The 121896-nt window shown below is 34.7% G+C and overlaps 4 protein-coding genes and 2 pseudogenes across 5 annotated transcripts; 4 read left to right on the top strand and 2 right to left on the bottom strand.

Annotated features, from left to right (window-relative positions):
• Window positions 1–14636: 14636 nt before the first annotated feature.
• LOC113042894 (mitochondrial glutamate carrier 1-like) lies at window positions 14637–37200 on the bottom strand. Its single transcript, XM_026201898.1, has 11 exons — window positions 36828–37200; window positions 25868–25997; window positions 25649–25774; window positions 25497–25552; window positions 25321–25411; window positions 24309–24366; window positions 21829–21889; window positions 20264–20402; window positions 20018–20172; window positions 18745–18820; window positions 14637–18640 (listed from the first exon to the last, which is right to left on the bottom strand). Exons 2-11 carry the CDS (start codon window positions 25885–25887, stop codon window positions 18487–18489), a joined length of 936 nt encoding a protein of 311 aa, XP_026057683.1. The 5' UTR covers window positions 25888–25997; window positions 36828–37200; the 3' UTR covers window positions 14637–18486.
• Window positions 37201–37870: 670 nt separating this feature from the next.
• On the bottom strand, window positions 37871–51220 carry LOC113042791 (p53-induced death domain-containing protein 1-like; annotated as a pseudogene).
• Window positions 51221–54096: 2876 nt separating this feature from the next.
• Window positions 54097–62495, top strand: LOC113042895 (patatin-like phospholipase domain-containing protein 2). The gene is made up of 9 exons (XM_026201900.1): window positions 54097–54405; window positions 55569–55801; window positions 56031–56096; window positions 58040–58252; window positions 58329–58389; window positions 59474–59641; window positions 59719–59851; window positions 59976–60098; window positions 60972–62495. The coding sequence occupies exons 1-9, from the start codon at window positions 54219–54221 to the stop codon at window positions 61270–61272; spliced, it is 1485 nt and encodes a 494-aa protein (XP_026057685.1). The 5' UTR covers window positions 54097–54218; the 3' UTR covers window positions 61273–62495.
• Window positions 62496–63895: 1400 nt separating this feature from the next.
• Window positions 63896–87970, top strand: LOC113042896 (protein phosphatase 1 regulatory subunit 12A-like). 2 transcript variants are annotated; one of them, XM_026201901.1, is made up of 24 exons: window positions 63896–64232; window positions 74470–74600; window positions 74807–74925; window positions 76244–76400; window positions 76710–76854; window positions 77241–77315; window positions 78365–78447; window positions 78568–78761; window positions 78841–78944; window positions 80068–80265; window positions 80954–81066; window positions 81160–81345; window positions 81423–81518; window positions 82419–82509; window positions 82919–83038; window positions 83479–83572; window positions 83675–83745; window positions 83830–83886; window positions 84034–84056; window positions 84141–84204; window positions 84294–84398; window positions 85331–85381; window positions 85472–85522; window positions 87122–87970. In XM_026201901.1, exons 1-24 carry the CDS (start codon window positions 63957–63959, stop codon window positions 87206–87208), a joined length of 2691 nt encoding a protein of 896 aa, XP_026057686.1. In that variant the 5' UTR covers window positions 63896–63956; the 3' UTR covers window positions 87209–87970. The 2 variants fall into 2 exon arrangements, with proteins under 2 accessions (XP_026057686.1, XP_026057687.1); XM_026201902.1 differs by having other exon boundaries at window positions 80978–81066.
• Window positions 87971–90809: 2839 nt separating this feature from the next.
• On the top strand, window positions 90810–101695 carry LOC113042897 (protein-glucosylgalactosylhydroxylysine glucosidase-like; annotated as a pseudogene).
• Window positions 101696–102131: 436 nt separating this feature from the next.
• On the top strand, window positions 102132–117993 carry LOC113042898 (deformed epidermal autoregulatory factor 1 homolog). Its single transcript, XM_026201903.1, has 13 exons — window positions 102132–102645; window positions 103503–103600; window positions 104777–104906; window positions 104975–105112; window positions 106222–106361; window positions 106510–106587; window positions 108561–108602; window positions 108681–108804; window positions 109972–110088; window positions 113967–114205; window positions 115281–115346; window positions 116627–116716; window positions 116793–117993. The coding sequence occupies exons 1-13, from the start codon at window positions 102462–102464 to the stop codon at window positions 116895–116897; spliced, it is 1551 nt and encodes a 516-aa protein (XP_026057688.1). The 5' UTR covers window positions 102132–102461; the 3' UTR covers window positions 116898–117993.
• The last annotated feature ends 3903 nt before the right edge of the window (window positions 117994–121896 follow it).

The raw sequence follows: 121896 nt of genomic DNA on the forward strand, positions 1-121896 counted from the left end.
CGTAAATGTAGAAGTAGCTTTTAAAATGATATCTCTGACCGACACAACTGACCTTTTCTCAAAGACCCACCCCCCTTTCATTAGTGTTGCACATCATATTCTCACGCAATCAAATTTAGCATATTTTGTGGCTCTTTAATGTGTCATGACAGATTGCTGTAGCGCCTCAGTTCAAGCCGCACATCTTTTCATCAGATCACATCATCTTTTCATATTTACTATTTAAAGCAGGAAATAAACATGAATAAACATCAGAAGTTATCCTGTTTCTAACACGGAAAAACTTCAATACACACATTTTTCGATTTCAAGTCCACCGACGCGTTAATCTACTCTTCTGTCTGGTTTGTTTATTAGACAAAAATGTCAGATTTGGCATTATGATTGGTCAGATCGCCTGTCAATCAATTACAGTGTTTGTACATTCTATTCTGTGTTTGACACAGACAAACATAAAATAACCCAAGATAAAATGCCATGTATCCATTCGTAAAATATGTTAACCATAAATAAAGTCTAAGTAAACATGATTGGTAGACAGTCCACTTTTGTATTCATAGCACTAACACATAAAATTTAAACATGCCATTTGTTTGGGTGTGAGAAAATCATTGATTGGTCAGAGATATGTACAGTATATCCTATTTGGTATACACTATACTCTATGACATTCTGTAGTATAAATGGTAAAAGTAATGTTTGTGTAACATTTCCGTCAACTGAAGGTGTCCAATTTGAACATTTCTAGAATATGGCAGAGTATTTTAAGTAGTTTGTAAGTAAACAACATTGCGAATGCAGCCAAAATCTTTTTATCTTTCACAAAAGATTAAGCAAGTTATGCTTTTAGTCAGAAGTGAAGTTATTCGCAACCAAACAAATGACGTCTAGCTTTCATGTTGTTGTAGACTTAAATTTAGCTTGGCAAGTGCTGCTTTTAGACCCTATCTAGACAGCATTTGTGGTTATATTGATTACCACAGAAAATATTTTCAACTTGCTCTTCAGTTTAAAAAACAAGTCATGGTTACAGTAAGCCTTGAAATTGAAGTACACAGAACCAAGCACTTTGAGAGTCTAACATGAAGTTCATATTTTTGTTAGAAGCATTTAAAAGTGCATAAATATAAGTATTTCATTGTCTATATGATCCTTTTATCAGTTGAATTGCTGTTCTAGGCAGATTAATGTTTGGTAACGTAATTCCTATGAGTGCAATTTGCTTTTGGTAAACTTTTATTACGGTATCATAAGAAAATTACTGGGGTTTAAAGCATCATGATGTGGATTGTAATACATTTTGAATATGACTGAGACAAGATTAGTATATTATTCTCCCATTTCATTCTCATGTTAACATGTATAATACATGTTTGTTTCCATTGTTTAAGTGCTTTCTGTAAATATGAAACCAAACTAAAGAACGATTACCAATTATATTCAGAGGTAAGCAAGCAACTGCAAATGCTGTTGGCGGAGATGTAAGGTGGAGGTAGATGCAACAATGTTTTTCTGCAGAGTTATACCTCTCCTTCTCCTCCTTTTGCTCGCTCTCTTTTCTGTTTCTTGCTAATCACTTTGATGACTCTTACATCGTAATCCAGATCGCAGCAAATTTACATTAATGGCCACTAGTGCCATTGATTTGTGAAACAATAAATATTGCCTCAGAAGATACATTTTCACACAGTCGCCATGAAAAATATTTGTCATTGTGCACTGGGGCGTTCGGGCTACTGTTTTGATTTAGTCCAACCCCAGGGTCGAAATTAGCATTAATCAATGAGACAGATGGACTTTTAATCGCTCATCAGACTTCCGGATCAGATAGCAATGCTTTCCGGCATTTTAAAGGGGCCAAATTATGAACAATTACTCCATTAAACCTGCACTTAAACTTCTCTGTTTAAAAACTTAAAGACTCCGTGTCCTTCAATGAACCAACTGTGATGGCGAATCTTGAAAAGAATAGAAAAAGTAAAACCTGGGACTCTGAAATATAAAATACTAAATCGTAAGGTCACAGGCTTCTCTCCGTTCATGATGATAATTGAATTTCACTGTTGAAGAATGCACCGTAAGAAGCATGAAAATGAACCACGGGGCCTTCACACTTCATTCAAGGTCACGTCCACACTCCCATTTGCCAATAAAATCAATCGCGTGACCAGCCCGAGACAGAGAACGCAACAGATTATTTCTGAAGAATTGTGAGTGAGCGATCGCATTTAACTTTGATACATGCCAACATATTCATTAACTGACAATTTTGGCATCCAATATTCATTATGATGTAGAGGCTCAAACTCACAATCAATTTCCTGTTTCTCATAAGAGCAGGGTAAGATCCAACGGAGCTTAAAATCAATGCTCTTCCCTCTTACTTATCCTCTGTATAATAGCTCGATACTGGTTTCCAATTACTCTCCCTTGTTGTCCGAGCTCAGGTACTGTGAGTAATATTTTAAAGAAATGACGGGTCACAGGAGCGACTCTCCAAGGGTTCAGCGGCCATCTTCGACCAGGCTTTTAGAAACTCTTGAAGCTGGAAGAAATACATCTAAGGGGGAACAATGGCTCTGTAACTCTTTGGATGGTGTTGAGAGCTAATTATCACTATCTAGAGGTGTTTCGATCGCAAATGACTCTGTGTTTTTGAACAAATCTTTAAAGTGAACAAATCATCTTCTTTTGTAGAGTGTGTGACCACCATGGTGACCTAATCCTGCCTTCAAAAACTGATTGTAACACAAGCAAAAAGCTTTATACTGCAGAATGAGCACAGATTGCATTGGCTGGACCTACTAAACAAACGCACTCCTTGACTTGACTTGAAAGCAAAATGTATATAGTAGTTTTTTTCATGGACTTTGGAGCCCACTAAAGTTAAGGAGAAATCGCGGTCATAAATATATTACTAGCCCAGTTTACATGGAGCATTGTATTCTAATTACAACCAACTTAAAGCTTTTAATCTAAATGAAAATGCTCCACATAAACACCTCCATCTGAATAAAAATACTCAAACTGATTGAAATATCAGTTGGATTGAAAGGGGTGGAATAAACCTTTTCATGAACTGATCAAACGAAAAATTTCACCATGTAAACGAGCTGATCCGATAACTTCTGATTGTACGCCCATCAGTGCAACGTGTGATGGAGACAAGTGTATTCATTAGTATTTTTTTTTTCATATAACATAATTGAACAACTGGGTGGTTCTGGTCTTCCCAGCAGGGACGTTCTTAGGGGACGTTCACATGTGGTACCTAAAAACACGTGGAAAACGCTAGGCATGCCACTTTCTCCTCCTTTCCAAAACGCTCTGTCGTTGCTAAGAAACCATGTCCTGTGCTCTCCATGACGACATGGAAGTTTCAGCAAAAGATAAATGGATTTCCAGCACTGAAAAACCACTTGCAGCAGCTCTACTGCAAAATTTATACTAAATGTATTTATCCCTGTACAGTTAAGATCAGCTGTTCCTCTATTTTGGCTGAACTTTCGATGTTGTTACAGAAAGGATGATTGGTTGGTTCTTGTCACATGACCAGTGATGCATTTCCAGACGTGCCTGGGAAAGAACGGGCTCGTCGCGACACTATTTGCTGTGCATCTACATTTAAAATAACGAACTTGAGCGTGCAAAAGACGCAATATGTGAATGGCCCCTAATCCTGCAGGCAAGCAATGTGCACATCTCAAACTATTATTCAGATTGAAAGAGTCAGCACATGTAAACACCAGATCGGTTAAGATCACATCCCATGTATAACAGTCAACCAGAATCCGTCAATTGGAAAGACCTCAGTTAGAATGGTAAAATGGAGGTACTGTCCGAGTTACAATGGACAGCTGTACACAACCATTTGTTGCAGCCCGTAAAACAGTCCACCCTTCTTGTGGGATTTCATACCCAAACATACATACTCCCAAATCAGACGTTTGGGTTGGAACGTGAGAAAGACACAGAAGCCATTCACCTTATAAAAGTCATTCAAGACTTACATTGCAAGAAACAATAAACTGCAAAAGTTGTGTTATATTATACTGTCGTAGATATTTCACCAATATCAGATCTTTTTTTGGGGGGGGGGGGTTCTCCTTTTTTTTTTTATGTCTATTCCATGACATTTAGTGGCTCAGATGATTGGCTCCAAAAATGTGTGCTCATAAAGCAAAGACAGCAGCATTCAGGTCAATCTGACATTGAATTGAATGGGAATGCAAACTCAGTGATGCAACCTACTGAACAAATCTAAACAACCAAATCCAAAAGGCTCAGACTAAAAGTCACTAGGATGAATCAAAATACCCAATCCTAATACAAAGGAGCAAATGCACAATCAAAATGGGCTTCAGAGTCATTCAACAAAGATTCACAATCATTGATCTTGGTTATAGATCTATGGTATGTAGTACCGAAATACACTTAAAATCTGTATTGCTGCAATTTAATTAGAAAATCCTCTTGGTTTGACACTGCAGTCACTCAAGATGTAAATACAGAACAGTCTATGGAGGCACAGGAAATTTGTCTCTTTTTATTTCTTTCTCTGTTTGTCTGTGTCTCTCCATCTCGCTCTCTCTTTCAGATCAACAGGATTGCATGAATAATACATGCACTGTCAATCATTTCGGCACATTATACCCCTCCTGTCCTCTTCTGTGCCTCGGTGACACATCCATATTTACACACATACAGTTTTTTTTTCACCGTTTGGTCCATTCCCTCACTTATCATCTGCAATCTGTCCACTTCTTCACTTAATACAATCACACACACAAACCTATCTAGCATGAGGGCCAGATCTGGACTTGATAAATGAGAACCAGCTCTTGTATTTAGTCCCCCAATCTTTAATATGTAGTCCATTCTAGTGAGTAACTCCATCTATCAATGACATAAATCAAAAACACAGAGAGAGAGAGAGAGAGAGAGAGAGAGAGAGAGAGATGCAATAATCAGTAATGGACCTCAAGCGTCACCATTTCTTAAACCATATTGATAAAGCCCTGTGGATGTATTCAGAAACAATGGCACTTCATATAAGAGGTTTGCTTGATTTGAGGCTCATCCTAAAGTCACACTTGTCTGTATTTAATAAAAACGAGTAATTAAAGGAAGAGTAAGAAGCATGAAAGTTAAATATGTCTCATAGAAACAGTAGGAGAGGGGGTGAGGCTCCAGATTGTGTTTAACATCTCTACAGTCGGTTCGTGATTCGGTATTCGTTCCTCAAAACAAGTCATCTCATTAAAGGTTTTGGCGTTTTTAATCGAACACAATTAGTGGGTAACAACCCTACAGTTGTGATCGCTCATGTGATACCATTTGCAAAAGCATATCTTTATCATTTAACTAAGTAGTTAAAGACATAGAAACGAGACTGTAATAATAAAACACAATATGAAACAAAAGCTCAACCACACGCTTCCAGCGTCATAGAAGCGCGGGAAAAAATTTAAGTAGAAGGCTACACATCATCTGCCTACCTTATCAATTAACTCCATCAGTCAGACCCGATCAGTTAAACCATCAGCATACACATTCCCTCAACATGTACAGGCTTTCGATTACCTAACTAAAGTTAAATCCCGACTGAGTGAAAGCACCTGCTGAATGACCTTGTATTGGCCTAGTGGTTGTTCGTTTGTGAAAGAATCAAATGAATCTTTTAAGTGAACGAATCGTTATTATAGTTCAGTTCGATGCTGTGGATCTTCGTTTGGAAGGGCGTGACTTAGCACGAGCCAATAGCATCCATGCACATTCTCTAATGGCGAATTTCATTGGTTGAGCTTGCTGACGGAATACGCCCCCTTCACTAAACAAGTCACTTGAACAAGATTCGATCAATGGGCTACATTTAAGTTGTAAAGTTGACGTATTGAAGCAAATAAAGGAATTAAGCATTAACAAATACTTATGATGCTTATCACTGTTTATTGAGTTTATAGACTACATTTAAAGGCAAGCAAATTTAATAAAACACAACAATGCTTGCCTCGATATAAGCTACTCTCTAGAGTGAATGACTCAATGACTCGTTTGCTCTTAACACACAAAAGATTCAGTTGTCGCCACCTGCGAGCATAGAAGGATGAATAAGCGAATCGTTAATAGATTCAAAAGAATCGCTGAATTCCATAGTCATGGAATGTTCATAAATTGTCTGAATGACATCTCATATGTAAACACACTGAATGACATTGAACAAAATAAACAAATTGAGTATTTTAAAATTCCTTGTGATGCTTAAACTCTGTTAATTGAGAAGATTTGCAGACAAAATCTTCACGGGACTTTTTCTTTCGACTAGTCACCATCGTGTTGAAAAGGTCACCGAATAAATCAGCAGACAAATCTTTAATATGTTCAAAAGATTCGAATCGCTGAGTCAAAGTCCCAGCCACTAGTGAGGTTAACCTTTTCGGGATGTGAAAAAAAGCACACCTACTGATTACTGAACCTACTCATGGAAATTGTCCATAAATTGACTAAATGATGTCTTGATTAGTAAATAGGCTAATGCCTTAATTAGAATGACACAACAGTTATTATGATAACATGGAACATTTCCTTGCGTGACTCCTGTTTCATGTACTGAAATGTACATCCACATTATGTTGATTCGTGTTTGCGAGCTGAGTGGGGGAAATCTGAATAAACATCTTGCTTTTTTAAAACCTGATCCAATTTCTGTGTCAGGTTTGTCCTGTGTCTCATATTAGCCTGATGTTTGAGGGCTTATCCGTAACCACCTTTCATTTCCAAACCCACACAGTTGCATTCACGCCACGGTTATTATCTCCTCACGGCCATTACCGCATATCAAACCCCGTCTTTCGCTCTCAGGCTCTCGGTAGCAGCAGGTGTTGCAGGCGCAGCCCAAACGCGCCTCCACTCTTAATTCCAGTCACCTCCGTTCCGGAGCCCCGAAGCAGATTCATTAACCGTGGGAGGGACACCGGGGGAAATTGTAGTGGGCACCCTGTGAATGCACGGGGAATCACGCTTCGGAAACACGTGGGTGAGCTGACACAAATAACAGCCCACCGAACCCCAGCGAAACGCCCACGGAATCATCATAAAGATTCACCACAACGCCACGGTTCGCGTGTAATGGTGCGGATAGCACCGAGGCACCGTCGAGCCCGCTTCGAGATGCTTGACCTTGTGTTTTAGTCGCTTGTCCTTCCTCGCGTCTCCTCGCGTGAAGCTCCATCAAGGACGAAGCGCACAACAAGTAGCGCCTTCCATAAGAACGCATTCGCGTACCATTACGCAACGTCAGACCTTCACGGGACCTCCAATCAAAGTTATTTATCAAACCCAGCATGCCACAGTAATCGCTGTCAATGCAACGCAATGTCAACGCGTGACAATATCAAACAGTGATTAGTGCGCGCTTGTCTTTGTTTGCGCGCGTGCGGACAATGATGTAAAACAAGGAGGCAAAAGAAGTGATGCCCCCTCGACAGGTGCGATCGTGCCACCCCCAAACTCCATTGTGCATCCCCACCTGTGCAACCCAGAGCCAGAGGCATCCGTCCAAGGTGAAGAGAAGATACTCCTGTAAGTTTAATGGCAAGAGAAATAAAATCACTCACCTTTGCTGTACTCCTCCTCCCTGTTCAGATACATGGCTGCAGATTGATGATGGACTCCTGCCTGGATGGTGTGACGTGATTTAAGTGCTTACTGTTACTCCACCGAGGGAAACTCTTGCGGCTCCGTGAGTGTTTATTGTGTCGTTGCTCGGCGGAGAGTCCTCCCAGAATTACGCGCAGGTTGTCTGCACACATCTACCCTCTCTCTCTCCCTCGCTCTCTCTCTCTCTCTCGTTCCTCACACACACATTTACTCACGGTGACGTGCTTTGAGACATTGCCCCACGGGTGGGGTGGGGTGGAGGATGCTCCGGAGCTGTTATTGGGTCTATATGCATACACATATATAAAATTTTTTTTCTTCCTGTGGGAATAAAGCGTGCAGGTTTATGCAGGGTTTGAACACGTCTTTGCCAGCATGCTTTGACATCTATTCCTTATAACCAACTATAATCTGCATTTTTCTGTCACTATACTTCGCTGTTCCGAGTTGTAAGTGAAACGAGGAATAATAAGAGTACGTTTTAATTCAGTGTTAGCCTACTTGTTGTTGCTTTGTAATAGTTGGTGAAACTCGCTAGAAATTTCTCAGTGAAAATAGTTGCAACACAAATTGAGCTGATTTGCACAGGTAAAATAGACCCTCGCACATTCAAGTCACAAACGGCTCTTTATGCCAAAAATAAAGCTACCTGTTCATTAGACTAGACTCAGATTATTACCTGTAACATTTTAAGATGCTATAGCACTTAAAAAGTAGCAATTTTTACAAGTTAAAAACGCTATTAAGCTAACTTATAACTAGTGAGGATATCGTAGTTTCTAATAATAGGCTAGTGAGGCTGAATTAGTAGCAATTTATATTTTTATGTGAATTACTTGCATTTAAAAGTAAATTATTCTACGTGTAATAAAAGACTGGTTAATTGAATGTCAAGTCCGTGAATGGGTTTGTGTCTTGCGCTTGCGTGTTTGGAAAAACGCGTAATGCAACCTTGTTTCTATCCTTTGAGTGTTGAACATGCAGCTGGTGCCATCAGTGAAACACTAACTGAAGCTCTGCTTTATTAACCCGTTGTTGCATAACATCCAATTTGTGCATCCAGATGAGGCTCCGCAGGTCGGTCTCCATCCCGATGGAGAAGAGTCCGTGTGTTCCCGAAGGCTTCTTCCACCTTGAACGCCTATCACCCGGTTTGCACGCACAGGCCTCGACGGACCCGTGAAGATAAACCGAGAGATAGAAGAAAGACTGTGTATCAGCCCTGTGCGTTCACTCATTGCGCACGCCACTCACGCCTCTCAGACAGCAGAGGAGTTGCGTGTTGAAGTGGCGACTTCTAGCGGTTAGATTGTGCCATTACAAGCAGATCTCGTCTACAGTTAAAGACACGTGACCCTGGAGCACAAAAGCAGTCATAAGCAGCACGAGTGTATTTGTAACAAAAGCCAACAATAGATCAAACTATCGAGTTCTCTTTTATGCCTGATGCTGACAACTTACAAAAAGCAGCATAAATGCAGTCCATATGATATATAAAATAAAACCGTAATATTGTAAAATAGTTACAATTGAAAAACTATTTTTTTCTATTTGAAAATAGTCATAATGTAATTTATTTATGTGATTTTCAACATAAATACTCCAGTCTTTAGTGTCACATGATCCTTCAGAAATCATTCTGATGTGCTGATGTGCTCCTCAATAAACCTTTATTAATATTATCAATGTAAAAAAAAAAAAAAGCTGATTAATATTTTTTGTGGAAACCATAGAAGCATGTTTAAATTTTTTTTTTTTTTTTTGATATAATAATAAATATCTTCACTGACACTTTTGTTCAATTTAATGTGGAAAAAAAAAAAAAAAAAATATATATATATATATATATATATATATATATATATATATATATATATACAATTATAAATAGAATATTAAAATTAAAATTTATTGTATAAATAATGAAAATGTTAGATATAAATGACATATTATGCAACATACATTTACGTTTTTTTATTTTTTATTATTGAACACATTGCACATTGTATATCCCTTACTTAAACGTTTACTAGAGCTTTCAAATAATTTCTGCTGTAAATTTCATCTTATCACACTCACTGTCATCACATACTGTTTGGGAATTTACTTTAATAAGTAATGCATTACAATATTGCATTACTCTATAAAAAAATTAACTGTGTTACTTAGTTCATTTCAATGCGATACAATGCATTGTTACTTTTGCGTTACTTTTTGTCATCCGGGCTGATCTTGCTTATTTATTATTTATAACAAAAAAATGTAAAAGTGTTATTTTTTGCAAATCTAAAGGCCCTTTCTCTACAAAAAACTTTTCAGGATCAGAAAGCTCTCGAATTTCGTCAAAAATATCTTAAATTGTGTTCTGAAGATAAACAAAGGTCTTACAGGTTTGGAATGACATGACCGTGAGTAATTCATGACACAATTTTCATTTTTGGGTGAACTGTCCCTTGAAAGCTGACAGTAAATGAACGGAACTCTGATATTTTCTCGTAAATGCTTTTCTTTACTAGTTACTTGGAAAGAAAGTCATCTGATCACATGACTGATGATTACTTGTATTGCTCAACTGTCAGTTTTGTAAATGTCAATACTGCCACATCTACACGAGCATGTCATCTTAAATGTGTGAAAGCGGTTTTGTTTGGCTCACGTGTGACCCACGAGCTTTGATTAGGAAACATTAAACACAAATCTGATTTATTTAACTGCACGGGCCGAGGAATAAATCCAGCACAGATAATGATGCTCTTATATAACCTTTACGGTCGTCTGTTATGTCTTTAATAAGCTGCCGTAAGGATGACTTGATGCTCGATGAAGTGTGTCCGGGTGGCACGTGCTGCTCTTACGGCGACCTTGTCATCCGATCTTGCTGAAAAACTCTTGCTTCTTATTCTTATTATAAAAACCAAAGTGATTTTTAAAAGTCCAAGTGCTGTTTTGGTAGTTTGTTTGTTCAATTTAGCAGTATGCCACTTGCTCGCCAGTGGATACTCTGCAGTGAATGGGTGCCGTCAGAATGAGAGTCCAAACAGCTGTTAAAAACATCACAATAATCCACACCAGTCCATCAGTTAACATCTTGAGAAGCAAAAAAGCTGCATGTTTGTACATCATTAAAGAGTTTTAACTTTAAACCTTTGCTTCCAGTGGGTCTTATATCTATAATAGTGCCTTTTAAACTAAAAACAGCTCTACAAAAAATAGTAATTCATTAGACATTCAGTCAAAGATTCATTAAAGAACCAGCTCTTTTTCACCTTTTTCGAAGAACCTTCTTTCGTCACAAAGAGCTTTTTGTAAAACAGAAACAGTTCTTCAGAAGTTAAAGGTTCTTTATGGAACCATTCAGACAAAAAAGGTTCTTCTATGACATCGTGAAGCACCTTTATTTTAAAGAGTGTTTGTTGGTGGTTTTCAATATGAGAGGACAAAAAGAAGATGGATTTATTATAGATTATGGACTCATCTTTTGACCAGAAGTGACAGTTTGTAGTTAAAATGCCTTCATGATTTATTAGTTTCTGACAAACAGAGCTTTTCTCTCCAGAAGAATGTGAACTGGAGATGTGTGGATTACTGTGATGTTTTTATCAGACTCTCATTCTGACGGCACCCATTCACATCCATTGGTGAGCAAGTGATGTACTGCTACATTTCACCAAACCTGATGAAGAAACAAACTCATCCTAATCTTGGATTGCCCTGAGGGTAAGGACACATTTGTACAAAGTTAAATTTTAGTTTGAACTGTTCCTTTGATGTTGTTTTTAAATTAGCATTTTGTAAACTTGAGGTCGTTCGACCGAAACATTACTAACACATTTAAATCCAATGTATATTCATAATATGAAATCGCCATCTTCTAGCAATCTTGTGTGCTGATCCAAAAAGAAAGGACATGCTAAACCTCATCCCGCTGATTACCCATAATTCATTCTGCTCATCTCAAGTCAGCATTTACATGAAGTCAATTAAAAATGTAACATGTTCAAGTCAGAATCAGCAGTATATGAAGATTAATGGTTTATTGCACACACTGACGGAGGAGTGTGTGTTGTGATATTTGAGTTGAGTTTATTTTGCATAACCTTATTGAATAAATCCCATGTATGTGATTCTTCTCTAAAGTTTTGGGAGTCTCTTTACTCCTTATCACATTGTTCACCAAAGAACAATCATGCATTACCCCTAAGAAATAAAGTATAGCCTCCATATTTAATAAATTGTTAGTAAGGGTCCAAAAAAATGAAAATGTGTGTGTGTGTGTTCAGTCAGTACAGATGCATCTGCTTTCTCTCTCTCTTTCTCTCTCCTCCTCTATAAATATCCCTGTCTTCTCCTCTCTGAAAACCTGATTCCCATTGATTTAGTGGCCTATATACACATTACCAGCCTCTCTCTCTCTCTCTCTCTTCCTCATCCCCCATTCACTTCAATGGTCTTCCTTCTTTCCATCTCTTATCCTCTTCATCCTTCACTTATGCTAACTGCTCTCTCTCCCTCTGTGTGTTTGAGCGGGAGACGGACTAATAATAGATCAGGATAGATGCTCGGAGAATATACGGTTAATATAAGCTCAGTCTCTCATCTTGACGTTTAAAGGAATATTAAAATTATAATGAAAACCGTATGGGCTACCTGCCTTCATGTCATTCGAGACCTGCTGTCACATTATCATGAAACTTTTAGCTTTTCACACTTAAAAAAACTGCACACGAGTGTGGTAGCCCTGTGTAATATTATTATTTCATACAATTGCAAATAGCAGCTAACTCGATACACGTGATGTGTTACTGCTAGGCATCTATTTGTGCAGATTAGATGGAAAATGTGTGCCATTTTATTGTCTGAGTCACTTATCAAAATTTGTCAAATAAATATAAAAAATGACTAAATTTGTTGCTAGGTGTTTTTGGAAGAAAAAGTTGCTAAAATTAACAACAAAATTGCAAAGATGGCAACACCGAGGAGAATTATTTATATTAGCACAGCAGCGACACCCAGCGACCGCACAGAGTACTGCAGACTAAAACAGTTTCGAGCTTTTAAAGACACTAAAACTAAAAAATGTCGACTGAAACAAACTTTTAACAGACATAAATATTTCATATTTACATTTTTACTCCTTTATGGTGAAATTAATTATGTTTATGGAGTACTGACATGACTGAAATGTCTCGTAAATGGATACACATTTATCAAGTTTATTTCTTGAAGCATAAAACGTTTTACATCGATGCAGCATTTGTATGCCTATCACTTCAAATAGACTAAGATCATATTGGTAAGACAGCCATTAGTCATTAAATTGCACAGTTATATTAACTTTTTAGCTTTTATACCTCTATAAAAATGATTGCATCGTTCAGACAGAACCATTACAGACACAAGGTACCTTTATGAACAAATTCATTTTATTGAACAACAATCTGTGACAAGGAATTCAACATGATCAGCGTGTCTTCAGTTTCTGCACCAACAATTAAAACAAATGTCATCTTTCAGTCTCACACATCATGTGGCTGTTTGTATATCACACACACACACACACACACACACATACTGACATGTCTTCCAGAAGGGCCTCACTGTGCATTTTGTGTGTTTGTGTCTGTAGGTAAAGTGCGTTACTGCACCGTTCCTCTCGGAGGAGGAACCACACGGAGAACACGGGTGAGACTCATCAAAAATGTCAAGAAAGAACATGTTTCGGACAGATTTCATTCCCCAGAAAAATACATTAATAATATTAATTAATACATCTAATTTGTAGGTACATTATTGTTATTATTGTATATTATTTTCATGATAATAAAGAAAAAAAATACATGTAAAAAAAAAATAACTTTCATGAAAATAATGCAAAAATTATTAAATGTTCCTAAAAAGTAAAACTAATTTGTGTGTGTGTGTGTGTGTGTGTGTGTATATATATATATATATATATATATATATATATATATATATATATATATATATATATATATATATATATATATATATATATATATACATAGATATACACACACACACACAAATATTTGTTGGTTATTTTAACATTTTTTAACATTACTTTAATGACAATATTAAATTTAATTTAATACAATATATACTGTATTGTATAATATATACTCTATTACAATAAATTTCATTAAAATAATGTTACAAAGCAACAAACATTAATTCTTCCATAAATGCTAAAAATAATTTTGCTTATTTCAGGGATGTTGTTTTTTTTCCTTAAAACATTTGCATTATTTTCATGACAAGAAAAAAACTGTTTTACAGTAACTCTCATGAAAATAGTGTTAAAAAGAAACACATATTAAAGGTTCCATAAAATGTAAAATAAAAACAAACTTATTTTAGGTTATTTTTGAAATTTTACATGACAATGAAGCAAAAAAATGAACGTCATGAAAATAATACAAAATGAAAAAATAGCAAAGTTCCTAAAATTGGTTTAATTTTATATATACTGCATATATGTATATACTGTATATACACTACTTTATATACACTGTATATACTATATATATATATATATATATATATATATATATATATATATATATATATATATATATATATATATATATATATATATAAACATTACATTTTAAGGGGTGAAATTATATAACCATGACATATTTTCATGAGGCTCAGCCATAATAATTTCTTAATTATTGCATAAATATGTGCTGGTCCTTCTATATATTTATATATAGAGAGAGGGAAATCACAAATATCTAACATCTAATTTACTATTAAATAAGACTGAATACTATCAAATAACATTGATTATAGGAGTCAAAGATACATCCTCTAGTTTGCCGATATGCTGCTTGTTATATGTGTAGTCTAGTATCTTGACTCCTGTATGACATCAGAGGGGCATGAGAGTATTACACTTGTGCCGGATCTGTTTTTGTGCTTGGATTGTAAAATCATCAAAGCTATTTCTGGTGTTTTTTGCCACCTGCTGTCTAATTCCTTCAAGAACAGCGAAAGGAAGAAGAGGGAAAGAGTGAAACACACACTTTAGTGTTGCATAAACCACAGAGAAGAGACGCACAGCCCTCTCATTTACACCTGTGTGCACTATTGACCCCTCACACACACACACACACACACACACACAATACACCAACGTTCACAAACACAACGAGTTCACAGCTGAAAAAACACCGAGCGAATCAGAGGCACGATTCAAACAAATACAGTTTAGAAACCAAAAACAATCTGAATAAGACTAAATCATCACACAACAGCAGAAAATATTGAAAGAAATCACAGATCTTTAGGAATGTTTAGGAAAAAATGTAATCAAAAACACGCTGGCAAAACAAATACAAGGCAAAACAAGGTCATTAAGGTCAGGCTTGAGACATACTTCCATTTGAATCCATTTGCATTCATTTATGTGAGGTAACCGAAGGGTTATGAAGTCTGACCTATGACCTTAAAACAATAAATAAGAGCATCTGAATAGTTTCTGAATAAGCTCATCGTCACGAGACTAGAGATGTTTACTTGTTAGACAGCACCATAAACCCTCTGAACCTCTGGATAATGATTATTTATCAGAAGTGTCATATTCATTAGTGACATTTTACAGTCTACTGCTGTTTAAAAGATTGGGGTCGGTGAGATTTTTGTAATATTCTTTGAATATAGGCTCTTGTGCATTGTCTTCAGAGTCACATGATCCTTCAGAAATCATTTTAAATTGCAGATTTACGGCTCAAGAAACATTTCTTTAATTTATCAATGTTGGAAACTGTTTTGCTGCTTAATATTTTTGTAGAAACTGATACCTGTTTTTCAGGAGTCTTTGATTCAGGATTCTTTGATTCATGATTCTTTGATTCGGAATTCTTTGATTTTTTGATTCAAGATTCTTTGAAAATTCTAAAGAACACTACCGGTATTTATTTGAAATAAAGTTATTGTCAATGTTTATAACAGTTGTGCTGCTTAATATTTTTGGAAAATCCGAGATAGATTTTTTTCAATATTCTTTGATTGGGTATTCTTTTTTGATTCAAGATTCACTGAAAGATCAAAAGAACAGTAATTATTTGAAATAATTTTCTTGCACCATTACGACATTATTATCAATATTTATAACAGTTGTGCTGCTTAATATTTTTGTGAAATCCATGTTAGATTTTTTTCATCGAGATTCTTTGATTCAAAATTATTTGAAAGTAACAAAAAAAAGTGCATTTATTTAATATTCTGATTGTTTTTTTTTTACATTATTATAAAGTTGATGACATTTGTGGTGTTTAATATTTTCGTGAAATAAATTTTTTTTTCAAGATTGTTTATTTCAGTCTTCTTTGATTCAGGAATCTTTGATTCAAAATTATTTCTTATTAATTTTTCTTTTTTTTGCAACATTATAACATTATTATCAATGTTGCTAATAGATAATTACTTAATTTGGGGGTGAGATACATGCTAGATGAACTGAATGCATCCTTGCTGAATAAAAGTATTAAAGAAATCTCCGTGACCCCAGTCTTTTGAACACTAGTGTATATTCAGATATTAACCAGACCAGTTTAGCAAACCAGTGTACTACAGCATGAACTGGGAAAGGAGTCAGAGGTATTTGGTCAGGAATCGTTTGGCGGTATGAAACAGGCTTTATACGCTCTTCATTGCACACATAGTCATTGTCTATCTGAGGGCCCTCAATAGGCTGCACATCGAGATTTGTGAGTAAACGAGAACAGAAAGCGTTAGGGTTTGTTCGGTTCCTTTGGTAGTGCACACTAGCCTGAACAACAAGCTCACGATCCCAACACTGATACATCACAGGTCCGGCTCAAACAGCGTAAACATAAAGAGAAGGACCGGGGAGGTGTGCAAATGAGCCATCGCATACAAAACCAAAAGCACATCATCTGCATATGTACAGTCCACAGTAATCAACAATCAGACATAGAAATATATAGCCAGATATACTAGAAGTGTGTTTACATCATCAGGATTATCAATAAATATGACTTCCATCCAAAGTCTGTGCTTTTCGGCTTCTCGGAAAACCTGGAATGAATAATAAAATCTCCCATGATGCACTGCAGGGTGACGGTTCATCGTGGGAAAACAACCAATGCACATTAATATTCATGATTTGCGAGGTTACAATCGATATGCACATATTACTTTGGCGTTTTTCTATCGATTTTAGTATATTAGTAATCTCGACCGACAGATATGAACCTGGAAACTGCATTTGGAAAATGTTCATAATAATATTGTAGTGAATTTGTTTGTAGCGGGAAATCTGTAAATGGACACAATATCAAACGCATTCTTTTTCTCATGAATATTAATTAGGTCACATGATGCTCGCCCAGACCCAATTGATTTGAGTTTGTGCGCAAGCAATCGAGAACCAGTGGTATTTTAGTCTTATTTATATACTAATTGTTTTTATTGATATTTTGAATTAGTTTTAACTTTTATAAAATTAATTTTCATTTTATTTTAAAGTTAGTTCATATATATATTTTGTTGTTTGCTTTTTTTTAATATATATTATACGAAAAAGCTTACATTAATTATTTTTATTCCGTTTAGTACTTGAACCTATTTTAATTTAGTGCCAAAAGCAACATTTCTTGTTTTCATTTTATTTAAAGTATATAATTTTAGAGTTTCTATTCATATTTTGAATAAACTTTTGTTTATATATATATTTTTTTTTTTTTATTAATTCCACTAATTCCAAACATGTCTCATTTTCATTTAGTAAAAGTTTTCCGTTTTCTATTATTTCAGCTTCACTTTATAACAATATGTTTTATAATAGTTGTAATTAATAACAACGCTGGTAAGAACTGCTTGTATTTTCAGCATGACTGCACACTTTGTATGATGTGTCCCGTCCTAACTGAAGAAAAACAACTTGCCATCCCCAAAATGTATTAAACTTCAAACCATCTACAATCGTGTTTTAATGAGGTTTAAGACCATATCTAATGCTAATGCTAAGTAGTGAAACAGCAGCAATTGGAGTCGAATCGGCCAAAAAGAAAAATCATTTGCATTAATTTTCTTTGTCCTGTGGCCATGGAAAATGAATCTCATAATCTATAATGATTATCTCCTAAAGTCTGGGAACTTTCCAGAAGTTTTAATGGCCTGGTTGGAGGCATTTACATTTTGATTCAGTCAATTTGAGAGATGCTTTCAAGTCTAATATTCACAGATATGTCTCTCTCAGCTTTTCTGAGAAATTAAATTGAATTAACCTCCAGAGGCGTCTTGTCATTTTGAAACACACGCCGAATAAAGCCTTGATAGGGCACAGAGATATGCTTCTCTCAGCTCACACTTTTCCTCAAGGTCATTCAGATTTGGTCGTCAGAAAGACGGAAGCAGCTAATATAAAGGTCAAACTAATCAACATGACATGTCCTCTTGTTCCAGAAAGAGCTTCATGTTTGTTTGATATTTCAGTACATAATTAACAAGAGCTCTACCATTCAAAGTGTTGATTTTACGCTTTAAATATCAGTGATCGGACGATGGCTCAACGATTAAACGCTCGTAAAAGAACACGATTTAGTCTCGGCGTGAGACAAAAAACTAAAAAACAGGCAGCTTGGCAAACATAATCTCACGTTACGCTCATTACTAAAAGCACCACATTCAGATCAAAACACACGGCGCTTTGAACAAAAACGGCACAACAACAAACGATTAAAATCAGTCAGACTGGCCCCACGTTACGCTTTGATCTTTCGGGATAATGTGCGGGGGCGGGGAACCGACTGGTGCAATGCATGATGGGATGGGTGGCTAGTTGTTTCGTTTGGGCAGGTAGCTCAAGATGAGTTCGCCCACGCCGAGGAAGTAAACCACCTGAGCGATGCCGAAGAGCGGCGCGATGACGAGAGCTCGACAGTACGCCCCCTTCAGGAAAGCGGCGGGACCTTCGTTGCGAAGAATCTTCCTGTGATCAGATGGAAAATGGAAATGTAGACGTTTAGTAGCCAAATCAATGGTATGAGTTAAATAAGGTTTATTAGCCTCAGTGGCTAATAAACAGCGGATCACCTGATGCAGTCGGTCACCCCGCTGTAAGTGTCCTCTTGACTCCCTCGTGTCAGCGACTGTAGCCTGGTCTTTATCACTGAAACACACACACACACACGCGTGGTTCAACGGTCAGCTATGAAACCTCTCAGATGTTGCTTTTTGCATTGCACAAGAGTTTTTGCTCACTGCTTCACTGCATACTGCCTACTTAGCATCCGACAGATGAAACGTGAAACAAGTGAGACTCGACAGGCAATGCATTTTTTGAACAAAGTTTGCATTGTGTAACACATGTACGTACAACATTTAATATTCAATTTAGAAAAAAATAATCAATGTTTCATACATTTAAAAAAAAAATCATATTTAGTATTTTAAAAATATAAATAATATATACCGAATTGTTTTATATTTAGTTATAAATAAAACAAACACTGAAGAATGATCGTTTTTAATATACAATCATAAAAAGGACAATACTAATCTTAATAAATATTATTCAGCATTTAAAAAAAAGTAAAAAAAAAGAGAAAGAGAGAGAGAAAATGTAATATTCAGCATTTTTAAAACCATTCAAGAAAAACATTGAAAACTCTTTAATATTCAATAATAAAAATTTACAAATCTAATAAACAAAATATTCAATATTTAATACATAGTATTTTTTAAAGACAAAAGCAATATAAAACACATGCAATATTTAATATTCAGTATTTTAAAAAACTTAAAATAAATATGCAATAATTCATATTTATTATTTTGAATTTTAAAAAAAAAAATCAATATTTAATATTAAACAATTCAAAAATAGAAAAGAATAATAATAATATATAATATTTAGTAATAAAAATATACAAAACAAATATAAAACGTTCAATATTTAAAATTTGGTATTTTTATAATGAAAACAAATCTATACATTATTGAATACAATGAATGCATAATATTTAGTGTTAAAAAAAACATAAAAAGTATTCAATACTTGATCAGTTTTTTTTTTTATTAAATTTTTTTTTTGAAAATGTTTAATTAGATTATATTTACATTCATTATTACTTTAATTAGATTAGAACTATTTTTATTCACATTTTTAGGATTGACTAAAAATGTGTTTGTCATTTCTCTTGGCCCAGCTCAGTTACTGAGCTCAAGGCAAAAATATGCCAAAAATAATTTGGGGTACAGCATCTGCATGACTCAGAAGTATTGAAATGCTTCATTCGTAGGTGGCTCATAGGTTTTGGAACAGAGCATCAGAAAAGCAGCAATGGTTTATGATTAAGACGCTCACCATCTACAGGGTTGACGGCGACGGCCGCTGTGCTGCCCGCAATGCAGCCCGATAAGAAGGAGACGTAGAAGGGAGCGGGACCCTCGACTCCTCTCTTCCCCAGATCATTCAGATTAGCAAACAGAGGGAAGTAAATGATAGAAAACGGGACATCCCTGAAGGGAGGGAAACACAGAGCGGATATAGTCTGAGAGTCTGTGATCTGACGACTGATGTTGTGATATGTTTGTATGTTTGTTCCCCAACCTGAGCAGCGTGGCTCCCAGGCCCTTGTAAAGACCAGCGATGCCCTTTTCCTTCAGTAACTGTCTGGTGAGTTGCATAGCTGTTTGGGACTTCACCTCCACGGGGGTCACAGCCTGAGGCATGAGCTTCCTCTGGGCCGCTGCGCGCACACACACACACACACACACACACACACACACACACACACACACACACACACACATTACAGTATCCTGCTTAAATGTTATCAAGGAATTTCATATTCATTGTCATTCTACAATCTGATGAGGTGTGCTAGTGTAACCCAGTCTTTTAACCCTCCTCCTAGCTCAGTTAGGCAAACATAAACCAGACTTTTGTTTTATAAAACCCTAAAGTTATAGAAGTTAAAAATGTGATATGAGCCTAATGGAAAATACTTGAGTAGTGTATACTGTAGCAGATTTTAACTTGTGAAAAAAGCTCTGGTAGTTACCAAAAAGTTTAAATGTTCCTTATGTAGAATTACAATGTTGTAAAGATTTTTGTATTTCAATTTTTTTGCTTGTACTTTATTCAGTACAACTAACAATAACTTATTATTCAGTATACAAATAACTGAAATAACTGATTCAATATTTTAAATAAGAGTACATTTTATATTTTTAAATAAAATCTTATATATAAATATATATATATATATAAGAATCAGAACTGCTGAAAATGACCTTAAATATTCAGTATTAAAAAATAAAAAATGTAATAAAAAATTCTATATTCAACATCCAGTATGTAAAAATAGGGGGACATTTTTTTTTTGTCATATTTTACAAAATATATATGAATATATGAATAAATGAATAAATAAATGAATAGTCAGTATTTTAAAAAAAAACAGAACTATATATAAAATATGCAATATTTAATGTTTAAAAAATGCATGAAGAACTTTTTTTATTACACATATATAATAAACAATATTACGTTTTCTTTAAAATAATATTTAATACTGCTTACTATGACTTAATATTCAGTACTTTAAAAATTAAAAATAATATTGAAAAATATTCAGTATTTAAAAAAATATATGTATTTTAAAGAAAAATCATATTTTTTAAAACTTTATATAATATCAATACATTGTATAAATAATATCTAGCTGTACTGAATAACATGAAGTGAAGTGAAGTGACATGTGGTCAAGTATGGTGACTCATACTTGGTATTTGTTCTCTGCATTTAACCCATCCAAATGCGCACACGCACACACACACACACACACACACACACACACACCCAAAGCACTGGGCAGCCATCTCACCTCGGTCGTGGTATTGAGGGTGGAAGTGAGCGCTGGTTATTCACTCACTTCACTGAAACTATCACTAACATATGCATTCACTAAAGTATTAATTAAGCAGAACACAAATAAATAGCCAATGTTCTGCCCAATGTGTAAAAATGTCAAAATGATGTCAAATCTGACACTAATGTCCAAAAATGTGACCACAAGGTGGCAGTGCTTCGTCTCTCTTCTCTGTCCTATGTATTGATTTCTCACTTCACCTCCCTTCACTCCTTCCTCTTTTTTAGGTCTAAATTCTTACCAATTCTTCCGGCATCTTGCAGCTGAATCTTCAGCATCTCCATTGGTGTTGTAATGATGACCTGCAACATAACACAATCGAGGTTAGAGGAAACCTCAGAACCAATGAAAGCAAGAACAAGCGCATTTAAAGGGCCACACACATATTTAAATCGAACACGAGGAGAAAGAAGTCACAGTTTGACACCTAAAGCTGATTTCAAATGCTTAAACTTGTATTAAATTCAATATTTTTGTAATTCTACACTGATGTTAACGCCTCTTCTTTATCTTGCCATAAACAAGCCTATTGAAGCCTCGTATGAAAGCCTGCAGTTTTATGCTATTACTATCTCAAAAAGGAACAACCACATACAAAAACATATAATTAGCATATCCTCCTACACGCTAAGGTTCAAACATATATCTGCAAGCCTTTTTACTGCAATAATGTGGAAGATTATAAGATGAACAGTGGTTCATATTTTTGTAAATTTAGATTAGGATAAACATGAAGGAACATCAGCAGCACAAGCGAGACGGGGAACGTGTTTATGTGCACTAGCACCGCTGTCACTGGAGACCCAATTACACGTTTAATCAAATCTGAAGGGGTTTGTGGGTGGACAGGAAGTCCTTGGCACTGGCTGATGGGATTACTGGAGTGATATCGCTGGTTGGAAACATCATGTCAATCTTCATCCAGAGACTGCAGTAATCCCATCATTTAATCCCACATGCTGGAAAGCTGTTTATTGAGAGGAAGCTGATCACCTCTTGAGGAGTCACATGACTGGATCACTTCGATGCGTATAAGTCAATTAGTTAAGGCAGTCAAGAAAGCTGTCAATAGTGAAACGCAACACATGTAGTTGGTGTGCTCTTCCAACCACTTTATTTTCTCAGTCTGTCTGAAATAAAATGGTTTTATTTATAAATATCATGTGCTATTAATTTTATGATCAATAATTAATATATATCTACACAACTTCTGCGTGCTACACAATGTTTCCTCAATTAAATGTTAAAATATTTTGGAAGTTAAAATATAATCTGCGGTCACTGCGTTTTAATCGTTGATTAGCTATCGTTTATGATTTAAGTTTTTAATTTTACATATAGTGTATTGTATTATTTGTGTACTGATTTAAGTTTTAATTTTACATATTGTGTATTGTATTATTTGTGTACTTTTCATCTTATTTATCTTTTATACAAATATTTTTATACAAGTCATCTAGAGACGTCAGGTGACACTTTATTTTTCTAGTGCACTCAACACTATCCAGCCTGTGTTATATAAGTAAGAATAAGTTAGAAAATGCTGGATTACATCAGAGTATGTTCAGCTGCTGAACTGAATACCTCTCAAATAGACAACAGAGTATTTAAGGATGCAGAACGGTGTGTCCCAAGGACTGGTGTTCCTCAAGGAACAGTTGTAGCTCCGCTTTTATTTACCTTTTATACTTCAGATTTCCAGTATAACTCCAAAAACTGTCATCTCCAGAAATGTTCTGAGGACTCAGCAATTGTTGGCTGCATAAAGGATCTTGATGAGAGTGAATATAGGGAGCTTTTAAAGAGTTTTGTGGACTGGTGTGAAAGAAATTGTTGAAATTGAGTGGTTTGTTTCTGTAGCTCTGTGTAGTTTCGGCACCAACAACTAATTTCATTTTTTAATATTACTTTTTAATGTATGTGTATTGAAATAAAGCTCATGTATAAATATATAAGATGACAATTATCAAACAATTTTTTTTGCTTTGGCAATTACCTGGAATATGTTTAAAATGAAGTACTAAAATTACGAAAACTCAAATAATATAAATGAACGCTAAATATAAATATATAAATAAAACTAATAACGACAAGAGCACATAACAAGATTAAATTAAATTAAATATAATTAAAATGAAATATAGAGATATAAAAAAGAAAAGCTTATTCAAAATATGAATAAATAAAACCACTTCAACAAGCATGTACATTTTTATGCACATTTTAGACATTTTATTCATATCTTTGGCTTTTCATCTACCATTTTTTAATGCAACATCCCAAAATATCCTTGCAAATATGTGAATGGAAACCCGTCTCACTGATTTGAGGAACCTGTGGCGTTTCTGCAGATGCTTTCAGTATAAAAGTGGTACTTCAGTCTCACATTGTGGAAAAATACACACATTAAGGAACCGAACGTCATGAAAAGCAACGAGCTGGTTGTGAATGAGCAGCTGCTTCAGGTGACGTGCTCAACAAAGGCTGTTAGAGGGAGATGAGCTGACGCGTGTCTGATGGGAATGTGTAATGGGAGCGTGATTGTACCCTTAATGCATCTGTGTTTTGTCTGGTAGTCCATTACAAACACAATGATCTGACTGCTGCTGAATCGTCTGTGTGCAGACTTGAAGAAAATAATAGTGGAACATCTATTAACAGAGGCTTATTAATGTTTGTGTGTGTGTGTGTGAGTGTGTGTGTGTGTGTGTGTGTGTGTACCTGACATGTTCCCGCCCCGCAGCCGGCCAGCATCTCTCGCAGTAGAGTGAGTTTCTGCCTGAGGGAACAAGAGATGAAGCCGCTCTCATTATCAGCACACACACACCGAGGGTCGTTAATAATTCACACTCTGACTCGCCGGTCAATAATTCACCGGTGCCGTTTTCGGTCTCCATGGAGATGCCGCCGAGCAAGGCATTGTGGGTATATTCTGTGTGCTTCCACACTTATTTAATATTAATGCGGGTCAGACGTAATACTGTGTGCTGAATTGATTGAGATGTTTGATAGTGTCGGTATGTCAGTACTGTGGCTGTATCAGATGGAAATACGTTGGTGTTTTGATGTGTACCCTGGCATTGGTGAAATACCACATTGATACCATAGAGAAGAGAAAAATAGTGAGCTGTGTTTATGTATGTAAAAAAATTATATATATATATATATATATATATATATATATATATATATATATATATATATATATATATATATATATATATACTAATCAATATAATTATAAACTATAATATAAAGTACTACAAAATTAACTTATAACAAAATATATTTCAATTTATTAATGTTCATTTTTATTTGAAATATATACATAAAAACATATAAAAAATATAATATTTTTTTATTATATATATTTTTTTTACATACATAAACAGCTCACTATTTTTCTCTTCTCTATAATTTTTTTCTTATATATTATTATCTTATATACTATTATATACAGTATATATACAGTATATATATATATATATATATATATATATATATATATATATATATATATATATATATATATATATATAAATGTAAATACTAGATGAAAACCTTAAAATTAAAAATGTTTGTTGACATGTTAAAGGCTGGGAATGAACCCAAGCAGTGTGTCATGTGTTTTGTGTGTGTGAATGGGCACAGTCAGCTCAAAGAGCTAGTCATCATGTTTATATTGATATGTGCGTTTACTGTGTGTGTGTGTGTGTGTGTGTTTATGTCTCACCCGTCCTTAGAGAGGTGAAATCTGAAGAAATCATTTGCCGCCAGCTTGATGGCTTTTTCAGGAGTGACGAGAGTCAGGTTCACCGCCGCACCTGAGAGAGAGAGAGACAAACACACAATCTCAATGCCATCATTCCCAAACGAGCTCTCTGTTGACAGCTGAACACATGAACGTACCTCTGTACATGCCGAAGTATCCTTCTGAGCGGATGGTCTTAATAAGGCAGTCTGACCTGCAGAGCACAGGACGTGTACACATCAAGCACAAGTCAATCTAATCAACTGAATCACTCTTCTATATGATTCGATGCGTCTGTTTGAACGCTCACATGCTGGTATAGAGGCGAGATCCATTCTGCTGGTTCTGAAGGCGGGTTTTGGCCAGATCGATGGGAAACACGCAGGTAACGCCGATCAGTCCTGCCACACCGCCGTTTATTAGCTTGGCAGGCAAACTGGAGCGAAGCATGAGAGGAGACGGCACATTAGTTGAAGTATCATTGGGTTTTAGGTCAAAAGAATAGTGATTCTTGACGTTTCAGACTCACCTGATCTGTTTGTCAGCCATTTATCTGGCTCCCTGAACTTCTTCAGTGTTTAAGGCGTCAAGAGTGCACGTCTTTGCAGAGTGTTTTTGTATTTGGGATTTCTGTCGATTCACCGTCCCCTGGCAGATCTCTGAAAGACACACACACACACACACACACACACACACACACACACACACACACAGAGATATGAGTGTGTTTCTGATACAGGTGTGTTTGACTCCAGATATTCGCTCTTTTCTTTCTTTCCCCATCTGTTCCTCTCACCTCATCTCTCTCTCTATGTATTATTCTTATCACATTTTACCGGTTTCACAGGAACTTTAAAATATTTCATCCACTGGGAATTAACGTCATTTTTGTCATTTTAGAGAAACTTAGAAGAATTAAGAAGACAAACGTGTATTTTTTAAGCTCATACTGTCCACAATGAGACCAGAAAAAATTAATTAAGAGAGAAAATAGAGTCAGTTTTGTTTTTATGTTGACTATTATACAATAATGAAAAAATTAACAATCTAAACACTGAAATAAATATAATAATTATTATTGTTATTAATATAATTCTTACAAAATATGAATTATTGAGGTAAATTAAAATAAATATTATAATATAAATAGTATAATAATATATAATATTAATTTGAATACATATAAATATTAGATGAAAAACAAAAAAATTGGAAACAAAAATTACAAATGCTTTAACAGCTTACTTACCAATGTAATACTAACAATAATAATAATAATGAATACTAATAATAGGAATTAATAATATTAATATAAATACCAGATGAATAATACCAGATGAATTAAGAAAAAAAATTAGAAAGCTTTGAAAATTACAACTATCTCAAATAAAAAATCTATTACAGAAAATAAAGCCTAGCATTTAAATGAAAACTGAAAATATAAAAATAAAATATTCAAAATAATATTATAAATATATTGACTCAAAATATGCTAACATTATTAAAACCCCCATGGCTCTGACATAGTATACTTTTTAAACAAAAAAGGTATTTTTGATCTCTATATTAAGTGTTAATGCATAATTATTATAATTAATAATATCAATTAAACAACTTCAAAGAGACCACTTAAGACTTGGTTGCTTCTATTGTCCTCATTTGTAAGTCGATTTGAAAGTGTCTGCTAAATGAATAAATGTAATAATATAAAACATAAATATTGTATTACATGAGAAACCCTAAAATAACAATTACAAATGCTTTGACAGCTTACAGAGATAAGTGTAAGTTATATATAGAGAATGATATGCAAATGTACATTAAAGTGATCAATAATGGCATTGTGTACTGTATATTTTGTTGAAACTGGACCTGATGGAAACCACTTTTAAAATCTCTTCCGTGGCTGTTCTTCACTTTCAGTTATAATCAAACTATTGCGGTCACCGAAAGGTTGTTTAAATGTTAGAGGAGAAACATGTGGAAAATAATGTGTTTTAAAACTGCATAAACATTGCATTACACCAAATACACACAATAATGTTAAAAAATAAACATAAACACATAAATGTTCTTTTTTTTGACCCTTTAAACGTATAACCAACCCAAAGCAGTCCTCCATGTTCACAGCTGAGAGTTTGATGGTCATGAAATCTTCATGGAGCTGTTTGTGTGTGTGTGTGTGTGTGTGTGTTTCTGCTAATCATATGTGGAATTTGAGCGACCTGAAGAAGTCAGTCTTTCTCCCTCGTTCCTCCCCTCCATTCAGCCAATCAGCACGTCTCTCTCCCTCTGGCCCCTCCCTCTCTTCCTCCTGCTCTCCACTGACGCGTTTCCTGATTTCTGCTGACTGGACTGGACACTTCTACCTTCAATTCTGCATTTTCACTGTCTGGTTTCCTCTTTTTCTTCACACTCGTGAAGCCTCGTGATAGCCTATAGCTTATAAGATCAGAAATAACCAACACAAGGCAGTCTGGAGCAGCCCGAGACCTTTTGTTTTTCCCTCCTAATCTCAGCATCTTTCTCTTTATTTGGTGAGAATATCAGGTCTGTTTTGACTGGCACAGTGTTCCTACTGTCAGTGAACGGCACTATAACACTGATATGTAACTAGTAAGGTCAAGCAACAATAATAAAAGAAGAAATCTTACAAAAACGTTTCTTTTGGATTGGACAAAAACCCACTTCTGCAGAGATCTCCTGCTTCTCAGATGTTTCACCTGAGAAGAAGAGCCCATAATCTCACACGTGTCTCCTGTAGAGTTTCGGAAGAGATCCCAGTGTCTCGAATTGTGCTCACATTTGCCAAAGTCTCAATCAAAAGTCAAAGATCTCAATATTAACTCAGACAAGTAAAACTACAACTGAAGCTAAAACTGAAAAAAAAATCATTAAATTTGAAATTTGAATATAAGATTTAAAAAAAACTTTTACAAAATGTGGCAACTGACTGAAATAAGTATGAGGTGAATAAGCTAGAAATAATAAAAACCTAATAAAAATGTAAATTACTAAATTACTAAAACTTAAGCTAAGATTAAAAATTAAGCTAATTCAATAAATTAAATATACTATAATACTATAACTGAAAAAAATAAAAATAATAATAAACTATTTTTTTTAAGAAACTTTAAAATGTTAAGCTTTAAAGATGTAAAATGTTGCCTTAGGAAACTACTGAAATAAAGACATTTAAGCTTAAGTATCAAAATTACTAACTAAAAATAATAATCTGGAATGAAATAAACTTAAATAATAAATAATAAAAATCAACTAATGAAATTAAAAAGTATGCAACAAAATGACTAAAATGTAAGTGAAAATTGAAATGAAAATGTATTTTAGGGGCTCATTCAAAATACTAATAAATAATAAAATACTATCTTTAAAAGTTAGTAACTGAAATGAAATACAATATAAATATTAAACTTTATAGATTTAAAATATTGACTTGACAACTAACTGAAATATGTTTAAGCTGAAGTACTAAAATTACTCAAACTAAAAATAATAACTTAAAGCTAAACAAAACATGACAAAATAAATGTAAATATAAAAAACCTTCAAAATATGAATTAATGCTATATTAGTTTTAGCTTTGTGCCTGTCATCGACTGTCATTAATGTTTTAAGACAACATGAGAAACATCTGAGAGAAAAAAATAATAATTCAAGTACAGTCTCCCGAGCAAAGAAAGAGCAAAATCTGAGCGATGACAGTTTCAGTTTCAGTCCAGAGAGGAACAGAGCGCAGAATGATGTTTTTGTGTCAGCAGTGGTTTGGTCTTGTGACAAACGAACAAGACTGAGGTGTGAAGACCGATGCCTGACTCTCTTAAATAAGAATAAACAGCAGAACTGACCAAAACTGACCAAGCAAACAACAGTTATCATACTGTAAGAACAACTTTCACACTTTAAAGACGTCTAATGCACTGGAGGATGAGCGTGTCAATGAGCACCCAGCATGCTCCAGAAAATAAGCATGTTCAAGCACTCTGACCCCTTTAAACCCCAGAGATCATCTGAGAGAACAGCATGATATCAGCTATATCCACAACAACTCCAGCCTCCCAATGCCTCTCTGATCTTCAGCAGTATCACAACACAAGGAAGATAGTTTCCAGGAAAACAGACTGAAAATGGCTTTGAAAACTTGTGTGAATGAGAGCTAGAGATTTGATATCAGGCCTGTGGTGGGTGTGTGTGTGTGTGTGTGTTATTCACTGTGACAAATGAACGTACAGCGCTAATATGTTCATACACACGCCTGTCAATAGTAGACATGCATCACTTATTTTGTATTACATATGCAACTGTTCAAAGGTTTTTTAAGATATTAATACTTTTATTCAGTTAGAATGCATTACATTGATCAAAAGTGACAGTAAAAACAGAGATTACAAGAGATTTCTATTTCAAATAATTTATTTTGAAGCTTCTAAAACTCAAAGGATCTAGAAATAAATTCAGAAAAATATTAAGCCGAACATCTGTTTTCAACTTTAAGAAGAATAAGAAATGCTTCTTGAGCACCAGATCAGAATATCAGAATGATTTCTGAATGTTTTATAATTGAAAGAAAACAGAAATTAAAATAAAATATGATTGAGATACAAATGTTAAATAAAAAAAAACTGAACTGACTGGTGTAAATAAGCACAGAACTAAGATTACTGGAATAAAATGAAATAGAAATAATACAAAATAATAAAATGCTAAATACAAAATTACTGAAACTTAAGATAAAATTACAATAAAAATAGGAAACAGTTGAAAATAAAAGCTAATTCAATATATTAATAAGTAATATAACATAATAATTGAATTGAGGCTGAAATAAAATAAAATATAAATATCAAATAAAGAAAAACTTTAGAAAATGTGAAATGTTACAACTAATTGAAACAAACAATAAGCGTAAGTACTAAAAAGAACAGAACTAAAAATAGCAATAAAACAATAAAATGACAAAAGCATGTGACAAAATTACTAAACTTAAGGTAAAATTTAAATTAAATCTGAAAATATAAAAATGAATGCTCATCCAAAATCTTAATAAATATTATGTTATTGTAAATATTTTCATCACAGGAATAAATAACATTTTTTAAGTTATTTTACAGTTATTTTAAATTGTAATAATATTTCACTGTTTTAAAGGTGCAGTGCATAATATTTACGAAGATCTGTTGATAAAAATGCAAAATAATATATATAACTATGTTTACATAATGAGCCGTTATGTTTTTATTAACTTAGAGTGAGACATTTATATCTACATACACCGCGGGTCCCTTTACAGTGGAAGTTGCCACCATGTTTCTACAGTAGCCCTTAAAGGACAAACAGAGAGTGTTTCATGACTATGTTGTTCTTGCGAATAAAACACTGACACAATGATGAACAAGTAACAATAACATTTACAATAACATATCGATTTATTGAATAATTAAATAAATATAATTCATTGATTGACCTTTGTAAATAAACCTCATTGCTGTTATCTCCGCTGTCTCAGATTATGACATTTTATGGGCCACCGTAGCTTCCCTAAAGGGAGGGGAACCTTGGTTGCAATTCACAACCTCACCGCTAGATGCTGCTAAAATTTACACACTGCACCTTTAACTGTATTTTTGATCAAATAAATGCAGCCTTGGTGAGAAGAAGAGACTTCTTTAAAGGGGTGGTTGATTGCAATTTCACTTTCTTAACGTTAGTTAGTGTGTAATGTTGCTGTTTGAGCATAAACAATATCTGCAAAGTTGCAGCACTGAAAGTTCAAAGCAGACGGAGATGCGGTCTTTTAAAACTCTGGCAGTTTAATGCCTACAATACCATCTCGTAGAGACTACAGTGAGTTACTTCCGGGGTTCATGACATCACAAACCCAGATAAACCCCGCCCCTGGGAGCATGCGTCAAGGGGGCGGGGCCATGTTGCTCTGCTTTAGAGAACAGGAAGAGAAAACTGGAGGTTCATGTAAAATCTATTCATATATGAATCACGATTCTTTCTTCTAATGGATTCACAAGTTTCAAAATCAATATTCTAAAGCAGTGGTTCTTCATACTGCGCATGTTCTACATCTCTCTCTCTTTCTCATTCAGATCACCAGATCAGCTCCAAAAATGAACTGTTCCAATTACAGACTTATTTTCACATAGCTTTGAGAAGCATTAAACATGGACGTGCATGCAGTTGCCGTACTGTATTAAAGCTTTAATCAGGATAAAACCATATATTAAAAGCTAACAGAAGCAGTCTGTTGTGTCTGCATGTCTGCATTCATCTCTTTTCACTTAATTCTGGAGTAATCTGGAAATCAAAGTCGCGTAAAGAACAATATTCAATAGGCTAAGGAAAAATGTCAGGAATTCTGAAAGAGTGGGGCTCAAAAAAGGAAAAACTTCAAATACAAACAACAGAAAAAAAAAACATGATCCCCAGCTATCAGGTCATTTTAATAAAGCTGATGATTGGGCGGAAGTTGTTGGAACAGCAAGTGAACCAGGCACATGAAGCAGATAAAAACTGTCATCGTCCACAAAGATTTTAAGTTAGTTTGATTATTTACTGAATTTATATGGTTTTTGTGTTTGAACAAACTATATTCATTTAAGGGCTGGGAAACAACCCAGTAGAAATACATCAATATGTTTAGATGTGCACTAGCAGTTTAGCCAATCACAACACACTGAGCCAGCTGACCAATCTGAGCCCAGCACGTATTTCTGAGGGAGGGCATCAGAAAAGCAGGAAATGATCAGCATGTTTATGGAAGATGTTAAAGTGTTTTTTAAAACGAAGCATTAACACATGTTAGACTGCCCCCTAAATACAATCAAACAAAACACTCCCAACACCAAAAAATCCCCAAAAAACTAAACTAAACCACGGTATTGCCATAGGACCGTGTCATTTCCTGTAAGTGAAAACACAAACACAGAGGTCAACTATAAAATACACGCAACGTATTGCGTTTCTGCCTAATAGAGAGATGCAGAGAATCAATGAGGATGCATGAGTGTAAAGAGAGAGAGAGTAATGAGAGACAGCTGGGTGGGAGGAGAGAGAAGACGGAGGGAGGGAGGGGAAGATAGAGGAGGAGGAGGAGGAGAGGAAAGAAGGTGAAGCCGACCTGAGATCACAAGCAGCTGCTGAAGCCAAGAACTTCACAATCAGTCTTTCTGGACACGCCACTGCTTCTCTCTGGAAAACCTGCTGGAAAAGGTTTCTACTCCCACATTTATAATCATCAGCTGCTCTGCCAATAAAGCTGGTAGATCATCTCGGTTAAGATGGTTAGAGCTCGCAGAGCAACAACTATCAGCCTAAAATGGATAGTCAGCCCTCATGTCGTCAATAGGAGTTTAGAAGAACATTTCTTGTCCGTAGAATTAAAATGACACTGATTTATAATATCAAGCTCCAAACAAATTGAAAAAGTACACACACACACACACAAAAACATTATTTGATTTTTAAAATATATACACTACTGTTCAAACGTTTCATGTTGGTCAGGTTTTTAAAAGAAGTAGCCTGCTATTTGATAAAAATAAAACAGTAATAATGTGAAATATTATTACACTTTTACATACATTTTCAGCATCATTTCTCCAGTCTTCAGTGTCATGATTCTTCAGAAATCTAGCTAATATACTGAAACATTTCTTGTTGCTGTTGAGTTGTACAGACTAATATTTCTGTGGAAATGATGATACATGACCAGCATAATGCATCCTTGCTGGATAATAATGAATTATTGGGGGAGTCGTGGCCTAACCCTAGGGTTGTGGGTTTGAGTCTCGGGCCGGTAATACCACTACTGAGGTGCCCTTGAGCAAGGCACTGAACCCCCAACTGCTCCCCGGGTGCCACAGTATAAATGGCTGCCCACTGCTCCGGGTGTGTGCTCACAGTGTGTGTGTTATCACTGCTCTGTGTGTGCACTTTGGATGGGTTAAATGCAGAGCACAAATCATTCACCATACTTGGCTGAATGTCACGTCACTTTCACTTTCCTTTAAGCTGCAGTTGAAATCTCTGTGCAGCTTTGACCAGACCGCACCGGTCGCTCATCTGACTCTGATAAAAGATGTTGCTCTCCACATCTGTACGGTCCTCTCCTCTCTGCCTCTGGCCTGTTGTCATGCTTTCAGTCTGACCTCAGCAGGTTTACATTGTGCTTCAAATCCAGAATAATCCAGCTGTGCTTCCTGATTATAATCTGACAAACATACACTGTGTTTAGATGCTACTGAGAGAACAAACAAACACAGACGAATAAATATCAGCATCCCAGTGAGTAAATATTACAGTGATACTGAGATGCAGGGAGCGGACAAATATCAAAGACTATAGTCAGTTATTAGAGGGGTTTTCATTTCTAGTTTTTAATGGTTGGCTTAAGCTGATTTGTGAATCCTCTGGCTTTCAGAAGTTACATTGTTTAGAACTAAAACTATATTGTTTTACAATATTAATATTATTTGGGATATTACCGTTAATTATGTTGTTAACCGTTTTGTTGATCCGGTTTGTTTAAATCACTCTAATATGCATATTCTGCTGCTGAAAAAGTATTTCATTTTATTTATCAATGTTGAAAACAGTTGTGCTGTTTCATAATTATGTGGAAATCATAAATTATTTTATGTGTATTATATATATTTTATTCCATGTATGGTTTCTGCAAAGACAACAAACTGATGAATCAAAAGATCAGTTAATTTAGTCAAGTCTATAGAATTGAACAGTCGAAATTAATTAATTAATTCACTAAAATGCATCAGTTTCATAAGGGAATTTTTTTTAATACATTTATATATATACATTGATTATTGTTTTATTATATTGTGTTTTTCTATTTATTATTACTATATGTACAAAATAAATTCTAATAATAAATATAATAAAATATTTACATATATTTAATATATATATATATATATATATATATATATATATATATATATATATATATTTTATACGTTTATTTTATTATTTTTTATTAAATTTTAGTAAATGTACAAAATAAAATATAATAATAAATATAGTAAAATATATATATATATATATATATATATATATATATATATATATATATATATATACACATATACATACATACATATATATAAATATCATTACATAAAGAGTGCAAAATTATCTAATTATTATATAAATCAGACACGGTGTGTATACGTACATAATTTCTTTGATAATTTAACAAAAGATAAAACAAATTTTATTCAATTTATATTATTTCTTATTTGATAATACAATATATTTATAATTTATACAGTTATGAAAAATGTATATAATTATGAAAAAATATATATATGTTTATTTAAACATAATAATATATATATTTTTTTTATGTTAGTTTTTTTTTTTTTTTATCAAGAACTAAATTTTAAACAGCAGAGAGAGGGAGAGCTAGCTGAGCGTCTAGTAGACTTCAGTCTCAGAGTTTGAGCAGTGAATCAATGTTTGCAGAAATGAGCTGACAGTGATGAGTGACTGACTCTAGAGCAAAGACAGATTTACTGAGTGTGTGGGGCAATACGATGAGAGAGATGAGTATCAGCCCCTCAGAGCAAGAGAACTCGCTGTCTGCTGGTTAACTGGTTAGCTGATGTACAGTACTCTCACCAGTGTGTGTGTGTGTGTGTGTGTGCGCGCACTGTTTCACTCTCTTTCTCTCACGGTGCTCACCACTAAGCCAGTAACAGTTTAAGAAGGGGGGGTGTGAACACAGTTTAGTATTTAAATTGAATTAGGAACAATAGAAATGAGACAATAATTCAATTATTTTAAAATGTATTCCATGTTCTGAGTGAGATGCATGTGAGAATATTCATTCGGCTCTGACTGAAGAACACCTTACAAGAATCTGTTATCTGTAAGGTGTTCTGCCCTTCTTAACTATTATCTTCCACCTTTGCCCCGTCAGCAGATGTTTAACTTATACTAAAGTTCACCTGAGACCAGATTGTGTTTCAAAGACACACATTGTAAATCTGAAGATTAGTCCATATGAAACAAAGCCGATATCTCAAAGATTTCAAGCCAGATGGAGCAACTAAGAAAGGACGTACCATGGTATTACCGTGTTTTTTAATAAACATGGTTCAGTGGCACTACCATAGCATTATTTGAAACACAATATAAATCCAGTGGTGAATTATTATTGTAATAATCCAATACCATGCATCGTATTACATGCATGGTACTCCAGAGTAAAGAACACAATAATATCAGCATAAAAAACCATGGTATAAAATAATGTTAATACTATGGTACAATAATGCTAATACATCATGTTAGGCTACTGTAGGTCATATATGTGACCCTGGAGCTAAAAACCAGCAGCACGGTATATTTGTAGCAATAAAACAACAATATGGGTCAAAATTATAGATTTTTCTTTTATGCCAAAAATAATTAGGATCTTAAATAAAGATCATGTTCCTTGAAGATATTTTGTAAATTTCCTATTGTAAATATATCTAAACTTAATTTTTAAGACTTAATTTGGACAATTTTTATGGCGATTTTTACAATACTGTAACTGTACAATGATTTATTTATTTTATTTTTTTGCAACCTCAGATTCCAGATTTTCAAATAGTTGCATCTCAGCCAAATATTGACCAATTCCAACAAACACACCTCAATTGAAAACTGATCTATTCAGCTTTCAGATGATGCATAAATCTCAGTTTCAGAGAATGAATGATGACTATTTTTGTGGTCCAGGGATACATTATGGCATTCATATCGTCTTTCAGTGTCCAAAATACCACGATTCTGAGTGTAGAACATTTCTGTAAAGGCCGTTTGCTTTTAGTCCAAGGACGAAATTACATAATCACCGGAAAATAAAAGCCAAAATCTACAGAAGAACGACGAAATATTTGCAGTAGATCTGAACGAGGTCGCTGATAGTGATGACATAATTCTGCTGCAGAGAATCCGGTTTAAATCCACGAGAGACTCGAGTCTGATGATCCTCCGCGGATCCGTGCACACATAGCGCCGTCTTTAACGCCTCTGCGGCTGGATTCCACCGGTTAATAACCCCGACTAACGAAAACCGAGCGCGCGCACCGCTGTGTGATGAAGAACAGATGTTCGCGCGCGGAACGCGGCCGTTGGAATGAGCGAAGCAGTCAAAGAAACGCTTCTCGTATTAATCCTCCCGTCACCGTATGCCGGTTTGATCTGTCCCGTAGCATTTTCAACGCCTTTTTTTGCGTCACGCGGCGATGTTTGCCACATAACGGGAAAACGCTCCGCCGCATCACTTTATGAACCGCTGTGCCGTTATCTCCGTTTCTTTTGCTGACATCATAAAGCGGTGGTCGATCAAATCACAAGTAACATAATTCTATTTCAGGTTCCTTATACAAAACGAATATGGATATTAATATGATACAATCGTTTGTCAAAGAAATAAACGTTACATTACATACCGCTGTTTTGTCCCGTTATTCCGGATTATTATGGCTTCATGTGACGTTCCTCCTCCGGTGACAGTGTGACAATAGTTAAAGCTGCCGGTGTTACTTGCGGTTCGTGTGTTTGGAGGAAAAGGAGGGCGTAAAAGCACGACACGAAGGGAGGAGGAGAGGACGGGAGGCAGTGAGTGTTTGGGTCGACGCCTGCTGGCGCGTGACGGTAACTGCGTCCTCAGGTTTCCTTTCTGAGGTAAAAAAAATAAATAGATAAAAAATACGTGCTTACGTCATCGGCGTGACGCAACGGTGACCTTGATCTAAACACACGGAAGGATACTACACCAAAAAGGGATGATGTCCTTTGGATTTAGGAAAACACCACACTTATTGTTTTTGGGGTATATATATATAAAAAAAAAAAAAAAAAAAAAAAAGCGGAGAATGACTATCACTGATTTAATAATTTAATCATGTCGTTTGGATTTTTTTTCCAGAACATGTCCTGGTCATATTGCAATACTCATTTAGATTGAGATTTTGCATAAAGAAAATATTAATCCTATTTTTTATTTGGGGGGGGGGGGGGGGATATGCTTAGTCCTCTTTGCATTAATTTTCATGATAAATAAGCATTTGTTACCACCAAATTCTCATTTACATATAACAGTATTCTCATAACCACAAAAATGTATAAAGATAAAATACATTTACACACTTCCCATGATTTATTATTTTAATATTTTATCACATTTTAATATTTTAATGTGAACTGATTTTATTTTTATTACTAAAATTTCACAACATGTACAATAGGGTGGTATTTGCCTTTAATTTATAATTTTAGTGAAAAAGTGAAAAAGTACTGTTGTTTTATAAACCCAACATAATAATTTCATATATATTTTTACATGTAATAATTAAATATATGTGTACATGTACCTATATTTTTCCTATAATTATATATATATATATATATATATATATATATATATATATATATATATATATATATATATATATATATATATATATATATAATTATAAGAAATTAATAGGTAAATATACACAGACACAGGCTTTAAAAAAAACTGATGGAACATCTGGGAGCGTTTCAGTAATAAGAAAGGAGGAATAATATCAATCCCAAATCCCAAAATAGCTTCAGTTTCTTTATTCAAAATGTATAACTATTTATTGAATATAAGTTAATGTTAAATTAATCATATTTTTTAGTTGATTTTAGGGTGAAATATGACCTTTATTTAGAGGCTGCGTGGGATTCACCCACATACATAAAAAATATTTTTGATTGTTTCTTGGTTAAAACACTAAGAACAAGTAACAAGTACGGATGGCTCATGTGCAGCATTGTGTCTCACTACAAATAAATCACATCTGCTGGACGATGTGAGCTGGAGAGGCACAGGAGAGAGAGACAAACATCTAATGAAGACATCATTCAGACAGACTGAATCTGCTCTGAGACCCAGAGACTGTACTGTCTGTGTGTGTGTGTGTGTGTGTGTGTGTGTGTGTGTCACTGTTGGTCTGCAGTGCTGCTGGTGGGAGTTTATATGTCACAATGTGAGTGTGTGTCAGCTGGACTGAGGGTCTGCAGAGCTGGCTGCTGTCTCTAGTCCCACTCTCTTTAATGATTCTTCATACTTCCTCTTCCCCAGATTCACAATGTCCTCTACTTCCTCCGCCAAATCCCGCCTACCACTGTCCACCAGTGCTTTCATCAGCCGCTGCACCACCCCAGGCCCCGCCCCCTGCTGCCCTCTCACCCAATGAAAGAGCATCGCCAACACCTGGGCCCCAAAGTCCCTGAGAAAACACACACAAGAAGATTTCATTTTTATTACTTTAACTATTACTGCTACTATTACTGTTACTAAAACGATCTGATCTGTCTGAATTTTTTCAAGTAAAGTATAAGGAGACAAAATGAACAAAATTAAATATACTGTAAAATTAAAGCTAATATGATTATGATATTATCAATAATGATTATATAACAAAAGTAATGAATAAATAATAGAAAATTATGATAATTTATATATTTATTTACAATAAACAATTAAATATATGAAATGTTGCAATAAATAAATAAAACTAAAATTTAACACGAATCTAAATAACAAATCTTTTGCATTGAGTTCTTAACACCTTTAATTCCTAAATTATAGACTTCATTGACATAATCAAAAAAAAAAAAACTGCATCAAGGTCATTATCATTAAAAACAAAAAAAAAAAATTATTTTTGTTACTTAAAATAAAAAAAAAGTATAACAGAAATGAAATAAAGTATTAGAAAATCTTATTTTATTTCAGATGGTTTCTCTTTTTAGTGTTTCAAGAAAACATTTCTCAATTTGATGTATTAAAATAACTAAAACTAAGATAAAAATACTATAAATTATATATTTAAAAAATAATTAACAACAAAAAACACGCAACACAATTATTAAAACTTAACTAAAATAAAAAAGAAAATGGAAAATATAACAAATCAAAAAATATGAATTAAAAGTAATACTAAAAAAATACTAAAATAACAAACACACAAAATAATATAGATGTTAAAATTTCATACACACACATTATTATTATTATCATTATTAGCGTCAGCTAATAAATGTAAATGTAATGTAAATGTTTTAATATTATTACTTTTATTCCCATTAAAAAAATAATGGGAGTATTGAAAGAGAATCTTCTGGCAGTATAAGAGTAATGAGAATTAGGAGATAACAGTTTCTTGCATATAAAAAAAAAAAACTAAGTTAATAAAGCGTGTAAATAAAAGGAATAGGAATTAAAGTATTCATTTATAATGAAAACTGACAGAAAATATGGCATTAAATATGCCTTGAAATGAAAAACAAGAAGAAATGTCATGACATACACCTTGAAATAAATGCATTTTGTGCCTTATTTTGTGACTGGCATTGCTTTGTATTTTTAATTAACGATTGCTTTTTTGCTTATTGATCTATAATAATATATGTCATTTAACTTGAATTGAGAGACATTAAAGACAAAAAGATGAACAGACTACAGAACAGACTGAGCGTGCATGCATGAGTGTGAGTGTGTACCGTCTCCTGCAGAGTCCCAGATGGCTGAACCATCAACACAAAACACTCACATTCCCCTCATAAAACCACTGCTGCCTTCATTCCTTTCACACTGCCTCTCTCTCTCTCATCATGAGTGATTTTTCACTAGCGCAAACACATCTGTGATGGAAAAACTGGAATTAAGATATCAAAAACTCATGAATATTAATGAGGCTTGATTCTAAATCCAGGAATGTCCAGTCACAGCATCTAATTAATATTCAAATATTACAAGCTGCAATAAATGTGAACAACAACCTATTTTGGTAGTACATTTTGTCTAACCTCTTATTACTGAAATGATTGCATCACTGAATGCCACAGAAATTGTTAAGGGGATCTGGAGATCACATGCAAGCTGTAAACCTGGAGTCAATCAGTCCTGTAACAAAGAGTGAAGGTTTGGTCCTGAATAGCAGGGCCCTCTGCTGGCTCTGATCTGATGCCCACCTGTGTTGGTTGCGGATGCGTTCCAGCTGGTTGTAGCTGATGCCCAGGTTGATGCCGATGTTCTGCCACTCTTGATTGATGCGTAAGCAGATGGACAGCAGGTTAGTCTGTGTCAGGTAACCGCTCTCCGGGTCGCCCAGGTTCAGCTCGCCAGAGATGCTCCCATCACAGTCTGCATTCTGTGTGTGTGCGCATGACAACACAATACTCATTCATCTGTCAGAGGCTACATTATAGACCGAAATATGTGATACAAACATGACATTTTTGTTTAAGAGCAATGTTCGGAACACTAGTGGGATACACAGGCAGCATCCTAACCTAAAAGGAAACCTACTGTAATAAGTGTTTGATTTTAAACATTAGTTAATAGTCACTTACAGCTTCTCGAGGTTGATTCTAATACATTAGCAGGCTGCAAATAAGCATTTCATTTGTGCATTTTAACTGGAACCATTTTCTTTAATTGCATGCAGTGCTTAAAGGAACACTCCACTATTTTTGAAAATAGGCTAACTTTACAACTCCCCTAGAGGTAAACAGTTGAGTTTTACTGTTTTTGAATCCATTCAGCAGATCTCCGGGTCTGACGGTAGCGCTTTTAGCTTAGCTTAGCATAGATCATTGAATCTGATTAGATCGTTAGCATCTTCCTCAAAAAGGACCAAAGAGTTTCTATATTTCTCCTATTTAAAACTTGACTCTCCTGTAGTTACATCAAGTACTAAAACCGACGGAAAACGAAAAGTTGCGATTTTCTATTTTCAGGTGATGCGTTATGTGTTTATTATGCCCTAATGAGAGTGTAGTTCCTAGTTACATCAGTCTAGAATATCCTAACTTTTAATTTTCTGTCAGTCATAGTACACGATTTAACTACAGAAGAGTCAAGTTTTAAATAGGAGAAATATAGAAACTCTTTAGTCATTTTTGAGCGAGATGCTAACGGTCTAATCAGATTCAATGATCTACAGTATGCTAAGCTAAGCTAAAAGCGCTACCATCAGACCCGGAGATCGGCTGAATGGATTCAAAAACAGTAAAACTCAACTGTTTAACTCTAGTGGAGTTGTAAAGTTAGTCTATTTTCTAAAATAGTGGAGTGTTCCTTTCATAATGTATATTTAAGTACATAACAATACAAATATACTTTCTTATGCTTATACAATAATTCAAAATATACACTTATATTATAATAATATAATATGAATTATACTCTTATGTATAAAAATTTAATGTAATAATATAATATAAAAAGTGAACGTTGTTTATGTTCAGCATGCCCACGCTGTCTACTGAACAAAAACAATGCTGATTACGTTCTGGGGTACTCTCCAGTAACTCAGGGAGAAGAATTGCTGAATATATTATGTTATTATTGCACACTTATTTTCTTTGCACACAAAAAGTGACTGTTGAGTTGACAAAATGGACTAGTCACATGGACTATTTTACCGATTTCTTTGCTGTCTATGGAGGGTCAGAAAGCTCTCAGGTTTCATAAAAAATATCTTCATTTGTGTTCTGAAGATGAACAAAGGTCTTACAGGAGAGATATCTTATAAAACACAATATAGCATTGTGTGCTTTGGGACAGAGTCTTGATCTTGTAGTCTGAATAATATTTTTTCTTAAATATTTATCAATTTTACTGGTAGTCCACTGTATGAAGAATTTTTAGGTATAATATGTCACATTTCACTGTATAGTGCTTTCAAAATTAGCGCTTCATTAATTTGAAGAAAATAAAATTAACAGCAATATATTTTAAAACTTGAATATTAATGTAGGTGGGATTAATCACAATGTGTGATTGATTAGTGATTTTTTTTTATTGATTGACAGCATTAATACATGACAGACTGTATGGGTTCACTTTATGTGTTTATAGACGCTCACCATGAGAAGTTTGTGATGGAGAAAATTTTCTTTTCTTTACTCGTCACCTCCTCTGGAAGATCACTGGGCACTTCACCGCGTTAAAATGACACCTAGACGGACACGCATCTTATTCCATTACTTTTGACTTGAAATACTGGGCTAATCCAACAACTATGACCCCTGAACGACCCCAAGTCCTGTCTCACCTGCCCTCTCACTGTGCCCTGCTGTGGGTGGGTCGGGCACACGTGCACCTCTTTAATGTTCTTCAGATGAGAGTAAAAGGTGAATGAGAGTCTGCCATCTTTACAGTCCGGACGGTCTGAGGAAACACATTCCAATTACAATCCGCTAAATAAACTTGAGCTATTATTGTGATTTCATTATCTTTGATAGTATGCTGTAGTGTTTTCTGTTTGTGTGTGTGTCCACCTGCATTGATGTCAATGCCTCTCTCAAAACCGGCAAAAAACTGCTCTCCCTCCAGCAGGACGCACAACTCCGACGGCTGAGGCCCTTCATACTGCTCCGACAGAGACAGCAACCTGCTTTCAGCCTAAAGAGAGACAAGAACCATGACTAATGAAGGTAACGCATGTCATTTTAAAGAAAAATAAAGTATCCTACTTCAATGTACATAGTCTTTAACTATGAACAAGTTAATAGGTTGACTTCCTGTAAGTTTAACCCTTTAAAACCGCATGTATCATATTTGATTCACGAGTTTCTAAGACATATATTGAATCAGTGAGAGCAATACTTTCTTTGAAAACCTGTTGTATCTATTTTGATACGTGTATTCTGCCATCTGGAATTTCACTGTACTGCAGGCAGTAGAGGGGTGATTTTTTAGCTTTTCAAAATGGCGTCTGCGATTGGATCAAGCCAGACGCTTTCGGCAGGAAAATAAAGGCTAATTTCAAGTTGTTAAGGTAAAAAATTATATTGGATTGCGCCTGATATAATTAATTTAACACTTTCTGAATTGAAATAATGCATAATTACTTAATAATTTAATCATTAAATTACAAGTAAATCGTGTTGGAAATTGTGTATCAAATTTGATACTGCAGGTATTAATGGTGCTTTATGTCTAAACAGTAATGTCAAATTGTAGCAATGTTATATACTTTATGACTACCACAATGCAAACACACACAATACTTGGATGATTCAATTAATGGCAATTAATGACTGAAATGTCATATTAAAATATATATTGTGTTAAAAATGCACATATTAAATTTGAAACTGCAGGTATAAGGTTCTTTATCCCTGAATAGTCGTGTCACTTTTTTTTTTTTTAATGTAATCTACAATATGCCTACCACAATGTCATCTTACAATACATTTAGGTTATTTTTACAGTAACAATTCCTCTAAAATTATAATCAATATGCTGGAATCATCAATTTTTTATGTGTATTTTTAGATGTCAAAAAGATTAGAGGAAGAAAAGAGAAAAAAAAAGCATCTTCAAAATGTAATCGACATAATAATGGATGGCAATTCAAGTGACCTAGAGCAGTTAGAGGAAGAGGAGGAGGAGGAGGAGGATGATGAGGAATGGATTCCTCAGGCCATGCATGATAATGGAAGTTCAGACACCAGTGATGAAGAAGATTATCAAGTCGAAAGTGTAGTCCAGAGCAGCATAGAAGTTGAGATCCCAACAACTGTCAAAAAGCAGTCGGTGAAGGATAATGCAAAAAATTAAGAATACAGATGGAGATAAAAACAATTTCAACCTCCATCTGTCGATTTCATTGCATCTGATGAGGAAGGGACAGAAGACAGGTGTAACTGGACTCCATACATGTATTTCAAACAGTTTGTCACTGATGAAATGCTACAGGAAACGGCAGAACAAACAAATATGTACAGCATACAAAAAGAGGGTAAGTCAGTAAACACAACTGCCAAAGAGATAGAGAAAGTTGCAAGCATTGCACCAACAATCACTTCTCACATGTGTACTGTAAGAAGTGTAAGGTGCATCTTTGCCTGAACAAAGACAGAAACTGCTTTCGTGACTACCACAAAGTGAAATAAAAGGACTGGAAAAAAGATCTATGTAAAAAAAAGAGAGAAAAACTGCCTAAAATGTTCTATGTTTTCAAACTGTTAAAGGCATAATAGATTTTTTGTATCTAAAATCTGAACTGTTGTAAGCAAAACGTTCCCTTAAAGCCTGATGTATCAAATGTGATACAAAAAATATATCATAAACAAAATGAATTGGCAAATTTTTTTTTTATTATTTTGATTAAAGGCTCAATAAACATCTAATTTCCAAAAATATATAATTTTCTGCCATTTTTTTAATGTGTCAGGCTTTACAGGGTTAAATTAGTCATGGGCAACGATTAATCGCGATTAATCGCATCCAAAATAAAAGTTTTTGTGTACATAACATATATATATATATATGTGTGTGTGTGTGTGTGTGTACTCTATATATTTATTATGCATATATAAAGACACAAACACAGAGTATATATTTAGAAACTAGTACATGTAATTACATGTAATTTATATTAAATATACATTAATTTAATATATAAACAATATATTTTTCTTAAATGTATACATGCATGTGTGCATATTTATAAATGCATAATAAATATACGCAGTATACACACAGATATTAAGTACACAAAAAAGTTTATTTTGGATGCGATTAATCGCGATTAATCATCGCCCAGCACTAGTTTAAACCCCTTGTAAGCACAGAGACTCAAGGCTGAACTCTTTTGACTTAGTATGCCTCCCCCAGAGCACCTTAAATTCAAGATAGCATGAAAGCCCTCAAATGAGCTCATACTCTCACCCTGTCCGATGGCAGGCACTGCAGCAGAACTTGCTCTGGGTCGTTTTTTCTCTGTAGTGCCAGAAATCGAACCCGGAACTGTTTCAAGCGGTGATACATTTTCCTGACGACCCCGCAAACACACCTGTGTACCACAACCAGTACCTGAACACACACACACACAGACACATATACAGTCAGACGAAAATTTATTCAGACATCTTCAACATTTCTCACATTAACAGTATATTCGCTATAGCTTGGAAAATGGTAATAAAATATGACAAAAATTCAGCGTTAACAAATTCATCTTGATAAAATCATCCTTCTCTTAGACTGTCACACAAATGAATTAGGTTGAATATCTGTCAGCTGTAAAATTTAAATGCACAATTAGATAATACCAATTTAGGTCAACCACTTACCAAGCGATGCTTCATTTTGTTCAGACTGTGGTGTAAAAAGTTTGCATTACCAATTGAAGAAAAAACACTTAAGCAGAACATGGTCAGGTCAAAGTGTCTGAATAATATTTTTTCTTAAATATTTATCAATTTTACTGGTAGTCCACTGTATGAAGAATTTTTAGGTATAATATGTCACATTTCACTGTATAGTGCTTTCAAAATTAGCGCTTCATTAATTTGAAGAAAATAAAATTAACAGCAATATATTTTAAAACTTGAATATTAATGTAGGTGGGATTAATCACAATGTGTGACTGATTAGTGATTTTTTTTTATTGATTGACAGCATTAATACATGACAGACTGTATGGGTTCACTTTATGTGTTTATAGACGCTCACCATGAGAAGTTTGTGATGGAGAAAAGGACGTAGATCTGCGTGACCTGAAGCGACACCTGAGCGGTGATGTCAGTCCAGGTGTGGGCCGTGGGGTCACCGTGCATTAGGTGCAAACGGGACATGTCCACCATGTGTCCTAAACACACACACATACACACACAAAGCTAAAACATGCATCTGCAATACACACTGTTTTGTTTGTTACATTACACAGTTACACACAATTTGACTCCTCCCAAAACGTTAAAATAATAAACATGACTAGCTGATGAGATTCTGAGTTGCTTTCCAGTGCTGATCTCTCTCCAGTTGATCTTTAAATTAGCTGATGATGAATAAAATGCAGTGCATATCTATTGCTTTTATCAATAAAATGTAATCCTAAATTTGCATATAGCGGGGGAATTGTACATTCGATTTCTATCTGTTTTGCAGAGACACATTTATGTGGCCAAGAGTAAATAAAACTATTTGAACAAATCAGATATATATCCGATCAGCGAAAATGCATGACCAGATGTAATCAGGCTCTTAGACAATAAATTATGACAAACAATATAACATCTAACAATTATATAACAATATAACAACTGTATTTTTAAAATTGGACACCTTTCGTTAAATTAAGCATATGATGTAGTAATTTTAAATTGCTACATTACATAATTTAAACACATAATTTAAAATAGTTTCACACACTTTTTCTTTTATATTTATTTTTTAAAAATGGCAGTAAAAGTATATACTGTGCAATATGCAGTACACTAATATTTTGGCTAAATAAACACTAAAGATAAAGAGCAGTATAAAAGTATAACTTTGCCGTGTACAATTAAAATGATTACAATTATGATCAAATATTCATTTTTATAATTAGAGTCAAACATAATAATAATAATAATAATTACTTAAATGTTATGATTATTATTCAGTTTGACTGGGTTTTTAAAATCCTAGTGCGAATATAATGTGAACTGAAACACTATTATGATTAAAAAGAGTTTTTTTTTTTTTTTCTGTTTACTTTGACTTCATGTGACCATGAATTAACATCAGAAAACATGCAAATGTGCTGTTAAAATATAAAAGATTAACTTAAAATCTAGGGGTAGTTTAAACAACAAATTTACATCTAAGGAGTTTAACTAATAAAAAAGTTCAACATCTGAAAATAAACTTTTTTTTTAAATGCTAAAACAACAGTGTTGAAGATGGAGACATCATTGTACACATTCCTCATTTGTTTTGAACAGCATTAATGTCTGTGAACTTAAATCTCTCAGGCATGAACGAGACTCTAATAAGCTTACGATCTGCTCGGTTTAACAATTAAACCGTTTCCTGGAAAGAAGTGAAGTGTGAATGTGATGCAATACCAGTCACTCCAGGTGGAAGAGGAATCTGCACTCTGATTGGCTGAAGGAAGTGCATGCTGGGAGTTTGAGAGATTAATTTCAAGATCACAGTGAGATCAATCTAGATTAAAAAAATTAATCTATGCCCACCTCTAATATTATATATATATATATATATATATATATATATATATATATATATATATATATATATAGGTGTGTAACTGTACACATATTCGTACCGAAAAGTGCAATCATCCATTATTCTTTACAACTAGTTTTAACGCAAAACAAACATAAATTAACAAATCATGCCTCACATAATTACTCAATCAGTGTTTTAATCATGGAAAGACGTCATTAAAAAAGCTTGATAAACAAAAATGATAACCCTCTCAAATGTGGCTCCGTGTGGGCGGAGCTCCAGCTGTCGACTCAACAGGATGTCATGCTCATCTAGCCACACCCACTTCCGGTCTGGTCTCCTCTCCGCCCACTGGAGATGTGTTACTGCATTTACGCATCTCCGTGGAAACAAGAGCTCCGCCCCTCCAGGACGGAACACGTGACAGCCAGCAGGTGACACTTGAAAACTGATGGACAGAGGAGAGTTTGGAACTAGCATTATAGAATGTTTACTTCATACTGTTTTTAATTTTTTACCCTAACACTGCATTCTATTTTTTTTTTTTTAAGATTTCATCATTCAAAAATGATAATGGCTTCCAGAAAAAATATGAAGCATATGTTTCTTGAGCAGCAAAACAGCATATTAAAATGATTTCTGAAGATCATGTGACACTGAAGACTGGAGTAATGATGCTGAAAATACTGCTTAGCATCACAGAAATAAATTACATTTTACAATATCCTACAATAGAAAACAGTTATTTTAAATTGTAACTATATTAAATAAACGCAGCCTTGGTGACCATAATACCAAAGTCTTTTAAAATCATTAAAACCGCCCCATACTTCTGAATGATAAACAAAGGTAAGCTCAGTTCACCTGTGTTGATGAAATCAGAGGTGCAGCTCTGGGATCCCAGATTCTTCCAGAACTTTAAAACACAAATAATGTCAATGGGATCAAACAGGCTTAGTTTGTACAGGTTTCATCATACACCAATGCAAAAAAATACCATCCAGAATACATTATATTATAAAAACATAATACTCATATGCTTGTCTGTCTAGGCCGTCATAATAGTCATATGCTTGATAAAGGTCATATTTGTTTGATAAACATTTCATGATAATAATGTAACATAAGCTGGACTAAAGCAGCATCAGTGAGAGCTGACAGTGACCACGGTGATCCGTGGGGGTGTTAGCGGTCGACCCAGCGGGTTGTTCCTCAAGTCCAGTTTGTCGAGCAGCGGGAGGGAGCGCAAACATTCAGGAACACTCCTCAGATCATTACTCTGGAGTACTAGCTTCCTCAGAGAGCGGAGAGACCCTGAGAGAGAGAACGAGCCATCAGACATGTCACAAATACCAGGTTTGAAATCTGAAATCTCATTTAGAAAAAGCAGTTGGCATAGCATAAAACCATTTCTGACACAAAGATAGCATCATGCACGGCTGCACGATTATGCCAATAATCATAATTGTCAATTTTTCCTTTGAAATTGTAATTAATTACGATTATTAAAATTTACATTGAATGATGTTTATTCTATTGTTTTTTTATGCAACTGCATGCTTTAGTTTATATGAACATAAACGGGCTGAAAGAGATAACATGTAGAAAGAAAAAAATATATCTTGTGTGTGTGTGTGTGTGTTCCTCACCCAGAGTCTCCGGCAGCGCTCTGAGCCTGTTATTGGACAGCTCTAGTTTCTGTAAGTCCTGAAGTTGGCCGAGTTCATCTGGAAGTCTCTCCAGCTGGTTGAAGGACACGTCCAGCTCCTCCAGCCTGCAGAGGAGGCCCACACCCCGGGGCAGATCCACCAGCCTGTTCCCCAGCAGACTCACGCGCCGCAGGGACACCAGCGCTCCCAGACCCTCCGGCAGACCCCTCAGCCGATTATGACACAGCAGCAGCTCAGAGAGATGAAAGAGAGACAGGAGACAAGGAGGAAGAGAGGAGAGACGGTTGAAGGAGAGATCAAGGTGAACGAGGAGAGAGAGTGAAGAGACAGAGTCAGGAAGAGAGGAGAGCAGCCCCGGGAGAGGCTCACCCTGAGGGTCATGGAAACGGTGTCCTTGAGACAGAAACAAACGTGTGAAAAAGGTTAGACAGACTAATATTATTATTCTGAATCATTAGTTAGTGTGTGTTTGTGTACCTCTGATAGTCAGAGAGCGCAGTTGTGTGAGTCGGGGCAGCACACTCAGTGCTCTCTCTAGCGCCCCCTCGTCCTCTGATCCCAGTCTGAGGTACTGCAGGCCTCTCATCCGCTCATGAGCACACTCCCAGAACACAGGGAGAACCTCTCCTCCAGAACCAGACGCTGCTCTGCCAGCACACCATCCAGCCCCAGAGAAGGAGGAAGAGGAGGAGAGAGACAGGCCAGAGAGGAGGAAGAGGACGACCAGACGGACGGAGCCCAGGTGTCTGTGTGGTCAGAGGAAAGAGAAAGTCCAAACGGTGGACTTTCCTCCAACTGTGAGCTCCCAACGAAACCTGGTAAAACCAGACCCACGTCCGCCCCCATCATCGCTCCTCTTTCAGCTGAAAAACCACCAATACGTCCTCCTTATTCTCTTTCTTTATCAGACGTGGCCAGCCACACTTTCTCCCCTGCCTGTTTATCCTCCTCTCTCTCCATCTATTCCGGTTTTTCTTTTTCTTTTCAGCTCCTCCTACAAACAACATATAGTGAGGAAATTGAAGGAGAGATGAATCTGGCACCTCCGTCTTCATCTTTCCAGCACCGCAGTGGGGTCACATCTCTAGGCTGGGCGGCCATGCTCAGACAAGCCCATCCACCGGAGAGACAAAACATCTTTTAGAGAAAAAGAAAGTGTTAATTGGAAAAGCTCACAATCAGTAAAAGCGTACCAATGAACTTCACAGTCAGCAAAATTGAAGATCAGCAATTGAGCATCACCACTACTGAAAAATAATAAAAAAAATATGTTTTGTCAATGCATAATTACCTTTTTAAAAATCTATTCATATTAAACACAATTATATATATATATATATATATATATATATATATATATATATATATATATATACATACATAATATTGCATATATATTTTCAGTGTATACATACATAAATATGTAAATTAAATATATCTAAATAGCAGTAATATATTCTAGATACTATATATATATATATATATATATATACACATATACATACATACATGTATATATATATATACATACATACATGTATGTATATATATATATATATATATATATATATATATATATATATATATATATATATATATAAGTATCTTATATATATTACTGCAATATTACTGCCTTTACTCATTTTTTTTTTTTTGTAAAATTTTAATTTGACTAGTGGTGGGTACAATAACAGCTTATTGTGTTTAGTAACAATAGCTGCATTATCTGCGCTGTTTAGAGGTAAATAGTTCCCATGGTAAATCACTGTAAAGACACCATACATTCATTTCACTGTGGGCTAAAAACCACATCACAGCTGCATTCAAGTGTGTAACAACGATTACAGACTTCACTCAACCTTTATACAGAATAATAAATGATGTATCATGTTAACAAGTACCAAACTAACTGAATGATCACTTAATTCGGAGATAAACACTCACAATGCGGAGTTTGGGCGCGTTATTCTTGTTGGACGTAACGTAACGTTAGTCTGTAACGCTTAAGACAATATCCGGTCTCGCGCATTCTATAACTCTATCATTTACAGAAGCAAAGTGTTATGTTTATCTGATGCGTTTACATGTGTAAAATATAATAAGTTGACTTCCTTGTTTCACACACATGTTTCGTGTTGACACTCACCGCGGAACTTTGAACACAAGGCAAGATTTCTTAAAGATACAGTGACAGCAAAAAAAAAAAGTAACATGATTGTTAATGTAGCAGCCTATGTGATATGATATGATATGATAAATAATTATCTAATCGGTTATTATCTCTATCTAATGTCACTTATCTTATCTATTAGTCTGGTAGTGTATGAGAGAATCAAATGAAGCGTAATTTGATGAGTTTCTTCCTCTGCTGTTATTGTGTTTATGCATGTCTCAACATGTTCTGCTCCACCACCTGCTGATTGCTGAAGTTTGGGATTGGTTTATCCCACTAGGAATAAGGGGAAAATCCAGGATAAATGTCCTTCTCATGAGGAGAAGGACAAAAGCGAGGGATGAGATATACATCTAAACATTTGAAGAATTTTATTTTGAAAATTATGAACTGGGTGTGGCCTGACTGAAGATTTAAGATTTTTTTTTATTATCATTAAAAGGACTTGGTGAAAAAGAGGTGAAAGGCAGGTATAAAATTAGTTCTTAAATTATTTATACTTTAAAAAATCTGTGTTATGCTACTGTAAATCATATGCCAGATTGGTCTTCAAAACAAATGCCCACCAAATGACCTCTCAAAAGTATCCAGGAAAATGTTTTCCTCAAGATTCTGTTTAGGGCTGCCCAAATGTGGGTTAAAGGATATGCTTTATGTTTCACAACATAGTTTTTTAGGAACAGAATAGTCCATTCACTGAGATCTAAAAATATAATATCCACAGCAACAAACCCAAGACTACACATCTCCAGACTGAAAATATATTTCCATGCATATAATTTCACCAGTATCGTAATATTATATATGACATATTTCATAATTACACTTACATGTGTGTGTGTGTGTGTATATATGTATATATATATATATATATATATATATATATATATATATATATATATATATATATATATATATACTGTTAGTAAATATTAGACCGATTATATATTAGGCCTTTGTAATGATAATTATGATATGCATATTATAAACTATTTAGAGTTTTCAAAGTAAGGGATCTGCACATTTGCTGTATCTTCTTAATGACTTGTAATTTATTGTGATTTTTAAACAGAGCAATTGACGAGCAAGCCTTCTTTCAGTGAACCATGTAGTAACATTTCCCAAAATCTTTTTTTTTTTTTACTTTTTTGAGCAAAAATAATCCAGTTCTAATACCTGCCAGCAGTTTTTGTTACAGTAGCTGTATTGAGAGACTTCCAGCAAAGAAAGATATGTTCTAAGAAACGTTTTGCTAAAATACTATTTCTGAATGTTCTCTGAACATTCTAAATGTCCAGGCTTTTTCAAAAAGAATCATTTTGTAAACGCCATGAGAACATTACTTTTGAATATTTTCTGAACATTCTGGAACAATAGTAACATTTTTAAAAATGATAGAGAAATGCAGGGCTGTATTAACAAACAGGCTTTCCGGCACCAGACCAGAGTGAGGGCCCAGCTCAAATACTGCTTCCCAGGACCGTCATTTCAGCTAAGTGAGGGGGACCCAAATCCCCCTCACAGAGTTTGGGTGTATAATACAGTCACATAACATAATATATGTAATATATAAAGTTTTAATACTGTTCATGTCACTTAGAAACATATAGACTAACACCATGCATGAAAATGATTTTTAATAGCAAAAGTTCACAGTGCAATATAAAATAAATGTTATCACTTAATAAATTATATACATAACATAAATTGATAAACTTATTTTGTGCATTTGTAGGGTTGGCCTTGTGAACTCTTCGACATCCCAAAACTCAAAACACATTTTTATGTGAGAATGTTCCCGTGTCCCATGAGTGCATGCACACAATCAATCTTGACAAAACTGCACTAAAATAAATCAGAAGAACATTGCTAACAAAACAGTACACTGTCGAGTATTCTGTCCTCTACAGTCCCCAGAGAAGACATATTTTTAAAACCATGTCATTTGGGAGGATCCCTGGTAAGATATGTTGTAAAACACTGTACAAAGGTGGACAACACCATTGAAATAACATACAGTATAGGGACTAGTGCATGGTCAAAATGCAGGAAACCTGCTGTTTATTGACACTGATACCTTGTTGATATACTAAAAACTATTGAAAGAAAAAATACACATTCTGTATTTAATTGCAAAGTTCAAACATTCTTTATTGTCAAAAATCATTAGGATATTAAGTAAAGATCATGTTCCATGAAAATATTTTGTAAATTTCCTACCACAAATATAAATAATATGCATTTTATTTCATATGGGTATCCTTAGGCAATTTTCTCAGTATTTTATTTTTTTCTTCTTTTTTTTACAATGTTAAAGTTCCAGATTATCAAATAGTTATACCTCACTCAAATATAATCCTATCCTAACAAACCATATAAATGGATAGTTTATTTATTCGGTTTTCAGATGTACGATTTTCATTGTAAAATAATTGACACTTGACTGGTTTTGTGGTCCATGGTAATATATTTATATTTAAAATATTTTGATTTTTAAAAATCAAAATGACCTTGTCACTACAAGCTTCACAGAAGTACGTCGAATCAAAATAAATAGAAAAAAATAAGTTCAATAACAAACTTCACTGACAGCTGAAAGAAAAAGTGGATGGGGTCCATGAGCGCAGACTCTGATTGGCTAATACCGCCTCAGCCACGCCCAATGTCAACATGCCCCGCCCTCTCCGATGACGTTTGTGTCCTGTTTTCTGACGGAGACGAACACAACACTTCAAAACACCGGTCACCGTACGGAAAGTTATTTAACAAGCTAGCGGAGAAAACAGATCTTCAAGAAACTTCAGTGATTGTTCATCACATTAGAAACTTTTACATCGCATGAAGTTTGTTTGTAGGTCGTTATAAAACGTTAGAAGTTCACTGTATGTATCTTCCGCGATGCACCAGGCGCGTGAAAGACGAAAGTAAACGAAAGTAACTGTACGTCCAGAAGGATTTATTGACGTTATCTAAAGATTTTCAAGAAGAAAACATGTTCCCTCTCGACTCTCCGTGGAATATCTCTTTCGCCGGCTGTGGTTTTCTGGGTATTTATCACATCGGAGTGGCCAGCTGTCTGCAGGAGCACGCGCCGTTTCTGGTGGTCAACGCGCGTCACATTTACGGCGCGTCCGCGGGCGCGCTCACGGCCACTGCGCTGGTCAGCGGCGCGTGTCTGGGTAAACTCACACTTGTTTATTACTTGTACATCATCTGAGTGCTGAATAAGCTTTCCATTGATATATGGTTTGTTAGGATAGGACAATATTTGGCTGAGATAAACAACTATTTGAATCAAAATATTGAGAAGATCGCCTTTAAATTTGTTTAAATAAAGTCCTTAGCAATGCATAGGTTATTACTGATAAAAAAAGTTCTGATATATTTACGAAATTTACAAAATATCTTAATGGAACATGATTTTTACTTAATGTCCTAATGATTATTGGAATAAAAAAAATATATAATTTTGACCTATACAATTTATTGATGACTATCGCTTCAGATATACCCCAGAGACATAAAACTGCTTTTGTACTCCAGGGCCACATATATATGTATTTACAGTCAAGAAGTACAGGTGCCATGGTAATATAGTGTTTTTGGAAGTTTTCCTTGCCATTTAAATATCATGGTACAAGTAAGACATTTAATTAAACATGTAATATTGAAGTAGAAAGACTGAAATTGTATTGTCTTGTAAATCATACTCCAATATTTTTTTTTTTTTTTTGCAGTGTATAATAGAATGTTTATGGATATTTAACATGCTAAAAAATAAATAAGGCATAAAACTGTATTTTCATTACTGGATACAATAAACTTTACGTGATATAAAATTAAATCTATAAAGTATACTTAAAATAAACTATAAATACATTTTATTTCAGCCAAGAAATATTAATAAATATTATTTTCAGGCAAAGACATTTAATTTCATTTAAAATAACCAAAAAAATTAATAAAAATGAATTAAAAACTATATAGACTGACTCATTTAAAATAATAATAATAATAATAATGACTAAAAACTAATAATGACACAACAAAATGGCTACAACTTTAACAAAAATGTAAACGATAACAAAAAATATGAAAAAAAATAAAAACTATAATTATATCTTGGTTAAACTAAAATAACACTGATACCAAGGAATTTTTTAAAGAACCATGTGCATATGAATACAGTAGTCCCTCAGTACCATGGTATTACCATTAGTCATATCTTGTCTGTGTCCATCTATATTTAGTATCTATGTCTCATGTGTAATGGCACAATATCCACCTGTTGCTTATTTCCAGTGTGTGATCACTAACTGCTCTCTTTCTGGTCCTGTGACAGGAGAGGCGGGTGCAGGCATCATAGACGTGGCTAAAGAAGCCCGAAAGCGCTTCCTGGGCCCCATGCACCCCTCCTTCAATCTAGTGAAGATCATGCGGACTGTGATGCACCGTGTGCTGCCTCCCGACAGCTACAGCCGTGCCACCGGCCGCCTGGGCATCTCTCTGACCCGCGTGACCGATGGAGAAAATGTCCTGGTGACACACTTCAACAGCAATGAGGAACTCGTGCAAGTGCGTGCTTACACTCCAACATAACACACATATTCATTAAAGCTGTAAATGCATAATAAAATCTGCAGTAGGTTTAGTAAGAAGCGACTCACATAACCTGCTAATACCCAGCTGGAAACAATCCTGGATTCATGATATTTACAGTTAATGCACATGATTTAGATCACACGGTGTTATGGTTTCATGTCCAAATCCCTTGTGTGTTTATTGTGTGTGTGTGTGTGTGCAGGCGTGTGTATGCAGTGCTTACATCCCCGTGTACTGTGGCCTGATACCTCCAACCCTGCAGGGAGTGGTAAGTATCCAGTCACCATATAATTACTCATAACTCATTTACAACTGCAATATAATTGTCCTTCTGTGCTCACTTTCAGTTTTTGCCAAGTCATGTGCTTGTTACAAATCTCACAAAATTTGGTGCTGCTGGTCGACTAAACAAAAATGCTGAATTTTTTTGCATTATTAAAAAAAAATATATATATATATATATATCACACATTAAAATAACATATGTCTTTTAGATATAATACAATTCAGTTGCAATGTTAATCTTTTTGAAGCACCAGCACAGGCTCTGATTTATTTCTTTAGGATATAATAGAAGCGTACGATTTTTTAAAGAAATGAATGCTGTAATTCAGCAAGGATGCATTAAATTGATCAAGTGAAGAAATGTATAATGTTACAAAAATTATATTTCAAATAAATGCTGTGAACTATATATTCACCTGAAGAAAAATGAAGGATCATGGTTTCCAGACAAATATAAAGCAGCGCAACTGTTTTTAACATGGATAATAATCATAATAAACACAAAATCAGTAGTGTATGTGGAATCCAGATTTAATTTATTGAATTGTAATGGAATTGAATAATGAATTAATGCTTGTTTATTGAATGTGTGATGTAGGATGAGTTTATTGCTTATTGTTTGGAGTTTGAATGGTAACACTTTGCAATAAGGTTCACTGGTAAACATTAGTTAACTACTGTAGTTAACATGATCTAAGAATGAACAATACTTCTGCTACATTTATTCATCTTAGTTCATGTTAATCTCAACATTTACAAATGCATTATTAAAATCAGAAGTTGTGCATGTATTGTTGATTGATGTTGTTTAATAGAACATGAACTAATGTTCTGGTTTGTTTAAATCCCTCACTCAGTAAGAGCGAGTAAACATCACTACATTAGAGCGGCGCTCGAAAGGTTGCAGAAATGCTGTGAAAGCTTGCGCAAGCAGTCTTCGGTTCTGTTTTTAAAAGTTGCGTGTTGTTGGGAAATGCGGACCTTCTGTATTCATTGATGCTTTTGTAGAGAAAGCTGTTGTTCTGATTTGGAGTCAGATGTTGTGCCAGGAGAAAGGCTTGGCTTTGTATTTTTAATGTAAAAGCAGTCGGTTCAGTGACCGCTGACAGTTTTCTGATCTTTGCTCTAGTTCTTGGGACTTTCCTTGAATTTTGTATTGTTTGTGTATTTTTGAGCAGGGCTTTCTCTTTTTCTCAAGGTTTAGTTTTTCCACTTTCTTTTCATTTATAAATAATAATAATGAAAAAAAGCTAAAGCCAATTTTTTTTTTTTTGTACCATTAGATTTTTTTTCATTGTGGCATTATTTATCATAATGTATCATATTTTTGCCTTATAGTGAAATGTGGTTAATTATAATAAAAAAATTATGTCACAACATTATATTCAATACAATTAAATACTTTACGATTTAAATAAGGGATCATAATGTTTTTTCTCACATTGCAGTAATGAGAAGTTGAGGGAAATGTGGTTAATAATCAAGAAAATAATAACATTGTTTTAATTCAAATACATTATCTGTCAGTATAAATAATGTATATTTTTTCTTGCATTGTAGAAATATGAACGGGAATGAAAGTAATATTAACAAAAATATACATTATACTGTTTAATTATCTTCTTAATTTATTCATTTCTGTTAATTAGATTGTTTTGTTTAATCAGCCACACAGCAATTAAATTCAATTAAAGAGTATATGAAGAGAAAATTTATAAACAATAATAAAAATACACAAATTAAATTAATAGCATTTAATTAACTACTACTTTTATTAATTTTTGTTAAAGAGATAGATAAATATGTACATATCGTTTTATAAAAATGTTTCTATATATAGTTTGTTAGTAGTAAAACTAATAATAAAAAAACAACTAAGTGAGTCTCAAATGAAATCAGACTGTGTGTGTGTGTGTTGTCTGTCAGCGGTACGTGGACGGTGGCATCAGTGATAATTTGCCTCAGTACGAGCTGAAGAACACCATCACGGTGTCTCCGTTCTCAGGAGAAAGTGACATCTGCCCTCGAGACATCAGCTCCACCAACATCCATGAGCTGCGCTTCACCAACACCTCCATCCAGTTCACCCTGGCCAACCTCTACAGAGTCTCCAGAGCGCTGTTCCCACCGGACCCGCTGGTAACACACACACACACACACCTCAGGTAACACTGTCCCTGCTCAAACACACACCGCATGCTCTTCTTCTCCTCAGGTGATGAAGAACATGTGCAAGCAGGGATACAGAGACGCTTTACACTTCCTGAAGAAGAACGGTGAGTCATTCGTTAATGTTTCACTGATCAGATTTTTTTTTTTTTTTTTTTTTTTTTTTTTTTTATGTCAGCATATTTCACTAAACCAAAACGGTTCATTTACTGCTGGATATGGGCAGGTATTTCAGTTATTGCGGGATGTTTATGGAATGGTGTTTATTATCCGTCTGCTGGCTCCCAGCTGTGCTGCTGAAGATCATTTTTCTCACCGCTGACGTGAAGCAGATAGTTTCACTGGTGTTAGAGAGACCTCTAGTGAACAATACTGATATTAAAGATATAGATATTATATATAAAGATTAAATATATTTTATATATATATATATATATACGTGTGTGTATTTTTAGAAATTTAAAATTACATATTTATAAATGTAATTTATACACATAATTTTTTATCTAATAGTACATATGTTAAAAAAATTTAATGAATTTAAATATACAAATATACAAAATTATAGAAAGTATAATACAATTTGAAAAATATTGACTATATAATTAAATATAGTACACATATGTGCGTATATATATATATATATTTATTTTTTTGTTTGTTTGTTTAATTTATACATTTATTGTTTTCAAATATTATTATATAAATATGTAATATAAATTAATTATAAATCTACATATTTAATTATTTATATTTTTAAATGTATATATAATTAATTATGTATAATTATTTTTGATTCATTATAACAAATAATCATATATATATATATATATAGTAAAATATATAATTTGTATTTTAATTATATTTCTCATTAGTATATATGTGTAAATAGTATTTTTATTTATTATTATTACTATTTTACACACACACACATACACACAAATAAATATTGTATGTATGTATCCCTGTTATTTTTTCTAAATAACATTATGCTTATGTTTGACAAAAAGCACGACTCATTTAGTAGGATGTTCCTCTGTTTTCACAACTCTTAAGCTCTATAAATGACATCAAGTGCCGTAAAAACCCAATAAAAGTCGTCCATACAAATTGTGTGTTGCTCTCCAAATAGATCTTGGAGCTCATTTTTTGTGTGAACCAGCGTTTTAAGAAGTGATCACTGTGTTTCAGGTCTGTTACAGCATCGAGGTCCACACCGTATGCTGGCCGTAGCTGGTGGAGAGGCCGAGGAAGAGTCCGACGGTGAGGATGAAGAAGAGTCAGAGGACAGAGAAACACAGGATCTCTCCAGCATCGAGGACCACATCTTTGAACACTTGCCTCCTAGAGTACATAAAGGTGCTGACAGACAGCAGGACTATGTCTGGTGTTCACCGGGGCAGTGTTGTAATGTGTCATTGTTGTTCTCTGTTCAGCGCTGGTGGAGGCCTGTAGGGAGAGGCGGAGTCTGCTGCGGTCGCTGAGTAACATGCTGCCCGTTAGATTGGCATCTGCCATCCTGTTACCATACACACTTCCTCTAGAATCAGCTCTGTCACTGAGCATGAGGTACAGACTTCATCGTAACCCTACACATGATTCTTCAAATAAGGGATATATTGGTATCAGTGACACATATAAAAAGATGCCATTGCACTTGGAAATGTATTTTCTTGACCTCTCTGTGTCTCAGACTGCTGGAGTGGTTGCCAGATATTCAGGAGGATGTGGGCTGGATGAAGGAGCAGACAGTGAAGCTGATGCATAGTGTTTTGTCAAACGCGGGGAGGAGTGTGTCACAGCAGGTGTCTGCACGGTGAGAGACGACACACACACACACACACTGAGAGCCCAATCTGACCAGAGGCTCAGTCTCCGAGTCATTGCATATCATGAATCCCCCAAATGCAACCATGTAGCAGTGTATAATATTCCACAGTCTGGTGACTTCCAGATCTTTATTTCATATTTTTCTGCTAGCCATCTTTTTCATAGTTTTAGTCTCATATCATATAAATGTATTTTAAGGATGTTTAATCTTTTACCATATTTCTTTTTTCAAAATTATAATTAAATAATTTTCATAAAATAATATTACAAAAGCTAATGCCTAATCAATTAAAATGTTAACAATGTTTAATTTTATAAGTAAATGTTTCATAAGGATGTTAAATTAATCTTAAGGTTAATTAAATATTTAAATGTATTCAGTTATGTTAAGTTATATATAATATGATGTTTTATATTTATTTTTAATTGCATAAGCTATATATATATATGTGTGTGTGTTTTTTCACATATTAAAATATAACTTTGTCATATAAATTAAATATAATAATTATATATATTTAATTATTCATATATTTAACTTTGTAATTACAGTTATGTGTAATCATTTTTTGATTAATTATTAATTCCATTCATTTTTTTCCCCCCAAAAATATAATTTAACTTTATATAATAAAATGTTAAAATAATCTACATGTATAACTTATGAAATTAACAATAAATATAAAATATAGGGGAAAAAAGTAAGTAATCCAATTTCATGTGCCTTATGGACTAAAAAAAAACATTTATGAATTATAAAGGAGCCTAAAATGCTCAACCCAGCTTACTGTAAGACACAATGTTCTCACAAAAATGATAAAAAATACAAGCAGAAGTGTTATTTTCTTTTCTCTCTCAGCTTTTCATATCAGCTGGAGCTGAAACATTCCCAGTCGGCCCCGGCGAGCTTCAGTGCGGCGCGTCTGCTGCCGGGATGGGTCTACGGGGGCAGCTCCACAGTCCTGGATGCCATGCTGCGATTGGACCAGTACCAGCGCCAACTCCTGCCAGGCCTTTTCTGTGTCAATCTGGACCTCCGAGGGTCTTTCACCACCAGTTCGGCTCACCCCAGTGCCTCCAGCTCCCTGAGCCACCAAGACGCAATGGAGGGTCTCACCATGCGTCCCATTGGAGCCCCGAACACCAGCCTGCTCCCTTAACCACGGGCCGGACAGACCACTATATCCCACAATGCACTGTGATGATGCACAGGAACTTTGAGGTGAACATTTCAGTGCCTGATGGTCAGCAGACAGAAAACAAATGCTTTGCAAATCTTTGTGAGAAGTCTGTCTCTCAGTTGAAAAAGAAGGTTGAGAAATGCAATAAGAAAACACAGCATAAGAATGTATTTAAAAGATGTGCTGTACTTCATTAAATGTTCTTGGTTCAAGACATTTTAAGCCTTTTTGGCATCGACTGAAAAAGAAAAAATGATATGTTTTGATAATGATAAGCCTCTTAAGTGCCATCTGAAATTTTCTTCTAAATTATCATTTTTATCAGGCTCCTATGCTTAGGTTCAGTAATTGTACACTAATGGCAATGCATAGGCACTTTTCTGTACGATTAAAGTGCAATGTTATAAAGTATGTATTTATCTCTTTTGCATGACATGCAAGGAAATCAGAAAGGAATTTTTATTAAGATGGGTCAAAATCCACTTTCACGTGAATCATATGCCAGTAATATTACACAACCAGAAGTGCATCCACCTAGAAAACAGGTCTCTCCTCAAAAACATCCTTTAAAGCTTAAGTAATCAACTTTTTTATGAATAATTCTTCTATAAGTGCATCACTGTATTTCTAGAGAAAAGGACAACAACTGAGCTAAATCTGTTTTGAACCAAGAACATTCCACAAAGACGGATCAGAAAGAAAGTGAATTTCTCTCAGAATGTCATTGAATGTGTCTCGTGTGTCATCAGTATTTTGTGTTTTGAAGGCACCTCAGCATAGTTTCAAACCTGAGAAAGTAAAGTGATCTGAGGCTGTTTCTGAAGGTTCATGCATGTAGACTGATTCAAAGCAAACCATGTGACCATATGCCCTGGCAATGCAACATCAATGCTGCTACTCTACTCTACTGTCATGTGCTTATGTCTAAAGCATATTTACTGCTACTTTTTGTACTTGTTGTAAATGCACCCTCTTGTTTTTTTGTTTTTTCTTCTTGTTTGAAATGGTTGCCAGAGACAGATTAAGGTTAGTGCTGGACTAAACTAATCTGTTAATCTTTTGTAAATGCTTCAAAATCTGGGATTTGGCTGTAAGTGTGAGCCAGACAGTAAAAGACACCTCCTAATCTGCATTTCTGCTCAGTTACAGTATTCTAATGTGAATGTTTAACAGACCTAATAAAGTTTTGACTTAGAATTCAACTGTATTTATGATTTATTGAATATGTATTTTATACATATAAACATATTTTATATATATATATATATATATATATATATATATATATATATATATATATATATATATATATATATATATATATAATTGATTTAGAGGTATATCAGCAAATTTTTCAAAATTATCAAACATTTACCAACAAAAGAAACGTTATTAGGTTCTGATTTGCATCTTTTCTTTTAGTTTGATATTTTCCATCGCTGTTCCAAACTGTAAGTGTCTGAAGAACCTTTGCAAACATTTCTTGACTTTTACAGCGCTGCTTTAATAAAGCCACTATGCCACTGGTCCTACTGATCGTTTACTTGTTTATTTTTATTTATTTTTTTTGCTCCGATTGACCGTCAAGTTCAAGTGCGTGGGAGTTACTGCGTCATCACGGCCCTGCGTTTCTATTGGCTGATGAAGTTGTTGCCGAATCCTCCGATCCGGGCTTCTTCTTTTTCCCGCCCGCCAGAGGGCGCCTCTCCTCATCACGGTCTTCTCTGATTCCTTTTAGTGAATTGGTTCATTCGAACGATTCGTTTCAGTGAACAGATCTCCAGTTGCGTTTTTTGTTGTAAAATCGCTGTTTACTGATATATGTAACTGATTTATATTTATACATCATCTGAATGCTGAATAAATAAGCTTTTGTTAATAAGCTGACGTATGGTTTGTTAGGACAATATTTGGCCGAGATACACCGGGTGCTAAAAAAAAAAAAGAAATCTAGAAAATCGCCTTAAAAGTTGTACAAAATATGTTATTAGCATTGCATATTATTACTAATCAAAAAATGCAGTTTTGATATATACGGTAGGAGATTTTCAAAATAGCTATCTTCATGTAACATGAACTTTACTTAATATCATGATTTTTGGCATAGAGAAAAATGGATCATTTTGACCCGTACATTGTATTGTTGGCTATTCCTTCAAATATACCAGTGCTACTTATGACTGCTTTTCTGCATTTTGTGGTCCAAATGATCGTTTTTTTAATGCAAAAAAAATATTTAAAAAGTAAAGATGGTGTTCCATAAAGAAATGTTCTAAATGCTTTACTATAAATATATAAAAGCTTAATTTTTGATGAGTAATATGCATTGCTAAGAACCTAAATTGGACAACTTTAAAGGCGATTTTATCAATTATTCTTATTCTTATTATTTTTTGCACCCTCAGATTCTAACAAACCATACATCAATGGAAAGATTATTTATTCAGCATTCAGGTGATATACAAATGGCGATTAAAAAAAATGGACCCTGTGGTCCAGGGGGACATTTATGTTTTGTCGAACCTCCCCAGCGATTGATTCACAAACCCGAGTCAGCTCGAGTGAATCATTTAAAAGATCGGTTCGAACGAACGATTCGTAAGTGAATCGGACATCACTTGTCTGATGCACTGAAACTCCCCGAGAGAGACCGAGGGTGGAAGATGGCGGCCACTGACCGTTCCCGGTCCGAAGCGGCGAAGCAGCGGCGACAGGATCAGCTGCAGCGGTGGCAGGGCTCGGAGACAGACCGGACCGGAGCGGAGGCGAGGAGCCAGGGCCCCGCTCCCGGAAACAGACGGGCCAGAGTGCGCTTCGCCCAGGGAGCGGTGTTCATGGCCGCCTGCTCCGCCGGAGACCGGGAGGAGGTGGCGGAGCTCCTGCGACAGGGAGCTGATATCAACCACGCCAATGTAGACGGTCTAACGGCGCTGCATCAGGTAACGGAAGCGTGTTTGCGTGTTCACACTCAAGTTTGACTCGGTTTGGAAACTTTGGCCAAAGTTCACTAACTTTTCTCGGCGCCGTTCTCAACTTGTGGGTCGGTGACAACCAAGATGATAAACGAGAAAACTCTTAAACACCTAGTTTATATCGGCCTGAAAAGTTATCTTTGTGTTCAAGTTAATTTAAAAAAAAAAGTACACTGCTTTATGCAAAAAATAAATAAATAAAAATAAATAAATATGACGTTTAATAATGTAAATGATGGAAGCATCAAGTAAAAAGTATTGAAATAGCTACTGAATGGGTGTGTAGAGTTTAATTATTGTTTTTAACTTTATTTGAATAAAGGTTACTCAGTTTGACAAAGTGAAAAGATTACTTTTCGTAAAAAAGTAATTATATGTGATATTATTAAAAACTTGAAGTGTACAGGGTCTTAAGGGGTCTTCTAGGTTTTAGGGGTTTGTTGTTAATGTTACTTGACCAAAAAAAAAAAACATAAAAAAAAAAAATCCATAGTACTTCTGCCAGTTTTTGTGTGTGTGTTTGTTTTAATTTAAAAGTACATTTTTCTTAGACCGCAGAGACAATTGTGACTTTTAACCTCACGCTTCTGAGTTTCTCACAATTGATATAAAATATGTATATTTCCAAGTCTTAGATGGAAAAATCTGATTTGTGAGATATAAACTCATAAACTAATCTCAGAATTCAGAGAAAAGTGTCAGAATTGGGAGATAAACTAACAAAAAATAACAAAATTACTTAAAATTAACTTAAAACAAATGAAAACATATAAATTGTAGAAAAGGTGTATTCGCGGAATTTTTTTTTATAATTTTAAGTATATTTTTGATCATAATAGATCCTGACAAAAAAAAAAGAGCATCACTGATCTATATACAATATATAAAACATGCTAAAAAGTATAATTTGGTTTAACTAGTTAATTTTAGCAGACGTAAAAAGGTTCTGGTTTAAACCTAAAGTGACTTTGAAACTTTTAAGTCTAGAATCGTTTTTTCTTTTTTTAGGCCTGATGCTGAATGCTGTGTGTGTGCTATTATAATATGACAAACTGTATTTCCAGGACATATTTAGTTTTAGTGGTCTTGTTTTGCACGAAGGCCAGTTGTTGGTTTGTCTTGCTGGCGTGGTTTTGGTTCTGGACTGGACTAGTTGTGTTCCTCTGGCACAGATGAATCTGGACTCTGTGTAGTTGTTTGCAGTACCAGGGTTGCTGTCGTTGTTTTAATGCTGTCCAGCGAGTGTCTTGGGCCCGTCACGAGTCACGTTTAACGCTTCTGACTCCACCGCACCAGCATCCAGACTGAACTGGCATAGCAAGACTTTCCTCATGTCTTCTGAGCTGTTTCAGAGAATGGCTGGAATTCACGCCGGCCTCTTTTCATCCGCTGTTTGTTTTTGTTTTTTTCCTCTCAGCTGTCTATGTTTTTTTTTAAATGATATGTTTAGGAGTGGTTATTTTCAGCTTTTGTTGTTTCAGCCTTGTGTTTCGACAGTAAAGTTTTCTTCAGAAACCAGCTTTATCTTGATATAGAGCTTTACATGAGGGAAAAAGTCTGTTTTGGTTGAAAAATGATAGTATGCTTGAGGTAATTATGTGTCTGCTTGAATCTATTATCACAAGCTTCTGTTGAAGAGAGAGAGCCACTCAAAAACAGCCGAAGGTTTTGCTCAAATCCAGGCTTGGAAAAATCTGAAGGGCATGCTTTTTTTGATTCGTACAGGTGGTCATGTGGTTACATGACGAAAGCAGCTATTGGCTGGCGCTCAGCTGATGTTCGTAGGAAGCTCAGATTGAAGTTTCACCGGTTTTTTGAAATTCTGTGGAACGGAGGCTTTGAGTCTCACGTGAGCTCTTCAAAGTGAAGTTAGTCACCTGTGTACCACGAATTCTCTAATCTAGAAGTCATATTTCTATGGAAGCCTGTTTCTGTTACTGGATATAAAAATAAAACCGCAATGACGTTTTTTTTTTTTTTTTTTGGTCTCACAATGTAGAATAGAATTGTAAGATATTTTTCTCGCAATTCTGATTTTACATCTTACAGTTGTTCTATTTTTTAGAACTCTTACTTTATATCTCCGAATTGTTGGTTATAACTTAAAATCTCTCCTTATTTGTAAGTCGCTTTGGATTAAAGCATCTATTAAATGACTGAGATTGCAAGGAAGGAAAGTCCAAGTTGTAAGATAAAGGTTGCAGTTACATTCATTCATTTATTCATTCACTCACAAACAAGCTTCCATAGCCTATATCTCACCCCTGAATAGAACGGAATTATATTTTCAAATGGATTGCTATACAAACACACACAAATTTAAATGTTACAAATATGTGTTAAAATTATATAAATAAAAAGCTCTTTTTTAGGACATTAAGGATTTAGGAGAGTTAAATAAAATAATTTTTGAAAATTGTTAAAAATTTAGTTATTTGTTTTTGCTAATTAACAAATACATATCATATAATTCACACACTTTTTCTTCAAATATAATTAAATAACACGCACAAACACACACACACACACACATATATATACAAATTAAATATAAAAACCTTCAGTATTTATAATTCATTATATATTTCTTAATTATTTCTCAATTTAAATTTATACATACATATAAATAGCCAGCTGTTAGATTACACATTAATTATATATTACAAATAAAAAATAAAAATATTTACAACTCATTGTTAAAATCATTGTAATTCAAGTGCCATAAGTCAATCTGATTAGCCTTCTCTAAAAACACACATGACATGGCCTTAGAAAATATTTAATAAAATCCACAGTTTTACAGATAAGATTATGAAATTTAAAATGAAGCATTGCTAGACTTCTGGCTTTAGCTACACTGTGTTTCTAAACTCATATCCTACATCAACAATTTTTTTTAACACATTTAAAAATATGTTTTTTATATTTTTATTTTTATGTTTATCTCTATTATCATAACAGTCTGAGTGATTCTGATTCCTGAACAGTAAACTTTGAAGTGTCAGCCTTGTGAACAAATGTTGATTATGTATCTAGTCAGAAAGAATCATGAGCAAAAACCTTTTTATTTTGGGTATGTCATTTCTGTCTCCATGACAAAAAAAACGGGGGTGACTGGTAAGGGGTTAAAATGTAAATCAAAAGTTATTTTGATTAAAAAGACTAAAAATACAGCTAACACAAAAACATGATACCGTGTGTATGTATGTATGCCTGTATATATATACATTGTTGGATTTATGAGATGCAGTAATACACTAGTCAGTAGTCTCTGTCTGAGTGTGTTTCTGTCCACGTATCTTAGTTTGAACTGTATTGCCATGACATGAATATGCAGAAATTCATGAGAGCATAAAATAAAATTAAACTGATTGCTCACTGGGAACACACAGCGTGTGTGTGTGTGTGTGTGTGTGTGTGTGTGTGTGTGTGTGTGTGTGCGCGCGTGCTTGTGTGTGTGTGTGTTTGGCTCTGGACAAAATCAGTGTCACATCCTGTCAAAGACACAGTATTGGCCTCTACACACACACACACACACACACACATCTCCTCCGTCACAGATAGAGTTACAGCGATGGTTTACCTTCCAGTGGTCCTAAAGTAAACAGCCGTTCGGTTCACAGATGGACAGATCTTCTCTTAAAGGTTTCTCAGAAGAAACAGCAGCTTGAGTCAGTCCTCTGCATTTATATATCTTATGTATTTTGTATATCTCAGCAAGGCAATTGTTATTATTTTCAAATGTATCATCATTTATGGAAATTGTGGCTTTGTTGCTAAAAAGATATACCATAACCATATTATAACCATATTAGATTTTAAAGTATACCATTATTAATAAATGTATTAAACCATTATATTTATACCATATTAACGTATTTTGGAAAGTTTGGACGCTGTTTGTCCTGGCTCATATTCATTTTCATATTTATAAAATAGAGAGTTCTGGTCCTAAATACTGTTTGGTTAGTACATCTTTCTAGTTTTATTATGTTGCTTATATTTTATTAAGTTTAATTATTATTAGTTATTATTTACGTTTTTTCATATTTATGTTCCTGTTAGCATGGATGCAAAAACATATCAGTTTTGAGAAATAAATTATTATTTTCATCCTGTGGCTTCTGACCAGTAAATGGTAGATATGTAAACATACACTTTTTGTCCAAAATAAATCAAATAAAGGGTTAAACTTATCCTGTGATATTTTCGCTACACCTTTAAAGTTATCAGTAGTTGTTGTATAAAGTGATATTAGTAGATTATATTTTTGTATTGTACATTCCAGTTTTATTTTGGTATAATTATAGTGCTCTTTAATATTTTGGATCCGTTTTGTCACTTTCATTTTAGTTTTAGTAATTTTGTTGTGTTTTTAATTTTAAGTAGTTTTTAAAATATATTTTTGTCTATGTAGTTTTGTTATTCATTATTATTGCAGTTAATAAAAAAACTTTTACAAATAAAGTAAAAAAAAAAATCTGTTTTATTTCAAGTTATAAAAAAGATTAACTATATTAACTATAATTACCCTAGTACATTAATATGCATGTTTATATTTCGTGTTTATTTTAATAATCGTTGTGTGTGTGTTGATGCCCTGTCGCAGCTCATCTCAATCTCGGTCCTGTTGTCCCGTTGTTGCTCAGTAACAGGAATTAAATATAGTCAGAGCTCTTTAAGTTTTTCCATGCCTTCCATCCAAAGGCTTTCTCTCTCTGTCGTTCTCCAGTGAGCGCATGGAAAACATTCTTCATGCAGTACAAGCGGCTGTTGTCATAGGCAAAGGCCAGTCGCTATCTGAGTCACACACACACACACACACACACTCATTCAGTGACCCCATCAAGAACTTCACACCTTCTCCATACAGAGGTTTCCCAGTGTTCCTCAGAAACCCACACAAACACACACAATGAGGAAGGAGTCAGGAACAGAGCGGCCTTCTGTTCTCCTGCACACAGAGAGCAGAGCGAGTGCAGTGTACGTGGAAATTTCTATAGGCACTCCTCTGGGAGCTGCTCGCTTTGGCTGTTAAGCCTTTCCCCCCCGTCATGCCTGAAAACACTCGTTTTATCAGTGGTAAAATCACTGTAACGTGGTTTGTCTGCTGTTTGCAGTGGCATATAATGCCTGTGGATTCTAAACAGTGTACAAGCTGCACTACAATAACAGTGTTTTAGTTACGTAGATATCATTATATATGATGGCTATATAAATCAAACTATAATTAAAAAGTGGCCTCTTAAATAGCTTGAATGTTTTAGGGTAATTATATATTTAAATATATTATATTTATATATATATATATATATATATATTTATAATATATATATTATATTATATATTTATACACTACGGTTTGAAAGTTTGTGTTTAAAAGAAGTCTTTTCTTCTCATTAAGGCTGCATTTGTGTGCTCAAATCCATTAAGAATACTTATATTGTGCAATATTATTACAATTTAAAAAAGCTGTTTTATATGTGATTATATTTTAAAATGTATTTTTTTTTGTGTGATGCAATTCTGTATTTTCAGCATCATTACTCCATTCTTCAGTGTCACATGATCCTTCAGAAGTCATTCTGATATGCTGCTCACGAAATATTTCTTATTAATATAAATGCTGAAAATAACTGCTAAATATTTTTGAGGAAACAGTGATGCAAGGTTTTTCCAACCAACAGCATTTATTTGAATTTTTGTTATTTCATGAATGTCTTTACTATCACATTTGATCAGTTTAATGAGCCCTTCCTGAATGAAAGTATTGATATAAAAATATAAGGTTATTTGTAGTTCTTTCTCTATTATTATTTTTTGCATTACTTATTTAACTTACTGACTTTATTAGCTTTACTTAGTTATTTAATAAATTCAACTTACTTAATCTTGTCAGGTTGACCATTCAGTTACTCACTTTACTTAGTTACTTTACTCACTAACTCAGGTCAAGTAAAGTAAAGTAACTAAGTAAAGTGAGTAACTGAATGGTCATTCAGTTACTCACTTTACTTAGTTACTTTACTTACTCAGGTCAGGTTGACCATTCAGTTACTCACTTAGTTACTTTACTTATTTAGTTACTTTACTCACTAACTCGGGTCAGTTTGACCATTCAGTTACTCACTTTACGTAGTTACTTTACTAATCTTAGTTACTTTACTCACTAACTCGGGTCAGTTTAACCATTCAGTTACTCACTTTACGTAGTTACTTTACTAATCTTAGTTACTTTACTCACTAACTCGGGTCAGTTTGACCATTCAGTTACTCACTTTACGTAGTTACTTCACTCACTAACTCGGGTCAGTTTGACCATTCAGTTACTCACTTTACGTAGTTACTTTACTCACTAACTCGGGTCAGTTTGACCATTCAGTTGCTCACTTTACTTAGTTACTTTACTAATCTTAGTTACTTTACTTATCTTAGTTACTTTACTAATCTTAGTTACTTTACTTATTAACTCAGGTCAGGTTGACCATTCAGTTACTCACTTTACTTAGTTACTTTATATTAGTTACTTTACTTACTAAGTAAAGTTAATTAACTAACACTTAGTTACTTTTACTTATCTTAGTTACTTTACTAATCTTAGTTACTTATTAACTCAGGTCAGGTAGACCATTCAGTTACTCACTTTACTTAGTTACTTTTACTTATCTTAGTTACTTTACTCACTAACTCTGGTTAACTACTTATCTTAGTTACTTTACTTATGAACTTGGGTCAGGTAGACCATTCTTAATTACTGACTTTACTTAGTTACTTTACTAATCTTAATTACTTTATTTACCAATTCGGGTCAGGTTGACCATTCAGTTACTCACTTTACTTAGTTACTTTACTAATCTTAGTTACTTTACTCACTAACTCTGGTTAACTACTTATCTTAGTTACTTTACTTATGAACTTGGGTCAGGTTGACCATTCAGTTACTCACTTTACTTATCTTAGTTACTTCACTTACTAACCTGGGTCAGGTTGACCATCCAGTTACTGACTTTACTTAGTTACTTTACTAATCTTAATTACTTTATTTACCAATTCGGGTCAGGTTGACCATTCAGTTATTCACTTTACTTAGTTACCTTTACTTATCTTAGTTTCTTTACTTATGAACTTGGGTCAGGTTGACCATTCAGTTGGTCACTTTACTTATCTTAGTTACTTCACTTACTAACCTGGGTCAGGATGACCATTCAGTTACTCACTTTACTTATCTTAGTTACTTCACTTACTAACCTGGGTCAGGTTGACCATTCAGTTACTGACTTTACTTAGTTACTTTACTAATCTTAATTAAGCCCCTTTCACACTGCCATTCCGGCAAATACAGGGGTAAAGTGTTCCTGGAATTGTTCCCTGGTCGCTAGATTTGGCACTTTCACACTGCCAGTGATGACCCGGTATATGTGCGTGCTTTCACACACAACCCTTGAAGATCCCGTAACGACACGTGACATCAGCGCGTGATGTGTAATGTACGAGTCGACAACGCTTGGCACGTTATACTTTAACTGAAGCAAGCAAACGATCTCTGCGTCAGCGCGGAAAGTGAGGAACTAACTGATCTCTGCTTCATTACAGTTTGCACATATGTTTTCGTCGCGAATGTTGATATTCCTTCAAAACAGCCGGTAAAAAAGTCGCGCGATAACGTGCGTCATCACTTCGATACGGAATTAGATCTGGCTTTTGTTCACACAGCGCTCGTTCCGGATCGATTACCGCAATGTTACTATGTCCCAGACCCGGGTTCGATTCGGTAATCAATTCCGGGACGTGGTTGCTTTCACACAGAAGGCGACCAGGCAATGTTACGGGAATATTGCGGGTCCGACGTGCAGTGTGAAAGGGGCTTTACTTTATTTACCAATTCGGGTCAGGCTGACTATTCAGCTACTCACTTAGTTACTTTACTTGATTACTTACTAATTAAGGTCACTTACTTAATTCACTTACTTAGTCACTTCCTTTACTCAGTTTACTTGCCTTACATAGTTTCTTTACTTACTAACTCAGGTCAGTTTACCGTCCAGTTATCAAACTTGAACAGAAAAAATGCACTAAATACAACAATCTTAACAACTTCCTTCATTTCATAAAACTTTATGTAACTATATTTATAATCAGCAGCAGAGTTGGTGGACTTGAACTCGGAATGCAATTATATATAAACTCGGCTGAACCTTTACTCGAACTTGACATAAATTTGGACATTTTGGACTCCAATCCACATCATATGTAACATGAAAGAAAAATAAGTAAATAAAGTAACAGCATAAATTTATAATAAAAATAATAAATGTCTCATGCTCAATTGGTTTAGGACTAGGACTCTATACTAGGACTAGAACATTAATCAGCAGTACTTGACAAAAATTATTCGTTGTGCATTAAATTATGACTTGAATAAATCAGTGAATCTTTTTTATTCTTCATTGAAATTATCTGTTTTGTTAATTCAGTCAAACTGACAGGGTCAATCTAAGTGTGTACACTCATGATCTCATTAGTTTTCTTTGATGTTATAAAGTGCTGTTGTAGTGTTCAGTCATGCTACACCGCTGCTGACAAAATAGCTTGTTATTGGAAAAGCCACAGTTTTTATTAAATCACATGAGCTACTGTTAAACAATGCAGTTGAGTTAGTAATGTGGCTGCTTTTAGGATGTTACTCCTCAACACTGATTACAACCTGCACATGTACAGTATGTGTACAGTAACACATCCATCATGTTAACGCTTCGCTGACTAATTATTGTTTTGCCTGCAGCCAGCGGCAGCTGTGTCTGACAACTCTAGGGACATGAAAACACAGATTTCCCATGATGCAACACGACACTGGCACCAGCAGTGTTGTAAAGATGATGTCAGTAGGAAGGTCATGATGATTGTCAGTAGAGTTATTCAGACGGAGCGCTCAGCTGATAAGAGTCATGCATCACTTCATGTGTAATTGAAGATCAAAGGTTAAGGGCAGTGTCTTATGCTTGAAGAATGCATGTACAGTCTTAAAGCTGCAGTAGGTAACTTTTGTAAATATATATATATTTACATATTTGTTAAACCTGTCATTATGTCCTGACAGTAGAATATGAGACAGATAAGCTGTGAAAAAAATCAAGCTCCTCTGGCTCCTCCCAGTGGTCCTATTGCCATTTGCAGAAAGTCATCCGCTCCCGGTAAGAAATAACCAATCAGAGCTGCGGTCCGTAACTTTGTTTGTGTTGAAAATGTAGAAAAATGTCTATAATAAGCGAGTACACCATGAATCCATTTTCCAAACCGTGTTTTTAGCTTGTCCTGAATCACTAGGGTGCACCTATAATAAGTGTTTATATTCGGACTATTTTAGATTGCTTCGGGGGTACCGCGGTGGAGTAACCCAGTACCTTTGTGATTCTTCATAGACATAAACAGAGAGAAGTAGCTCCGGCTACGATGTTCTTCCGCAAGACGCAAGCAGTTCTGTTTATTGACCGCTAGAGCGTCAAAAGTTCCCTACCGCAGCTTTAATGATGAATGATTTATTAGTAGAGATGCATTAAGGTTATTATACTAAAACAATACAAGTAAATGTGTTACTTAAAAAAAATAACTGAAATTAAATATAATACAAAAAACCTTAAACAAAGCTAGTTGTCATTTGATGTACTAAAATGACTAAAATTCAAATTAATAAAAAAATATATAGAGACACAAATGAAAACAACAAAATATTAAAACTTTAAATGAAAAAATAAAATAAAAAGTGAAAGAAAAAATAATGCGCGAAATATTAATAAAAATAGTAACTCGATGGTACTAAAATTACTAATTGCTCATATTATAAATTGTTTTCTTTACAAAAAATTTAGCAAACATTTTTGTAGTTTTGTTAGTAATTTTTATATTTTATTTATTTGGATATATCGTTTTTTTATTAAGTTTTAGTTATTTTAATACTTCAACTTTAAGTATGAAATGAGAAATGTTGCTTTGGCAAATAACTGAAATAAAGTTATTTGTTAAAAGAAACAAGTTTTTTTATATTTGTTAGTTTTAGTTTTAGTTAACAACAATAGCTCTAGTCCAAACAACAATCATTTGTATCATATTGTAACACAATTTCAGATTTTTGAGTTTTGGTCAGAATTTCTCTTTGTTATTATGCATGTTTATGTTGATTAAACACATTTTCTGGTTCTCTCCTCAGGCCTGTATTGATGAAAACGCAGATATGGTTGAGTTTCTGGTGGAGAGCGGCAGTGATGTGAACCGAGGAGACAATGAAGGCTGGACGCCCCTCCACGCCGCGGCCTCCTGCGGCTTCATACAGATCACAAAGTCAGTAACCTAGTGAGCTGCCTACCTAGACGACATGCTGCTGCCTTCTTAGATGCCTTGTGCCTGAAATTCATATTTTTTTCCGAGTACTGATCACTTTAGCTAAATCTAATTAAAATGCATCTTGCAATCTTGTCAGATTCTATTGGACTCTATGAGTCATTGCAGCATTGTAATGTTTTTTTTTTTCTCTCTACCTTGTGCAGGTACTTGATCGAACACGGCGCTCATGTGGGAGCGGTGAACAGTGAGGGAGAACTTCCTCTCGATGTGGCTACTGAGGACGTCATGGCAAGACTGCTTAAGGCAGAGATTAAAAAACAGGGTGAGAGATTCACACCCTAGATTAGAAAAAGAGAAAGATTGTGGAATGAAAGAAATAATAATTACAATAAAGGCAAAAAATACATCTTAAAAATAGTTAAATATTCGAATCGTAAATTAAAAGATAAAGCTTAAAATTGACCTGTTTTTGTAAAAATAAATATTTCTTGTTTTTCCTTAAAAATTCTGATATCGAACTGCAACATTTCTTTACAAGATTCCCATTTGAACAAATGCAGGATCACATTATCTGTCTGAAAAGCTCCATCTGTCTGATCGTGACCTTCTGTGTTTGATCCTATTAAAACCTTAGTCTCACAGAAGCTCACTGTGTGTGTGTGTGTGTGTGTGTGTGTGTGTGTGTGTGTGTTTATAGGATGTTTGGTGTTAACAGTAACAGCATGTGAATTTCCCACATCAAGGACTTAATTAAAAACACTGGAGCTGCGCAGGGGTTTTATAAACTTCCTCCTGCTGCTTGTTAGGTGTGATCGGTTTTGTGAACGAGGGTGTGTCTTTGTGTCCTGAAGAGAATAGTTCACTCAAAGGTGAAAATGTGCTAATAATTACTCATCCTGAGGCCATCCAAGATATAGTTTGTTTCTTTATCAGAACAGATTGGGAGAAATTTACCATTACATCAGTTGCTCACCAATGGATGCTTTACAGTGAATGGGTGCCGTCAGAATGAGAGTCCAAATAGCTGATAAAAACATCACAATAATACACACCACTCCAGTCCATCAGTTTAATGTCTTGTGAAGTGAAAAACTGTGTGTTTGTAATAAATAAATCAATCAATCATCTGTGCATATTTCTCTCCTGATTCAGACAAGACAGATTTTTCAATGGAGAAAGCAATATTATAGATAGAGGACTTGAATTTTTGTTAAAACACCTTAAAATGATGGATTATTTCTTACAAACATGCAGCTTTTCACTTCACAAGACATTAACTGATGTGCCGTGGAGTGGTGTGGATTATTGTGATGTTTTTATCAGCTGTTTGGACTCTCATTCTGACGGCACCCATTCACTGCAGAGCATCCAATGTTGAGCAAGTGATGTAATGCTTCATTTCTCCAAATCTGACGAAGAAACAAACTCAGCTACATCTTGTATAATCCTGAGGGTGAGTACTCTTTCAGCAAATGTTCATTTTTTGAGTGAACTACAACTTCAAGTCCTTATGAACAATAAAGTCTCACGGTCCTTTAAATTACCTGTAATATAAAACGTTATCTACTAAATGTAAAAAAATCAAAGTCCTTTGCTGCCTGGAAAAGCATGATAACAGCTGTTTTTGAATGACCTTTCAGGTATAGATGTGGATCAGGCCAGGAGAGAGGAGGAGAGAGTGATGCTCCAGGATGCCATGGCCGTGTTGGCAGGAAGTGCCTCTCTGGTCCCTCATCCGAACACTCAGGCCACAGCGCTGCATGTCGCCGCTGCTAAAGGATACATCGAGGTCTTAAAGTGAGTGCAGCGAGACACGTCACACTAACGTCTTTTGAGACATTTTCAAGAATCATCATGCATCTGTTTGTGGTGACACTTTATTGTACAGTGTCCTTGTTCCATGTTACATCTACTTACTATTATAATAACAATTAATTATGCATAATTGCATGCCCTAATCCTAAACCTAGCCATATAGTAAGTACATGTAGTTAATTGATCTTACATACAATATAATTACACTGTAACAAGGGCACCTTAAAATTAAGTGTAACCCTGTTTTTTAGCTCTCCTTTCTAAGCATCTTTGTGTTTCTTTGCTCATCAGGGTGCTGTTGAAGTGTGGGATAGACGTGGACAGTCGGGACAGTGATGGCTGGACGGCTTTTCACGCGGCGGCTCACTGGGGACAGGAAGAGGCCTGCAATCTGCTGGCTGAACACATGTGTGACTTGAACGCTGTCAATAATGTGGTACGGGGGTCTGTTATTACCCTAAACGGGTTTATTTTACAACAACGACAGGCTGAGTGGACATTTATAGTGCATGCATTAAAAATACTATAGTGTTTTTGAAACATACTATAGTAAAGTGTATTATACTGTGTATATTTAAGTATTTATAACACTTTGTAAATGAAAGCTACAGCATACTGGAGTATAGAGAACTGTAATGAATACTGTAGTATACTTTAGTTTTTACTACAGTAAACTGTAGTGTATCGTAGTAGAATATACCCTATAGTAGTACAGTACTGGGTAAAGTAATTTGTTTAGATTAGTATAGTTGTTATATAAATATAAAATCTTGTGAGTAACCAGTTAGAGTCAAGTATTCGTTGTGTATTTGCGTGTCATAGGGGCAAACTCCACTCGACGTAGCCGATGAGAACATCGCTGATAACTTGGAGGAACTGCAGAAGAAGCAGGACGCTGTAAGTTTTGCTTGTGTTTATGTCTGCTATCTTATCACCTTTGGTTTATGTTTTAAGAATGCTTTCGCTCTGAGCAAAGGAGCAGATATCTTTGCTGCATGGAGGTCCAAAAAACAGCAGTGTGTTTTCTGTGTGATATACGGAGCCAAAGTTATCAAACACACCTCCGTTTGTACTTGACAGAAGTGCGTGTTCAGTCTGAGGAGATTTCAAGGAAGTGTGTGCAGTTAAGGTTGAATTCATCAGTGGTGTTTTTAATAGGAAGTCAGATTATCAGCATTAATGCCCTATTACCGTGTAAGCATGAACGACTTTATTGCAAGTTGCTAGTTTGATAGGAGAGTAATGAGTCATTTAAAAGAATTGAATCTCAAACAAGGGCACAACCTAGATCACACATATATATATACTGTGTGTGTGTCTATATATATATATATATATATATATATATGTTTACATTATATGTGTGTTGTTTGCACACACATGCATATATATATATATATTTCAGAAAAACATGCAATGCATATATAATAGATTATATGAATATAAAAATATAAATGTAAATATTTTCAAAATATATACTGTATATATATACGTTTTATTTGTATATGTGTATTTTATATTATATAAATTTTATTATAAAAATTATAAATTTTTTATTTTATTTTGTTGTGAAAAATGACTTATATTTTTGATAGTTCCTGAGAGATTTACCCTTATTTATGGTTAAAAAAAATGAATCATTGATTAATTGTGTTGTGAAAATAAAAATAATAATAATAAAAAAAGCAAACAAGTACTGGAATAAATAAACAATTATTATTATTATTATTATTATAAAAATATATTTAGAATATACATAAAGAAATAAAAATGTGCTTCATGTGGTATATAATTTATTTTTTCTTTCTTTTGTGGTGATATATGACATTCTTGACTATTTCTGTCAGAATTCAGACCCTTATTCATGCTAAAATAAAAAGATGAGGTATAGTTATGGTTGAATTCTTTGTGTATTAATGTTGGATTGTTGTTTTTGTCTCCTAAAGATGCGTTCAAAGAGACAGAAGATGCAGACGGCCGTCATTGAGACCAGCCCACCTGTTTCCCTGGCTCCAACTCGCCCTCGCAGGTAACATCACATACAGAAACTGATTCATTATGGAATATTGTGAATGTTCAGTATATAGTGTTACATCACATGACTTTTTCTCCGCTCTCACTGATTGGGTGATTTTCACGCCACCTACAGGACGTCCATCTCTCGTATGAGCAGTAGAGAGAAGATCACCCTGCATGAGCGAGAGAAACATGCTCCGCCCACACTCCAGACTCCGCCCACAGAAGAGGACGAGGAGGAGTCGACGCGCACAGCCAGCCAATCCAAACCCTCCAGCAGCTCCAGTTCAGAGGAAGAGAGCGAATCAGAGAGTGACGCTGAGTCAGGTGACCAAACCCCGCCCGTTTTTGTGTAAGAAATCAAAAATCACATGAGCTAACTGATAATTTTTGTCTGTCTTTTCAGAAAAAGCAAAAACTCGAGAAATTATCAACAACTTGAACAACAAACGCAATGCAGCGCCCGCAGTGAGCTCTGTGACCAGCACTGCCCTTAACCAGGTTAAAAAGGTGACCAGAGACCTGCTAATCTTAACCTGCTTCAAAACTGATCTTTTTAGTTAGTTTTTGGCCAATTTGCAGAATTTTTTTTGTCAATTTGAGCTTTTATATCCAGAAAGATTTGGCAATTTTGTGGCTTTTGATTAAATTATTGATGTTGACATTCTGAATCCAGCTGCAGCACAAGTGTTTGACAGCTGTTTAACACCGTTTCTGTAGTACAGTGCTTCTATAGACTATAATAGTCACAAATCAATTCATGTGGCCACTAACGGCCAATTCTGCAGCCAAAAAGTGTTAGTTGAGTGGCTGAAGATAATACAATTATAAGAATTATTAGAACTACTAAATACAAAAAAAATATATATATATTGCTGTTGCTACATTTGGAAGTTTTAATGAATTTATTATAATTATTTTGGAGTAAAAAATAATTGTGAAAATGTAATAGGTCCTATTTATAAAAATAAAAAAAATGTAAAAAAAAGTAATTTAGTTTTTTATTAGTTTTGAACATGTCTGTATAATTTTTATTTATTTTTATTTCAGTTTTAGTTTGAGTTATTTTAATACATAAAGTGAAAGTAAATGAAAATGAAAAATTATGCTTTGGCAACTTACTAAAAAAAAGGGTTTTATTTCATTTTATTTAATTTCAAATAATGAAAATTGTTTGTTCTTTTACTTTTTACCAAAAATAAACCGAATAATGTACCTATAATAAGTCTAATATAATAGAATAGAATATAATGCATATAACATTGATCAAAAACAGAAACATCATAACCATTCCAGCCCTCGTGCATATTAATGTGTAAATGAAAAATAAAGTGCGATATTGGAAAGTATTTTCCGGACTATAAATGACACTTTTTTCCATAGTTTGGCTGGTCCTGCGACTTATAGTCAGGTGCGACTTATTTATCAAAATTAATTTGACATGAACCAAGAGAAATGAACCAAGAGAAAACATTACCGTCTCCAGCCGCCAGAGGGTTCTTGGTTCTAAATGAATGCGACTTATAGTCCATTACGTCTTATATATGTTTTTTTCCTCATCAAGACGTATTATACTCGGGTGCGACTTATAGTCCAAAAAAATACGGTAATATAATGTGTGGTGTGTTTGCAGGCTGAACCCGTCCGGACCTCGGTGACAGAGGCTCCAGGTTCCTGGAGGACGTCTTTGCGTAAAGCAGGAAGTTCTGTGACTCTGGGCTCGGCCGGGGCCTCTGAGCCAGCCACTGAGGCCCCCAAGGGCCCCGAGACCAAACTGGGAATGTCACGTTCTGCATCCAGTCCCAGACTGAGCTCTGAATCTGACAATAAGGTAACATTCACACACACACACACACACACACACACTATATCTATACTGTATAAGTGTGCGCAGGAATTCTGTCACTGTAATTATATCAATAAATCTACTTCATATTATTATAGAAATGTTTTTCTCAATTGAATATTTAATGTATAAAATAACCGTGCGATAAGGCCTAATGTCGGACAGTGCAGTAAAAACGATTTTCTTTGTCCACTTTTTTTTTTTAAGAAGTTAAGTCTTTTATTCATCGAAGATGCATTAAGTTGATCAAAAGTGACAGGAAAGACATTTATAATGTTACAGAAGATATCTATTTCACATAAATGCTGTTCTTTTCATTACTCGAAGAATCCTGGAAAATATTGAAAGTGCTAAAAATTGCAAAAATCATTTAGAAATGTTAGAAAGACTGGAGCAATGATGCTAAAAATTCAGCTTGGCATCACAGGAATAAACTACATTTTAAAATATATTTGATATATATTTAAATGGTAGTAATATTTCATAATATTACTGTTTTCACGGTAGTTTTTACTCCTTTTCTTTCAAATATATAATAAAAATAAATGTAAAAATATATAACTCATTTCTAAAAAGTGTTAAAAGGGTATCACAAAACAGATAACTGATTGCTCAAAAATGGTACTTTCATTCCCAGCATGTTAATCAGAAAATATATTATATTATACCTCAGAGTGATGTCATTTCCTGTGTTCAGGAGCCCAGGTTGGCCCGTGTTCAGCCCACTCCGTCCAGACGGCTTTTCAGCATCAGTGACACCACCACTACCCCCGACAACTCCAGCAGGTGAGACACACAGGAAACACAAAGACTGCTTCCTGTTCTGAGAGTCTTCCACGCTCATCCATCCTCTGTGTGTGTGTGTGTGTGTGTGTGTAGCTTGCTGAGCCGCAGCTCTTCATACACGCGTCGATTGAACAGCCAGTCCAGCGCTGAAGTGTCGGCTCCGAACCCCTCGTTACCTCGCAGCTCGTCTTATGGAAGGAAACTTGACGACCCCTCAGTGACCTCTGGAACCACGGCAACCTCTGGACTGAGTCGCTTCAGTAATCTAGTGGCTCAGAGGTGTGTGGGTCTCTCCGATCGCGTGTGATTTGACCGTGTCTGTGTTGTATTCGTATTATCTGGTGTGTCTCTCGCAGGTCGGCTCAAGAAGAGGCCGAAAAGAAGGAGCCCGTCTCAAATTCTGTTACCACGACGAGCACATCAGGCGAGACGGAGACCAAACAGAGACGCAAGTGAGTGTGTGATGATTTACACACGACAGAGAGCTAATAAACCTCCATCCTGAAGGAAAAAACACCTCATACTAGCCTGAAGTGACTTTTGACCCATGCACTTTCTTAAAACACTGTGAATGATGTCTGTCTGTGTGTGTGTGTGTGTGTGTGTGTGTAATTTTTTATTATATATATATATATAATTTTTGATATTGTTGCTGCACAAATGTTCTATCTCTATAAAATAACAAATTACATAATTTAGATGAATTTTACTGCTTTCAAATCGATTGATTGTGATTTGATCAGATCAAAAAAAAGCAAATGTTTACACAATATATGTATGTGTAATATATATTATATATGATTTATATTATATTTAAATATATTTTACATATATTTCTTAAATATCTTTAATATAGCCATGTATGTCTTTTATTTTGGATGTGATTAATCATTTATTTATATATTTATGTTAATGTGTAAAAAAGCTATTTTTAATTTACTGCATTTTTACTGCAAAAATTATATATATATATATATATATATATATATATATATATATATATATATATATATATATATATATATATATATAATTAGTTATAAATATTTATCTTTTTTTTTATAGTGTTTACATAGTTTGATTTAATTTTTATTAAAACAAAAAAAATTATTTATATTTAATACTAATTTATAATCAGTTTATATATAATATATATGTAAAATAATAGTATATATAATTTCTTTATTACATTTAATAATCAGTTTATTGTTTTCAGCTTTAAATAGCTTGATCAAGGTCCAGCAGCTGGTTGTCTAACCCATCTAAACCAGTTTGGTCCAGCTACAAGCTAGTTTTTAGCTGTGTTTTCATTGTTTTAATTGGCTGAAGCTTGTGTTTATGTGTGTGTGCAGGTCCTATCTGACTCCAGTGCGTGATGAGGAAGCAGAAGCTCAGAGAAAAGCCCGATCCAGACACGCTCGTCAATCCAGACGCTCCACGCAGGTCAGCCTGGCCTCATGACTGTTAAAAATCATATTCATTGATTGGAAAAAATAAAAAATACAATAAAAAATATTACTTTGGCAACTTACTGAAATAGAAATACTGAAAAAAAAGCTATAGGTTCGTTAATAATATATCAGTAATAAAGTAACACTGCTTTTCAACCAAACCACAAATATATATTTTGACCGGTAAATCAGAAACCAGCTATTAGTGCTTTCTCAGGATTGCTGGGAGAAATAGGGTGATTTATATGTGGAATATGCATTAAACAGTCTAAGGCTCTATGACCTTTAACCCTGAGCTCCGACCTTAACACAGGGCAAACACGTGTAGAGCGGTTTTGTGTTTGTGCGCAGCTGGAGTCCAGACGTCCCCGTGTGACTGTGTGTGGTGTTTTGCTCTTCAGGGTGTTACTCTCACAGACCTGCAGGAAGCGGAGAAGACAATGAAGACGGAAAACAAGGGGAAGGAGAACAAGAAAGAGGAGGAGGAGAAAGAAGGGAAGCAAAAGAAGGGAGAGGAAGGGGTGAGAAAGGTTGAGTTTAATCCAAATATCTGCATTTGTTCTGTACCACTCAGAAATGTAAAGGTTAAAGGTCAAGTTTGGCGGGTTTTTTTTTTTTTTTCTTTTTTGATGTTATAGTACTTTCTAAAACTGAATTGATGCCTGAAAAATAGCAGAGGAAGAGAATGTCTGAGAAATCTGTTTGGAAACAGTCATTACCTGTGTGTTTGTGTGTAAATGTATGCATATATTTTGTGTGAAAAAAATAAAAAAATAAATAAATATATATATATACATTCATAAACAAAATACATTTTATATATTATTAATAATATTTATATATGCAAAATATATATATATATATATATATATATATATATATATATATATATATTATCAGTCCTTATTATTTACATATATTAAATGAATAATAATATATTTATTTATTTATGTCTGCACAGGAAGTGAGCTGGCGGTCTCGTATTGCTAACCTGCAGAAGTCAGATTTGCTGGGGCTCACACACCCTCCTGGTGCTCCACGACCTGACAGACAGGGTGACCTTTCACCTTTGACCCTTATCACTGGAGTTCATGATACTACACTGGTGTGTTGAGTCGTGTCATCGTCTGTAACTCTGTTTCTGCGTTGTGTGTCAGATGCTGACAGCGAGGAGCGAGCGAGGGAGCGCAGGAGAGCCAGAGCTCGGAGGAGAGGGAAAACAGGAGAGGTGAGGAAGACGAGGGGGACTCGGGACTGAAGCAGGAGCTCAGAAATACAGAGCGGATTTAAGCATTTCCCTTTGTGTTTTCAGAGCGATGACAACGACCCCAGTGGAGAGGAGGAGAGTAGCAGTGGGCGGGACCCACAGGTCTGACCAATCAGCATGCACTTTTTAAATGATTGACAGTGATAGGATTTTAATGAGGCGTGGCAATATACATGATCAGTTTAATATAAGTTTTGCATGTGCTTATGGTTTCTTCCTGACGGGAGATATTTTGTTTTCCTCATGCAGACAGACAGACACACGAGCAGCAGGTACAAGTCTGACCTTTGACCTCTCACGTTGTTTGGCGACGTCTGCGTCCTTCTCATTCTCTCTCGGTTTTTCCTTCCTCTCAGGTCTGATTCGGTCTTGAATGACTGTATTCTCACGAGGGGATCAGAGTCCAGAGACTTTAAGAAGGTCAGCAGGGGCTTGTGGTTTGGCTGATTGTGTTGGTTGGAGGTGTGTGTGTGTGTTATGTCTGTATCCTGTGTGTGTGTGTGTTTCAGTTGTTCGAGGAGATGTCCAGAGAGAACCGCCGTCTGCAGTCACAATTATCAGACACACAGAGAACCATTTCACTGACCCGAGTGGAGCTGGAAAAGGCCACACAGGTGCGCACACACACACACACACACACACACACACACACGTCAGATTACTGTGATTGCTAGTTCAGAAATACTTTACTTATATACTTTTTTTATCTAGTATAAAAGCATATCCTGACATGCATTTTTCTATTTTTAAAGCAGAAAATAAAAAATTCACAAAATAATTTTTTTAAAGGTATCTAATTTCTTAATGCTTAATTTAATATTTGACACTAACAGTATTAAATATTAAAGCATTTGGAAATTACAAAAAAATACAAAGGTAATAAAATGTCAAATAAAACTGATAAAAATAAAAATACAAGTGAAGTCGCTAGACATTTCAATGCTGCTTTTAGAAATATTTTATATACTATTACTATGTATGTAATATATATTACATATAATACAACTTAAGTTAAAGAATTGAGTCATTTTAGTTTAAGCTTATTATATTTCTATAAACGAAAATGTAAATATAATAACAAAAACTACAAAATAAATAATTCTGTACATTTTCGTTACTAAAAATAAAATAAACTTCAACTGAAATAAAATATTGTAACGCACTTAAGCTTATTTTATTTATTTCATTTAGTTTGATACGACATACTCTACTAAAGTGAGTTAAACTGAAATACTTATACTTCTGATGTAGACACATTTTAGGGGAAAAAAACTCACTTTTTGAAATATATGTTATATATATCAAGTAATGTCTAAACATTTGTTATATCTTCATCTGTATATACATTTTTATTTAGAATTTGAATTTTTGTTTCAAACTCTGGTTGTATATTACTAATAAATATTGTAGTAAAGGTAGAATCTATATATATATGAATTTATAGATGTACACATGTATGAATGACTACTGTAGAAACTTTTTCTTTTAATATCAGTGGGATACCAAATAAGAGTATAATTGACTCCTGTGTTTGTGTTTTTAACAGAGGCAGGAGAGATTCACGGACTGCACGGCTCTGCTGGAAATGGAGAAGAAGGTGAGTTTACAGAAGGAATGAAAAGCACATGGAAGAGACGTTTTCAGTCTTGTGATGTCACTCCACATGCTTGCTTTCTCTGCGTTTCAGGAGAGAAAAATGTTAGAGGTGCGTGCCGCTGAGTTGGAAGAGGAGTTGAAGGTGAGAGCATGTGATCACGGAAGGCTTGTTCTGATTGGCTCTCTTAAACTCAGTTCTGGATGCTGATTGGCTGAGAGGCTACTGAATGCATATATTAATACTTTATCCCCGAGAGCAGTTTAGCCAACACAAGTAAAACCAGTTTAACGAGGCATTTGTCTTACACACTTACCAGGCATGACAAATATGATTAATCACACTTCTGCCATGTTAATGTGAGTTTAGTCACCTGGTTTCTATTTCTAGCTTTGCTCACAGTGAAATCTGATTGGTTCTGCTTCAGTATATTAATCAGTCATCAGCTTCTGTGTTCTGGCTGTGAGTTTGTAGCACCGCACTGTATTTTTTTCTCTAATTGAAGCAGAAAAATTGGGAACTTGTCATGTCAGACGTGGTTAGGAGTGTTCAGGTGGTAAAAATGTAAATTCTGGCATAATTTTCTCCAGACCTGTATGACATATACATACATATATATATATATATATATATATATATATATATATATATATATATATATATATATATAACAGGTTACATGCACACTAACTTATTCAAATGAAAATAAAGCACATTTTAGTAACTATTTAATCAAAATTCACTAAAATCTTAAGTTTGAAACCGATCAAATCGGCTAAATAAAATAAAATGTAAAGCAAAAATAAAACATTACTATTAAGTTAACTATGAATTATTATTAATAATATTGATTTGATCCATTATTAATAATATACACTTGACATAAATGATAGCACTTGGTCAGTTGTCGTAGAAAAAAATCCAAAAGAAAAAGTTATAAGATGAAAAAATGTATAAAAAAAACTAAAAAAAAACAATATTGTTAATATAATATAATATAATAATATCTCACAATAACCAAAAGCTCATGTTGAAGCCACACAAAGTGTTTGGAAAAAAATTATGTAAAAAAAGAAAATAATAATAATGTCAAGTGTATTAATTATTATTGTTAATATTTTTTTTATGTAATAAAAATAACTGACAGTCCCTGGTCAGTGCCCAATCAAACTAAAAAATAATAATTTTTTTTTTTAAGTATGTATATGTGTATGAATTATTTTTGTTAATAATAATAATTATTATTAAAATATAAAACATTATTGTTTATCAATACAATTTTATTAATAATACATCATTTACAGTCATTTGTAAGTGGTCAAATTAAATTAATTGTAAAACAAAAGTACTATGTTAAGAGATGTTTTGTGAATTGTTATTAATATTGATTTTATTGATTAATTGCAATTAATAATTGATAGTGCTTAACAGTGGCCAATCAAACTAAAATGTCAAACTAAAATAATATAATATATCAAGTTACATATAATATATTGAATTGTATGGACTACAGTTTTTCGAGCTGGACGGCTCCTGTTCACTGTATTCTTACATCATTTGGAAAACTGCTGCTTGAACATTTTTCAAAATGTCATCTTTTGTATTTCCTGTTTCCTTGGTTTGGAATGACAAGAGGGCAGTATTTCTACTTTACTGTGAGCTGTCCCTTTAAAAGCCTCCTCTGACAGCTGTAAAGGACTGAGAAGAGTGTGTAAAGAGTGTGTGTGTGTGTGTGTGGCACAGGTTTTAGGGGATCTGAGAGCCGACAACCAGAGGCTGAAGGACGAGAATGGCGCGCTCATCCGAGTCATCAGCAAACTCTCCAAATAGAGCGAGAGGACGAGCAGAAGACCGAGAGAGAGAAAGAGAAACAGTCCCACCCCGACATCCTTCCCCAGAGCCAAAGAAGGGAAGAGAGGAACAATGTCACTGTTTTATGACGGCTCACAGTTAGCCGTGATCTTTTACTTTCCTGTGCGTGTGGCGTGTTTGAACTTCATCCAGCTTCATCAGCGGAGCTTCAGATTTCTCTCTCTCTCTTTCTCTCTCTCTCTCACACACACACACACACACACACACTCGTATAGGGACGCATGCACCATGCACATTCCCATAAGCGTGAGCACACACACTCCGCACACATTCCACGAGTCTCAGGCAGCTGAAGTCTGCAGTATTTTTGCATCTTTGCACAAACACACGCATCCAAAATTGAGAGGTTCAACCCTAAACTCCATTAAAGGTGGTCTGAACATGTCACTCCAGTCCATCGACTCCAGAAACCAGCGCGACAATCATTCGTCCAAAACACGCCAGTTATGCTATGCATCATTTTTAAAGCGACACTTACGGCCAGCCATGAGGAAATGTCTGTTTTTGTGGTTTTTACCTTTGTTTGAATCATCTGTGCTCTCGGGGTCTTCTGAAGCAAGGGCAAAAGCTTTGTTTATTGTGTAAATGTACAAATATTACGCATTTGAACTCATAACGCTATAAACTGTAACTTGTTATCAGCTCCATTTTCTCCACGTGTTGTTTTTCTAATATATTGAATGAATGTTGGCACTTAATAAAATATGTGTGTTTGTAGACTAGTGCTTGTTTTGTTTTTTACATTTTGCTGTTTAATGTGTGAGGCGGCCGTTTGTGTTTTATTTGACAATTAATTGACATAACTTACAATCCTTTGTCAGTGGCCAGTCAAAGCACTTTAAAAGAAAAATATTGTTCATTTCAATTGGACAAAAAAACAAAACGTATAAAACAAATAATATAATACTTAAAACTAAAATATAAAACTAAAATAATAACTTTAAGGGGGGATGAAATGCTCGTTTTCACTCAATATCCTGTTAATCTTGAGTACCTATAGAGTAGTACTGCATCCTTCATAACTCCAAAAAGTCTTTAGTTTTATTATATTCATAAGAGAAAGATAGTCTGTACCGATTTTTCCCGGAAAAACACGACCGACTGGAGGCGTGACGTGTGGGCGGAGCTAAAGAATCACGAGCGCGAGTAGGATTTTGCGTTGAGAGCGTTTGGAAGCTGTGACATTACTGTGAGGAAAAAACCATCATCCAAAACAAACCATGGCTTACAGTCAGATTCAGCCATTTATTTATGATCCAGAATCAGATCCAGAGGCTGAAATTGAACAAGAGCAGCATCAGCAATTGGAGAAAAATCATATTCAACGTGCAGGCGGCGCTCCCTACGCTGTAATCCTGCTATGGACAGAAATAAACTTATTTCAATTTCTACAGACACTGCTGCCAGCCTCACAGGTGATCGGAGATGAGGAAAGTGCGTGCCCTCCGCTTTGTTGCAGTTCGCTGATTTTTTTTTTTTTTTATCCTTTTTTTTCCTAATCAGTTTATCCTTTTTTAATAAAGGAGTGGTTTCAGTTTAATATGTTGTGGGCTCATTTATTGGTAATAAATGATAATGCGGAAAATAAATAATCGAATAATATTGGGCTTGTTTTGGGTTTGTTTTTGAAGCTCCAGTTGCTATTTGTCTCGCGAGAGTTGGCAACTGTGGCAGCAACGACTACATCAGGACGTCTCTATGTGGTATGTATTGAAACTATATATTTGCTTGGCGGTTTTGGAAAATGACTAAGTTCCACTTTATGTCGTCTTTTTTTTTTTTTAAGGTGTACATGTGGAAAGTGCAGTTTGATGCCAACATCGCATGTTGTTTACTTGATGTGCTCACGCGCCGATTGCTAAGTTAAAAAAACGAGATATTTGAAGCAGTTTTACTCACCGCCCGCGGTTCCAACACACGATCGTGACCCTTTTTCGTTGGGATTGCATTATCCTTAAGAAATAAACGATACGCAAATCCATCGTCAAACTGGGCCTTGTTTGTAAAACAAGCATCTTCGAAATGCAGGGAACAAACACAAACAGTTGCACAACTCCGTTGATGCTCTGTAAAAATAAACTCCATCCACTGGTCCCTTAATGCTGTTTTTTTTTGGTAATCTGTGCAGGGTTGTCTTGCCCTGGCAACCAAAAACACACTCCTTTTGTGACATTTCACGACGCTCTCTCTCTGATCAGTGAAGTCTGTTGTGCTCTCAGTGCTCTGCTATACGGGAGCGCGCGCTCTTCCGGCAGAAGTGCCTCAGGACCCATATAAGGAAATTCCGCTCCATCTAACGTCACACAGAGCCATACTCGGAAAAAAAAACTCGAAAAAAGTATTTTTGGAACAGAAATACTCCTTCAAATGTACAACTTAATTTTTGAAACTTTGTCCATGTTTAGCATGGGAATCCAACTCTTTAACAGTGTAAAAAACTCAGTATGCATCAAATAGCATTTCACACCCCCCCGCCCCCCTTTAATATTAATAATGTAATTAACATAATTGACCTCCGCTGATTAGTGGTCAAAATTTAAAACTAAAGTATAAAATGTAAAAAGAAATATATTAATTTTATTTTGCATTTACTCTATGTTCATAATCAGAAACTGAGTACATGTAATCTGGATTAGGTAATTAAAAATAATTATAAATGACAAAAATTACTTGAAATTAAATTATACATTCTTAAATTTTTATTGATTACATAATATTAACACAATAGTAATCGATTATTCAGAATTCATTGATCTCTATCATTTTTCGTTTTCATCTTTTAAATTTTTCTTTCTAAGATCGCCTATAAACATTCAGAAAATCTTCCAAGTTTGTGGATAAGTGAGACCATTTTTATGATTAATTATTAGCTTTACATAAATCCCATGAAATTCCTTCACAAAGTCCAGTTTGGGAATTCTTGACTTAATGTACTGTTTGATGCGCATTATGTTGTTAATAACAACAAATGGAATATATTTTCATTCTCTTTGTATTTTTTATTAGTACTGTCAAATGATTAATCGCGATTAATCGCATCCAAAATAAGTTTTTGTTTACATAATAGGCTATATGTGTACTGTGTATATTAATACACAGAATATACAGAGTATACACATATAGCCTATTATGTAAACAAAACATTTGGGATTCGATTAATCGCGATTAATCGTTTGAAAGCACTAGTTATTATATCAATATGGTTCAAGATTATCCTTTTTAAATCAATGTGATGAATGAGTTGGGTCAAAAGTCATCTAAAAGTAGGATGATTATATTATCTAAAATGTGTAATCTGTTACTAACTGCAATTTTGGTCACGTAATTTGGAATCAGTTACATGTTCATAATCGTCCTCTCTGTCTACTTTTCATTTAAAATTCCTCTGTACAACTTCAGGAGTTTGTTGTGTAATATATGCACGCTTGAGAGTTGAATTTCTAGATTTGATTCAGTATTTTTAGGCATCATGTTCAAACACTAGCGGTATTAAGTCATCAGGATTCTTTTTCTCATTCACCAGTTCTCCCTTATGCTTTGTGCATGTCTACCAGATGTCCTTCGTCATCAGATAGCAGGGGGAAAAAAAGAAAAAGAACAGCTGGAATAATGGATCCAACATTCCCACAGAGAGAAGGACAGGAAGTTACAGTAAAACCAGACCGTGTGAGAGCGAACAGCAAAATGATTCATTCAGTGGCTAGTTCTTTTCGCCTGACACCTTGTTTAGAAGGTCAAGAGAACAAAAAGAGGATAAAAGAGAAACCTGAGGACCTGAGAAAGTTCCGAATGGGATTCTGACACGTGCTGCACAGATCAGACATTTGCCTCTTGTTACCTTTGGCAAACAACTGCATGACCCTCGAGAATGAATGCCATCCTCTCATCTGTTTGTCTCATCTACATACACTGACAACAAGGACAGCTCCTAATAAGGTACGCCGAGCCAGTCTTGCTGTAAATATCCCTGCGGCCTGAGAGAGAGAGAGGGAGAGGAAGGGAGGGTGGAGAGGAAAAGTCTGGGGGAAAACGGAGCGGATGGATTGCGGCCTTATAAGGGTAAAGCTGCTCTTTTCCCAGGGTCTGGATCCCAAACACTGGCGTGCTGCCAAAGCGAAACAGAACAGCATTTGCTGCCATCTACAGCCAGAATAGCATCATGACCGCCAGGGAAAGTTACTAAAGAAAGGTCGATTTGTGGATAAAAGTCGCTAAATGATGTTATGATGGCAGTTTTTTTTATTAGAAAACTAAAAATATATATATATTTTTTTTAATTTCATATAAATAAGAAGAAGTGGGTTCAATGCAGACCAAATCTTTTCACATTTTATAAATTATATGTAAATCTCAAAAAAAAAAGAAAAAAAAAAGCTTTTGAAATGTATATAATTTTCTTCCTTTTTCTCTCGTCTTTTTTTCAGAAAATATTAATTTGATTATGTGAATATGTGATACCTCTTGTTCTTCTGGCATTTATAAAGCTTTTTTATTTTATTTTTTAAATGACGTTGTGATTTCTTTACACGATTATGTCAACAACGCAAAATTGTTAAAATCAATGCGCAAAAAAGTTTTATATATGTTCATTTAGATTTGTTTGCAAAGTAATATGCATAATTTGATATTAAAATATAAATAACTATAAAGTGCGAGCTTACCTTGCAATTACGAACACATTTATATTTATTTATTTTTTTAATATATTATTTTTGTTTATAAGTTTACATTTCACAATTCTGAGTTTTATTCTCAAAATTATGAGTTTATACCTTTTCTGGGGTTTTAAACTACAAAACAACTACAACTAACATTTAAAAACGAACTGTATCATAAAACTATCTGACCCACTTAGAAACAAATCACATCTGGATACGTTTGTTCAGTAGAACGTTTACTTGTTTAATTCCATTTTAGGGTGCATAGAAATAGAAACAGGCCTACGTGTTATGAAATAATTAAAAACAAATCCAAATTGATCATATTTGATTTTGATTTATCCATCCTGAGAGAAGTTATCACTATCACGTGTCAGCGCTTTCTATGTCCTGACAATATTTAAACTTTAATATTTCAAAATAGGTTAATGTTTTTAGACCGACCCACCTGACCAATCAGAGACGATGATTCGGTTGTTCGCCCCGCCCACTCCAGTCACCTGACTGTGGCGCTGCTCCTTTTACGTCCGCTTTCAACAGGAGCACGTAATAAATGTTCGATACATCAGTAAGTACTAACGTTTTATCATTAAAAAAAAAACTTTAGGAAGTGTGTAACACCATTAATTTGATTGCTAGTCAAAGTGAGTAAACCCAGCTGTCTGTTTGCATGCAGCACTGATAAAGCTTTGATTTTTTTGTTTACGATGGTCAAAGTATAATAGTCACGGCTTTAAATGACACATACAGTAAAAGTGTAGCAGCGAAACTCACAAAAGCATAATTTCATGACACATTAAGCACATTTTATTATTTTGCATTATGTATTGAGTGTACACACACGTACAGTGTGTCTAATGTGGATGAAAATGACTATGAATAATGAGAACATTTTAGGAGATTTGCTGATCTTGACATAGTCATGAGAGTCTGTCTGTGATATAATCTACTCTTTTATAATTGTCTTGTCACATAACAATGAATAGGGTTCTTGCATCAAGGTTCCACATCCCATCTTTCCCCATGTTTTTTTTTCAGCAGAAGGCAGACTTCCCCAAAAATGACCTCTGACCCTGTCGACCCATACATCTTCACCTCTGACTCTCTACCGTCCGACCCTCACTTCATGCCACCGCTCACCAACGGCCTGCTGGGATGGAGAGTGTTTGATCCAGTCATGCATATGGGCGGGGTTTATAACGGAGAAGGCGGGACTTGTCACCGCGGCAACATTCCTTGTCCTCTGGCCTTTCAGATGAAGATGGCAGAAGTGGGACGCCACATGTACAAGTTAGACATGCACTCAGGTTAGAGGAATGCATGCACAGTATAATACTGCATTTGATCTCCCAGTACAAGACTCTGTTTCTATGCATCAGGTGTTTTCTCTCACTCCGTGGTCACTCCTCGTTTTGAGGCCACTCAGGTTTTGTACGCTCACCGGCAGAAGACAAACCTCTTGGTCATGGAGGTTCTCCTCAAACGCTCTGAAACCAGCACTGAACCAATCACTATTCAGCTAGAAGGCTCTTTCAAACCCCAAAGTGATGACATTGTTTTCCAGAATGCACCGGACTACAAGGGCGGGAGGTACTTCTGTTTATATAATATTTGCATTCTGGATGTGTTTATAGTAAATTAATAAACAAACCTACGTTTGCAAGAATAAAGTCACAATATTTTGAGGATAAAGTCATAGTAGTATGAGATTAAAGTTGCAATATTTTGTAAAAAATAATTAATAAATATTAAATATTATTCTCAAAATACTATGACTTTATTCTCAAAATATTGTGACATTAATCTTATACTGCTATGACTTCTTGTAATGACGTTTTTGGAGTCAAATAAAACCAAATGTAGGTGGGGCTTGACCCAGAAATTTGTCTAAACTATGTGAAAAACTTATTTTAAATGTAATTATTTTACTTTTATAGTTAAAATATGACACGTGTCTTGCATAGTTCATGAAATTATTTATTATTCTTTTTAAGAGATTTCTATAAATATCTTTTAATAATTAAACACAAAAATAGGCATTTAAATTTTTTTTTATTATGAAAAAAATGATCTTGTATTATCTATGTATTATCTGTGTTCTTGTGGCTCAGAGGTAGAGCATTGCGTTAGCAGCGTAAAAGGTTGTGGGTTCAATTCCCAGGGAACACATGTTAGGTAAAAAATGTTAGCCTGAATGCACTATAAGTCGCTTTGGATAAAAGCATCTGCTAAATGCATGAATTAAATTAAATTAATCTATTAAATATTAAGTATAAGTACTAAGTAACATAAAAAATATACAAATATGATTTATAAATGTAGGTGGGACTTACGTTTGACGTTTGTCAAAACTACATGAGAAAAAACTCACTATAAATGTAATCTTGTTCATTTTATATTTAACATATACCTTGCATAATTCATAGAATTATGTATTATTCTTTATTGCTTCATTTCTAAGAATATTTTATTAAATAAACAAAACAATAAGACTTTAAATATTTTAATAATTAAAATATTATATATTTTAATATCCACAAAATATTAAGCAGAATAACGAAATATTATACAATATTATTTCTATATTATTAAATAAATGTTAAATAAAAGGAAAAGGTGTAGTAGTAGTGTAAGTTGATAAACTTATATATTAATGACATGTTGCAGATAGAATTGGATAAATGTCATGAAAATAACTGATATGAAACACATCCTAGTGTAAGAATTATTATTATTGATTTTTTTTTTTTTTACTAATTTTAAATCTAAGTATGACCAAGTTGTTTTTACAAGGTCTCTTTTCGATTTACAGATGGATATTTATTTAAAAGCCTTATTTGCTGAACTAAAATGACTGTAAAACATATTTTATTGGATTGTACTGTTTTAAATGTAGAAGGACAAGGGTTTTATTCAGAGGTGTGTCTAACTGATTTATTTCAAGATTCATTTAAAAATGTATCACTTGAATGTATTTCAGAATTTTGAAATGAAAATAGCCTTGATGCTCACATCGCGTTAAAAAGTGAATGAATAAATAAAAAGTTGCGTATGTTTGCTTGTTTCCCAGAAGTTACCTTTTTTTCTCTTCAGGCATATTTTTGGACAGACCGTCTCTCCTGAGGTTCCCGGAGGAATCCGTCCATCTGTGCACCTGATCTGGACCCCCATCACATCCACTCTCACCCTCCCACCCGACCAGAGCCAGTCCAGCTGGGTTTTCCTGGTTGCTGCTGCCGGAAGCGATGAGAGCGTCCGCTTGTGTTATGAAACTGGTTTGGGGCTTATTGATACGGGTGACTTACGCCCCTCGCACCTGCGCAGCTGGGCGGAGCTCTGGAAGGGGAGCAGCATAGAGGTGGAGGGAGCAGAGAGCCTGAACCGAGCTCTGATTGGCTGCATGTTTTATCTCCTCAGCTCATTCTCGTCTTTAGGAGAGGAGGCAAACGCACCGCTCGAGTTTGGAGGCGTCAGTCCTGGGGGTTTGTCAAACGGGAGTGAAGAGGAGGATTACCATGGACATGTGTTCTGGATCAGGTGAGTTTAACACAATTCATCTGTACAGCACTGGAGCATGATGATACTTTATCAAGTTATTCATAAACAGAGAAATTTATTATTTTTCTTATTCAACAATATATATATATATATATATATATATATATATATATATATATATATATATATATATATATATATATATATATATTTATAATTATTTTTATTATTTTTCAGTATTAATTTCCAAATATCGTAATATAAAATATTTCAAAATGTAAAAAATATAAAAGTAATAAATTAATTAATAAAAATAAAAACATCTGTTGAAACAATACAATTTTTATACTCTATTATACTATATATATATATTATTTAATAAATATAGCCCAAGATACTTTTTCCAAAAATAAACAAAAAATCTTTAAAAAAGATGTTAATAAATTGTTATTATATATTCTAATCATTCATATTTATTATTAAGATTTATATTTTAATTATTAAAAGTTACTATAATTATTATTGTTGTGCTTGATTATTGATTACTAAAGTAATGTGATTATTTATATATATATATATATGTAAATTATTCTAATATTTACATTACTTTTAATAATCAAGCACAACAATAATTACAATTACCTTTAATAATTAAAATATAAATCTTAATAATAAAATAAATGTAGTATAAAAGGAAAATATTAAATATCAAATATTAAATATACGTATTAATATACTAATATAGATAGATAGATAGATAGATAGATAATATAAATCTTTTGTAAAATCATAAATGGCTTTGTTGTCAATTTAATCAATTGAATGCATTTATGCTTAAAAAAGAATTAATTATACACTTATATTAAATAATCATGATTAATTTTCAAGTGAAATATAGTAATATCAATTAAATGTGTTTTTCAATTATTAAATGCGTTTAATTAATATCTTGAGTTATTACTTTGTGGGTTTTTTTTCTATTTCAGACTTCCAGCCAGTTTGTCAGATCTGTGTGTATTCTGTGTGTGTCTCTGGCTCTCCCCACAGGACACATGGATGTACCCCAGTGTTGCCCTCTTCTACCCCAGACTGGCCCGAGCTGTACTGGAATACCGTGCAGGAACCATAGACGGTGCTCGAGCAAACGCCCAGAAGATGGGCTACAAGGTCCAGGGAGGAGTTATTCTTGAATTATCCGCAGCTTTATATACTCTTATTTTATTAACAGTTTCCACCTGTTTTATCAGGGACTGAAGTTTGCATGGGAGAGTGCGGTGACGGGCCGTGACGTTTGTCCAGAGGACATCTACGCAGAGCAGGAGCTGCACATCAATGGAGACGTGGTGCTGGCTTTCCAGCAGTACCTTTACCTCACACAGGTACAGATGACACACACATAAAGACTGTGCACATGTGTCAGAAGAGCATCACCTGTGTCTCATCCATCACACAGGACCTGGAGATGTTCAGAGAAGCACGGGGCAGTGAGGTGGTGTGGGGCGTCGCGGACTACTGGGTTTCACGGGTGACATGGGACCCCACTGAGCAGCAGTACCATATCAAGGGTAAGCAGGTAGTTATCATTAACTAAAACTCTGACTACTTTGGTCATGACATTAACGGTCATGCATGCATTTTAATACTTGATATAAAGGTTTAAGTAACATAGAACTGTTTTAAATTTAATCATATTAGTTTTGAATGATTCATAATGTTTTGTGTTGCATTCATGGCTGGAAAACCAACAAATGAATGAAAAAAAACAGAAGAAATTAAAAGAGAAATGGTGCGTTAGAGCCAGTTGGAATGCTTGACTTTCTTCTTGTTCGGATGTTTTGTGAGGTTTCGTGTTGTTTGTCCATTAGGTGTGATTCCTCCCGATGAGTATTACTTCACTGTTGACAACTCTGTGTTCACCAATGCCATCGCTCAACGCAGGTGTGTGTGATCGCTCATAATTAGGGTCATTGATTTGAACAAAGCCCTCACCCTAAGTAGTTAAAATAGTAATAAATATTTGATTTGTTTTCTTGTTTAGTCTTCAGTTTGCCGTGGAGTTGTCCGGTCTGTTAGGGCACACGCCTCCTCCCTCTTGGCAGGACGTTGCTGATAAGATCAAAATCCCCTTTGACCCGGAACTGAAGTATCACCCGGAGTTTGACGGCTACACGCAGGGTGAGACCAGGGAGGGTCACACTCGTGATCTTCACGGTCAAACGACCGAACACCTTAAATGTAACTCCGCCTTTTAAATTCCATTTTTGAAGCCAGATTAGCGCCATCTGGTGGGAGTAAAATAAGGAAAACATCTGCAGTTCCATGGTTTAGCCTGAAGATTCCTATATAGCTCTATATAAAAGGCCTATACATACTCTAATTGTTTTTAGACATAAATATTTATTTTTATTAAGTTGTGGGTTTAGATATATATTTACCGTATTTTTCGGACTATAAGTCGCACCTGAGTATAAGTTGCATCAGTCCAAAAATACTTCATGACGAGGAAAAAAACATATAAAAGTCGCACTGGAGTATAAGTCGCATTTATTTAGAACCAAAAACCACGAGAAAACATTACCGTCTCCAGCCGCGAGAGGGCGCTCTATGTCTTCAGTGTAGACTACAGGAACACTGAGCAGCATAGAGCGCCCTCTGGCGGCTGGAGACGGTAATGTTTTCTCTTGGTTCATGTCAAATTAATTTTGATAAATAAGTCGCACGTGACTATAAGTCGCAGGACCAGCCAAACTATGGAAAAAAGTGCGACTTATAGTTCGGAAAATACGGTAGACATTCTCAAAGACAACTTTTTGTAAAGGCTTAGATTTATTGTATGTTGATTTGGAGTGGAGATTTGTGAATTATTATTACAACAGTCAAACCAGAACACAGAGAAAGCATTTTGTTGCACAAAACATTAAAACTGTATAAAAATGTAACAAAATGAACAGGAATGTTTTATCAGAGCTTAGTTCTTCTGGGTCTGATCTGATTTCAGTTTTCTGACTCGTTTTGGCTGTATAGTTATCGCCATACTAATTAATTTGAGTGTGTATTATTGTGTTTGTGTGTGTGTGTGTGTGAGTGGTTGTGTCTGTTTTGCACTCTTGATGTTTTAAAGTGTAACCCCTTCCTTGCTGTCCACTTTTTCACTGCATTGTAGTTGAATCACTGCTATTATTTTACATATTTGCTGTGTTACAGTCACACCAGTTCATAGGTGTGTGTGTGTGCATGTGTGTGTGTGTGTGTCAGTGGATGTGTTAGTTTTGCACTCTTGATGCTTTAGAATGTGTACTTTTTTTCTGTTTTGTGGCAGATTTGTAGATTGTACACACAAAAATTCTCTGAATTGTTGTGTTTTTGTCAATTCCCCATTCATTTCCGATGGTCTGTAATATTTGACCGAAGACCACAAGTGCGACTATTTTTTTAAGACCACTTAGCCAGCTTGAATCATGCCCTTAATTTTTTTGTGTGTTCATATTCCAAATACCATAAATGTCACCAAGTTTCGTACCTTTCCGGTAACCATTCCAAATCAAAATGAGTTTGTACTGATGCATTATATATTCCACAGGAAGTGGAGTCAAGCAGGCAGACGTAGTGTTGCTCGGATATCCGCTGGCAATGTCCATGACCCCAGAGGTCAGGCGCAATGATCTGGAAGCATATGAGGCCGTCACTGATCCGCTCGGACCGGCCATGACATGGGTAATCACACACTATGCCTCCACCATCATGCTCTGTGTGGGTTTTTAGGATTTTTCACACTATATTTTCTTGTCAAATGTTGGAATAAGTCTATTTGTGTGTCTGTTTGTAGAGCATGTTTGCTTTGGGTTGGCTTGAACTCGGAGATGCTGAAAGAGCCCAAAAGCTTCTGCAGAAATGCTTCAAAAATATACAGAAACCATTTCAGGTACATTTTTGCAGTATGCATATGACACTGACATTTTTTTTTTTAAATTAACCAATAATTACAAAGAAACTTCAAGTGGTACATTATAAATAAACATAATATTTTGAAGTAAAAAAAAACAAAAAAAACACATTTTTGTAAAACATATTTCAGAAATCATTGCTTTTTTATTTTATTTTTTAATGGAAAATAAGTATACAAGCAGAGCACACTGTATGTATACCGTATCCCACAATGCAATGCAGAACTTGACCTTCTAAGTTGGTAAATAAACTGCAAACTATATAAGATTATTTTTTTCATTTAAAACAATTCTAAAAATGACATCATATTTAAATCTGGACTTTCTGATTAGACCCTTGTGGGGGGATCCTTTTTTTAGACTTTTAGTACTTTCTGTTTGTCTTTTGATATCAATTTTTTTATTACATATTTCAATGTAAAAAAAAAACATCGGAAACTTGTTTCAGCCATAGGATAAAACAACGTATCTCATAATTCACCCTTTTTCTTCTTGGGATTTATATGTTGTATCTCACAAGCTCTGTCATTTTTCCTCGTAATTTTAAATTGTGAGATATAAACTTGCTAGAAAAAGGTCAAACCGTGAGATAAAAAGTTGTGAGAACAGAGTTGTGAGATGTAAACTCAGAATTCAGAGGGAAGAAAGTCAGAACTGCGAAATATAAACTCAATCATGATCAGATTTGAGTTTAAATCTCACAATTTTGACTTTTTTTCTTAGTATTGCAAGTTTACATCTTGCAATTTTGAGTTTATTTCTCAAAATAGTGTCTGAATTGTGAGATAAAAGGTCGCAATTTCATTTTTATTGTTCCATATTTAACAACTAGAAAAATATATAAATTCTCCACACTATTTGATTACATTGAAAACAAAAAAAAAACAAAATTGAAAACTGCAAAATAACTACCGGTATATGTAACCTAATCAATATGCAACATAATTAAGTTGTGACAATAATAAAACACAGATATTGCGCTTATGTGACCCTGCTAAATAAATTGAGATTTATACATTATCAGAGCACAAAAAATATAAATATTGAGAAAATCACCTTTAAAGTTGTCCAAATTACGTTCTTAGCAATGCATTTTACTAATCAGCAGGTAATATGCATTGCAAAAACGAAAATTAACAAAATATCTTGATGGAACATGATCTTTATTTATGATCCTAATGATTTTTGACGTAAAATTTTTTTTTTATAATTTTCACTCATGCAATGTCTTTTTTTGCAATTGCTACAAATATACCCCAGAGACTTAAGACTGCTTTTGTGCTCCAGGGTCACCGCAGTATACTGTACACATTAAACAATATATTAATACTCTAGTATTTCATGTCAAATATCTCTGTTATCTGTATTATCTTATTCTGTGTGTAGGTGTGGAGCGAGTCGGCTGATGGCTCTGGGTGTGTGAACTTCCTCACCGGTATGGGTGGCTTTCTGCAGGCAGTGCTGTTTGGCTACACTGGCTTCAGGTGACAAAATCACTGCCATCTCGAAGCATCAGTCGCTTGATCACATCCAGACGTCACTGTGTGTCTCCTTCCTGTCCTGTGTTGTTCAGGGTAAAGAAACAGCATCTTGCCTTCGCCCCGTTGCTACCGCAGGAAGTTGATGCGCTCAGTGTGAAAGGTGTGAGTTATCTTGGCAGCAAGATGGACTGGTTGATAAAGAGTGTGGAAGTGAGTGTTTCAGTGAGGGAGTCTGGGAGTCAGGAGCCGTGCGCTCTTCAAGTTGTCCTGAATACTGGAACTACAATCCCACTTATTCCAGGTAATCAATGACAAACAGCAGTAAACCAGCTATGACTGATAGGAATTAGTGGTGTTTTCTAGAATAATTTAATTGGTTTAATTAAATGTTGTCCACAGGACAGTCGGTGACATTTCCGCGGCAGCCTGGTCAGATCCGTAAAGTGAATTCTGGCTCTTACTGCTGGCCCGTCTGATGATCCACATTTATACTTACCTTTTATATTTCAGTATACTACTTTTTACTGTAATAATGTACTGTACTCTAATAATTCCAAATATATGCATTATTATTATTATTATTATTATTACATGAATCACAGTATACTCTGGAAAAAAAAATACAATAAAAGATAAAAAAAGAAAAGTTTTTATTTTTATTAATATATTTTTTTAAACTATACACAAATCAATGCGTTTGATGAAACTCAATTCTTTGTTTGCTATGTTGAGAAATGCTTTCGTAGTATGTTTTTTTTTTTAATGGTGACTTCTGCTTTTATAATGTAAAGAAGAAAAAGAAAATCCACAATATTTTTAAGCATTGTATATTCTTAAGTAATTAAAAAAAAAACTATTAACATCGATAACCTTATTGTAAAATTATTTTTTGAAAATGTGAACATCAAGACTACACATTTTACTATATTTTTGTAGTTCTCTTCTGACTGCATTTTTTAGCTTTGTTCATTTATATTTATATATACACACACACACACACAGTCGTGTGAAAAAGTTAGAACACCCTACTGAATTCCATAGCTAAATAAGATAATAAGCTACATTTTAAATTAGAGGGTTTATATATATACACACACGCACACACACACACACATATATGTGTATATATATATATATATATATATATATATATATATATATATATATATATATATATATAGTGCAAATAATTGACAGTTTTAATTTGTTCAGCTTCTTTAAGGATTTAAATAAAAAAAAATCGAATAATTGTTAAATGCCAAATCTTGCAACATTTTTTGTTTTGTTTTGTGATTTGTGTCTTCTGACTAATCACGCCTGATGTCGAGCGTCGTTTCGTGCTACGTCGTGTTCTTTCGGTAATTTCCGTTTTGATTCGGTAATTTCCGCTTAATCTCCTTCCTGTGTTGATCCCCCGTCCCCGGCAAAGGCACTCGGAGGCCATTATCCTGCAACCATTCTTTTCTTTCATACCCGAAGAAATAATTCAATAATTTAATAATTTCATTATTTATTCGTGCAAGTTTACTAAGATCTCGCTGGACACCTGCAGCTTTACAAATCGCGAGGGACGCGCGCCTCGTCAATCCTTCGGAAAGTTTCGGCTGCTTTCGTGCCCCGCTGTTGTGAAATGGACGCGACTGAACCGGCGGCGAAAGCGCTGCAGCTGGGCGACGCGTCTGCGGGAGAGACGGCGGGCTCGGATACCGAATCGGAGGCCGAAGTCGCCACGATGACTGTGATGGGAGAAGCGGCAAACATCGACATCACCGAATCCCTACCGAACCCCGACGACGGCGAAACCGCGTTTGCAGGTCAGTGTGCGCATGCGCATCAGCTGTTTTTATGTTTATTATGAATAATTGATTATTGATAACAATAGAAATCTATTTCAGTGTACATCATACTGTCCATTTACCCATTTAATTATCTTTTTTAGACGGATTAGTGTAAGGCTTGTTTAACCAACGTTAATAGTATAATCTTTTGTTTGTTTGGTGTGAATCGGAAACAATTCTCCTCACATCAGACTCGCAAGTAATAATTTTCTTCGCATTGCATTTATCAAAAGTGACGTTTATAATGTTACAAAAATGTTTATAACATCGATCATTGTTTTTATAATGAACGGCAGTTTAAATAAAATATAATTGAGCTTGCATGATATAAGTATATTAGAATAAGTATATTAGAACGATTTCTGAAGTATCATATATATAGAGAGAGAAATGTATATCTCATCTGAGAGCTTCCCATTGATGTATGGTTTGTTATGATCGGACAATATTTTGATGAGATACAACTATTTGAAAATCTGAAATCTGAGGGTGCAAAAAAAATAAATAAATCGGAATATTGAGAAATTCGCTTTTAAAGTTGTTCAAATGAAGTCCTTAGCAATGCATATTACTAATAACAAATTAAGTTTTGATATATTTAATGTAGTACATTTATAAAATATCTTCATGGAAAATTATTTGTACTTAATGTCCTAATTATTTTTGGCATAAAAGAAAAATCTATAATTTGACCCATGCAATGTATTGTTGGCTATTGATATATATATATATATATATATATGTGTGTATGTATGTGGTTCAGTAAGTCATGTGCACAAACTCTACGAGCATTGTCATCTTCCCAAAGTCTTAAAGTCGGTGTTTGTTTGCAGAGGTGACAGCCGTCACTGTTGGGGACGTCCAGAGTTCAGATGAGACTGTCTTCACCTCCACAGTGGCCTCAGCAGCGTCCATCCCTCGACACGTGCTCGTAAGATAAGACACCTAGGAATGATCTCATGTTAAACCGTCTTGAAATTGACATGATGCACAATACATTATTTTGTAAATACAAGGAATGGAAAATCAATGTAAAAAAAAAAAAAAAAAAATTCTAAATATCTAAAAATCATGAAGTATTTAATAATGTTTTACATAATGGTAAATGACTTTATTGTAATGTTTTATTCATTTGAAAACATCACATATAATATATGCATTTTATATTTTTGTCGTTGGCTGGCTGATCTATTTATTTATCTATCTATCCATTTATTTATTTAATTGCTAGAAGGTTTTTTTCATTTAACTTCTTTAAATAAACCAAACCCGTAGCATTTTATTGTATCTATATTTATATATCATGATAAAACTATTTTACATGTCCAAAACAGGATTATTTTAGTATGAATTAGATACTATTATAGTTTTTATGAGTAGGTTGAAGTAGTTTATATATATATATATATATATATATATATATATATATATATATATATATATATATATATATATATATTACATTTTATTAAGTGTAGTTTGTTTTATGTGTATTTGCCATTTTTATTAGTTTTAGTTTTTTTATATAATTATATATATATATATATATATATATATATATATATATATATATATATATATATATATATATATATATATAAGAAAATTATTTATATAAAATATATATATATATATATATATATATATACATATATATATACATATATATATATATATATATATATATATATATATATATATATATATATATATATATATATATATATATATATATATATATATATATACATGCATTACCTTATAATATTTTATATTATATTATGTAGTATAAATATTATAATTTGATTAATAATATGAATTATGCAATATACACTTTTAGTTTTTATCAATTTTATTTTAGTAATCATTTTAGTACATCAGGTTAAACTAAATGAAAACAAGAAAGTTTTTTTGCCAACTATCTGAAATGAAACATGTCAAGTATTAGGATTCCTTTTATTTTAAGTAACAAAAAGTAGTTTTATGATTTTAGTTCAAAATAATCATGATGCTAACGTCGTACATTTATTTATGGGTAGTGTGAAGTAAATGTAAGGACAGGTGTGTTTTGAATCATATTTAATATTTCTTTAACTGGTTGATGTAGACCGGCAGAACCACGCTACAGATCGGAGACAGTCTGAGTACCCAGAAGGCCACACTGATCGTGGTGCACACAGATGGGAGCATCGTCGACGCCACAGGGCTGAAGGGAACCGCCACACCTATGACACCTGGTAAATTTGATTTATTTGGTCTTAAATGAACTGCAGTGTTTCTACATGTGTCTGTTCTTCCCTCTCAGGCCCTCAGACCCCGAGCACCCCTCTGATGTCTGGACACGTCTCCAAGTACAACTGGGATCCGTCGGTTTATGACAACGAGCTTCCGGTCCGCTGCAGGAACACCAGCGGGATCCTGTACAAAAACAGACTGGGCTCAGGTACACAGCCGGCACAAGAGGGCGGCACTCGGCTGACTGATGAAACTAATTCAGCTCTGTGTCCAGGACCTGTTTGAAAACCTCTCAGGAAGTGTGCAGGTGCAGGGTTCAGAAGCTAGCAGGACAGTATTTACAGTAACAAAGGCTGCATCATCATTTGTATGCTTATATTACACAGTAGGATTTTCTTTGTAGAATTGGTGGGGGTTAATGAAATTGCGATTATTTCTTTAATTTGCGGTTTTTAAACACACTCAAATAATGTTTGTTTTCTGTGCTTGTCTGTAGGGCTGCACGGTTTGCTCAGGATTTGTTATTCTCTATGAATATGACTATAAAATAATAGTAATGATAATTATTGTAGTTATTATTCTTTCAGAATAAATAAAAAAAAAAGAGCAAATAAAAAATAAGGTGTACTGCTATTGTAATATTTCACTTAAAATTTTATTTAATAAAATAATTATAATTTAAATTTAAAGTACAACAAAAATTACAATGCTGCTATATTTTTGAACATTTAAAATTATTATTAATTTATTTAAAAAATGTATTAAAAAATGTTATCTCCTAACTACTTATTAATATTATGATTATTATTTTATTTAGCAGTGAACTATCACAATAGTAAAAAAAACAAAAACTGCAGGTAAAGTTCTCACAGCAGGTTTTAAATGAATCATACACCTCAAATAATGAATTTTAAGTTTATTAATTCAATAGATGATGATGATTCCATGAAAGTATGACAAAAATAAGGTAACACTTTATAATATGATTCCATTTGTTAACATTAGTTGCACTAGCTGCATTAGTAAACCATTTATTAATCTCAGTTATTGTTTATTTCAACCCTGACTAATACATGTTTTTAAAATGATGTATCTGTTGAAATTATTTAATTGACCTGAGCTGATCTAACGATTAACATTTGTGTTTTATTAACTCGCATAACTTTTGAAATCCACTGGAAAATGGTATACTATTTGGGTAGCTTTGGCGTACTGTTTTCTATGTAGCATGATTTAAGACACACTCGTGATTATTAGGGATGCATAATATAGGAATCTGGACACAGCCAGTGACTGATCTTTAACCTTTGACCTCAGGGGGAAAAGGGCACTGTATCAAACACAACAACAACTGGTACACCCCGACTGAGTTCGAGGGTATGTCAGGGAGAGCGAGCAGCAAAGACTGGAAGAGAAGCATCCGCTACGCTGGCCGACCTCTACAGTGTCTCATTCAGGTCAGACCGGCCGTTGGAGGCCACACACACACACACACACACACACACACATATCATCATATATGAATATGCACAGACATACACAGCTCACAGAACAGCCCACACCTGTTGTCGTGTTTAAATGAAGTGTGTGTGTGTGTTTTGACAGGAGCGTATCCTGAACCCTCATGCAGCGTCCTGTACGTGTGCGGCCTGCTGTGACGATGTGTCAACACTGAGTGACATGGTGACTCAATCTCATTATTATAATCATAATCATACCACTGACCTGGGTTTTCACATACTCAAGAGTAAAGATGAAAAAATTAGGGCCGGGACTCGATTAAAAAAATTAATCTAATTAATTAGAGGCTTTGTAATTAATTAATCGAAATTAATCGCATATAAATATTTGACCTGAGAACAGTGAGAAGTAATTTTTTTTCACATGGATTTATAGTATACCATTGAATAATGACTGAATACATAAGCTTAAGCAACAAAATATTGTTTATTTTTGTTCAACCAAGTCTAGCAGACCAGTGCAATTTTTGCCATGAAGTGTAGCAATAGCATATTTAGAAACAATTTAGAAATAGTACATTTCAGAAATTCAGGAAGCTTATAGGTGCTGGAACCTTCTGTAAAGAGTTTTTTTTAAGTAAAACACAATACTGTCAATTACATTCAGAACATTGGAAACACTGACTATTAGAAAACATCTCTCTGTTGCTTCAGAGGCCATAACATACTAAGTCCAACTCTCAATAACCTTGGCCAACACAATAAAGAGTTCAACATAAAGTGCCAGTTGCACCAACAAAATAATACATAGTTCAACATAAAGTGTAAAGTCCACGCTAGCTGCTATATGTTTTGCGTTGAGGTGATTCTTGAGGCTCGATGTGCTGCTGCGGTGATATGCGAACGCTAGTTGGTGCGTCAGTATAATCGGTCCCGCCGAAACTCATCCAGTGAGAAACGTTCCGCGGTGCAAAAATAAGTTATTAAAAATGCGGGAATTTTTTTTCTGTAATTAATTAATCTTAGTTAATGCGTTATTTTTTGTGTAATTAATTAATCTCAATTAACGCGTTAAAGTCCCGGCCCTAGAAATAAAATATATTTTTAAGAAAATGACAACTGAAATGAAATAATAAATACAAATCAAACAAGGATGTTAATTTAAAAATACTATACTAATATACTAAATAAAGTAATAAATAGAAAAATAATGGTTGTGTCTAAATTACACATTTTAGCCTGGCCTTTTATTGTGTCCAGTCTAAGACACACCTGTGTAATAATCATGCTGTCTAATCAGCATCTTGATACACACCTGTGAGGTGGATGGATTATCTCGGTGAAGTAGAAGTGCTCACTAACACAGTTTTAGACAGATTTGGGAACAATATTTGAGAAAAATAGGCCTTTTGTGTCCATAGAAAAAGTCTTCGATCTTTGTGTTCAGCTCATGAAAAATTAGTACATAAACAAAAGTGTTGCGTTCATAATTTGTTCAGTATAGTAATGGCCAGATTTACAAAACAGGGCCAAATTATCATTAGAGTGATATAAAAGAAATAGATAAATATTGATTATATAAAAATCCTAAATATTTATTTCAATGATGTATATTTATAAATAAATATTAATATGAAAATCTGAATAAAAATGTGTATTATGAAATTAAATGAAAAACGACAGTAAATGTTTTTGAGTGAAACTATACATTTATATATTAATTATATTATAGATGATCATGATATAATACTTAAGTTGTTATATATAAGTATTATTATTATTATTATACAATAATATAAAGTCATAAAGTTATATATTAAAAACAAAACAAAAATATTCAAACTAGCAATATATTAATAAATGTTATGTTAAAATAAAAATATATACTATGAAAGAAAATTAAAACAAAAAAGTTATGGTTTTGTCTAAATCATAGTGAAATTCAATTATACAGATATATGAATGTTTATTTTATTTATTTCAATTGTATTGTCATATTAACATTATTATAAAACAGTAAACTAATAATAATAATAATAATATAGATTTAATAAATATAAATAAATATTCATATTCTGCAAAATATATGTATATACAGTGTAAGCATGTTGCATGTTAATCAGTGCATCTGTGAGTCTTTTTTGACAATCTTAAGTGAAAAAGTCTTGCTTGTATAACAGAACGTTTCTTCTCCAGTGTACGAAGGAGGGATCTTTCGGAGGAGAGAACATCTCGATGGTAATGAGTAATGTCTGAAGTCTCAGTCGTGATGCCATGTTGCTCTAGAGACTAATTCTGGATTCTGGTGCCCTGCAGACGGGCCCCGTCAGACTGTTCGTCCCTTATAAAAGAAAGAAGAAGGACAGCGAGCACGCAGCTTCTCCGGAGAAGAGGGAAGTTCAGTCTCCAAAGAACATCACCCTGGGTCCTGGAGCAACATGTAAGATCCCTAATGTTCCTCTGTATGTTTATTCCTAATATTAACATCCAGTCAAACTCTGATTAACCTGGTAATAACATCCATCTAAACCATGTCTCCTGTGAACAGATTCTGATGTAGTTAAGAAAAAAATTCATTCATTTTGCAGCTAAATGAAAATAAATTGGCTTAATTTCTTAATTAACTTACCATGAGTTATACAGAATAGACTTCACTAACAACTAACAGCATCACAAGCTGGCGTTGATGTAATATAAAATATGTATATATACATCTATATTCTCTCTTGCTCGCTCTTTCTTTATATATCTGTGACCCTGGAACACAAAAGCAGTCTGGAGTCGCAAAAACACATTGTATGAGTCAAAACTATAGATTTTTCTTTTATAACAAAAATCATTAGGATATTAAGTAAAGATCATGTTCCATGAAGATATTTTGTACATTTCCTACTGTTAATATATCAGAACTTATTTTTTGATTAGTAATATGCATTCGCTGAGAACTTCATTTGCACAACTTTAATGATTTTCTTAATATTTAGATTTTTTTGCTCCCTCAGATTCCAGGTTTTCAAATAGTTGTATCTCAGACAAATATTGTCCTCCTAATAAACCATACATCAGTGAAAAGCTTATTTATTCAGCTTCATATGATGTATACATCTTAATTTTGACACTTAAGACTGGTTTTGTGGTCCAATGTCGCATACACACACACACACACACACACACACACATACATTCATATGCAAAATGTATCATTTTCTTTATCTGGCTGAAATATATATATATTTCAATTATCATTAATTGAATATTGTATTTCAGTTAGATGCAGATAATATTTGCTTTTTTATTATTATTTTATTTTGTATTTTTAATAATCATTTTGTGATTGATTTCATGTATTTAATTTATTTGAATCAAGCAATATTTCAATGAAATATTAATAATATGTTAAAGTTTATGCAAAAGAATAAATAATATCAATTAAAATATGTTGTGAAATAATGAAAATGAATCATATAAATATACAAATGTGTATTATATAATTTTTTGTGTGTAAGTATTATTTAATAATCGTATTATTCCAGCATCCGGAGATCTGTATCTTTATTTCTGTCAGTGGTTCTGACTCTCAGGTGTGATTCTGTCTGTCTGCTCTCAGTTACAGTGACTCCGTCCGGACAGATCACCACATCAGGAACGCTGACCTTTGACCGAACGCCGTCAGGAGAGACAGGGGACAGCCCAGCGCCCGCGGACGTCTTCACCAACACAACCAGTGAGTGCTGCCTTCACAAACACTACAGACAAACAGTATGCAGGCTTGCTGTATGAATTTAATCTGTATATTCACTACACTTGCCAAAATGTGCAGTATAGAACAGAGCAGACTGCGAGGAATACTGTGTCCCACTGTGTATGATAACTGGATGAGTGAAAACAGCCAATCGGATTAAAGCTCTTGCATTTCTTTGTGTGTGGTTTGCATCAGGGGGTCATTGACTGGTCTGTGATCGTGCCGTCTGAGGTTGAGACTCTCTCCCCCTCTGAAGCACAGGATTGGCCTCTTTCTGGCTCGTTTTTTGGCTGGAAACAAAAAGGGCTGTTATTTTTAGTGCCCTTTGTGTGAGACGGAGGCCGTTTGGAGCTCAGCGTGAGACTCTGATAATGAGTTGTTCTGTGTTTCTGTACCCTGTCCAGTTGAGGGTGACTTCTGTTCAATGGCATGTTTGTAGGACAGAGGGCGCGTCAGGTCTGTCCTCATATGGGTCACGTTTGGACCGTTCGAAGCCATCCTGTGAGCAGATGGCGGGATATTTGAACGTCTGTGAACTAGTGATTCATTCGTTATTTCATCAGTGTTTCTAGAAATGATGAATTAAGTTAGCACTGCTGAAGTTGATGCATTAACCTTTGAGAGGATGCTGTTAAATTCACTACATGTTTTTTTTTTTGCACATCTAGCAAATTTGACATTTAAGACTGTTTCATTCTCCCAACGGAAAAAACAACAACTTCTAAATGATGTGAATGTATAAACTTTCGATGTTTTCCTGGCCATATTTGTAATGATATATCAGTATATTATATAAAAGAAAACTAAATTCAGTTAAATCCTATTAAATGATCCAATTAAAAACTTTCGCCTGTTAATTTAAACAATTTACCTTTCCTGCTGATGTCATCAAGACAACTTACGGTTCACAATCAGATCAATTCCTGACATTTGAAGTCATTTGCTACTTTTTTTTAGCTCAGCAATGGATGCCCTGCAGTGAATGGGTGCCGTCAGAATGAGAGTCTAAACAGCTGATAAAAACATCACAATAATCCACACCACTCCAGTCCATCAATTAAAGTCTTGTGATGTGAAAAGCTGCATGTTTGTAAAAAAAAAAACAAATCTATCATTTATGCGTTTTAACATTAAACTGCTGCATCCATTTAAAATACTATTCATATTTTTTATAGTATAATGATGGTATCTATTGATGGATTTGTTTCTTACAAACACGTTTTTTCTCTTCACAAGACATTAACTGATGGACTGTGGTGTGGATTATTGTGGTGTTTTTATCAGCTGTTTGGACTTTCATTCTGACGGCACCCATTCTCTGCAGAGCATCCATTGGTGAACAAGTGATGCAATGCTACAATTCTCCAAATCTGATGAAGAACTCATCTACATCTTGAATGGATTGAGATTTTTGACATTCTGGGGTGAACTATTCAAGTACAAAATTACCAAAATATTAACAAAATAGTTATTTTTGTTTACGGACACAACCAGTGATCCATACATTGCTTTAAATCCACCTTTCAAAGTCTTTCTGTTCTTGTCTTCTCTCTTTTCGAGAGAAAGGATCATGGTTTGACTTCTGTCTGAGGGTTGATTTCTGAAGTTGAGGGCAGTGGTCCAGTGTAGATGTTTCGCTCCAGGGAGCGTGACCCCTGATTGAAAGCGGCTCTGTGTGTCTGATCCACCACTGTGCTCTGTGTCTCGGGAAATCAGCCGTCTCTCCTTCTTTGTATCTCTGTCAGGCTGTGTGTGTCCGAAATGCTTCAGCACTTCTCTTTTAAAGCATCCTGACCTTGACTCGCTTGGACTGATTCGTAAAAATAACCATAAAACAAGTGTGTCCACAGCCCTGGACCGTAATATTACAGAGAAAATGTATTTCTGCCACAGGAAAATGGGTGCATATTCTCACACCTCCAAAGTATTGATGTAGGACCAGTGGCCTAGTGGTTGATACACATGCTCAGACACATTGAGCTGTGGTGCAGGAGTTAGGGTTGATGTGCCTAACTTGATGGGGAAATTGTGATGAAACGATGGGTTTGCAGGAACCACAAGCAGTTCTGTCTTGGCAAGGTTGAGTTGAAGTTGACGGTGCTTCATCCAGCAACAAATGTCTGTTAGACAAGCTGAGATGCGAATAGGTACCGTCGGATCATCAGGGTGGAATGAGAGGTAGAGTTAAGTGTCATCAGCATAGCAGTGGTATGAAAAGCCATGTTTCTGAATGACAGAACCTAATGATGCCATGTAGACTGAGAAGAGAAGTGGTCCAAGAACTGAGCCCTGAGGTACCCCAGTAGTTAGATGTTGTGACTTGGACACCTCACCTCTCCAAGATACTTTGAAGGACCTATCTGATAGGTAAGACTCAAACCATTGAAGTGTGGTTCCTGAGATGCCTTTTGCCAGTAGGGTTGATAGGAGGATCTGGTTTTTATCCGTGTCAAAAGCAGCGGACAGATCAAGCAGGATAAGTACTGAAGATTTGAATTCAGCTCTTGCCAGTCTTGGGGCTTTAACAACTGAGAGCAAGGCAGTCTTGGTTGAATGTCCACTTCTGAAGCCAGATTGGTAGCTGTCAAGGAGGTTGTTCTGTGTGAGAAAGACAGAAACTTGGTTGAACACAGCTCTTTCAAGTGTTTTTGCAATGAAAGGAAGAAGGGAAACTGGTCTGTAGTTCTCTAAAAGTGATGGGTTGAGGGAGGGTTTCTTAAGTAGTGGCATTATACGAGTCTGTCTGAATGATGGTGTGTGTGTGTGTGTGTGTGTGTATATATATATATATATATATATATATATATATATATATACTTGATTTTTAGTTCATTTTTTGTTATTTTAGCTTATCAAATTAAAAAATATATATTTTAATATTTTAGCAATATATACTTATTTCCTATTTTATTTCAGTTCATGTTTATTTTACTTCAAGTGCAAAAAGAAAGTTTTTTAGTTTTTTACTATTAGTATCTGTAACAACCCTGGAGAGATTGCTTATGGTGTAGCATAGTTTAAGTTATTCTTTACTTGCATTTAAAATTACATTTAAATAATTATTCTTGACTTGACACACATATCTTAAATATCTGTAAAATAGATTTTATAACCATAATCCTAATCACAAATTACTGGGGAGCTACTGGTAAAATGTGGAAACTCTGTGGCATTTCACGATTCAGTTTTGCCCTCTTCTTCTCATTATTCCACCCTCCCTATTAATAAAAGTGACAAAAAGGCCGAAACATAAAAAGCTACATTTTATATTCTTGCTCATAACCTTTTCGTTCTGTGAGTTCCCTAGTATGAATACCCAAGTATGTTTTGTCAGATAGAAGCCATGTTTGTGTTAAAAACAGATGCGCTTATCTCAGAAATAAGGGGATAAAGTGAATTTACTAACAGAAGGACATATCAGAAGTGTTGAATTATGGGAAATGTTTGAGCTGAAACACACAGACTGCTGTTGGACTATACAGCCAGAGGCTCAGAGTCTGTGTTTTGAGGCACGTTCACATATGTTTCATCCTGAAGACAAAGAAACACAAATGAGATCAGCTGTTTTTCCTAGACGGCATTGAGATTCAGACGAGAGAAACATGAAATTTTGTTTGTCTGGGTCGAGTCCTGACTGAGAGTGTCCTCTCCTGTCTGTTCGGACCTGGTCTTTTTTAGAAAGAAAAAAAAAGAAATGTGGGTCAGGGTTAAAGGGAGATCAGATGAGGACGGACTGTAAATGTGCTAGTCAAGGTTGTACCTTTACAAAATCACATCCCAGAGGACATTTATTCACACAGAGGTCTTTCATCACTCAGGAGACGCAGGTTGGGCTTCATCTCGAGTGTGTTTCTCCTCAGTGTTCACCAGCCTTCCAGCGCTGGCAGTGGTGCAGTCTAAACCCTCTCCATCCGGGCCGCTCACGAACGGGCTGGAGACGGCCGAGCAGCGCACCTGGCTTTATCTGGAGGAGATGGCCAACACGCTGCTCAACAACGCACAGCAACTCAAAGTCCTCATCGCACAGGCCAAACAAAGCAGTCAGAGCGGAGCGCATGCCCCCATCAGCCCCGAGAAAAACAGCAGCATCAGAAAAGAGGTGACAGAAATACTTCATTCAAACAATTACAACCACAAAACTGGTCTCAGGTCAGTGTTGGGCAAAGTTACTTTTAAAAGTAATGCTTTACAATATTGCGTTACTCCCTAAAAAAAATAAAAAATTATAAAATAACTAATTGCATTTATGGAAAGTAATGCATTACGTTACTTTCGTGTTACATTTTCTCATCTGGACTGGGTTTGTTTTCTGTTTTCGGCAAATGTAAAAGCACTTTTGCACCAAAAGTCAAATGAATGAGCCTCAGCTATTTTGGATTGCATGAGTCATAGGATGCTGGAGAAGAAAAGTCAACACTCTTCAGCAAAACAAAAAAAAAGAAAAGAAACACAAATGTCATGTTCATCTAAAGTCATTTTTTGCTTATTAATATGGTTAAATCGGATCATTGAAAGTCAGCAGCAAAGATGAATAAAATGTGACCCTGGAGCACAAAATCAGTGTTAAGTCTCTGGGGTATATTTGCAGCAATGGACAAAAAAAAAACATTGTTTGGGTGAAAATTATAGATTTTTCCTTTATGCCAAAAATCATTACGCTATTAAGTAAAGATCATGTTCCATGAAGATATTTTGTAAATTTCCTACCATAAATATATCAAAACTTATTTTTTGATTAGTAATATGCATTGCTAAGAATTCATTTGGACAACTTTAACGGTGATTTTCTCAATATTTAGATTTTTTTGCACCCTCATATCCCAGATTTTCAAATAGTTGCATCTCAACCACATATTGTCCAATCATAACAAACTTATTTCTTTAGCCATTTATTTAGATTATGTATACATCTCAATTTTGAAAAATATTAACTTGTGACTGGTTTTGAGGTCCATGCTCACATATGTGATTAAATACATACAGTATATTTATGTTAATAACTTACTTGGAAAAAGTAAGAGTTGAGTTTTAAGTCATAAAATAGTGCACAGGGACTTTATTTGGGAAATTAAGTCAACAATAACTGAATTCAAAAAATGAAGTGTACCAATGGGGAGAAGTTTATTTTCTGACTCCTATAAGAAGCATCACATATTCATGTTTTTGTCTCTCAGTCCTTTCAGAGTCAGCTGTCGCTCAGTGAAGAACCCATGGGGAAAATCACTCAAATTATCATCCAGGTAAATCTCTCTCTGTTATCATATCCATCTTATTTTGTTCCCATTAAATATACTATTATACTTTTTATTCATATTTAGAATTTGACTATATTTTAATATTATTTATTTATTTATGTATTTATTTATTTATGTATTTATTTATTTATTTATTTTAGTAGTTTTTAATAGTACTTATTAAAGTATTCAAACTTATTATTACTTGCTAAGGTTTTAGGTTTATAGTAACACTTTCAATTTCAGTTTTCAGTTGTTCAGAAATGGTTTATTGCATTTACTTATTAATATAAATCAAAACAATATTATTCTAACCAAGTAATATTAGTTTAACTGTGGGTAGTTTATTCTTAGCAACAGATCTGCGAGAGCATTAAATATATAAACGTGGCTCGTCAGAGTAATGGAGCAGAGCTCTGAGGTTTATAATGTGGCTCGTGTGGGGATCTGCTGATGTAGTTGGCGTTCTCAGATGTGTGTGTGGCGATCAGGCCGGACGGGTGGTGTAGAAACACTGACCGTCACACACCATCACCCGCTGTGCTTCGCTTCAGATGTGACAGAGAGAGAGAGAGTGAAGCAGGACTATCAGAATCTGCAGCTGAGAACAGATGCTCCAGGGGAAAACGCCAAAAGATCCCGGAGTCTTTGCTTGTTTGAAATGCTAGTCTGTGTGGAGGCCAAAACGAACCTTCTATTTACTCACTCTTTCTCTATTGAACACTAAAGAGAAGATTTTGCAGAATGTCCAGGCTGCTCTTGGCAGGAGATATGTGCTTTGATATTCACACTGTTTTTACTCATATTCACAATGTTTTTGACAACATAAATTTCTTAAGTATATTAATAGTTGTCACAACATTTTAGGCCTAAAAATGATGAATGCATAATAATAATTTTAATATTACGAAATATTATTTATTCATATATATAATATGAAGAGTTTATTTGCAAAAACTGAAACTTTGTTTTCTGGAATTTTTTGTTGTTGTTGTTTCTCAAGCAAAATAACCCAACTGCAGTTTGATTGAGATTAATTGGAATGCACAATGAAAAAACATGATTTTAAAATGGAGTTATGTTTTTTGCAATGCTTTTTAAATTCCAATTTAAACTGTTTTTGCTATTAATATTTGAATGCAAGTAGAATTCAAAGAAATTTATATGACTAATTAATCTTATAACTAGAATAGTTTTTTTGTTTTTGTTTATAGGATAGATAGATAGATAGATAGATAGATGGATTCTCTTAATAGTGACACTAGTATGTTTGTTCTGTGCTCCAGCACACATGTGTGAACTGCGGTCGAGAGGCGTCCAGTGAGTGTGCGGGCTGCCATAAAGTCCATTACTGCTCTGGCTTCTGTCAGCGGAAGGTGAGTCCAGCCCTAGCGGTCACCATCACATCACAGCGGCTACAGCCTCTTTATTTCTGGATCCGTCTCTCTGCAGGACTGGAAGGAGCATCAGCTGAGCTGCTGTCCCCCGGGCACGACGCTCAGCATTCAGGAAGACGCTCAGATGGCCGGTGTGGAGGTGGAGAAAGGGAAGGCCTAGGACTGAGACGTATGAGGTTTAGACGGGTGTTCACTTCCGTTAATGTGTTTTAGTTTAACTATAAAGCCTCGGTGTAGCAGCCCATTACACACTGTGACATATAGGGCATACATGGATGATGTCTGTACTTTCTGTAGTATTTGAGCGGTTTCACTCTCTCTCTATGGATTTGATATGTGAATATGATCCTTAAAGTGGTAGTTCCCCAAAAATAGTTTTACTCATCCTTATGTTTTTCCAAGACTGTATGACATTTTGAACACAATGCGTTGCGTACAGGCTCACAATTTCCGTAAAATGAACCGTTTTTAAGCTCCTAAAAGGAAAAATGAAAACACAGAAGTAATGACCTGAAATGTAAGATAATCTCTCAAATCTATAAAAGCTTGTTTGCGCCACAAGAAAAATAAAATGAAATGGGTAATTGCGATTTATAAATTATGTCTTACAATTCTTTGAGTTTTTTTCTCAAAATTCCGATTTTTTCTCTCAAATTCTGAGGACAAATTCAGAATGTGACAAACTTGTAATTGCTACTACCTGTTTTTAACCATGAAGGGGGAAAAAAATATTTTTTTTTGTTTTGTTTTTTTAAGAATTGTGAGATTTATTATCACATGACAGAAACAAAAAACTGAACTGTGAGATGTGAAGTCAGAATTGTGAGGAAAAAAGTCAGAAATCTGAGTTTATATCTCACAACTCAGAGAAAATGTCTGAGTCTGAGATAAAAAGTCACAATTACCTTTTTTTTTTACCCACAATGGTTACTTCCTTATAAATGTCTCTAATGCTTAGTATTTATTTTATAGTTTTCACATTAACGTCTTGTTTTGTGCAAATATTACAAATTGAAATCAGAGTGCAAAGAATGGGTAAACTCTTTATAATAAAATTACAAAACGTATTATTTTGTGTCCTACAAGCAAAAGTCAGTCAAACAGGTCTGGAACACCATGAAGTTGAGTAAATGACAGAAGTGGATTTTGAATTACTTTCTTTAATTGGACAGTAATGTATTTTCAGAAAATAATTCTAATGAAGGATTACATTTTTACAGTGTTTTCAAAACAAAAAAATAAATGTGTTTAGCTTTTGAATTCTTTCATGCGTCTTTATTCATTGGATTTTGGATTTGAGGCCACACATATGATAACCTTTTTTAATGTATATGACACTTAGAGATTAGCTGTTTTTTATTATTTATTTTATTTTTTTTGTGAACCACCAAACACAGAACAAAGCTGACCCATGCGAAATAATCCAGAACTAAAGTTACGTAAATGCTAATGTGCTAACTCACAACAGTCAAATGAAAGAAACCTCACCAGATTTCACATTTAAATTCCCTGTTGTTCACCTAAAGAAGTCTTACTATCTTACTTACTGTCCACTCCGTCATAATTTAACTTTTCATGACCGTTTTCCACTCTATTTCTGAACAGGCCATTTTGCTAACGTAGCTGAATGACCTTTATATGTAAATGAGCTTTGCATGTGAAATGAGTATTCATAAGCCAACATCAGCCTCTAAAACAAAACTGCCTTAAATGTGACATTCATCAAACAGTCAGCAAACAAACTGTTAAAATCAGACTGATATGATTAGACATCCTGTTAAATTAAACTGTAGTCACTCTAATCAGCGGAAATATGTTTCATACTTCCTTTTTATTAGCTCACTTTGATTGGGTTACTAACAAATGCACTGTAGGTAGTCATGTGTTAATATTAATGTAATCTACTAATTTTCTTTTATTTTGTAATGTAGCTCATTTTCAATTAATGTCCTTTTTTACACTGAGAGTTAAGTGAGCTTTCCTACTGCAATGAACTTTCACTTCCTTCGACTGACGTCTTATAATGCGACCCATTTAAGAGGTCTGATTCTGATCTGTGGAGCACCCTTGGCTGATTTACTGCTGTATGAAAGCTGATACTGTATATAGCACTATTCTGAGAGTATACAGGTACTTCTCAATAAATTATAATTTCGAGGAAAAGTTCATTTATTTCAGTAATTAAACTCAAATTGTGAAACTCCTGTATTAAATAAATTCAATGCACACATACTGAAGTAGTTTAAGTCATTGGTTATTTTAATTGTGATGATTTTGGCTCACATTTAACAAAACCCCACCAATTCACTGTCTCAACCAATTAGAATATGATGACATGCAAATCAGCCAATCAACTCAAAACAACTGCAAAGGTCTCCTGAGCCTTCAAAATGGTCTCTGACAATCATTGACACCCTTCACAAGGAGGGTAAGCCACAAACATTCATTGCCAAAGAAGCTGGCTGTTCACAGAGTGCTGTATCCAAGCATGTTAACAGAAAGTTTGTGAGGATTGTCAAGCAAACTGGATTCAAGAATTTGAGTGAACTTCACAAGGAATGGACTGAGGGTGGGGTCAAGGCATCAAGAGCCACCACACACAGACGTGTAAAGGAATTTGGCTACCGTTGTTGTACTCCTCTTGTTAAGCCACTCCTGAACCCCAGACAACGTCAGAGGCATTTTACCTATGCTAAAGAGAAGAAGAACTGGACTGTTGCCCAGTGGTCCAAAGTCCCTTTTTTCAGATGGGAGCAAGTTTTGTATTTCATTTGGAAACCAAGGTCCTAGAGTCTGGAGGAAGGGTGGAGAAGCTCATAGCCCAAGTTGCTTGAAGTCCAGTTTGAAGTCTCCACAGTCTGTGAGGATGTGGGGTGCAATGTCATCTGCTGGTGTTGGTCCATTGTGTTTTTTGAAAACCAAAGTCACTGCACCAGTTTACCAAGTAATTTTGGATAACAATTCATGCTTCCTTCTGCTGACCAGTTTTTTGAAGATGCTGATTTCATTTTCCAGCAGGATTTGGCACCTGCCCACACTGCCAAAAGCACCAAAAGTTGGTTAAATGACCATGGTGTGCTTGACTGAAACAAGAGAGCAAACAATGCAGATGAGCTGAAGGCCACTGTCAAAGAAACCTGTGCTTCCAGACCACCTCAGCAGTGCCACAAACTGATCACCTCCATGCCACGCTGAACTGAGACAGTAATTAAAGCAAAAGGAGCCCCTACCAAGTATTGAGTTCATGCACGGTAAATGAACATATTTTCCATAAGGCCAACAATTCACTACATTTTTGTATTTATTATTTTATTGGTTTTAAGAAGTATTCTAATTTGTTGAGATTGGTGGGTTTATGTTAAATGTGTGGCAAAATCATCCCAATTAAAAGTACCTAAGACTTAAACTACTTCAGTCTGAGTGCACTGAATTTATTTAATACAGTAGTTTAACAATTTGAGTTGAATTACTGAAATAAATGAACTTTTCCTCGACATTCTAATTTATTGAGAAGCACCTGTGTGTGTGTGTGTGTGTGTGTGTGTACCTTATTGCTTGAAAGAAGGTGAAAATATAATATTGCAATCATAAACTGTATTCACATGGAATTAGATTTTTCATGTCAACTGAAACGGCAGGTGAGGTTTCATCAGGAAAAACAGGATTTGGACAACATTTTAGCTGACAGCTCTCGGGAATTGTCTGAAAAGGGTTTAAAGTTCTGGCAAGGTTCTCTAAAGTCACGAATGTTCTTCCAGTAATGTTAACACAATGTTCATTCAAAGTGATCAGGTCTTTAAATAATACACCTCAGCAGGAGAACTCGAAAAAACGGGGGTTATTCTCGAAACATGAGGCGCTGTCAAAGTGGTGAGCTCTGACATTTAAGCTTTTTCATCTGACATTTCCATGTAAGTAATGGTAATAAGGAGATGCTGCTGCTTTTCTCCTTGAAAGCTGTTTCTGGTGTGTAAAGTTTATTTTTGGAAAGCTGTGGTGACCCTGGAGTGGAACTTATGAGAGGAAGGCCATTCATCCTTCAAGAAAACAGGTAATTTAACCTTTTCATAGACAAACCTTCAGGAATTTTGAAAGCATTTAGACTTGAGATTTGCATCAATTGAACAACCTCAGAGGATTGTGGGCAACTCACTTTTCTTTTCTAGAGTTTCACACTGTGCTCCATTTTACCAATACAGTAGTCAAAGAGCACAATATGGGCAAATTCCCATTAAATAATCTGAGCTGCCGTTCATATTTATTATATAACTCAATACTCTTGCCGTATGTCAACTGCTGACTCATTTGTGACTATTTTTACCACTGAGAAACATAAGAGACAAACATGTGTAAATGCTTGCCGGAGACCTCCTGGGCTTTGAGAGCGTATCTAGAGGTTCTCTGTTGCTCCATATGCTGCATTTAAGCCTATGTTTTGCTCATTCTCAGACGGCTCGATGTTTTTTAGCTGTCTCTGGTGTTGTTTGACAGGTCTCCGTCTTTTTTGATTGAGGAGAAAGTGGGTGGAATGAACCCGGACAGGATGCTTCTGCCGCTGTGGTTTTCTGAGCATAAGAGGTTTGGACATGTCTCATATTAAAAGCATCAGGAAATACATTCGCCCCCCTGCATCACTGAAGGACACATCATGTCACCATCTCCGTTTGACCTTGATATCACTCTCAGCTTCACTTTAAAGGAACTTACATTTGAATGTTTTTGGAGTAAAAAAAAAAGAAACAACTTCGCATAAAGAACGAGGGAGGAAATATTAGACAGATGACTGGGGAGGATGATGACATTTTATCAAAATCAGCATGTGGGAGAAAATCACATTATGCAAATCTGAGAGACTGTAAATAATTAATAGTAATGGAATAGTTTGCTTTTATAATGCACGTCCAGGTAATTGCTAACTGTCTTGTTTTCTCTTGGTCATGCCTTCAATAAAGAAATCGTTTGCCCAATAATGAAAATTTGCTGAAGAGATTTGGAGAAATGTAGCATTGCATCACTTGCTCACCAATGGATGCTCTGCAGTGAATGGGTGCCGTCAGAATGAGAGTCCAAACAGCTGTTAAAAACATCAAAATAATACACAGCACAGTCCATAACACTTTCTTTATACTCTTTAACATCTTGTGAAGTAGTTTGTAAAA

The sequence above is a fragment of the Carassius auratus genome, chromosome 25, assembly GCF_003368295.1.
Source record: "Carassius auratus strain Wakin chromosome 25, ASM336829v1, whole genome shotgun sequence".
Lineage (NCBI taxonomy): Eukaryota > Metazoa > Chordata > Actinopteri > Cypriniformes > Cyprinidae > Carassius > Carassius auratus.

Excerpts from the sequence above, each read along its gene's own strand:
- LOC113042894 (XM_026201898.1), bottom strand. The coding sequence starts at position 25,887 with ATGGCTGACAAACAGATCAG. Across the intron at positions 24,367-25,320 it reads TTTCACCTCTCTAAGGACGG|GCAGAAACTCACTCTACTGC; the intron begins GTGAGACATAAA and ends TTGTTCCCTCAG. Across the intron at positions 18,641-18,744 it reads GGGGTGACCGACTGCATCAG|GAAGATTCTTCGCAACGAAG; the intron begins GTGATCCGCTGT and ends ATCTGATCACAG.
- LOC113042895 (XM_026201900.1), top strand. The coding sequence starts at position 54,219 with ATGTTCCCTCTCGACTCTCCGTGGAATATCTCTTTCGCCGGCTGTGGT. Across the intron at positions 56,097-58,039 it reads CTCCAACCCTGCAGGGAGTG|CGGTACGTGGACGGTGGCAT; the intron begins GTAAGTATCCAG and ends GTTGTCTGTCAG. Across the intron at positions 58,253-58,328 it reads TGTTCCCACCGGACCCGCTG|GTGATGAAGAACATGTGCAA; the intron begins GTAACACACACA and ends TCTTCTCCTCAG.
- LOC113042896 (XM_026201901.1), top strand. The coding sequence starts at position 63,957 with ATGGCGGCCACTGACCGTTCCCGGTCCGAAGCGGCGAAGCAGCGGCGA. Across the intron at positions 81,067-81,159 it reads ACCCCCGACAACTCCAGCAG|CTTGCTGAGCCGCAGCTCTT; the intron begins GTGAGACACACA and ends GTGTGTGTGTAG. Across the intron at positions 83,039-83,478 it reads AAAAGAAGGGAGAGGAAGGG|GAAGTGAGCTGGCGGTCTCG; the intron begins GTGAGAAAGGTT and ends ATGTCTGCACAG.
- LOC113042898 (XM_026201903.1), top strand. The coding sequence starts at position 102,462 with ATGGACGCGACTGAACCGGCGGCGAAAGCGCTGCAGCTGGGCGACGCG. Across the intron at positions 110,089-113,966 it reads CGTCTTCACCAACACAACCA|TGTTCACCAGCCTTCCAGCG; the intron begins GTGAGTGCTGCC and ends GTTTCTCCTCAG. Across the intron at positions 115,347-116,626 it reads TCACTCAAATTATCATCCAG|CACACATGTGTGAACTGCGG; the intron begins GTAAATCTCTCT and ends TCTGTGCTCCAG.